We start from the raw sequence: 109,336 nt of genomic DNA on the forward strand, positions 1-109,336 counted from the left end.
GTTAGTGCATTTCTCAAAACAATTAGTGCAAACTGCAAAACCTAGTGGATAGCCTGCAAAAGCATGTCACATGCTCAAAATTGATAATCCATTCCTCAAAAGCAAGTATTCGTGTCAATGAAACTGTCAGTGCCATCAAAATGAAAAGTCTTGACACCATCTCTATGAGCAAGATAGTCAAATGGCTTTGTCATGTTTTCACTATGACAGTTTATAATTTCAGTGTTTTCCATTGCAAGACCATTGTTTTGGTGACACCAGAAATGCTCAAGACAGCACTGTGCCCTACTTGTACAGCCATTTGAAATGTGCAGTAAAGTTACTGTAGATGTTATGGGAGTTTTGGGAGTAACTGAGACACTGAATACGTACGTTTTACATTTTTACTGTATAGAAGTGTTTGTAATTCTACAGCATTGTGCAAAAGAAAAATATGCTACAGTCACTTGTTTACTGTAGAATACATGTAAACAAAAAATCACCCTTTTGGTAGAGCTGTGCACAAATGTGAACAATATACAGTACATGTAACAGTACATAGAGTATTGCACAGTACTGTAACATACAGGTACAGTAAATCATTCTGGCACATCCAGACGTTTCTGTCTGTCTGGCCACATATTTTCATCTACATCACAATGGATGTCATCCCTCACAATGCAGCAAGGAAAGTATCTCCTGGAGTGGATAAGTATTCAGAAGTATAGAAATGGTACACACTAGCTCCTGCTCAGTTCATATATGCTTGCCAATTGAGGATTCACCTCATGAGTGACAGATGAAATTCACCTGTGATCAATTGTTCAATTTAGGAGACATTTCCAGAATAAAATGATAAAGGTATAGAATTTGCTTGACAGATGACTGATATTTGACATTTGATAACTAGTTCAACAATTTTGTGTGTAATGACTCAAGCAATGAAAGTAAGACTATTAGTTTTATTGAGAGTGACTATTCAGCATCCATAAGTATAATTCATTTTGACTGACATGACATAAGCAAATGGAAATGTCAAAAAACAGCAGAGAAATGTATGAAAGCAACTGATACATGTCCAAAATCATTTGCAGTTTGTTCAGAGAAAGGAGAAATTGCTACTATGATGTGCACAAATGACTAAATGTTGTGGAGGTTGAACTAATAGTTATGAGAATTTTAATTCTGATCTGAGAAACGCACCAAAGCGACTGAGAAAAACTGTAACTGAGATGACTTGACCACAAAAATATGTTTCTGGAAATTGCTCTGGGTGACAAAACCAACCTTCAGAACTTCCTGAAGAACAGATGGGGTTGAGTGTTTTATTTGTTTTAATGTATGCTCTTCTTTAAATATACATATTTTACCTTAGTTTTAATAAACCTAAACAATAAATCATTTAGATAGATAGATAGATAGATAGATAGATAGATAGATAGATAGATAGATAGATAGATAGATAGATAGATAGATAGATTCCATTCATTGTGTTTCACACACAGAAAAAAGTCAGTTTTCTGCCTCTGGACGGTGGGAGGGGTCACGTGGTGTGCCGCTTCAGCCAATCAGCGGCAAGTGCGCATTGCGATCCTGTGCAGAGGGATTGTTTTATTGAAGGCTGCTTGTGATCAATGAGCGAGTGGAGCTGTCCAGCTGCTGAAACTTAGTCATTGACGGGTTGACTTTCAGGACCACGCACAGCTCCGCTCTTGGTTTTCCTGAAATGTGAACACGTGGACATTCAGCTTCCTGTTTTGGGTTTTCTGCGTCTTAAACTCACAGCTGTGGTCACAATGAGAGAGACAGTGATCAGATTTCTCTGCAGCTGAAGCCACGAAATTCCCCCAAACTCCTCTGAAAACACGCGCGCACACACACACACACACGCGCGCGCGCGCGCGCACACACACACACACACACACACAACTTTTGTGGAGCACTAGTGATGAATCTGTTGCAGCTGCAGCAGCGGGTAGGTGCTCTCTTTATATGTCTCAAAGCTGCTCAGTCGTGGGTTGTTGGCTGAATTTCCTCTGGGTGGTATAATTCTCCTTCCCCATTAATAACGCGGCTCGCCGGTGGTCACGTGAGTCTGACAAACCCCGGTCACATGGATGCTACAGGACTAAACAGTTAGAGCGGCTGGTGAGCTGAGAGGATTCCGCACCTTTCACGGGTGACAGCGAGCTGTTCTCTACAAATCAATCTGTGGCCAGCACGCGCAAAGAGATGGTGTGACTTTGTAAACACACACGTGAACTTGTTATTTTGGTGAAAAGGGGGAAGGAAAAGTTCAGCTTTTGGGTGAAACTGGTGAAATCAAAAAAACATAAATTGTTATTGATCTTGATTAATCGAGGCAGGGCTTATGGTTGCAACCTTCTCATGACGTCGAGGCAGTTGTTTTGGTCTCTTCTGCCCAATCGGAGGCACCTCTTCCATTCTGCCGACATGGATCTGTTCGTGCAGCCGCTCTGTCCTCCTGTCAGGACCATAACGTGCTCTGTCGGGCGCTCCGCGGTGCCTGACTGCTGCTTTAATCGGCAGCTCTGACATGGAAACCCCCTCAAAGCTGCAGCAGAACAGTTTCAGTCCAGAGCAGCAGCTCCAGCAGCGGAAGTACCAGCAGCACTACGGCGGGCGGGAGGACCGACTCTCCATAAGCGAGCAGCACGACCGACGCTGCACCTGCAATAGCTGCACCCGTGATGTGCGGAAAAGCCTCGTCTTCCGCGGGACGTCGCCGCTGAACACCGTGGGAACTTTAAGGACACCTTCGGAGACGTCTTCGAGGCGAGGCTGCCAGCACAGCGTCTGTGACTTCACACCTTCTAGTCATGGTAGTTCATTCAGACATCATCATCATCATCCTCACCACCTCCACCACCATCAGCAGCAGCGGGGCAGCCTGGGGAGCAGCCACAGAGACACTAACTCCTACAATGAAATCGCCATGAGCAGCTGCAGATACAACGGCGGCGTAATGCGGCCGCTGAGCAACTTGAGCTCGTCCCGCAGAAACATTCACGAGTTCGATTCCGAGTCTCAGCCTCTGCAGCCCATCTCGGCCGCAGATGCGTCGGACACGTTAGTTTCCAAACCGGAGAATAATTCCACCACCCTGATGCCTTACGCATCGGGAGACGGAGGGGGAGGCTGTGGCCACGGCAGCGGCAAATCGGGGAAAAAGAAGAACCAGAACATTGGGGAGAAGCTGGGTCACAGGAGGGCCTTGTTTGAGAAGAGGAAGCGTCTCAGCGACTATGCTTTAATCTTTGGGATGTTTGGGATCGTTGTTATGGTTATAGAGACCGAACTCTCGTGGGGAGCTTACGGAAAGGTGCGTATTAACTCACCAGTTCCGTCCTGACCAGAGTTAGGGTTTAGCTGCTGTTCTGCTCTGTGACTCAAAGTCTTTTACATGGGACAACTTCTTAGGTGAGGATCTGAAGTCTGGCCTTTCTGCACAAAGTGAAGCGTCTCAAACTGGACAAACCTGACTTGATTGCAGACCAAATGACCCTCTGCTGTTCAAACATGAAGGAAAATATCTAAACATTAGAAAAAATGAAAGGAGAATGTCAGATTTATCCTTAACAAATCAGAACATGCGTTTTGCAAATGATTGTTGCATTCTCTTGTTTGTTGCTTCTTTCGCAGGAGTCCCTGTATTCGTTAGCTCTAAAATGCCTGATAAGCCTTTCTACAATCATTCTCCTGGGGTTGATCATCATCTACCATGCAAGAGAGATACAGGTAATCTTTTGGTTTGTGCAACTTTCAAAACCTCAAGGGTTCACTGGACGGCCCAACACAAATTGGCCAACTTTGCATTGGATTGACATTGCACTACTCCGAGCTCTTTTTGCATCTCAGCAATTGTGTCTTCCTTGAGTGGCTGCAAAATTAATTGTGCAACTTTTCTGCATAGTGGATGCATGCCGCCAGAGAGATTTCATAGATTGAAAGCATCCCTGTTCTCTTGATTAAATCACTCCGGGAGGAAAACCTCACATGAAAAGAAACATGACTCAAGCATTTTCTTGACTGTTAAATGACATCATGTTTAATGGTGTTAATGGATTTTCTTAGGGTGATTTTTAAAATGTCTTTACCTGCATTGCATTATAAGCAGGTTTTTTGCCCATTCCCTCCTTTTTGATTTGTTCTATTAATAGATGTTGAATTTTTTTTTTTACTTTAGAGAAATGCAGATATAGACCAAAAGGTTTTGCTCCTGTCTTTTCGATTCAAAGCCATGGTGTTCACGTTGGTATATTTAGCAAGTCTCAGGAGAGACTCGATCAGGAGTCTTCTCAGATCCTCTGAGTTGTGATTCTTTGTTTGTAACGGATGACAGTAATGCACTTCATTACAACAGAAGCTTTATGCTTTTTGCAAATTAGAATCCAAGTGCGATGCTTTTGTTGTCTTTGGCTTAATTGGAATTATTTTCTTAAAAATTACCTACATTTGTGCACAAATCTTCATTTGTGTTTAATTGTGCATATTCAAACTTATGCTCTTATTGCATACATATGTCTTAGATGGATGTTTTAAAGCCTAGATTCAAGTTTATTTGCAGAATAACAATGGCTCCAGCGCCACTTTTTTTCACCATTACAGACATGCTCAAATTCTTGTTTTAGCTGTAGAAACAAGCCACTCTCTTCATGCATTTTATTGTCAGTCGTTGCATATTGAGCGCACAGGAAGGCTGTTGAAACCCCTTTGATCTGAGCTCCTCGTCAATAACCAAAGCATGTTTCACACCAGATAGCTCTCACCTCACTTTAAGACATTACCTCCTGTTCTGACGTTAAAAAAAAGCTGCAAATGTTTGATTGCTGCTATTCGCTTTTCTTCTCACTGCATATCCAGGACAACAGAAAATACATGCATCTTGTAGATGTGAGAAAATGTTATGCCTTTACTTTGATTCATCACGTTCTCTGGTGGGACGTAACTATCAGCTGGTTCCTGGAACTTTCTCATTTGACTATTTAAATCCAGCTCACAGTGATTATACTGCAACTTCCACCATACCAGCTGCTCCTTTTCTGCCATGCCTGAGGGTCTTTTGTGCCTGTTGTTGCTACTTTGTCAATAGCCATTTCCTGCAGACTAACACATGTGCTGGGACAAAACACACGTACATGCACAGAAGACTTCATGCAAAATCCATCTTGATAATGACACACAAATGTGCTGATGCGTGTGCTTTCTTTTCCTTTTCTCTGCCCTTCTTTTTCGGAACAGCGTGTTTGACAGACTCAGCCGTTAGATAAAATAGTTGATGATTTTCCACCACAGTCTCTTCTGGGAGCAGTTTTGAAGTAGATTAAGTCAAGTGAGTGACGGTCCAATGTTAAGGCCAGCAAATTAAAATTTCACAGAGCATTAAGTTCATCCAGACCCTAATAAAAGCTTGATCTTAACCTCCTAAGAGAAATAGTTTGGCCAACAGCTCATTTTTTATCAGTGCCTAGGAGCCAAAGCACCAGTACCAGGTTTGAATGTTCAAAATTTACTGGGACTAAAATAAGTTTTTTAAAAACAACATATTTCCTGACAAGTTGTTCAGATCATAAAACAGCAAAGTAGCCCCAGACCATCACACTGCCACTACCGTGGTAGGAAGTTCGTTTTCTTAAAGCAGCAATAGTTTTACACCAGGTTTGGATCATTCATCAGAATATTTTCCAAATTGGCCCAATATCATCTTTTTTGGTCAAGTGCAAGATAGGCCTTTGTTTTCTTTTCATCATCAGAGGTTTTTATATCTAACAGAGCTGTATGTGTCCATATTTTCCTCAGTTAGGCAAGGTAGCTTTATTTATATAAAACATTTCATAATATGAAATGTGTAGGGGTTGACGCTCACTCTACCAGGGGGCAGGGCCAGGGTGGCTTGGCCACCCCATGCTGGCAGTCCCTGGGATGGGCCCTCGGGGCTTGGTGTTGTCTCGCTCTGGGCTGGTCTTGTTGTTTTCAATGTAGAGTTTTGGGGTTCCCTTTGGCTGGGGGATGGTGCCCTGGCATCCTCTGGCTGGCCAACCTTCTTCCCTAAGCTCAGTTCTGCCCTCTAGGCTGGCATATTGGTGCCCATGACTCTTTTCTTCCTGTCCATCCTCTCCAGTATGTAAGCGAATGCGGTCCAACATGCCACAAATATAATAAAGGCTACTGCACGACAGGGGGAATATCCCACATCCTTCTTGCTGTAGAGTAAAACTGCTGTGGCATGTTATGGCACCCAGATCAACCATTCTGTCTGCTTCAACTGCCATGACAGAACAGGTTTTAAAAAACAATCTATTGTCTATTTTCTCACAGCGCTGACACCTGGGTGATGTCATATGAATCATTCTTCTGATAGGTTTACACAGAGACACAATATATCTTCTGTACGTTCATTCCGTGTATCTTTTCAACTTGCATTTATTTGTTCTTTTCAAACACAGAAAAGAAAAGCAGTTTTTTAATCTTGTTTGCGAATGTTTCAGCTACTTCCTGTAGCTATCTTCAGAACCGTTTACTTGCGGGCAGTAGAGGACATTGTCTCTGCTGCCTGTGCCCTCCTCATCAATGACACAGTCCCATGCGTGATCTAACGTGTAGACTCCATCGTCTCTATTCATGGTTCCGTGTCCGCGTCTCCGTGTTTCTATAGCTTCCCTAATCCATCTTTTGCATTTTTGTTGTTCGGTGTTTATGGTCCTTGCTACGTTCCAATCCATTATATGATTCTCCCTTGTGCAGTGGTCTTTTACAGCTGATTTCTTGATTGCACTTTCTGCTTCTTGTTTTGCTGCTCTTGTGTGTCTTTGGTTTGTCTTCCTTCTCACACTCATTTCTATGTTCTATTGTTTGTGTGTTGAGTTGGCGTGCAGGTTCTCCTATATTTATGTTTTATTGCAGAGTTTGCATGGGATTTTGCAAATGAATCCACATTCTTTTCCTGCTGATATCTTGTCTTTTGGATATATAACACATAACACAATTTAACTGGTTTCATGGGAAGAACAATGCACTCAGTTACTGGTTCTGACTGGCCGAAAAGGAGAAATGTTCAATTATTTTAGAGGCAACAAAGCATAAAGAGTCTACATCAACACTGTGGCTGAAATAAATTGCATACATACAGAAATAAATAATAATAATAAAATAAATAAAAATAAAAATAATAAAAGTTGCCCTAAAGTGGAAAAGAAAATCAGAAGCATCCCCGAGGCAAAAACAACACTTTTGCACAAACTTTTACCTGAAATCAACTTAAAACTGCAGACTACAGAACAGGTAAATGACTGGTAAATAACCCCCCACTTAATTTATGTCAAAGGACAACAAAAGCCCAACATGTTTGCAGCACTGCTAAATGGATCGCTGCTTTTAGAGTGCACTTTTTCTCCACTCCTGCAGTGAAATAGATTATGCATGCACATCCATGTGTACTCACAGATTCCTGTCAGATGCAAAGGCAGAAGTAAGGATGATGAAATGTTTCCCCACCATTTCCAGAACCCTTAAAAGTGATTTCCTTGTGGAGCTCTGCAAAGACCATGCCCTCAGCCACCTTAAAGATTCACAACAAACTTTTGCTCCTTAGAGCAGCTGAAGACTAAACGTTAGATTTAGACGAGACGAAGACTGGCCATGAGCTGTTAGGGTTTGTAAGGGATGCACCTGCTGGATAGACTAGCTCAGGGTGTATCCAGAAGGATTTTCTTTGCAGGTCCTATAGCCTTTTTTGTAATCTTTAAATAGGATTGATCTTGGTTCAAGGTTTTCTGAGGGTTTTTCATTTGTTTGTTTTTTGTTTGTTTGTTTATTTTTTTGGAGACTGTGTCTGCTTTTCCACTCATTTTCAATGATTGAACCTGACAATACCTGCATATTGTACATTATTTGCTTTACAACCAAGAATGGTAATCATTGAAGAATAGAAAATGAAGAATCAAGGTTAATGGAAAGCGTTGTATAGGTGATGAACAGTATCTGAACCATGTCTTTACAGGTGTGGATCACTGGGAAAACAATTTTTAATGATTTTCTTTGATCATAATCAGTGACTCTGAGTTTTTCATGCAGGCTGAAGATGAAAATGGTCTCCTATACCTATCTGCTACATTAGCTTCTGATAAAAAACAGACAGAAACTCTAGAGTTTGACTATCCTGACAGATCTACGTCACACTGTCACACAACTTTCATGGGCTCACCCATCTTCACTCACGACGGGGAAAGCTGTTGTTGTTTTAGCGTCCAGGAATCAATAGAGGACATCTCGACTAGCAGAAGCTAACCGTTAGCATTTGAAACTCCACCACATGGCTCCTCCAGGCTGGTGTTATTTGTGGAGATAAGATCTACGTGTTGCAAGTCAGTGGTATCTAAATATCAGGAAATAAGACTCCAAAACCTGCCTTTTGAAGGTAATTGGATTAATTCTGAAGTAAGATTGATAACAATAAAATTTTTATTTCAGGTCATTTTATTACTGTAGCATTAAACAATGCTTGTTGCCATGACGTAGCATCCATTTTTGAATTTAGTTTAAAAAATTTAAACTACGTACCCCAGGTTGAATATGGAGCTCGGACACTCTGGTGACATCTAGTGTTTAGGGGTGGTAGCTGCAACAACAGAACACATTTTTCAAGCTGAAGTCCCGTGGTGATCAGGCTTTTTCTGTGGCTGGCCCCACACTGTGGAACAGACTTCCTGCAAATGTTGGAGCTGCTCAGACTCTGAGTCATTTCAAAACCTTGAAGACGCATTTTTATGAGCTTGCTTGCCGAGCTGACTTTTAAGCACAACAGTGCCCGCTAGTTGCTGGTAGATGTAAACATAAAGCCAGTGTCGTGCTGACAAAATAAAAATGTCTTTTTTTTTTTAAATATAGCTTTTACAGAAAAAACTGCGCATTTATTCTGCACACCTCTAAAAGCCCTGTGGAGGTATTATTTCTTAAATATAGCTTTTTATTAAAATGTTCCATATTCCACCTTCAACTGTCAAATATTTGATATGGTTCATATTTTCAACTAAATAAATAAAACAAATATCTGCATTTAGCTAGAATACTTACCAACGTAATTTAAAAAAGGCTTTTTTATCCATCATATTCAGAAGGTTCTTTTTGGCCTTGGGAATCATCCTTTAACTGAAGTGGGTTAACAGACACAAACATATATTTGTCTGAAATTATTCAGATGCTGGACTGAAACTTATGTTTATGTATTTAGCAGACACTTTTGTCCAAAGCAACTTACAAGTGATAATCAGCATGTTGCCCTTGAGGCTAACAACAACAATAACAACAACAACTTGACATCAATCATGGAGAGGAGGGAACAAGGAGTGGACAGTAGAGAGGGGGACGGGTGCAGGGAGGGTGCTAGTATAGAAGATGCTCTCTGAAGAGCAGGGTCTTCAGGAGTTTCTTGAAAATTGAAAAGGAAGCCGCTGTTCTGGTAGTGCTTGGAAGGTCATTCCACATTTGTGGAACGATGCATGAGAAGAGTCTGGATTGTCCTGAGCGTGGTGTAGGCACTGCTAGCCGACGATCCTGTGATGACCGGAGCGGCCGGGCCGAGAAACTTAATGAAAAGCTTCCAAAGTCCTAAGAAAAGATTTTTCAATCACCTTCAAAAAGAACCCAGAATCAAGACCACGTCTAAAAAAGCACAAAATGTCAAGAAGAAATATTTAAGACGTAACTCTGTGGCACATTGCTTTGTTTTTCGTTGATTAGTTTCATGTGTCAGACTGGGACAAAAATACTATAAATGTGAGTGTATGTGAGGGTCTGAGTCTTATTTGTTTTTAGCAGAGGTGTGGACTCGAGACACATGACTTGGACCGAGTCAGACTTGAGTCATTATTTTTAATGACTTCTGACTTGATTTGATAAAATCTATGAAGACTGATGACTTGACTCAGACTTGAACGCCAATGACTTGTGACTTGAATCAACTTGCGTCTGTTGACTTCTTGATGACTCGAGCATATTTGATATTTTAGCACAAAAGTGGCACGACATGAACAAAAATCATGAATCATTCTTGGTTCTGGGTTTGATTTTGTTCTGCTAAATGCATCAGAACTTTGTTTATAATCAGTTTCAGTTGAACTTTCTGCTTGTTTGAGCAAATAAATGAAGCTTTAAGAAGCTTTATTTCTGTAATTTATTTATTATCATTGCCATTAAATTGAAGTTGGACAGATGACTTGAAAATTCAAAGTTAAGGACTTGGAATTGACTTGGACTTACACATCATTGACTTTGGACTCGACTTGGACTTGGTTGTCATTGACTTGGACTTGACTCGAGACTTGGCTGAAAAGACTTGTGACTTACTTGTGACTTGCAAAGCAGTGACTTGGTCACACCTCCGGTTTTTAATCATGTTCATCAACTCAGGTATAGTTTCCTGACTTTTAGGTGAGTTTTGTTGTGTCAGTAAAAGGAAATCTCACACAGCATGAAGAGAAGTAAAACAATTACAGATAATCTGCAGCTCTCTTCTGACTTTTACATCACTTTTCCTGAACCAGATGCTAGCTAAGCTGATAGGCTCCTTGTTGTGACACAATTGACAAGTTTCGTCTTTTTCCTGGTTTTTTTTTTTTTTTTGAGCAGTTGCCAGCTGACAAGTTTTCAAGGACCCTTTGCTGGGGGGCATTCATGCTGAGGACACACAACTTTGTAATGACAGCTTTGCTGAGCTTTCTTAAACTAATGCAAAATGCCTTTGGGAGTCTGTGTGTGTGTGTGTGTGTGTGTGTGTGTGTGTGTGTGTGTGTGCGTGCGTGCGTGCGTGCGTGCGTGCGTGTGTGCGTGCGTGTGTGTGTGTGTGTGTGTGATTAAAGTCAGTGCTGACGTTTTGCACACAATATTACAAAAGATAGCACAACACGGCGTCTGAAGTCATGCCAGCAAATCCTGCCAAAGCGAAACTTGACTGCGCTCGTCGAGTTGCCTCTCGGTGCTCGATGCTTCGTGTCAGAGATATGGCGCAACTGCAGGAGACACTGCACTCTTCGGAGTGAAATCTGTCCTCTACTTGAGACTGCAGACTGGAGTCAGATAACCTCCACTGGCTGGTGACCTCAGTGTTTTCACTGAACATGCAGCCTTTCAGTAGCATGGATACCCAGCTTCCCTAACACATGACAGTCCTAAAGATTATTTATTGATGCTATTTACCAGATTGTGCTCCGCATGTGGCTTTAACAATCAGGTAATTTTAGGTTGTCAACGTGGACTGCTGCAAAAAGCACCAACTTTATATTTATTTGCTTTGATAAAGAATAAATGGAAATTCCACACTTAATCTCAGACACAGAAGCAAAGTGAATCTGCAGCAGTCTCAGATTTACTTGGCAAAGCAGCCTCTTAGTGGCTCACTTTGATACCATAAATAAAACATTGCATCAATGTCTAATTGGACCAAACCTCTCGACCCAATTTACTAATGAGAACGAGCGATTTAATTCTCAGCGACAAGATATATGTTCCCATCTCCACATTACTCAGATTAAATATTGAGTTGCACTCCATTAGTTGTATTGGGAGTAGTGAAACCAGTAACTAACCCAACTAGTATGGCGGTGGAGCAGCAGCTCAGAGGCTGCACATATCCAGCTGTACTGCCTATCACCCTGACGTGCGTAAAGCTTTCCATTGATGAGGAAGGGGGCATGCACTCTCAGTGATTAGACTTCATTTTGAGTCCATCAGAAAACAAGCTGACTCTCAGGGAGAAGCCGGGGATGCCTGAATTTGTCACAGTCATGGGGCTGACGGCCTTTTCTGCACAAAGCTGGGATGAAATTGAAGGATCTGGCTTTTTATCGCCCCTGTGAGGGTATTACATTTACAAATTGGGAACCTTTTGAATGATATACGTTTCTTCAAAAGGCTGTTTGATGGTTAAATCTTAAATTAATAACCAGATTGCTTCCTCCTGTCCATGCATGTTCATTTATTATAGACTCTAGTTAAGGTCCTGCAAAATGCACGTTTTCTGTTTTTGTGAATTTTAGAGGGTTTTGTTTATTTTCATGGTTCATTTTTTAAAGCTGACAATTGAGATAAACTTGATCACAGAAATTTATGTAGATAATTTTGTGATTCTTTAACTTTGGGACATTACTGAGCCAGAATTTCATCATTTTGTTCCTTTGAGGACATTTTTGATTAAATTAAAATGACCCATCCACCTATGTTTTGTTGCTAATCCAAGACAGGTCTGCAGAGGTGGCAGGTGAAACAGGGAATTCCAGATATCCTTCCCCCCAGAGGCATACTCCCGATCCTCCTGGGCATTACCCGGTCAGAGAGGTTGAATAATACCTCCAGGATCTCTTCTCCTCAAACAAAATGTGTAATCAGATGCCCAGACCACCTCAGCTGAATCCTTTCAATGCAGAGGAGCAGTAACTCTACTATCCAGGATGTTTGTTCTGTAATGATCCAAATCTCGTGACATTAAACGAAGGCTATAACTCTGATGAACCAGTAAATCAAGAGTTTTTCCTTTTGACTAAACTCTTTATTTACTTCAACAGATGAGAGCAAAGCCCTCGTTGCTGCAAACTAAAACCCTCATCAGTCAGCCCATCTCCAACTCCATCCCACTCCTTGTGAACAAGACACCGACACTTGAACTCCTGAGGAGGACGATACAACCTGAAGGGTGCATTACACCCTTTTCTGGTTGATTAAATTAAAACAATCATGGGACAAATCGTGCTGAACCCCATGAACAGTGCCAAGTTGTCATGGCGACAACATAGATGTCCTTTCTTTTGCAAGGACAAAAGAAAACATTGTGTTTAATTTTGTTTGATGTCTTTTTATCTGTCTTGCTCAAAGAGCAAGTCACCCCCTACCAGAGTCTAACTCCACTCCCACTTCCTGTTTGAAAAATGCAACAAATGCTGTTGCCTAGCAGACCGAGAGGGCAGAGCCGCTAACAAATACACACACACACACACACACACACACACACACACACACACACACACACACACACACACACACACACACACACACACAGGCTCACAACGACATTGTGACATCATGTGGTACCAGCTAACATTCTAGGGTACCTCTTAAGCCTGAGTCATGCTTCTCCGTCTGCGTCAGTGCAGAGACACGCAACGCCATTATTCGTCCTTGCGTAGGGCCCTGGCAGGCACGCAAGTACGTACGGAGTCGAGCCCACTTTTTTAAACATCCGTCCATCGAGACGGAGAACGCAAGCTTGTGATTGGTCAGGACGCCGCTGTTGTCTACATTGTGCCATTGCGCCCTCAAAAACATAAGGAGAGCCGAGGATAACTAGCGGCAGACACGGAGAAGCTTGAAGAATACCTCGCGAAAAAACTCTAAAATATAAACATTTAATTCCCTTGCAACTGGAGGAGTGAAAAGATACGCAGCAAGCGTTTTATTTGTGGACGGAAATGACAGGAAACGTGGGTTTAGAGGTGGCAAGCGCATGAAGAGGTGGAGGAGGATGAGAGATAAATTTGTCAGTGTTAAATAGTCTCTCATATACAAAAAACACAATATAAACACACTATCTTGGACCGGATAAATGACAGGATACCACAGAACAGCGCTACGCCCTCTGTTGTCCTGTCGGGGAATTGTGTTGCAACGCTCTCCAGGAGACGGAGAAGTATGAGAGCAAAACGCTTCCGTCAATCCGTGCGTGTTTGTCCCTTGCGGAGCTGACGGAGAAGCATGAACCAGGCTTTTGCCAATAGCGATGGCAGATTTAAATTCAACAGCAGTGCAGTTTTTACCTGACAACGGCACAACTCTGACAGTTTTAGGCAGAAAATTTAAATTTTAACTAAAATGTACTAAAGTGCAAAACTATTGACTACACGTGTCTGCAGCACGATTAGACACGCGTTTATATAGTTTATCAGAAAACAAACGTTGATTTGGGGGTGACTTGCTCTTTAAGTCACAGTTTAATCAAAAAGAGATGTCATATTTTAATGTTAGGTTAAGTTTTTTTTTTTTAGAATTTTAAAATGATTTAAACTAAAACACAGCAAAAACAGCAGATTGGAGATGAAAATAAATCGTTGGTATGACCTGACATCACCTATAAAACTCATCTTTTGTTCAACTCCATCCCCTTTACTGACCGCCCGGGGCAGAGCTTGTCACCGTGGTAACCGAGCAGATTGTTATGACAGAGCGCTTTGGTCATTTTTCCTCCCTGTGGCACTAATGTGTCACTTTAACACGACATACGTTGTGATGTGTGAAATGTCTCACTTTCTTCTTTTAGTCCTGTGAGATGAGTCCAAGTTAGTGACTTCCCACCATCAGCTTCAGACGCGCTCTAAAAGCATCTGCTGTTAAGGTGTGTGACTTTACAGCAAATGGTATACAAGTCTGTTGCTCAGAGTTTGACAGTCCTATGAGGAATTAATCATCTCTGTCTGGGCTGGAAGTTATGAATAATTAACGATGTGACTACTCTGACTGACATGTGAGTGTCGTGGCTTCTGCCCTCTGCTCTGTCTTGAGGTTCTTTGAATGACTCTTCAGCTCCAAAATCTTTAACAGTTTTGGATCAGTGAACAGAAACGAGGTGATCCAAACCACCTAGGCCCTATATGACCCCAAACCAAAACAGTTGTAATCAAGCATTTCCAGTAACTGATAACGAGTCTCACGTCGCTGCGGAGGAATTTTGCCACACCGATTTTACAGAGTAGTTTCAATTCAGCCACATTAGATCAAAGGTCAGACAGTTTTTGCTAGAGAGTAGAATTCATGGTTTCCCCCTTCCTCTGTCTTATTGTCGAATGGTGATCTCTGACCTCAACCATAACCTAGTGCTTCTGAAGTAGAATGAGTCATGATGCGTTGCTTTTTGAGGTCTTTTAGCCTCCTTCATGATGTCAGACAGGTTTCACTAATGTGGTTTATTAACGCTACAGGTCTGGCAGTTATCAGGTCTGGGTAAGCCTGGTGAAACATAAACCAGATTTCCAAATAATGTAGTTAATCATAATTAATTAATGATTTAACGCAGTGAAGAATTCAGTTATTCACAATGCTCGAGGCATCATTTGAATTTTATTTTCTTTTTTAAATATAAATAAGGTGTTTTTCTCATGCAAGGGTTTCATTTCAGTCTCTTTAAACCTTAATGCCAGCATCACGTATTGTTTCCCATGATGATCTTAATGTGTTGTGTTTCGAGCTGCTCTTCAATTTTAAAAGTTTTATATTGCTGTGAAATTGGAACATGTTTTTTTTTTTTTTTTTACTCTTGTGTCATTTTCATCTGCATCGTTTTCTAATTGATGTGCTTGTTTAGTTGTTTGGTTTGGCTATTAAAACATTCTTTCTGTGCTGGATCAGAATAGAGGAGGTTAGACTATGTTGAACACTTATTAATTTGTGTTTGCCACCCAGGTACGTAATGAGTAGACTGAAGAAAAACATGTTAATCTCTAAAACCTTAAAAAATATATTTTGATTTCTGAATGTTCATCTATCCATCCATTTCCAGCCGTTTATTTGGGGCCGGGTCACTGGGGCAGCAGCCTAAGCAGGGAGGCCCAGACTTCCTTCTCCATGGCCACATGGACCAGTTCCTCTGGGGGAATCCTAAGGCATTCCCTGGCCAGCTGATAAACATAGTTCTTCCAGCATATGTCCTGGGTCTTCCTTTCGGTCTTCTCCCAGTTGGACGTGCCTGGAAAACTTCACCAGGGAGGCATCCCAACCTTCATTACATCCATTGCAGTTTGGCTTTCGGGCACATCATTCCACAGATACTGCCCTGTGTATGTTAGTGGAGAACTTGAAGAGCTTGCTGGACAAGAGTCGCTGTGTTGGAGCTGTATTTTTAGATCTGAAGAAGGCTTTCGGCTCTGTAAACCATCAGATATTGTAACAACCAGGGCTGGAGGACCCGTGAAAGCACCAGACACAGTAAGACACTTTAAAGTTTTTATTTGAGAACACACAGGGGAGTGTTACCAGTCTGTAGGAAGGGCAGAAGCAGAAGGCTTGGTCAAGAGGGGAAATCCAGAGGCAGAGTCCATGTAACAGATCCAAGGTCAGGAGTCCAGAAGATCAGAAACTATGAGATAATCCAGTCAGGGATTAGGCAGGTGGCAAGGTCGAGGTTCAGAAGCAAGGTCAGGAACTTGAGGTTTAGGCAGGGTTTTAGAATGCTGGAGAATCTACTAGCAAAATGCTTTCAAAAATCTGGCACTGGCTTGGTGTTTTTCCTGATGTTATATAGAGGTGGTTGCAGGTGGAGCTGATGAGTTAATGTGAGACAGGTGGTTTGAATCAGGTAGGTGATGAGCTGGTTGTGGTTGCTGGGGAAACCGGGCCTGGCTGGAGTGGTGGCATGACAGATATTGTTGTCCAGATTGACTCAGTTTAATATTTCCAGTCAGGCGCTTCAGTGGTTTGACTCATATCTCTCACACAGGAAACAGTGTGTGGTGTGGGATGGGGTCAAATCTCCATATTTAGACTGTGATACAGGAGTTCCTCAAGGATCTGTTCTTGGGCATTTATTGTTCTCGCTTTTTATTAATAACTTACCTGAAGTCGGTCCAAATATATTTCCCTCACTCATGAACAAGATCCCGAGATACTTAAACTCTTCATCTTGGGGCAGGACCTCATCCCTGACCCGGAGAAGTCATTCTACCCTTTTCCGACTTAAGACCATGGTCTCAGATTTAGAGGAACTGATTCTCATCCCAGCTGCTTCACACTCAGCTGCAAACCGCTCCAGTGAGAGCCAGAGATCACGTTCTGATGAAGCCAACAGGACCACGTCATCTGCAAAAGCAGAGACCCGATCCTTAGGCCACCAAAACGCTTCCCCTCAATACCTTGGCTGTGCCTAGAAATCCTGTCCATGAATGTTATGAACAGAATCAGTGACAAATGGCAGCCTCTCACCAAAAATGAGCCAGACTTACTGCTGGCGATGTGGACCAAGCTCTGACACCGGTCATACAGGGACCTAACAGCCCGTATCAGAGGGCCTGGTACCCCATACTCCCCCCACAGCCCCCCACCCCCCCGAGGGACACGGTCGACCGCTTTCTCCAAAACTACAAAACACATGTAGATTTGTTGGGCGAACTCCCACGCACCCTCCTAAGGGTACAGAGCTGGTCCAATCAGAAGGAAGAAAGTTTGAGTTCCAACATTTCAACATGCTGCTTTTAACATTCAGCTCACTAGATACAAGCCTCACAGAGATGCTGTTTAGATCAAAGATCACATTTGTGACAACAAGCCAGCTAACTTCCTGCTCTGCCTGTTTATCTTCATCATTTTATCTGCAGACTAACAGCTTATGAGATGCTGGTGGATTTAGGAAGGATTTCTGAGACTTCCAACCCTTTAAAGGAAAAATGAAAAGCATCTCTTCATCTGAGACTTGCAAGCAGTTTTAAATTCACATCAGGAACTTTTAAAATGATGAGTAGATGTTTGTTTTAGGCTTATTTGAGATTATTTTTCCACCAATAGACCCTCACAAGCGAGCTATTGAAGCATCAAATCAGATAGCTAATCCCTGGATCTCTGAGCCCGATTGGCTCTCCTTCAGTTGTTCTTAAATATGTTTTCTCTTTGACTTTGAAAGATTTAATTTGAGGGCATTTAAATCATTCATCAACATGCTTTCAGTTTGTTTTAAACTTCCCCAGCTCTCAGCACATGTCAGCACATCATTTAACCGTGTGATGCTTCTCCACTAGCAGAAGTACTTTCTTCCATCTGTCAGTCATAACCGCCGTCTCCGCTGCTGCCGGCGTGGAATATTTCATCCCACGAGGCAAAGGGCTCTTGGGTGTTGTGTTTCAGGCCATCCATTACAATAATTGCTTTTACTCACCAAGTAGGCTTTCCTTATGCAACCTACCTTAAATGTTTAATCACACAGTTTTAAGGTAACAAACTTGGTAATTGCCTTTTGACAGGATCAGTTTGTTGTGTAAAATGTAAAATACACCTCGCCTCGCGCTTTGAGCAAACAATAGCTGCTTTAAGAGCTTTAATTCTTTAAGTAAGAAACTGTAGTCGGGCGCAGTCCCAGCTTGTGTTTCCGTGTCTACATTACATGAACTTGGAAAGCCCAACGGGTAAGAAGTGGTTAGAGTTACGCACTTCTCTGACAGATGTCAGTATGTGACAGAAGCTCAGTGTCACTCATCTGAAATAAACTACTGCCCTTGAAAGTTTAATACGTGTTTTTTTTTATAAAAATACTCTGATTCTGCAGAATATGTGAGTAGCTGTGTTTGTTTGAATATGTGTGTTCTCTTTGTAACGTCAGTGTTTTTGACAGTTGATGCTCTTTTTGTTGTATAACTGGCTCAGAGCTGCAGCCTAATGCGAGGCGGGAGAAAATCTGCAGCTGTCAGATGACGGGACATGAAGCGTTCATGTATGTCTGAGAGAGAAGTGGCAGTGAACGGGATTATTGACTTTCGGTATGCTTTCTTTGTCCTTGGGCTGCAGCGAGTTTAAACAGGAGCGTTTTTCTGTCTGATGTGAGATACGTATATGACGATTTCACTAATTCCACTTTATACCACAGCTACATTTACAATCTAGGTCACTGATCCCATTAGCCTCTCTGGAGTGGGACACTTCTTTCATTCCATAATAAGAAACCTTTAACTAACCTAAAAGGATTGTCAGCACAACACTGAACTGTGAGGAGAAAAGCTTCCTGAACTGTATTTTCAGCTTGGAAAATGAACTAGGGAGTTGAAAAGCTCAGAAAGGAATTTATTTCTCCTCCTTGAACCGTCACCTTATCGTGGTGGAGGAGTTTGAGTGCCCTAATGATCCTAGGAGCTATGTTGTCTGGGGCACTTTGTGCCCCTGGTAGGGTCTCCCATGACAAATTGGTCTTAGGTGAAGGGTGAGACAAAGAATGGTTCAGAGGATCGTTCATGAATACGCAATCAAAGAGTCGGAGTTCCCGGCCCGGAGGGTTACCGGGGTCCCACCCTGGAGCCAGGCCAGGGGTTGGGGCCCGTGAGCGAGCGCCTGGTGAGCAGACTTTCGCCCATGGGGCCCGGCCGGGCCCAGCCCGAATCGGATACATGGGCTCATCCAACTGTGGGCCCACCACCCGCAGGAGGAACATGAAGGGTCCGGTGCAACGTGGATCGGGTGGCAGACCAAGGCAGGAGCCTTGGCGGTCCGATCCCCGGACAACGAAACTGGTTTTTGGGACGTGGAACGTCACCTCGCTGGCGGGGAAGGAGCAGGAGCTTGTGGCAGAGGTTGAGCGGTACAAGCTAGATATAGTCGGACGCACCTCGACACATAGCTTTGGCTCTGGAACCCAAGTCCTTGAGAGGGGTTGGACACTCTACTTTGCTGGAGTTGCTCCGGGTGAGAGGCGGAGGGCTGGGGTTGGCTTTTTGTTAGCCCCAAGACTCTCTGCCTGTGTGTTGGGGTTTACCCCGGGGGACGAGAGGGTAGCTTCCCTGCGCCTTCCGGTCGGGGAACGGGTCCTGACTGTTGTTTGTGCTTATGGGCCAAATATCAGTTCAGAGTACCCACCCTTTTTGGAGTCCCTGGGACGAGTGCTAGATAGTGCTCCATCAGGGGACTCTATTGTCTTGCTGGGGAACTTCAATGCTCACGTGGGCAATGATAGCTTGACCTGGAGGGGTGTGATTGGGAGGAACGGCCCGCCTGATCTGAACTCAAGTGGTGTTTCGTTATTGGACTTCTGTGCAAGCCGCAGTTTGGCCATAACAAACACCATGTTCGAACATAAGGATGCCCATCGGCACACTTGGTACCAGGGCAGCCTAGGTCGCAGGTCGATGATAGACTTTGTAGTCATATCATCTGACCTGCGGCCGTATGTTTTGGACACCCGAGTGAAGAGAGGAGTGGAGCTGTCAACTGATCACCACCTGGTGGTGAGTTGGATCAGATGGCAGGGGAAGATGCCGCGTAGACCTGGCAGACCCAAACGCATAGTGAGGGTCTGCTGGGAATGGGCCTTGTTCCACTCTGCGATTGTTCAGGCGGCTGTTTCTAGCTGTGGTCGCAAGGTGGCCGGTGCCAGTCGTGGTGGCAACCCCCGTAGCCGCTGGTGGACACCAGAGGTTCGGGGAGCCGTCAGGCTGAAGAAGAAGGCCTACAGGGCGTGGCTGGTCTGTGGGTCTCCAGAGGCAGCAGACAGGTACCAGATAGCCAAGCGGGGTGCAGCAGTGGCAGTTGCCGAGGCAAAATCTCGGGCGTGGGAGGAGTTTGGTGTGGCCATGGAGAAAGACTATCGATCGGCTCCAAAGAGGTTCTGGCAAACTGTCCGGCGCCTCAGGAGAGGAAGGCAGCAACTCGCTCACACTGTTTACAGTGGGGATGGGGAGCTGCTGACGTCAACTGGGGCTATAGTCGGACGGTGGAAGGAATACTTTGAGGAGCTCCTCAATCCCACCATTGCGCATTCCGAGGAGGAACCAGAGCTGGGAGGCCTGGGGATGGACTGTCCGATCTCGGGGGCAGAAGTTGCTGAGGTAGTCAAACAACTACACAGCGGCGGAGCCCCAGGGAAGGATGAGGTTCGTCCTGGGTATCTCAAGGCTATGGATGTTGTAGGGCTGTCGTGGTTGACACGTCTCTGCAACATTGCGTGGTCATCGGGGGCAGTTCCTGTGGAGTGGCAGACCGGGGTGGTGGTCCCCATCTTTAAGAAGGGTGACCTGAGGGTGTGTTACAACTATAGGGGGCTCACACACCTCAGCCTCCCTGGAAAGGTCTACTCCAAGGTACTGGAGAGGTGGATCCGATCGATAGTTGAATCTCAGATTAAGGAGGAGCAATGTGGTTTTCGTCCTGGCCGTGGAACTGTGGACCAGCTCTATACCCTTGCAAGGGTGATGGAGGGGGCATGGGAGCTTGCCCAACCAATCCACATGTGTTTTGTGGATTTGGAGATGGCTTATGACCGTGTCCCCAGGTGCACCCTGTGGGGGACGCTCCAGGAGTATGAGGTGGGAGGCTTTCTGTTAAGGGCCATTCAGTCCCTTTACTGGGGGAGCGTGAGTTTGGTCCACATAGCTGGTAGTAAGTCGGACCTGTTCCCAGTGAGGGTTGGACTCCGCCAGGGCTGCCCTTTGTCACCGGTTCTGTTCATTACCTTTATGGACAGAATTTCTAGGTGCAGCCGTGGTGTGGAGTGTGTCGAGTTTGGTGGCAGGAGAATCTCGTCTCTGCTTTTTGCGGATGATGTGGTCCTCCTAGCTTCATCCAACTCTGACCTTCAGCTCTTGCTGGGTAGGTTCGCGGCCGAGTGTGAAGCGGCTGGGATGAGGATCAGCACCTCCAAATCTGAGATTATGGTTCTCGACCGGAAAAGGGTGGCTTGCCAACTCCGGGTTGGGAGAGAGGTTCTACCTCAAGTGGAGAAGTTTAAGTATCTCGGGGTCTTGTTCACGAGTGATGGTAGGAGGGATCGGGAGATCGACAGGAGGATTGGTTCAGCGTCTGCAGTGATGCGGACGCTGAGCCGATCTGTCGTGGTGAAGAGGGAGCTGAGCCAGAAAGCCAGGCTCTCGATTTACCGGTCGATCTACGTCCCAATCCTCACCTATGGTCATGAGCTTTGGGTAATGACCGAAAGAACAAGATCGCAGATACAAGCGGCCGAAATGAGTTTCCTCCATAGGGTGGCCAGGCTCAGCCTTAGAGATAGGGTGAGGGGCTCGGACATTCGGGAGGGACTCAGAGTAGAACCGCTGCTCCTCCGGATCGAAAGGAGTCAGCTGAGGTGGTTTGGGCATCTGGTCAGGATGCCTCCTGGACGCCTCCCTGGGGGAGGTGTTTTGGGCATGTCCTGCCGGCAAGAGGGCCCCGGGTCAACCCAGGACACGTTGGAGAGGTTACATCTCCAATCTGGTCCGGGAACGCCTTGGGGTGCTGCCGGAGGAGCTGGTGGAGGTGGCCGGGGAGAGGACGGTCTGGAGCGCCCTAGTTGGGATGCTGCCCCTGCGACCCGGACCCGGATAAGTGGAGGAAGATGACGACAGCGACAAATATATATTTTAAAATATGTGATTTGGCCCTTTAAAGTGCTGGTTCATAATTCACCAAACTCACAAACAAAAGAAGTATGGCACTATTTCAGTTTGCTTTCTTTTCAGCACTAAATTAACTTATTTTATGTTTCAAACAAGCAATAAATATCAACTCTGCTCACCCTTAACATTTCATACATTTCTTTGAAACGCTGTTTTATTTTCTTATCTGATAGGGCTGAGGTGACTGGGTCTGCAGCACAAAATCTTGAAGATTTAAAAATTGTTCTATTGATTTTTCAGCCAAAAGCTTTTACAGAAATTCAGTTTTTAAAGACCTGATTATGAAGATGTTTTTATAACCTAACCTAAAGCACCACTGCTAAATGTTTATTAGTTATTAAACAGCTATGAAATCATATAGAAAGTTGTGTTTTTGTAATTGATAATCAAATAATTTCTTTAATTTTTAACATATTTTTTGTTTATACATTTTTTTTTACTAATCTGCTTGAAAGGATCTGAGACTTATAAGTTTCTGCCCTCAACATAACTCCACCTATTTTATTTTATTTATTTTATTTTATTTTATTTTATTTATTATTTTTTTATTTTTTATTTATTTTTTTATTTTATTTTATTTATTTTTTTTGTTTGTAAATGGTCTGTATTTCATATAAGCAACTTTTAGGGTTCTACAATCCCCTGCAAACCTGCAACCCTCTGGTCACAGGGTGGGCGCATAACTCCTCTGCTTCTATAAATTCATTTCATTTTATTTTATTTAAAGGACTTACGGAATGCTTTGGAAAATAGTCCTAGGTATTTGTTTATCCATACAAGATGAGTTGTTAGTACCAGATCCAGGAGGGAAGCCCGGACATCTCCCCCAATAACACAGGGGCGATCCCATGGTTCTGTGACCAGAGAGGATATAAGATCCCTCCAGTGAGTTTTTGGTCTTGCTCAGTGTCTCCTCCTAGTGGGACATGCCTGGAGGACCTTAGCTCCATCTCTGAGGCTGAACCCGGCCAGAGGATACTAATTAAACGTGCCTTTGGTCACGATCCAACTCTCATGACCATATGAGGTTTGGAATGTAGATGAAGCAGTAAATCGAGAGCTTTGCCTCTTGGCTCACCTCCTTCTTTGCCACAATCGACTGGAGCAATGCCCCCCTTACTGCTAACAAAGCTCTCATTCCATCCAACCATCACTCAGGAGCAAGGCACCTATATAAGTTATACATATTATCTGCACAATCTATTCAAATCTCACTGACTGTTGCACGAAACAGCTAATGTAGCAGATACGCGTTTACATTTCTAACATTTTTGATTGTTTTATTGCATTTTGCATGCTTCACTTGTCTTCTTAATACCTATTTTAGACACACTGGTCTAAGGGCAGCAAAGTAATAATTGTGTTGCTCTAGATATTTGAACTCCTTTGCTTGAGGCAGATCTCCATCCCAACCCCAAGGAAGCATTGCATCTTTTTCCAGTTAACTACATTTATCAGGTTTATAAGTGTTGCAATAATGAAAGTAAAACCAGTCACGACTGGTGAAAAACCCATGCTCTCTCAGTCTACCATGGGCCCGTCTTTGCATAAACATTTGGTGCAAAAAGCCATGAGCAAAAGCATTGCACTGTTTGTGTGCATATTTTAATTTCAAAGCTCCAGCAGACATCCCATAATTCATTACCAAACACATTAAAGAGCTTTCCAATGAAATGTAACTGTGCCATTTTTCTTTTCTTCCTCTCTTTAATAAGCCGTTGGCTCTTGTGGTAAAAAACTGCCCCCACCAGTGTTGGTCGGCATTTGCTGACAGCAACGTTTTGTGAAATATCTGCAGCTGCTCGTGACGGCTTTTGCAGGCAGGAAACCTTGATGTTATCTAGTGGATGAAGCCTGACCATCTGCGGACGAGCATCAGTGTGGTGTGTCAGTTAATACGGTTCGATAGCATTTCATCTGCAACCCAACCCTGCAAATATCTGTAAGATGAGTGTGATAGAGACAGTCTGTTGTCATCCATAAGCATGACTGGGAATCGTGGAAGAGGAGGTGATGGCAGTGATGGGTGAACACGGTATGCAGTAGCGCTCCTGAGTGAAAATAACAGAGTGAAGGTGAGGAGGAACAGGAGGAGAGAGAAGCAGGAGGAGAGGAGAGGTGGCCATGTGAAGGAGCTGCTGGATGTGACTGAGGAGGAGAGTGATGACATCCTGTCTCACTCGGTCCCCTGTGAAAAACTTCTGATGGGAGCGGCCAGGCGATCACAACCGTATGCTAATGAGGAGGTGGCAGATGTTCTCATCAGAAAGATGCTTTTAAATTAGGAGTCCTCACTGCATGCTGCTGAATGAGACACATTTCTGTTTGTTATTAGAGAAGAACGGAGTTTAGTCCAACAATTTCTCAGTAATTTACATAGTTTAGTCAAATTTCACACTATTGACTTTAGTCTTTCTTTCTCCAGAAGATGATTACATATTCCAGATTCCAGGTGGTTCACTCGTTTAATCAATACATACGCAGTGGTCTCTGGTAGGAATGAATGTTGTGTAAAAATATACCAGTGCACCATTTCCAGGAACTAGAAGTGTCCCACATCACAGCTGAGCTTCAGACGTCTTATTTCCTGATATTTGGACATCTTGCCTGGTTGTTTTATCTCCACAAATAACACAAGCCTGGAGGAGTTTCTGCCGTGCGGTGAAGCTGCTAATGCTAAGGGTTATCTAAAATGAGTCGGGACGTTGTCTGCTGTTGCCCAGACGCTAAGCCTTCCCCGTTGTGAGCGAAGATGGGTGAGTCCATGAATGCTAAGTGACAGTGTAACGTAGATCTGTCAGGCTTTTCTGATCACCATCAAGTTACACCTCTATCATCTATCAGAAGCTAATGCAGGAGACAGGTGTGTTCCACACCTTTAATAGTGGGAGTGAAGAGCCAATGGTGGAATGAAAAATAAATCTAAAATCTAAGCAAATTTCATTTTGAATTTTAGGTTAATATTTAGTCTGACATTGACTAGATTGGGCTAGGCATGGTAGAGGAGTTAAGTGATCATCTTATAACAGGAAGGTTGTGGGATTGAGTCCCGCTCAGTCTGCCACAGTCGTGTCCTTGGGCAAGACACTTACCCAGCCTGGCGAGCTGGCGGTGGTCAGCAGGACCATCAGTGCACCCCAGGGCAGCTGTGGCTACAGTGTGTGTGTGTGTGTGTGTGTGTGTGTGTGCAACATATGTAACTTTTGAGCTCTTTAGCCACCTTGTTCATGTAAAAATAACATTGAAAATATAAATTTTTGTCTGTCATAATTTTCATTAAGGAAAAGGGAACAAATATTTTTTGTGTGATTTAAAGTTTGTATCAAAAGGTCTAAAGAACCAATTTAACATGAAACCTACATCCTAGGATAACAGCTTCCCTGCACCATAATATGTTTTTGCTATTCAAAGTTGAAGAAAATATATTTTCATTATTTATTTTTTAATGGGCTGCCCAGCGATGCAATTGAAATTGTGGTCCTGGGTTCAAATCCCAACCTGGGTTCTTTCTGCATAGAGTTTGCAAGTTCTCCCTATGCATGTGAGGTTTCTCTCTGGGTACTCCGGATTCTTCCAACAGTCCAGAAGTATCACTGTTAGTTTAACTGGTCTCTTGTCCTTACGTGTGAGTGTGTGCATGGCTGTTTGTCCTGTGTGTCTCTGTGTTTTCTTGTGATGGACAGCATCCTGTCCAGGCTTTACCAGCTCTGGTAGCATAATAACCGCTAGAGATAGGCACCAGCCTTAAGGTCCATCCCTGACGTGGAGAAACATTTTTATGGATGAACAATTCAACAGTCACACTTTAGTGGCTCAAAAATAAAAATAAAACTTTCTCTGAACATCGTCAGTTCAAATAGTTTGCTGTGTCAGCATGCTGAAGCTGTCTGCCGCCTCCATCATCTCCGTCTCTGTGCTGTTCCCTTGCAGCTTTTCATGGTGGACAATGCAGCCGACGACTGGAGGATAGCCATGACATACGAGCGCATCTTCTTCATCTGTCTGGAGATCTTGGTGTGCGCCATCCACCCCATCCCAGGAAACTACACCTTCACCTGGACAGCTCGCCTGGCGTACACCTACATCCCGTCCAAGACGGATGCAGATGTGGACATCATCCTGTCCATCCCCATGTTCCTGCGGCTGTACCTCATTGCTCGTGTCATGCTGCTGCACAGCAAGCTCTTCACCGACGCCTCGTCTCGCAGCATCGGTGCACTCAACAAGATCAACTTCAACACGCGTTTTGTGATGAAGACCCTCATGACTATCTGTCCCGGCACCGTGCTGCTGGTCTTCACCATCTCGTTGTGGATCATCGCTGCATGGACCGTGAGAGCCTGTGAGAGGTGCTTGGAACAGTTTCTCACAACAACTTCACAGCATAAAGACACTCAAAGTTTTAAAACTTTTGGGTGAAATCGTTTTGTTTGGTATTTTTCCACTGAAATAGGTGGCATCAAACCTGTTTTTGCTTTGCTGCAGGTACCATGACAACCAAGACATAACCAGCAACTTTCTTGGAGCCATGTGGTTGATCTCAATCACATTCCTAACTATTGGTTATGGGGACATGGTCCCACACACATACTGTGGAAAAGGAGTCTGCCTCCTGACTGGTATCATGGTGAGAAAAGCTGACTGAGTCCTTCTTCTTTCTGTTTTTATTTCAGGAATTCTGGGGAAATAATTAAAACGATTGCTTATAGGCTTGTCACTGAATCAACCCCAACCCACATCTGTGTTTTCTCAGGGTGCCGGCTGCACTGCTTTAGTGGTGGCCGTCGTCGCCAAGAAACTGGAACTAACCAAAGCTGAAAAACACGTCCACAATTTTATGATGGATACCCAGCTGACAAAAAGAGTGAGTTGGAGCGTCTCACTTGTTTCTTTGGTCTTGATTTTATTTGTTTTGGGGGTTTTACTTTTCATTTCTTCCTTCCTTTGTTTTGTTTGCGTGGTTGTAGGTGAAAAACACAGCTGCGAATGTTCTCAGGGAGACATGGCTCATCTACAAGAACACCAAACTGGTGAGGAAGATGGACCACGCCAGAGTCAGGAAGCACCAGAGGAAGTTTCTCCAAGCCATCCACCAGTAGGTGCCGTTCATCAACCCTGCTTCTAATCATCTGCCGTGATTTTCATCCAGTTCACCAAAAAAAAGCTGAAATCTGAATTGTTTGACACCTGTAGCAAATGTTTGACTCTTTGTTGCTGTTTTTACTAACTTTGCACATACAACTTTAACAGGAACACAAACATTATTTAAAATTAAAGTGTCGCAAACAGAATTGTTGTGTTTCAGAGTGAAACTCAGTCAGGTTTGAAATATTCTGGAGTTTTTCAATCCCGCTATCATGATTCATCTCTTGCTGGCCTCATGCTGTCAGATCGACTCTTGTATCTCTCTCTCTCTCTCTCTCTCTTTCTCTGAGAGTTCGATGTCAGACTGACCTCAGGGCTGATGCATCTGGGTTTCCGTTTCTCTGGTGGCTGTTCAGACACTCACCTGTCAGCTAGTTCTTTAGTAGGTCCCCAAGGATTTCCAACTTACTCCAAACCGGTATTGATTTTAGCCTCGCTTCCCTGTTGTTTTTCCTCACGCTACAGTGCACACCAACACTTCTTCCTGTGGCTTCCTGTCTGTTGCTGCTGGAAACACCAATGGTGCTTTATCCAGATAAACAACTACAGTGTTTTTGTTATGTAGCTTAATGCGTGAGAGAAAATGTTCACTCTGTGTGTGTGTGTGTGTGTGTGTGTGTGTGTGTGTGTGTGTGTGTGTGTGTGTGTGTGTGTGTGTGTGTGTGTGTGTGTGTGTGTGTGTGTGTGTGTGTGTGTGTGTGTGTGTGTGTGTGTGTGTGTGTGTGTGTGTGCGTGTGTGCGTGCGTGCTTCTGTGCTGTGGTTTTTCTCATGTTTATGGGTCTCTGTGGTATCCTGTGTGCAACTTTGATTTGCTCATGAATCCTTTGAACATACATTTGTATTTTAAAGACATTAAGGCGGATTTAATAGAAGACGGGGGGAAAGCCTGCTGCTGCTGCAGCCTGTGCACAATCTGTAACTGCTATACTGGTTTCAGTCCTGGACCACCAACATCTTTTAAGACCCCGCACAACCATCACCTGCAACTATCACTTCACAGCGGTGTCAGTAAAAGTGCAGAACAGAGCGTGATAGTTGCTCCGCTGGTGTTATCCTGCAGCAGCACACAGTCTGATAATGGTGTTTCTGAAATGTTGCACATGTAGATTCATTAAAGCATCTTCATTATTTAGACATCGTGAGAGTTTAGCTGTTATCACTCACATGTACGTTCAGCTTGTCCTGTCTATTCTGTTGTTTTGGAACTTAATCTATGATGGTCAGTCTGAAGGAGGGTGCCCAATAATAAGCCTAACTTCAAATATTTACCAGGCTGAGATTTCGATCTTCTTGCTTATTATATAATCTGGCGACTCCGACTGTTAGAATACTCCATGGGCCCTCAGGTGTTGCTCATGTTTACAAATTTAAGGTAAGGCAGCATTATTTATGAGGCATATTTCATGCACAGAAGAAATTCAAGGTGCTTTCCAGGTGCAGGATCAGCAAGAACATAAAACATTAAAGGTGTGGAACACTGAAAAAAACATTTTTTAGTGATTATTTCTGATTAGAATCGGTCACTCTGAGTTTTTCATGCAGGCTGAACATGAACATAGTCTCCTACACCTATCTGCTGCATTAACTTCTGATAGAACATAGACGGTGAAACTCTAGAATTTGAAAAACCGACAGATCTATGTCACACTGTCACTTAACTTTCCTGGACTCACCCATCTTGACTCACAACGAGGAAGGCTGTTGTTGGTTTAGTGTCCAGGAAACAGCAGAGAACATCTCAACTAGCAGAAGCTAACCATTAGCATTAGCAACTCCACCACTCAGCAGAACTCCTTTAGGATTGTGTTATTTGTGGAGATAAAACATCAACATTGGAAAGCAAATAGTCAGTGGTAGAGGCATGTATCTGTTAGCCAATCAGAGGCAAGATGTCCCAAAATCAGTGTCAAGATTTGATGATGTCAGGTGAAGATGGTCGTACGCGACTGAAACGCGTCTACTTTTTCTTGCTCAATAAAATAGAATTCTCAGAGTTAGATCTCCTGTTTGTCTTCCTCATCTAATGAACTAGTAATTAAAACTAATTATTTAGTAACCTAAGAAACTTGGCCAACACTGCAAGTGAGAATGATTGTCAAGTGCAGCAGTCTCTGGTGTTTCTGAGTAAAAAGAAAGATTTTAAGCATCTGTACCTTAAAAACAATGAAGCCACAAAGTGAACTTGGCCCTTAAAATTAAAAGTTTCTGTTTCAATGTGACGTTAAAGAAGTACATGAAAGAACTATAGCCTTCTGTAAAATAATAACTATTCAGAGTTGTATATGTGACTCCAGTGTATAAAATGAAAAGTAGTAAACCACAGAAATTATAAAGCATTCAATTGAAAATTTTCACCCAAAAAAACATGAAAACATCATCAGCCTTTTAGCTATCGACCTATGTCTAGAAAAAATGATGTGTTCATGACTGCTCACCTTGACATTTGCCCATGTACACCATGACAGGTGTGCATTAGAGCATCATTTAGACTTATAAACGAAACCTCTTACACCTTTTTTACATGAAACAGTGTTCTTTTACATGCATGTGGTAACATTAGGCTTACATTGGGTCTAAATAATTAGAATAAAATAAAACATCTGCATAAGCAACATTTCAGAAATTTATGATTTTAATCAGTCTCTCTGAGTTTTTCATGCAGGCTGAACATGTAAATAGTCTCCTACACCTATCTCCTGCATTAGCGTCTGATAGAAAATAGACTCTAGGATTTGAAAATCCTGACAGATCTACGTCACACTGTCACTTAACATTCATGGACTCACCCATCTTGACTCCCGGAATCAGCAGGGAACATCTCACCTAGTGGAAGCTAACCATTAGCATTAACAACTCCACCACATGGCAGAATTCCTCCAGGCTTGAGTTAATTGGCAATAAAACATCCACGTTGCAAGTCTGAGTCATGTTGCTGTTATCCAATCTGGGATGAGATGTCCAAATATCAGGAAATAAGGCTGAAAAACCTGCCGTCTGAAGCTCAGCTGTGATGTGGGTCACTACTAGTTCCTTCAAATGTTGCACCGGTGTATTTTTTCCCCCCGTGAGAACGATTTACAATGCATTCATTCCTACTTGAGACCGCAGAAATGTGTTGGTTAAACAAGTGAACCAGAACCCCTCCTTTAAGGTTTACAATATCACTCAAACACATGTGTGCACACACACACCGTTCCAGTTCCATTCCAAATGTCAAAAAGGCTGTTTTCATTTACTCATCATCTGGCTTTGATAGCCAGGTTTAGGACCATAAGTAGAGGTGAAAGGCATTAGAGCAGCGCTGTAGCTTCTAGAAACAACAAACACAGAAATGCGACAGATTTCAGGGCAGAAAACTGCGGTTCAGAAACGAGGCGAGGTCAGGTTAATCTCATCTGAACATGTTTCTCTGATGTTGTAATAATCCATTTGTCTACTTCATGTTTTCTTTTGTTTCCTCTTTGTGTCCGCACAATGCAATAGAGCTCGGAAGTAAGTCTTCGCCTTTAATGTAGAAAGAGACCTGTTGTGTGCATGCTAACAAGAGCTTGTCCTTGAACCCAATGATGCTACTTAAAAATGACACTCCCTCACTCGATAAGTGAAATTCATGCCTCAGTAACAGATGTGATCCCTAACCAGCTGTTTCAGGAGGATTATTTAAGGTGCCACACAGGGTTTTGTCAGACAGGCACATGCAAACACCAACATACCCAAGTGAATTTCAATTATCGGTGATGGAGGGGGGTTTTCTTTCCATTTCTGCATGGATTGTGATGAGATTTTGATCTTTAATCAGAAAGCTGCTGATTAAACTCCAATCAAATGTGATTTCACGTACCGAAGGATGATGGCTGGAGCTGTAATACCTGCTGTATTACGAGCAAATAGATATTTTGTTCTCCTGCTAAAAAACTTGTTCTGGTCATCGAAGCAGCCATGCTCACACAGAGCAGGGCTCTGGGTCATCTTTCGGCGTGTGGAACCATTGTCTTATGCCTGATTCTGCATTTGCAGCCACATTTTCCCTCATTCCTTTGTCAGACAACACAGCAGCAGACATCCAGGCTGTTAAACAGCATGCTAAACAAGGACATAAAGTACATCTGATATGCAAGGATGATTAGCGGTTTAAACACTGACACGACTTAGGCAGGAACCTAAACATCTTTGAGATATAACAGCTGTGAAATCAAATGTCTTGGTACAATCATATTATCCCTTTTGGGATAACTGTCAGTAGCCGTCCTCAAGGTCAAAGTGTGACTCACGACACAACGGAGGCCAGAGAGTGCTTGTTAGTTGGAAGATCAGTCAACAAGAAGTGACCTGAGGGAGGTCGACCTCCAACAAATCTCATTTGTGCCTGAAACTGTGACTAAGAGACAGAAACGGTCAAACAAAAAGTGCAGTAATACAGCCTGTTTATCACACTAATGTGAGGCCAAAAAGACTTTATAATAATAGCATAAAAGTCCATTTAAAAGTCAACACGGTCCAGGTTTGACACTTTTAATGTTGTAAAGAAGCAGAAACGGACAAAAATAGTTAGAATTACAGCAGATTTAAAAATTTTATTTCCTCCAGATTCACTTTAAGTTGCTATCTGGAGTTTCCCCTTTCAGGAATTATGTATGATTTTTCAGAAATCCACAAAAGTGATTGTCTTATCAAGTAATGTAATGTAAGCATTATGTCATTTTTTGTTATTGTTTTTGTTTGTTTTTTGCTAAGCCTGCCCCCTGTCCCGTAGAGTTCCTTGCAACATGAACTGAGCGCTGGTCAGCACTAACCAGTAGTGTTAGACTACTGCTTACGAGCAGACTTCAATCACAGAGCGTGCTCCAGCGTTTAAGCACGGTTGATGCAGAGTTGTCACCTTTCTCATGGACATGTAGCAAGTAGCAAGTAATGTAAATCAGTGTATTTTTGCCTTGTTTTGTTAGCTAGAGAAACGCGTTCATGAACGAGAGGCGTTGCTTTTGGTCGTAAATATGGAGATGAAACAACATCTTGGTGTAATGGGCTTGTTAGCCACAAGATGGCGCCATCAGATGAAGGAAATAATCCAGGCATCTAATAGAATTGCTGTCCCAATGAGGCAACTCACTCAAGACCTGCACATGTGATAAAAGTGGTGCTCTCTCACACAAACATGCATTCGAGACTCTGCATAAAATCAGTGGTAGTCGTGACGGAGACGGGAGGTGGGAGCGGCATTGAGCAAGATTGCTGTGAGAGAGATTTAGTGTGGTATTGAAAAGCTCAGCGTAGCCTTTTCCCCTGATGAATCACAGGCAGATTTAAGAGCACCTGTTCAAAAGGAGAGCTGCCTGTGAGGAGGAATGATAGACTCAGGGAATGGACATTTAACAGATAGGATAAGTAGGGTTTTCATTATGACCTCGAGCTGCTCTGTTCCTCAACCCCTCCTGAGAGCCATCCATCCTCCTACTGTGAGATGAATGTTTCCGACGGGGCTTAATCCCCCCGAAAGCGTTTAACGCCGAATATCTATTTGCTGTTAGAAACTCAAAGATGCTGCCTCCTTTTAAGTTTTGTTTAATTGCTAAAATTAGAAAAGGATCAGGGTTTGTCTAGTATTTAGTACATCTTTGGTCTGTATAAACAGTTTCAGGTCTCAAATGTCAGGATTTTAAGCGTCCCTGTTTTCTTTGAGACTCGTGTGGCGCCCTCTGTTGGTGAAAGTTGTCACCTGCTCTGAATGAGTTTGTTTTCTGGAATAGAAAATAATCTCGTGCTAGCCTAAATTATCAGGGTTTTTTTATCCTCTAGGACGTTATTGATTCTAACATTAATTTACATGTAAAATGATCAGATGACAAACTTCAATAATGTCACAGTTAAAAGGTTTTTCTCATTTATAAATCAAAATCTAAAAGTGAAACTTTCAAACGATATTAGATTTTAATTTAAATCACATGAAGCTGAAAATCTGCATTGTTGCTTTTTTTAGGGAAACAAACATAGAAAATGTAAAATAACAATTTAATTCATCAGTAAATATTAAACTTTATGCATCATGTATCTAAAAGGTTATTTTTCCAGTTGTTGTTTTTTTAGCTGATATAAAAATACCCATGACTGCACAACTAACAACCACCACAAGTAAAACTTTTATGTAAACTTTTTTTCAAGTCCCACTTTTATTAAAAAGTCATGCAAACTTAGTGAGTTTTTTGTTTTTTTATCTAATGTCTGGTCTAGGCTGATGTCAGAAAGTGAAGAATGAAACTGCATGCATAGAAATTAATTTGTTGTCTAAATGGTTCATGTTTTTGATGCAAAATAGACTCAAATACAGGTGTGAAATGAAAAATTAGAATATGGTGCAAAATTCATTCATGCCAGTAATTCTACTTAAAATATGAAACTAATTTATAAGATAGACTCATGACATGCAAAGCCACATATTTCACGCCTTTATTTGTTATAATTGTGATGATAATGGCTTACCGCTTATAAAAAACCCACATTCAAAACCTCAGGCAATTAGAATATTGTGAAAAGGTTCAACATTCTAGACTCAAAGGGTCACACTCTAATCAGCTAATGAATCCAGAACACCTGCAAAGAGTTCCTGAGCCTTTAGATGGTTTCTCAGTCTAAGCTAGATTACTGAAATGAATGGGCTTTATTGTACCTGTACCTTTTGCTTTATATTGATTTTGGGCCTAAACATAGAAAAGTTGTCTGTATCAAAAGAAAGTTAGGGGGGAATCTGAAGGTCATATGTGATATTTTAGAGAATCAAACTTTAAACCTTCATTATCCAGCACAGGCGTTAATCCGAAGCCCCTCGTTCCTTTAGTGTGAGCTTTATCTAAGGACGCTGAGCTGCTGTTTCCTCCCTCTCCCCCCGCCTCCTTTGTGGCCTCCCTTCCACTTGCATGCAGCTCAGCCAAGACTCCTTCCCTGCAATCCCTTCATTCTCCAACACACATCCTGTGCATGTCCCAGGAGTGTTCTTCATGCGTATGCCTTGTGTGCACACAAATTCCTCGATTTCTGATAGAGTCGACTCACTGGGTTCTGAATGGTCTTGTGTTCAGATTGAGAAGTGTTAAAATGGAGCAACGCAAGCTGAATGACCAAGCAAACTCACTAGTGGACCTTGCTAAGGTAAGATAGACGATCACAGACCTCTGCAAACCAGGTTTCTTTGTACTTTTGTGAGTGGAATTCAACGCATGCTATTTCACTCACTGAATTTCTTATGTAGACAAAGTCTACAGGTGTCAAATAAACAGACTGGCTTTGCATTTCTGTTACTGTGTGTGACTGCACATGCCTGAGTGTTAGACTGTTTGGGTGTTGAATAATAACCCCCCTCTAAGGTGTTGTCCTACAGGACTCATTCTCAGGAAAATAACTGAATGAGACTAACGAGAAACCCAGCAGTTTTTCATGTTGAGCATCCACTAATGTTTGTCTTCGGATACACCAAACATAAGTGGACATGCCTCAGGGAAAGACCGGGCAGCGTGCCAACCTGACGCAGCAGAAACACTAACCTGAGAAGGGAGACACACTGTGATCTGATGACTCAGCCAGAAAGAAAGGTGGAGAAAAGGATGAGAGAAAGGTGGAGCGCGTTGACATTCAAAAGCACACCACAGTCGAGCTGGATTCCCACCAGTGAGCACGTAAGGTATTGGTTAATACTGCCTGATCGTCTCGTGCTGCAGCAGAGGGATTTAGGATGTAGCATTGGGAAAGGGGCCTAATGGCCAGTGGAGCTCCACATAAATATCAAACCGTTGATGTAGGAGGCTGTAGCCATTAGAGGGCGGTGCAACCTCTGGATTATCACAGTCTTAAGTGGACAGAATTAGCTGAACAGGTGCATCATCTGTGAAAGGTGCATTACTACTGCAGTGCACTGAAGGGGGGGGGGGGGGGGGAACCATCAGATCACAATGTATCCCCTTAATGCATCCGTTACAATCCAATAGCGAACAGATTCACCAAGAAACGATTTTTTTTTACTTGTGATATGGTCTGAGTTTCACATTCAGGCTGAAGGTGGAAATAGTAGAGGAAAGAAGCAGCCACACAGATCTACAATGTATTTTGTAGATCCATCTTGGCTTGTGACAGGGATAGGCAGTGATTGATTTAGCATCCAGGAGAGAGCAGAGTGCATCTCAGCTAGTAGAAGCTAGCCATTAGCATTAGCAACTCCACAACTTGGCAGAACTCCTTCAGGCTCGAGATAATTGTAAAGTTGAAACATCAACGTTGCAGAGCGAACAGAGCTGTGCTGCCTCCCACTCCTCTGAATAACTTCTACTTCTGATACAGGAGCACCAAAGCTTTTTTTTTCCACAGAAAATGATTCACAAGGCAATCATTTAGAGACCACTGCAAATGTATTGAAAAAATAAACAGTGAATGAGAACTTTAAAATACAAAAAAATGGTTATCTTGAAACAATCTTCGCCCTTTATTTTTATTTTATTAACATTCTAAAAATGAGATGATTGTGTCATTTTGAGGTTTGTTTCATGGTTGCTTTCTTTTTCTGTAACTTTACTCCTCATTTAATACAATTTTATCCTTCATTTATGGGACAAAGGGAATTGTTTAATTCCAAGCTCTACTGACATTCAGTTCTGTATCTACTTGCAAAAACACATAAACAGGTTTTACCTATTGATCCACTCAAAGATCTTTACATAATTAGAGCTATTGCATGTAAAACTAGTAAAACTCGTGCTGCTGTCAGGATAAGTGGTGTAGTGTTTCTCTTTGAATAAAAAACCCATCCCATCATGCTTGTCTCCGATCAGAAGAGGACAAGCTAAGTGATGGATGACACTGTCTCTGCCTGCCTGGGATTGTAGGTCCCACAGTGACTAATACCTGTGAAAACCCTCTCCGGCAGCTTAACACTTAAAATTCACGTGAAATGTGGCATGAGTTCCTGCGTCTGTTGTTGACAATCACGGAGGAGCGAAGCAAAGTGTTTGTGCAAATCAAAAGCTACAAGGTGTTTTTGAAGCTGCTGACAGAAAGCCGATGCATCAAAAGAGCTAAAAGCAACATCAGCAGGCTCTATGACTGTGTCCTTGAGATCATTTACCAAATAGGCTTTTTTTTTTTTTTTTTTTTTTTTGCATGGAAACATTGTGCTCTGTAGACGGTCTATTTAAATCTGTCCTTGTGAGACGGATTCCAGAAGACGGATTCCAGGAGGTTACGGTTGGCAAATGTTTGAATGCAAAAACATTGTAGTGCAGGAAGCAGTGTAGTAAGAATATGACTTATTTATTTTTATTCTTTAATTTTTGTTTGCACCAGCTGAATAAAATTGCTGTCATACTTTTCTGGGAATCTTGAGTGTGAAGTAATACATTAAAGATGACCATGTACATTTTGCCACAATTGGCTCCTCGTGACAATAAAATTGTGTGAATTTTTTTTATAATTTTTTTTTTTATTATACAATTTTTTTGTAAATTATAACATGTCAGAATCTTTAAAGGTGTGGTTGACTGAAAAAACATTTTTTAATGATTATTTCTGATTATAATCGGTCACTCTGAGTTTTTCATGCAGGCTGAACATGAAGATAGTCTCCTACACCTGCCTCCTGCTTTAGCTTCTGATAGAAAATAGACGGTGAAACTCTAGGACAGGGGTCGGCAACCTTTCCCCATCCAAGAGCCATTATTATCCGTTTCCCACAGTAAAGAAAACACTGGGAGCCGCAGCAGCCGCAGCGTTGTGGGCGGGGCCTACCCTCTGACAGCAGAGCTGCTTTAACCGATCACAACAGGTGACAGCAACCAGTACCAGTCGCTCATGTACCTCAAAGTTATCTTTCAACAGAAGATAATTGCTGAAATAGTTTGTTTAAAATTGATCCAAAAGTTGTAGGCCGTCTGTGCTACAATATTTCGATTTTTTTCACCCTGCTAGTGGTTTTAATAGTTGAGCAGGTGACGCTTTTTGAGGCATCACACATAACTGTTCAGAATACAAATCCAGGCTTTGTCTCGTTGGACTGTTGTAATTCAACTTTGTACTGAACTAAATGTTGCATTAAACATTGTTGAAAAGGTAAGAAAAGGCTATTAGTTTTTTTTTTCCTTGTTTACACTGATGGAGATTACGGCACAGTGTGCGTGGCTCAGGTGTTCATCAGGTTTAATGTTTCTGTTTGCAACAATCTTCACTAGAAGGTAAAACGGTTAAATGACAGGGTTCGCACTGACCCGATGTTTCCCGTATTTATTTTGAAGGAGAAATCTCAAGCCTGCAGATGCGCTGACATTTTAACGCACATCGTGGAGGCAGCTACATCAATCAGGAAAAGATTCCCATCAGAACATCTGAGATGGACACTGAGCTCAGCGCAGCTCCCTGTCAGCGCGCGCGTAACGTGGACAGCGAGCTGAAGATAGATCGGGGGCTTGGGGCGCATCACAGAACCAGAACCATGTAGGAAGATTCTGTGTTTTCTAAACCCGGTCTCTCAGAGACTTGTCACTTAAAAAATGTTCCCTGATTATGAATCTTTGGCTGAATAGCGCTTGATCCTGTCTCCAACACTGCGACGCATCCATGAGCCTGTCTGAGAAACAGTCCAGAATCTCCTCTTCAGCTCAGAAAGCTCCTATAGAGACATTTGATTACGCACAAGCAGGTGACCTGTTCACGTTTACGCAGACAACCTTTAAATTTAGAATTGGCTACAGATGAAAACATGAATAAAACACATTGTAATTAAATATTCCTTAATTAGTTTACAAGCAGAGTCTAGGGAGCCGCATCAGATGGATGAAAGAGCCGCATGCGGCTCCAGAGTCACGGGTTGCCGACCCCTGCTCTAGGATTTTAAAATCCTCACATATCTATGTCACACTGTGAATTTACATTCATGGCCTCGCCCATCTTGGCTTGTCCCAGGAAGGATTTTTAAATATTTTTTTGTTTGTTTTGTTTTGTTTTGTTTTGTTTTGTTCTTTTTTTGCAGCGAGGAGAGAGAGTGGAGTCTTAGTGAAAGCAACTTTGCAGCATGGCTGAATGCATTCTGTTAGCCAATCAGAAGCGAGGTGTGGGCATATCATTAATAATAATGAGCAATCCTGCTTTGCACCAGCAAACTTCTGCATCTCAGAACAGGTGCATTATAGCTTCTTTTTTAACGACTCATAAACCATTGATTTACACTACAGAACACTGCAAATGTATTGAATAAACAAGTAAACTACATCTTTAATTGTGATCATGATGGTAAAAACAAATAAATAGAATCAAATTTAAAAAATTTCCTCTGAGTTTGGAACTTAAGATTTAAAGGAGGGGGAATTTTGAATATAAATATTTAGCAAACATGCGTTTTCAGAATGTCATAAGAAAAAAGGTGCATTTTAAAGTACAGTAATTTCTTTTTCCTTTTAGAGTTTGGTTTTCCTGTGTTTTTGTCTGGATTCTTAGCTTGATAAATGATCCATGGTTGTTGAATGATCTCTGACAACTTAGCTCTCTTGTACCTGCTTTTATTTTGGTAAGCTACTCCTGTCTCTGCCCCTGTTGAATTGGCAGTCAGCCATAAATCTAGTGTAAAGCCTCAGTACTCATAATTGGAGTTCAACATTTAAACTTAACATTGTATTTTTAAGTAGCATTTACGTATTATTATGAGTATTCAGGTTATCTTTCATCCATTATTTGATTCACATTTTGTTATTTATTTTCCTCTGCAGATTTTGATTGAGCGTCATATTTTCAGTGCATATTTCGTGTTGATTCTCACCATCTTTGGAGCGTTAGTTTCAATCTTTTTACAGATTGAGCCCAAAGCCACTCAAATAATAAAATATCAAGATGTTTTTGTGTAAATTTCTACTTTTAAAAGCAACACATGCACTCACTTCAGGTTATGAATGTAAATCTACCTCCTCTTAAAGAAACGATTGCATCAAGAATGTTTCCTCTCTCCCATTGCAGACTCAGAACATCATGTACGACATGGTGTCGGACTTAAACGAGAGAGGTGAGGACATGGAGAAGAGGATCGCCCTGTTGGAGACAAAGCTGGAAACTCTACTGAGTAACTTGCAAGCTCTTCCTGGACTCATCAGCCAGGTCATCAGCCAGCAGCACAGGGACTTCCTGGAGGTGCAGCTGCAGCCTTACGACAAACACAGCCCTGAGCGCTCCCAGTCGGTGTCACGAAGGAGGTCGTCCTCCACGGCACCTCCCACCTCCTCAGAGAGCAGCTAGAGTCCAAGGGGAAGGCCTCCACTCAAGACTTTTGCCATCATATGGCCAAGTTGCATTTATTGTAAAGCCTTATGGTTTCAATAAGTATTATCCAAATTCTGATAACAGAATCCGAGTTACTGAGGACAATGAGTTTTAATGGATAACTTCGTGCTGTTATTGTTTTTATTACCTCAAAAGGAGTTGTTATCCTTGCTCTGGTGACAGACCGCAAATGACGGCTCTTCCCTCAGTAATAACAGGCCTACCAATGGGGCTACGATAAGAACTCCTCTCCGTCTCTATGCAGAGGTTGCCAGTTCTAGGTGGCAAGGTTACCAGGTGTGAAACTATTGCACTAAAATAGTGCTTTTTCACAGACTTTGTGCTTCCACTGGCTTGATTCAATTGCCGTGTGCCAGTCTGGGAGCATGCCGGGGATACTGAGGAAAAGTGTTGTGTTTGATGACCTAGAGTGACGTGAAAAGGCAGGCAGATAAAAATCACTCCTGCTCACTGTCACTCGGAGATAAACGTTGAAATCTTGAAATGAGGAGAACAATAAAAACAAATATCGTTTAGGTTAGAAACAGCATCAACTATAGCAGTTTTCCTTTGCTGAGTCCCCCGTGTAGAATGCCTATTTTTTGTGGGGGGGTGGAGGCATTGCAAACAATTTAATCCTCAAGTTGAAATGAATGCATCGAAATCTGTACTTGCACTTACTTTTTAAGCAATGCACTTCAATGCTGTCTGACACGTGATATAATGATGCGTTACTCATTAAAAAGAAAAACATGTCAGCTGTTTGGGCATGGGTTAATCGTTGTCCCTTCCTCATTCAAATGTAGTGAATCGAGTCAAAGCTCCTTTTATTCTGTTTCAAGATACATTCGACTTGTGAAGTCTGTAGACATGCATTGAATGATCACGAATTAGGTTACATCCGTCTCTCGAAGTGTCTCAACTCTCTTGTGCTATTTCTGCTTGCAGTGGAAAACAAAACCTGAACAACTGTAAACTCCACTTACCTTTCAATGCTGGAAAGAAAATGCTTATTTTTATAGATTCTCACGAGGATGAGCACCTCTGAAACAACAACAGGCACATCTAGCACACGGTTTGAGATGTTGTGGATGGAGAGAATTTGTAAGTGAGGTTTTTCCTCAGAATTTTTTTTTTATTATTTTACACAAGTTGCCCAAACTTTGTGAAGTAATACAGAGCATGAGGTAAAGGGATCTGGTAGCAGCATTCGTGTTGCTAACCCGCTAAAATCAGGCAGGAAGTTAGCAAAACGACAGATGTGCAGTCCACAGACGTTAGCAACAAATAAACCAATGACAGATTATGATGTGTGCAACTTAAATATAAACAGTTAAATAATAAAATGCAGAATTGTCTCTTCATTGTGTGAGATGGTGCACCAAACAGGATGAATTACAAATGGTGGTTGTGTATAATGCAAAGTTTTCTCAGATCAACAGTGGTAGACTTTTGTTTTGATTTAAAACCTAACCCAAATTAACCAACAGACACAGGTTTAAATGTTTATTGTCAGACTAAAGTGTGCTTTAATAACTACGTTACAGCTGATTTTATGCTCACTTTTTTACAGCGGGGATACACATTGTGGTAAGTAACTGATTTGTAGCAGGTAGAGATCATGATATACTGTTGCAGAGAAGAAAGAAAATAAAGTTCAGAATGAAAGATCTTAAAAAATAAGAGATGCACAAATTAAAATACATTAGCAGTTGTAAAAGGCCTGTCTCCCCAGCAAACTTTAGAAAGACTGTTTTTGTTTACCTTGATTAAAATTACAAAAAATCTTTAAATTTGTTTTTATCAAGTGTCAATAATTTGTTTGGAACAGATGTAGATTTCCCCTTAAGTGTTTACATTGCAGATTTCTCGGTTTCTTGATCTGTATTAGAAGTAAAAGTCCTTTTCTTGAGCAATTATTGCCTACAAATGCATTTTCAGCCAGAAAAAGTATTATTAAAGAGCAAGTCACCCCCAAATCAACTTTTTTTTGCTGATAAACCAAATAAACGAGTGTCTAATCATGCTGCAGACACGTGTCGTCAATAATTTGGCACTTCAGTGCATCTTAGTTAAAATTTAAATATTCTGCTTAAAACTGTCAGTGTTGTGCCGTTGTCAGGTAAAAACTCTGCACTGTATTTGAATTTAAATCTGCCACCGCTATTGGCTAAGAAGTATGCTATGATGTAAACTGGTACATTATGATGTCACAATGCTGTCGTGAGCCTGAGTGTGTGTGTATTTGTTAGCGGCTCCACCCTCTCGGTCTGCCAGGCAACAGCATGTGTTGCATTTTTCAAACATGAAGTGGGAGTGGAGTTAGACTCTGGTAGGGGGTGACTCGCTCTTTAAATGATAATGGACTTGTTACAGTTTAAAACTAAATGGTCCCTTTTATTGTTTAAATCACGCTTTATTTGGAATTTTTGAACCAATTTCTCAAAATTCAGATGTCTTCTACTGGGGATGAGACACACTAAAAATTGTGAGGCAGCACTGAATATATATTAGATAGCCTGTTCATTTTTTGTTAGGGGAACTATAAGCACATCGTGAAAAAATGCCAGATTTAACCCTTACCTCACATTAGAGCATTTTTTTGTGCTGACACGTGTATTTTTGTGAATAACTTTGGCTATGTTAATGCAATTTATCTAATTTTTATGGAGGATGTGTATTTTGGAAGGAATTACAAAAAAAAGTTTGAAAAAATATTCAACCTACTTTATTAAAACGTGGAAATCATTTTGTACAGTTAAGCACATTGAAGCATTTTTTTGTGCCATTGACTTTCATGTAAATCATATATTTTTAATTAGCATAAATATTGGCATAATTTTAAAAAATTATGATTGTGCCCGTGTTTACAGTCTCATCACAAATGTAAGAAGCAGTTTTTACTGTTTTTCACTACATGGCATACTTTCTCCATATATAGCAGGGCAATGGCTGACCCAGCATTTAAACTGAATGATTTAGCTGTATTTCTTTACCTCTGACTGCCCATTATAATACATATTTTGCAAAAAAATGGTTTGTGTGTTATTTAGAGATGCCATACAATAGTTTGCATGTGTGTGTTCTGAATTTTTGGTAATTGTGCTTTTTCAGTGTTCTTTCAAAAAATAAGCCTGACTGAATGTACAAAATTAGCTTATTCTGCAAAATAGCATTTTGACATGTGTTCCTTTGTGTGTGATTGTTCAGGCATGCGTGTATGTAGGTACCAAAGCACTTTACAGATCTTCAAAGGACAGATCTGTGATCATTATCTGGAGTGGTTGAGCAGGTGTGGGCCATGGGAGTGTAGGGGGGGGGCACAGGTTCTCACACTCTGTTGACGTCATGAATATTCATCAAAGGCATGCTATATATCAAAAATCAAAGGATTTTCTGCTAAATTTCAGATACTCATTCACAATTTTACTTTTGCAAAATGTTATTTCAATAAGTACAAAGCATTTGCATGGATGAAAGCTAAGATGAAGGCTGAAAAACTTCAAAGGCGTACATTTGTTTTTCAAAACAAATTCCTGCAGAATCGAATTTTGTTTACATTCAGTAGGGGCAGCTTACACAGGTGCACCAATTGACTAAAAGTACATATATGAGACTCAGATCAGGATTCATTTCTTTGAACCGCAACCATGAGAAGAAGATTCAATGTGAATGAAGCCCTGGAGGTGTTTCAGCAGCTTGAGGAAGAGGGAGAGTCAGCCTCATCCTCATCCACGGATGACAGCTCTTGTTCGGATGAAGAGGCTGAAGATCAGGCCTTTACCCCAGGGCCTGATTCAGGGGAAGAAATGGAAGAAGGTTCAGATGAGGAGGTGGTTGCTGCAGAGGAGAGATGGGACCATCCTTTGTGGCAATCAAAGAGCGGGATCGCCTGGTCCCCGACACCCGACACCAGGATCCCCTTTCGGGCTCCAGACGTCCGCCATTGTGGGATCACCCGCCTCGCTGTCAGCTACATCCAAACTATTGAGGACAGCTTCGATTTTTTTTTGACTACAACAATCCTAGATGTAATAATAAAATACACCAATATAGAGGGAAGAAGAAAATATGACGATTGGACAGACGTTGACCGCGTGGAACTCCGGGCATTGTTTGGGTTGCTCATCCTCGCTGGTGTGCACCGTTCCCGTGGGGAATCATCTGCCAGCCTCTGGGGGGAGGAAACGGGGAGGCCGATATTCAGAGCCACGATGAGTTTGGGAAGGTTCCACATGCTGACTGCAACATTGCGCTTTGATGACCGCTTGACCAGGGCAGCCCGCCGGTTGGTGCAGCAGGACAAGCTCGCTCCCCTGCGGGAAGTGTGGGACCTCTGGGCGGCCCGGCTCCCTCTCGCCTACAACCCCGGTGAAGATGTCTGCGTTGATGAACAGCTCGTCGGATTCAGAGGTCGCTGCAACTTCAAGCAGTACATGCCCTAAAAACCGGCAAAATATGGCATCAAGCTGTGGGTGGTGTGCGATGTGGCCACTTCTTATGCCTGGGGGATTATTCCCTATCTGGGCAAGACGACTCGAGACGCCCCGGCAGAAAGGGGGCAAGGGAAGCGGGTGGTGCTGGAACTCACGGAGGGTCTGAGCGGCCGCACTGTCACCACGGACAATTTTTTCACCTCGCTGGTTCTTGGAGAGGAGCTGCTAAAAAAAAAATCTGTCTTGTGGGAACAGTTAGGCGCAACAAGCCAGAGTTGCCCCCACAGCTGTTCCAGATGAAAAGCAGAGCGGTTCTGTCCTCCCTGTTCGGCTTCACCTCCACCGCCACCGCGGTGAGCTACATTCCAAAGCGCCGGCGGAACGTTCTGCTCCTCAGCACCAAACACCATCAGGTTCAGATCCAGGAGGGACCGCAGCAGAAGCCGACCGTAATCATCGATTACAACCGCTGTAAAGGGGCAGTTGACAACTTGGACAAGGTAATTTATTTATTTTATTTTGTTTTATTATAAATCACCAACCTAATTGCATATGTAATTTATTTATTCATTTATTTTTATTCCAGCTCGTTGCAACATACAGCTGCCGCCGCAAGACCAGACGTTGGCCCATGTCGCTCTTCTGCAACATGTTAGATGTGAGCGCCTACAATGCCCTGGTCCTGTGGCTGTCTGTGGAACCGGCCTGGAACCAACAGAAGAGGAGCATCCGTCGAAGGCTGTTCTTGCAGGAGCTTGGGACCTCCATGGTGAGACCAGCCCAGGCGAGGCGCACTCGCTTGCCGCGGTCCAGCAGCGCTGCAGCTCTGTTGGAGGTGCAGCAGCAAGTGGAGCCAGGTCCAGCCCAGGAGCAGACAAAGAAAAGATGCCACCTTTGCAGAGGGAAGAGGAGCGTGCATGCACGCTTTTGCCATGCATGTGGACAGGCTGTGTGCAAGGAGCACTCAACAGTTGTGTGCTCAGCCTGCAGCTGTTAGCTCACTCCCCTCTGTGTTTCTCTCTCTTTCTCTCTTTCTCTCTCTCTCTCTCTCTCTCTCTCTCTCTCTCACACACACACACACACACACACACACACACACACACACACACACACACACACACACACACACACACACACACACACTTTTTCTTTGTTCGTGTGCTTTAATAAAGTGTTCAACTGGTCATCTTTGTAAGTGCATTTTTTTGTGCTCTAATGACTTTAACGTGAGTATTTTAGAAAATATGACATTACACAAAAACTACAAAGTGAGCAAAAAATATTTTTATGCCTATTTGTGACACTCCAAGGCTGTGACAACTTACCCACAAAAAAGGTCATCTGGACATAACACACAAAAAATGATTTGATTTTTTCATTTTTTGTACAGTTTTCAAACTTCGGGTTTTGCTAATAAACCTAGCAATAAAGGGGTTAAATCTGAGAAACACACACATATTTTATTATATTTTGTTAGGGCTGAAGCCAAGGATGAAATTCATGTAAAAAAATTGGGACTTATGAAATATTATATAATATTTCTATGGGAAGCTTTCTAAGTGCTTTTTTTTGTGCTCTAATGACTTTAACGTGAGTATTTTAGAAAATATGACATTACACAAAAACTACAAAGTGAACAAAAAATATTTTTATGCCTATTTGTGACACTCCAAGGCTGTGACAACTTACCCACAAAAAAGGTCATCTGGACATAACACACAAAAAATGATTTGATTTTTTCATTTTTTGTACAGTTTTCAAACTTTGGGTTTTGCTAATAAACCTAGCAATGAAGGGGTTAAATCTGAGAAACACACACATATTTTATTATATTTTGTTAGGGCTGAAGCCAAGGATGAAATTCATGTAAAAAAATTGGGACTTATGAAATATTATATAATATTTCTATGGGAAGCTTTCTAAGTGCATTTTTTTGTGCTCTAATGACTTTAACGTGAGTATTTTAGAAAATGTGACATTACACAAAAACTACAAAGTGAGCAAAAAATATTTTTATGCCTATTTGTGACACTCCAAGGCTGTGACAACTTACCCACAAAAAAGTTAATCTGGACATAACACACAAAAAATGATTTGATTTTTTCATTTTTTGTACAGTTTTCAAACTTCGGGTTTTGCTAATAAACCTGGCAATGAAGGGGTTAAATCTGAGAAACACACACATATTTTATTATATTTTGTTAGGGCTGAAGCCAAGGATGAAATTCATGTAAAAAAATTGGGACTTATGAAATATTACATAATATTTCTATGGGAAGCTTTCTAAGTGCATTTTTTTGTGCTCTAATGACTTTAACGTGAGTATTTTAGAAAATGTGACATTACACAAAAACTACAAAGTGAGCAAAAAATATTTTTATGCCTATTTGTGACACTCCAAGGCTGTGACAACTTACCCACAAAAAAGTTAATCTGGACATAACACACAAAAAATGATTTGATTTTTTCATTTTTTGTACAGTTTTCAAACTTCGGGTTTTGCTAATAAACCTGGCAATGAAGGGGTTAAATCTGAGAAACACACACATATTTTATTATATTTTGTTAGGGCTGAAGCCAAGGATGAAATTCATGTAAAAAAATTGGGACTTATGAAATATTATATAATATTTCTAAAGGAAGCTTTCTAAGTGCATTTTTTTGTGCTCTAATGACTTTAACGTTAGAAAATTTAAACGTTGGGTAAGGGTTAATAATGTAGGCTACTTTCCAGTCGTAGGTTGGCGGTACAGAGTTAGAAAATTACTCACAAGATTGTGAAGATGTTTTTCTCCTCAGAAGAAGTTACAATGGTGTTCTGCTAAGCTGTGGTAGCCTCATGGAGGGGGCCATCGGCTAGCACACTGCTGCGAACCACTTACAGTAAACATTCTCCCTCTTGACATGGAATGTGCTACTACTAGTTTACCTGTTGAATTAATTATAGATTCACTAAGATAAATACAATAAAATGCATCTCTTACTAAATAGAACATTTACTAAGAAATCACAATGGTGTGTGTGTGTGTGTGTGTGTGTGTGTGTGTGTGTGTGTGTGTGTGTGTGTGTGTGTGTGTGTGTGTGTGTGTGTGTGTGTGTGTGTGTGTGTGTGTGTGTGTGTGTGTGTGTGTGTGTGTGTGTGCCTGCTCTTTCTTCTTGATCCCCAGAATGGCTGCTTATGAGTCAGGAACCTCTGGAGGTTTCTTCCTGTGGAGTTTTCCTCTCCACTGTCGCTGTATGCTTGCTTAGTATGCAGAGTGCTGCAAAGACACTGACACCAGTCAGTGACTCAATGCAACCTGCTGGATTCCTTACAGGAAACTTTTTCTGATAGGCTTAATGAACTGGGGCCTCATTTATAAAGCTTTCTTACGGACAAAACGGGGACGGAAAATTGTGTAAGCAGCTTTCCACGCTAACTTTGGGATTTATAAAAGAAAACTTAGCGGAAAAATGTGCGCAACTTTAAGTTGACTAAGAACCTTGCTTACGCACATTTTGGACATGGAGAGCACCTGCAGTGCTGCTGCTGAGAAGGATAAAATTATGAATTCCAGCAGCATTACCACTTGTACTGCTTCGTGCGCACACAGAACGAGTCCCCCCACACGCGCACACACACCCGCGCACGGACACAAAATGCTGCAGCAAGCCGGCTTATGTATATGCATGAGATTCACAAGGCATTTTGCACTGGCCATTTATGGCAGAAAGTGGGTGTGTTGAGGGCGGGATGTGACTAAAAAGCAGCTGAGAACCTCTCTCGTAAGTCTGATTTATAAAGCAGAGATTGCCGTCAGCTGCATGTTTTATACGTCACAAACCTACTTGGCGTAAGTACATTTTTTTTGCTGAGCTTAAGTACGGTTTTAGTAAGGATTCTACGCAATGTTTTATAAATGAGACCCTAGAACTGTATTAGAATGTTTACTTTGCGAAGTACCTTCAGACGACTCTTGTCACGCTATATTACAGTTTTTCTCCATTGGTTTGGCTCATTTCTTGAAACAGAAATTACATTCTCAAAATAATATGGACAAACCTCCAAACCTCTTGGAGGTGGCATTTCTGATGGCATTTCTCATTCATTTTATCAAATGGCAAATGCCTTAGTACATGTCTCAATTGTCTCAGTGCATCTTTGCAAACGATTAAGTACATGTAGCCTACAGTTATACAGTTAGCCCACATTTAGCATTTTCCAAATAAATAGATCTTGTAGATCTAAACCGATTAGTTGATTCTCAGTCTAATGATCATTCTCTCCAAAACATGTCAGCATGATTACATTGTATAAGTACTCGCATGCACAACTGTCTGTTCAATTGTCAGAATTGGTTAAGAATATAATACCATGAATACCGTTTATGAATTTCTTTGAATATTTGATACATTGATGACAGTCATTGACATCGACATATAAATATTGGACAATGGGTTTCCATAGACTCCAATAATAAGTTTTTGAGCTAAAATGGGAGGTAGCCACCACCGCCATTTTGACCGTGTCAAGGTTCCTTCAAGCCCAGACAATTCCACAAAAGGAAAGAGAGGTGGAGCTGAGGGTGGGGCTGTAAGGCTGGGATCAACTGACGACACCCGGTCGAACTAGCTACAAGCTAACCTGAAGCTAACCCAAAGCTAACGCGGAGGTGGGAGCTAAGCTAACGGAGGTAACAACCTAGTTACAACCGGAGTTAACTGTGCACAACAACAGAGCTTCTGAGTCAGAGATACGCCGGGCTGACCGCTGGGTAAAACCGGGTGGAACACAGAGGTCTCCCGAGAGCTCCACAAGCCAGCAGCCGCACAGCAGACAAGCGCCGCTGCGATCTGAGATGCGCAGGGCTGCCGCTGGGGAGAACCGGGAGGAAAGGTTTCCATCCCAGAGCTCCACAAGCTGGCAGCCCGCGCAGCAGACAGAAGCCGCGATCAGACAGAGATGCGCCGAGCTGCGGGGAGGGAAGAACCGGGTGGAAAACATCGGTCTCCCGAGAGCTCCACAAGCCGATTGTCGGAACCCAGCTCCACCAACATGTTATATTTCAACCCATTTTCTAAAGTGCAGCATTATGTTAAATGCACTGGGTTTTACCCTATTACATTTAAATTTCATGGTTAATCACTACATGTTAAAATCTAAGCTCAGCTCGGCAGTGACCTAAAATACATAAATATAATTTTACTTACCGAAAAAAATGAAGTGGAGACTCCTTGGACGCTCTATTAGTGCAATTAATACCACAGCAAGTCTTTTTGTCCAACAATTGCACAAAAAATATCCAAAAAAGAATGTACAAACACAGAGACTCAAAATCCTGGAACAGTTTCCAAGCCAGACCGAGGCTCTACTGAGAGCTAGCTCTATGACTTTGAACGTCAGTTGAGAGTCAGTCTCATGCCAGACTGACCAGTGAAGAGAGGGCCTCAAGTTAAGACCCTCTCCTCATTGGTCAGTCCACACAAGGTGGGTCAAAGGTTACCCTGAGCAGGTTACATGATGTCAGGCATTCAAGTATTGAGTATATTTACTGCATATTACAGTAAAATATTCTGTATGTGACCATATTATGGTGATCCTTGGGTCATGATGATGGGGCCCTTGAATATTGTTGCCCAGGGTACAACAAAGTGTTAATCTGGCCCTGCTCCTGCCACCAACAGAGCAGCTGTTTTGGGGAGTTTGCAAAGAAAATGTGAACTTATCGCTATCATAATCATTCTGTCCTGTTTTGCAAAATACTGCGTGCTTTTTGTTTCTTTTACTTACAAAACTGAAACACAACTGTGAAATTATTTATCACACTGTTGGACATACTTTATATCTCTTGGCTCTCAAGCATTGATGCAATCTTATTAAAGCAGAGTAAATAGGATAAACATGTATGCCTTACCTTGGTGTGAAATATAATAAAACTGCCCTTTTTCACCCAGGTTGCAGGTCTGTTTCTCTTCTAGAGTAATGAAAACTGCTGAAAAAAAGTCTAAATCATAATCAGCTTTGAATTCAATTTCGATATACATTTAATCAGATGATGAGAGATGTGTTCTAACTTGTAAACAACAATATTTATTATAAGCTCACATTTGACGTTTTTTATGTAATTTTATAAAAGAAAATGAAGCTGGTATGTTGCAAAATAGGACAGAATGGTTATTGTAGCGCTAAATTCATATTTTCTTTTTTAAAACTCCTCAAGACCTAGGCTGTAACCCTGTAGCGAGGAAAGACGGTTCCTCTTACATTAAATAGCCAATCGCAACAGAGCCCATCCAGCTAATCAGAGGCGAGAAAAGCGGGACGTCATACGATTCCAAATGACGTTTACGGCGAGGCTACGTAGGGAAGGTCTTCGATCTCGCGAGACTTTCCGTGAATTGGCGTAGCCGCGTTTGTGTGGTGTGTGTTACTGTACACGCTAACTAAACCTAACCACCTAAACTTTGTCATATTTGTCGGTAAACCTCTCCGGTATACATAGTTAAGGTGAAGTGGTCTTTAGAATCAACGTAACCATGAGTGTGCTTGCCAAAATAGCAGAGATAGAAAATGAGGTAAGGCGAAAGTTGACGCTTTAAACCCTTCGAGTCTGTCACGTTTAGTTCACATAGCTACTGCTAGTCGCTAACGCTATCTCATAAAAGAAGATCCATTTTAACCTATATTTGACTGGCCCCGCATCCCTGACAGTTTAAGCTGTTAAAAAAAGAAAATGTATTTCAGTGTTCAGTTTAGTTGTCACTTATAGATGAATAAAGAGATTAATGTCAGTTCACAGATGTTGGCAACGCATATGCTAAACCGGTTCTAGCTTAGATTTGAATAACTGATTAATTTAATCTGTTAATTGCTTTAATATTATCGTTATTAACTGACAGATGCGCTGAGTTGACAATATCGAAATGCACTGACGCGAAAACGGCACCGGACCAAATTTTTGTTTTTAAGCCACTCTGAGCGTACAGGCATCAAATATAATTCAGATACGTGTAATAAATGGTTGTTTGTTGGTAATCTGTTATAAAAGTACAAATTGTCTCCAGTTCTTTAGAGTGCTACAAAATATAAAAGCAGAGTTAGAATTAGGGGTAGACCAATATATATAGGCCGATATTAACGGTTTTTTATACATCAGTGTTATTTGTCTTTCAGAAAGCCAATTTAAAGTCAGGCACATCCTCAGGCAGCCCGGTGCTGTTATAGAATTTAATCTAAATGTATTTTTGCATTCACTAATAAAATCTGCATAATAAATACTCTAACTTTATATAGTTGCCTCACAGTGCACAAAGTTAACAGTTATGGGCCATTCCCATCTGTACCGGGTCGGCCCGGGCCGGGTAGCGTAGGTTGTTTACATATCTGGGTGGTCTGGTATTTTTCTGGGCCAAACAAGGCTCATTCTCAGCCCTCTTCTCAAGGGGGTCTGCTTCAGGCCGACCAGGGCCAACACACCCACTGCTGACAGCAAATTCACACCTTCCATTAGAGCAAGCCTCTGATTGGTGGGTAGAATCAGCCCACATGGGCTTAAGACAAGAATGTGTGGAATCAACCAGGCCAGGCTGGGGCCGACTGGGGCTACCCGGCCCGGGCCAACCCGGTACAGATGGGAATGGCCCATTATTCGTTAAATTTAGAGATCAAAAACTGCTTCAGAAATTTTGTGCATCAACCGTTATTAGTGACAGTTAAGCATGAAAATCAGGTGGAAAATGTCTAGATATTGGCTATTTGAAATCGGGCCATAAATATTGGCAATACATATTGGACATTGGCTGAACTTGTCTCCTACATTTCGGCAATAGAAAAACAAATATCAGTAAATAAAGATTATTACAAGAAAATCAGCTTCCTAGGAAGCAAACCTGAAGAAGTTATGCGTGGTTTAAATGTTTTGAACAATGCTACTACTGTATTATTAAATAAACTTTTTCGAATAATCTAAATAAGTTGGTGTAATGAAATAGATATCCATCTTTCCATCAAAACTAATATTTTTTCTGCAATATCTGTATGCTGTGTGTAAAGTCAGATAGAACACAGATATGTATGACCTCCTATAATTATACTGAGCTCATATTAGGCACCCATCCAGTCTTCTTAAAGTTTCCTTTTAATTTTGAGCAAGCCATGAATCAAAATTTAGACATTTCAAGTAATTAGCTTCTGTTAAAGTTCTACTTTGAAAGCAATAAAACGGTCCAGCTAAATGTTTTACTTCTTATTTCATCATGCACTCTGGTGTTACTGTAGATGGCCAGGACACAGAAGAACAAGGCCACAGCTCACCACTTGGGTCTGCTCAAAGCACGTCTAGCTAAGCTGAGGAGGGAGCTCATCACACCAAAAGGCGGGAGTGGTGGTGGACCTGGAGAAGGTAGTCTTACTATATTGTGTATTTAATTCACAAATAGCTCCAATTCAGGAATTGTTTCTGAGGTTTCTCTCCCATGAGGCATTTAAATTTATGTCTGTTTTTATCCATAATTACAGAAATTCAGGTTTTTATTCTCTCACATACAGGTTTTGATGTGGCAAAAACCGGCGATGCTCGAGTTGGTTTTGTTGGCTTTCCTTCAGTAGGAAAGTCCACCCTGCTGAGTAACCTAGCAGGTGTGTACTCTGAGGTTGCAGCATACGAGTTCACAACGCTTACAACAGTTCCTGGGGTCATTCGGTATAAAGGTGCCAAAATTCAGGTACAGGAAAATGTCTTCCAGTCCTGAGATATTAAAGTGGTGTTTCATTGGGTTGAGATTTATTTTTTCTTTATAGCTCCTGGATCTTCCAGGAATCATCGAAGGAGCCAAGGACGGCAAGGGTAGAGGCAGGCAGGTCATTGCAGGTAGAGTTTTATTAGATTTCTGCTAAAGCAAAAAGAAAGCCACTGATGTTATAATTTTGGAATTTAACTGAAATCAGAAATTAACTTTGAATAAAAGGTTTTTTTTATGAATTGCTGTCAACTAGACCTAACTTGTGTGTTTATAACCTAAAACACGATGACTTATTGTAAATGTTTTATTTATAACTGTTTCATGTTCTTAGAGGCCTTAGCAGGGTTTCTGCAACTATCTAGCTCCTAAAATAGCAAACAATTGTGCAGACATGGCAAGCTTTATTCTCTTGCATCATTCCAACTGTATCTAATAAAACAGAATGTTATCTTTCCTCTTTCTGTTTTATTCTCAGTGGCTCGAACCTGCAATCTAATCCTGATAGTGCTGGATGTGTTAAAGCCTCTTCTTCATAAGAAGCTAATAGAACATGAGCTGGAGGGCTTTGGCATCCGACTTAACAAACAGCCTCCCAACATCGGGTTCAAAAAGAAGGACAAAGGAGGCATTAACTTCACCGCTACAGTACGTGATGCTTGGCACAACGGCGCAGGGATGAAGGGCTCATTTTCATCGTAATCCGCAACAGAAACGAATAAATACTTTCTTACATGTTTTAATTTATAATAATAATTTTGAATGATCAAAACAAAAATGTGGTTCGTCTAGATTAATGTAACAGAACAGAAGAAATTATTCATCAGACTGTTGACAGGTAACTGGGGCATGTAACCTTACATGTCTAGTAAAGTGCAGCTTTGTCAGTGGTTTATAGGGAGATAACAGCTCTACAGCTATTGTACAGTTAATAAGAAATGTGGTTTGATTGCATGATGCTGTTTCTTCATGCTGCTTTTGGGCCAGTGTGTACATTTGCTAGATTTATTCACCTTTAGCATTTTCGTCATGCCTTTTTCTCTGCTTCACATTTTCCCTTTCATCATCTCTCCGTGTCCTATTAGTGTGCTCAAAGTGAGCTGGATGGTGATACAGTTAAGACCATCTTGGCCGAGTACAAGATCCACAACGCCGACATCACCCTGCGCAGTGATGTCACAGCTGATGACCTGATTGATGTGGTGGAGGGAAACCGGTAAGCTGTCGTTCCCTGCGGGTGTGGCCTGTTGGAGTCTGAAATTGCACATGGGTTCCTTCTGCACCACTGCAGATGCATTCAATACAGCGTTTGGTGTTTTAAACAGTCTTGCTCATTGAAAAATTATGCAAGTTAATGTAAAACACAGCAATGAAATGTTGAATGAGAACTTTTTACTAGATATAACCACAAAACCTGAAAGTGCATCATTTTATTTTAAAGATGCCGTTCATGGACTGATCTTAACGTGTCCGCAGGGAATTAAAACATTTATGCTGCTTCTCTTTATTTTTGAAATTTTAATTGTTTGCCATCCAAACTCAATTCATACCAGTGAGAGACTAGATGCTTTTGCAAGAAAAAAGCACCTCAGGTGAATTGAAAATGTCTTTAGTGACTTCTAGAATGCCTAGGATCCCTTTAATGAAGTTGATGTAATTATCACCTATAGTGAAATGGGTAAAACAGGCAAAATTGATGATCACTGACTTTGTCAACTCCCAACAGAGTTTACATCCCGTGCATCTATGTGCTCAATAAAATCGACCAGATCTCCATCGAGGAGCTTGACATCATCTACAAAGTTCCCCACACTGTGCCCATCTCAGCCCACCACCGCTGGAACTTTGATGACCTGCTGGAGCGGATGTGGGACTATCTACAGCTTGTGCGCATGTGAGATTAAAGGGCTAAAAGGCATATACAGATTAAAAAACATGATTACTCATACTGTAACACCTGAGGTGTTGTGTTTATTGCAGCTACACCAAACCCAAAGGCCAGCTGCCTGATTACACGTCTCCTGTTGTACTCCCGAATGGACGGACTTCAGTGGAGGATTTCTGCTTGAAAATTCACAAAAATCTCATCAAGGAATTAAAGTAGTGAGTACTGTAGACCTTACAACATTATAATTTGTAATTTGCTTTGCCTTTAAGAAGACTTGCGAACAGGAGACGTGGGCTGCAGAACAGTTTTAGCAGACATCAATTCTTCAGCCTAGTTTATGCTTCAGCTCCATGTGGAAGAGACGCACACATTGACGGAGATGTTTTGCCTTCGGACTTCTCCTTCTCTTGGGGAGTGTAGCAAAGCAGTTCCCTGCCAGGACAACAGAGGGCGTAGCGCTTTTCTGAGGCATCCTGGCATGTATCCGATAGTGCATTTACTGTTGTTTTTTGTATTTCAGAGACTTTAACACAGACAAATTTGTCCTTCATTCTCCTCCACCTCTTCATGTCCCTGCCACCTGTAAACTCGTGTGTCCATCCACAAATATAAGCGCTTGCTGCTTATGTTAATACTCCTCCTGTGACAGACGTATAAAACCTTCATGTTTTTAGAGTTTTTCCACGAGGTATTCTTCAAGCTGCTCCATTTGCTACTAGATATTGTTGGCTCTCTTTAGTGCTGTTGACAAATTTAATAGAAGCAGCGTCCTGACCAATCACAAGCTTGCATTCTCAGTTTCGTTCGACGGACGTTTAGAAAAGATGGCTCGAGTCTGCCCGTCATTGTGAGCCTGTTGGAGAGCCCTTGCAACGACAGATAATGGGGTTGCACCACGTCTCCGCACCGACGCATAAACTAGGCTTAAAAAGACAAAAATGTAACATTACATTGCATTTGTCAGAGTCTCAGCATTACTCATTTATTTAAACCAAATAGCATTCAAATCAGGCAGAACTGATATCGATATTTGCCATTAAGTCCAATATGGTGTTCATTATCTGTATTACTAAAACGTAAATGATACAACTGTACCAAGTAGATTTTATTAGTATTCTAAGCAGCTTGGTGGGGAGGAGCAATAGGAAATATTTTAAGAGAATGCAAATGAGGCAGATTTCAAGCTTGTATAAATAAAATAACAGTAAATTAAATGAAAACTGTTCAGATGATATTAAGACAAGCAGGAAAAACCTGGTTATAAAGTGTTGGGTTGCTCTTAGTGACCAGCAGAGGGGTTTTGTCGATTCGTGGCACATTGGATGAGGAGTAACTCCCTACCAAAGATTGGAAGCTTTGGGAAAAAGAGCCTTTTTACTATTAAGATATATTCATAGAATATTTGTTCTGGCAGTGTCAGCCCAATGTGGTGCATCAGTGTATTGACAGAGTGGACTGATGAATACTGTACTCTGCAGAGACGTTTTTTACATGCAGAGCAGTTTTAAGGTTTGGAAATTAGCCAAGCAATAGTAATTGCACTTGATGTGTGGCATTAAAGAAGTTCTGTTCACTCTGTGCTGTGATCAAGACTAGAATTAATCTGGACTGGTTCCTATTTGTCATGCAGACCTTCAGCTTGTCTCTAAGAAAGGGTCTTTAGGTTCGTAGACGTAAAACCGAGACGACGCAGGTTGGATGCAAAATAATCCTCTGTAGCCTGCCTGGAAGACATTAAATTGCATCTTGACCAGCATAAAAAAAAGACTAGTGAACCACGTGAACCTGCTGCTGTGGCACCGAGAACATGCCGCAGTTAAGATCCCTCTTCTGTAAAAGTATGATGTTATTGCTCGAATCTATAATGTTTTTTGGCTTGTATCCAAATAAGGAGTTGTATTACACCTGTTCTGAAAACAGGGGTGGCAAATTTTGAAAAATTCAACCATTTCAACCATAGCCATGGTCCTCTTTATGACTAAATACTCAGATGAAGCATTGGTGAGTTTTGTTTTGCATCCAGGAAGTTTCACGAGCAGATGGGTGAGTCAAAGTCATCAATCAGTCTGGGTGTTAGTGCCTCTGAGCATTAAACGTCCTCCGGGGAGTGGATGAGTCCAGCAGTGACACATGCAGTTAGGAGGCTCTAACTAAAAGATACTATTCATCTAATGCTTACTTTATAGTGAAGTTATTATTTTAGCTAAATGTGAATACGGTTAAAGTCTTTTTTTTTTTTTTTTCCTCCATCTAGTGCACTTGTGTGGGGCTCGTCTGTTAAACACAACCCTCAGAAGGTGGGCAAGGACCACGTCATGGAGGATGAAGATGTTATCCAGCTGGTGAAAAAGTAGACAAGCTCCTAAACATCTGCATGGTCTGTGGATCTCAAAGCTAATCAGTAAAATTACCAAACATGTCCAAAAGAACATCTGTCTCTCCTCCTGTGGTTTCCACTCGCTTGCTTTACATAAAAAATGGCATGAATATACCACGGTTGGGAAACAGTACCGAACACCATTAATTGTTCATATTGAATGTTGGTTAAGGCTTGCATAACAAAACGAAGAAAACTCCAATAAAAACTGAATTGAGTACTTTTGTCTCGATTTCTTTAGCAGTGATCCCCCCCCCATCCATTAATCATAATACATTTGTGAGCAAAGTGACACAAAAAGTGTTGTTGAACCTGTAATGTATCATGTCACCATGAAAATTTCAGTCCTGCGTAGAATAAGGAAAAAAAGCTCATTTAAACAACACTGCAACTGATTGATTTATGCGACATTGATGATGAAGCCAGTTATGCAGACTGCTGGCTCGCTCCCTCTACGGAGGGGACGGCCACTCAGGTTAATCAGTTCATTCACTCTGATGCAGTCTGGGGTCGTCAGATGCAAGCTGTTCACAAGTAACATAACTCTAGAGCAGAATAAAGCTTCTTTTAATCTGCTTGGTGCATTTTGGGAGGCTAGTTTTAGCAGATGTTAGTATGCAGCTGGTGTCGTGCAGCGGAGCCATTTTGTAGAAGTCGGTGAAAGGAGTAGGCACTATTAGTTCATGCACAAGTATTTAGAGCAGGCTTTAGTTAGAATATTTAAAGAATGCACTAAGATTGTTTCCTCTCCTGGAAGTGCTTATTGTCATATGAAAGGTGGTGAAAATGACTGGTTTTGACCAGGTTTCTTCCTTTAAATGAGTCTTAGCAAAATTACTTGGGTGCTTTAAACGTTTACTACATATCTGATCATCACAAAATGTTGCTTTTAAGGCCTAAACTGGTTTATCTTCATATATGAGAAAGTTAAAAAAATATTTCCCAAAGTCTAAAGTATAGTAACTGCAACGTTTTGGACATTTATTAAAGGTTATTTGATTTAAGACCCTTTCAACTTTTTGGCGTAAATATCTGTCGAGGAACACTGATGCTTAAAGCTGGAACAAAGATGACTTTTTCGCCACACCAATGATAAGAAAAGGCTCAGTCAGATGGTACACAGCAAAGTTCTATGCAGCTTTTTAATAAAAGCTGCAGTGGTTGAGGGTGACTGTGGTCCATCAGCAACAGCATCGACCCTCCCCAGACACTGCCACTACCCCACCCCCTTTTACCCTGTAAATTATAGCAGCACTTAAGCTAATGAAAGAGTTGAGGACCGGGCACTAATAAAAGCCATTAAGTGAATAAAGCACTTCCCCCTCTAACAAAATTAAAGAATCTACCCATTTGGAGAGGGCGGACTCTGTATTAATATTTATGAAATGCGGAACCAGTTGCCCCCCCAAACTCCCCAACCCTTGTCCAATCCCAGACTGACCAAGTCTTCATTGCCAGAGCACCTATCCCAAGAGAACATCACCGACCCCTCCTAGCTCGAAGGAGGGGCAGAAGTTGGGGACTTGAAGGGTGCTGAGGACGCAGTCAGGACAGTCTTTCTCCAGAATCGCAAGCTGGAAGACCCCAAGACGCCGCTCAGATCATCTAGCCGATTTCGAAACCCATCGGCCGCCTACATCTCCACTTCAACATTAAGGCCAGTGTGCGCGAGAAGGTGGGTTTCCTGGAAAGATCAACAAAATGAATTGTAAATTCAAGAGTGAGTATAAATTAACTGTTTTGGAGGTGTTTAATGGAGTTTACCAGAAGATGTAATTGTTTCTTTTTTATTATGTCACTGTTAAAAGAGGTATAGATCAGTTGTTGGTGGCTCCAGAAAGATATCAGTCACGGTGAGACTTTAGAAAAATTCAAGGTAAGAAACAAAATGTGTCATAATCATCCATGCATTAAAACCATCCCATCAAACCAACATCATCCCAGTAAAACATCCTCATTCTGAAAAACTGGCACCTGTTTCTCTACCAGCGTCCTACATTGACTCCCAACGTTCTTCCATTTCCACGCCGTTTGGTCGCTACAAAAGTAGAGTTTTTCTTTGTTGCATTTATATACAGTACGGTGTCATTTCATCACACAAAGTGGTTGAGTTGTCTGAGCTCTAAGTTGATTATCGCGCCATGCTTTCTCATTTTGGTAAGCTGTCCCTTGGGAGCTGAAAGTGACTCAGAAGATAACAAGATTGTGAAACCGTTTTGGGGAAACTGCTCCCTTAGCCCGATGGTATCACGACTCTTGACATTGCACTCAATGACGTTAACATCGTTAGGACTAAAGCGGCCAAAGTGGTCTTGTCTTTAAGTCAGTGAGACGGGAAATGTCCTCAGATGGACTGCAATGATACGAAGAGGTCAATCGGCCACCAAGTCTCGCTTTGAGTCAAGTTACTATTAAAATTTCAGGGTTTGGACTCTGAGATGCACGGTTCCTGGCAAGATCACAAAAATTCAGTTTTTATTGATCACAAGTAGAATGTCTACTGAGTTTATGGGACAAGCTAATCACCGTTAACCATCTCAGGCTGCTAACATTTCCTGAATTTTTTTATATTTTAACATTTGTACGACATAAACGGTGGTGGAAATTTCTGATTTTTCTATTCTTTTAGTCGTGGTAGAGTTAGGCGAGAAGGGTGAGAGGGCGGGGTTTGACGCAGTTTGTGCGCAGGAAGGGTGTAGCCCTTTTTTCCGCAGTGAGCTTGACCTATGACTAATCCTTTTTTTTTATTATCCTGCAGATGTTCTGAGCTGCTGATGCTCTAATCATCGTAGTGGTTATTTATTTGTAATAATCTAACCATGAGTAGAGATCCCTTTCTACAAACATTTATATTTCAACTTTTACATTGCAGATACAACTGAACTGAAATGGACAATCCAGGAAAAGTGGCAAATTCTGAATCTTTTGCAGATTTTTTCAGTTGCTACCTCTGTGCACAATGCAGTTATAAAAAGGTGACATTTGATTGTTTTTTGTTTTTTTTTAGTATTATTTGTCTTTGCCCAGGACTCCATTGTGCTTGATCTAACCATGCAGTACGTCTTCTGTCCATGGTTGTGCCAAGCACCTTGGAGGCTTGTGAGCACAACCTGCTGTTCTTTATGAATTTCCAAGCTTTTCAGTGAACCCAATTTTGCTTTTATATTTCTGTTTCAGATGCAAAAGCATAAATAAAACAAAAGAGAGCATACTTACATTTTTTTATGTTATCAATAAGTGTTGTGTGTGTAAAATGATATCAGAATCAGAATCAGAAAAGGTTTATTGCCATTGTCAGTGAACAAGCAGTTCACAAACTAGGAACTTGTTTCGGTACTAATGTGCTACATATAACATGAATAATAAATTTCAGAAATAGAATAAGTAGAATAAAATATAACAAAACTAGCATAAAAACATTCAGCTATAAAAAAAGGCAGGTAATGGTAATATGGCCGGTAACGTGACGTTATGTCAAGTACAGCAGACAAACATGGTCGTGTGTTTATAAGCTGTTCCCAAGTCTAACGGCAGATGGAAAGAAGCTGTTCTTATGGCGGGAGGTTCTGGTCTGGATGGACCGTAACCTCCTGCCTGAGGGAAGCGGCTCGAAAGGTCTGTGTCCCGGGTGAGAAGGGTCAGCTGCTATCCGGCCTGCACGCCCCCGAGTTCTGGAGACGTACAGGTCCTGGAGAGATGGAAGGCTGCAGCCAATCACCTTCTCACCTTTGTTCAGTGTAATTTCTTTCATGATAAAGACAGTAAATATAGCTAAAACATTGTGTGTGTTGCTGCTTTACACTGATTAAAGTGCAAAAAAAAAAAAGAATCTGTGTCACTGGGTTCGTGATCCATATAGATAAAGCTGTCATAGTCTAGAAAATGAGTGGTCAGAATGTGTCCAGTTTATAGAAAACATCAATTACAGTAAGTGCTCAGTGGCTTTTACCTCGGTGTGGTAGAGGTCATGCAATGTTTCATCTGTAGGAAACACGTCATAGATGTGTCACATCATGAGACAGGGCTGCACAACGCCTGAATCCTAACAGGTAAAATGTTCAGAATCTGTTCATTTTCTGGGATTTGCAATAAAATCATTTCATTTTCACAGGTACTTGTTTAAAAATCTCTGTTGTCTGATCACAACTAATGGACTGAACCAATAAATTCACTTTTGAAAACCAGACTCCTGTTCTTACGTCTCACTATGGATTAAAATATCCATATTTTCCCACTATGTGTTCATAATTACTGTTATTGGAAAAAATGGGTTCTGATATAGATAATACACTTATGATACATATAAAAATGCACTTTTACCTAACTTTTCAGTTTTTTACATAATTACATCAGGAAAAAAGTTATTTGCATAAATGCCTCTACCGTTTTAGATAATTACACATCCTATGAGTCTGCTGAAAACATTTAGTCATACTTTTAGGTCCTTAGATTTCTTTTTCTTTACCATCTCTCATTTTTCTAGCAAGTTGGGTCTTTTTGAGAACAATAATGGCAGTTACTCACTTGTCTTGTGTATAGTATTCTCAGAAGTCTGAAGTGAAGCAGCTTTTTTATCCATTAGGAAATTAAATCATAACTTTATCAATTGAACTTAATGGTTTACTCGTCTCCAGTAAAATCGTCAAAACCAATAAAACCACTGAAGATTTAGAGGTCAAGACAACACAGCATACAGAGAGGATTCTCAAACATCTTTTCCAGTAGGCCTTTTAAAATGAACCCACTAATAGGATCTGATTCTTTTCTTTGCACCTCAGAAGTTGCACAGATCTGAATAGATACCAAAACTACTCAGACTAAAATAATTCATGGTCTGTCTGCTCAGTGTTCAGTCACAATGTGCTATAAAATTAATAGTGACTGTTTTCAATTAGAAAACATTAATGAATTACACTGATAGCAACTTTAATAAACAATGGACTGTAATGTTACTACACACAGGACCATCTTAGCTTTACATTCATCCCAGCATTTTACTGTGTAACGTCCACAAATGGTCAGTTTTTCATGTACAGTTTGACCTCTTCAGTATCTAGTCATATGAAGACCGGAGTCCACATTTGTTGCCTTTAATCTGCCGGATCCTGCCTTTCCATCAGCTGGAGTCCGGGCCTCTCTGCAGCTCTGAACACATGATAACGTATTGTCAACATCATGTTCCCTCTCAAGGTTCTTCTCTGCCAAGCCTGTCTGCTTATCTAGGCTGTCCTGCACAGAATAAAGGACTGAACCATTATAATAGAAATAATCATATGGTTGAATGAACAAATGTTATATGATAACTAATGAAATGTTTTGATTAATCTGTGCTTAAATTACTGTGGTAATGATTAATATGGTATGATCAGTAATTTTAGATTTAACAACCGAATCATTATCTACACTCAGACACAATGTTCAACAGAGATAAATTAAAGTTAAGTTAAACGTTAAGACAGATAGATTTTTTCTTAGCCACAAATCAAAGCATCCTGTATCTGAAAGAAGGCGTGATATTCTGAGGGTTTGTTGGTAACACCCCTTAACATTGCACGTTCCAATTGGCCAAGACTTTTGACTTTGACTTTGAAAATCATAATATGAGAATATTAAAACAGGGCTCACTTCACCGTGAGTCAGTTCTAGAGAAAGCGACAGACAGGCCATCCGTAGTGAACCCTCTTTAACCCAGAGCATCTTTGACAAGCTGTCAACAAACCTGCTACACGCTGAAGCTGACATAGCAGAAGGTTCCTGCAGAACAAAGCTGATACAGTTCCGACTCCCAAAGAGTCCTTCTAGACGCAAATGATTTCATCTATCTGTTGTGACTGGGGAAACATCTCTGGACTGGAGCGTCGGTGCTGCGGTTAATCTACCAAACTTCGGTGTCCAGAGGTCATCCGACCTCCCTGACCTCCGGATCCGCGAAGAGGGTCTCCAAAGAAAGGGGTGAGGTAGACACGCATGATTGCGTCTGATGCAGTTTTGATAAGAATCAACTTTCTAGTTAATGCAAACCAAATTCTTTTTCACACCCAGAACTCAGTTCTTCTAGAGACAAGGTTCTGATAAACACACAGCATTAAATCACCACTAATCACATCCCATCCACTTAGATTCATCCATCACAGTCGTTTTGGTTAACTTGTCTTGTTTTTAATTGTTCAGAAAATAAATTCTTACTTTTTATAAACCTGACTCTGTCTGAATTGATACGAAGTGTGTTTGTTCCCTGAAAAAGCAAAGAATCCTAGAATCTTCTGATTAAACATCCAAAGACCAAGCAGGTTGATATTCTACATTTAAATAGAATATCACATCTTATTGGTCATAAGTAAAGGTAATGCACTGCTCACAAGAATTAAAGGAACACTTTTTTTATTGGGCCTGGCATGAAATCAATTAAACCTGTCTGATAATTTCCTGGTGGATTAAGCAGCTGAGGGCATTGTTAATCACTTTCAGCTGTATTGGTGTTCATGGACTTAATGACAGGTGCACTAAAGTGGCAACAATTACAAAACCCTCAAAACAGGACTGGTTTAACATGTAGAGGTCATTTCAAGTTCCTCCCTCTTGATCTTTTTTGGCTGGTTTTCCACTCGTGCTAGCTTTGGCTCTCTACTGGCAGTATGAGGCGATTCCTTAACCCTACAGAGGTTGCACAGGTTGTCAAACTTCTCCAGGATGGAGAAGCTGGACAACCTGTGCAACTTCTGCTGCAGCAAGAATGTTTAATGTGTCTCCCAGCGCAATCTCCAGAACATAGACATTTCAGGAGACTGGCGGTTGTTCTCGGAGAGCTGGACAGGGCCGTAGAAGGTCCACAACCCATCAACAGGACCAATACCTGCTCCTTTGTACAAGGCGGAAAGGCTGAGCACTGCTCGTGCCCTACAGGATGACCTCCAGAGGGCCACTGGTGTGAATGTCTCTACCCAAACAATCAGGAACAGACTTCATGAAGGTGGCCTGAGGGCCCGACGTCCTGTAGTGGGCCCTGTGCTCACCGCCCAGCACCGTAGAGCTCGACTGGCATTTGCTCAAGAACACCAGAATTGGCAAGTCCGCCAATGGCGCCCTGTACTTTTTACAGATGAGAGCAGGTTCACCCTGAGCACCTGTGATAGACGTGAAAGAGTCTGGAGAAGACAAGGAGAACGTTATGCTGCCTGCAACGTCGTTCAACGTGACAGGTTTGGTGGTGGGTCAGTGATGGTCTGGGGAGGCATATCCATGGAGGGATGCACAGACCTCTAATGGTGCTCTGACTGCCATAAGGTATCGAGATGAAATCCTTGAACCCTTTGTCAGACCCTACGTTGATGCAGTAGGTCCTGGTTTTCTCCTAATGCACGACAACGCCCAGCCTCATGTGGCAAGAGTATGCAGGCAGTACCTGGTGGATGAAGGAATTGAAACAATTGAATGGCCTTCACGATCCCCTGATTTAAACCCAATAGAACATCTGTGGGACATTATGTTTCGGTCCATTAGGCGGCGCCAGATTGCTCCTCAGACTGTACAAGAGCTCAGGGATGCCCTCACACAGATCTGGGAGGAAATGCCACAAGACACCATCCGTTGTCTCATTAGGAGCATGCCCCGACGTTGTCAAGCATGCACACAAGCTCGTGGGGCCACACAAGATACTGAAAAGCAATCTGAGTTTGAAATAATGGACTAGCCTGCCACATCTTCATTTCACTCCGATTTTAGGGTGTCTACACAATTGAGCCCTCTGTAGGCTGATAACTTTTATTTCCATTAAAACTTGGCGTCCTTTTGTTTTTAAGACATTGCCCTGTCGTTATTTGTAATGATATCCAACTTCATATTGAGATCTGATGTATCTAATGTGTTTCTTTAAAGTGTTCCTTTAATTTTTGTGAGCAGTGTATATTAACCCTTTGATGCATAATGGTCACTACAGTGGACAGGTAATCAAAATTGTTATTTATTTATTTTTGCTATAAGCACAGCTGTTGAAGACTTTATTGCATGTGAGCCCCTCCATTTGGACTTCAGTAAGTCAAGCCAAAATATTTCATGGTCAGAATGCACGCTGTCCACCAAGGTGGATATGTAATAAATTATTTGTAAATTAACTAAATGTTACAAAAAATATTTGTTGAAATTTGTTTAATTTACACCTAAAGATGAATGAAAAAAATTGTTTAAAAAATCATGGTTGAAGATTTCATAATTCATGCATCAGAGGGTTAAGCTTAAAAGCAACAATATTGACCCCCTACAACTGGAATCAAGATCTGGGTTTGTCTGATCACGACAAATCAGAAAATATTTTCAAAAGCAAGAAAAAATATTTAGATCAATGTTACATCCAATAATATCAAAGATTTAAGGTAAATAAAATTAACTCATTTATAGCTCAGAATAAAATAGCTCCTATTACTTAATTTATTCTTACTAAACTGACTTATTTCTTTTAAAATTGTCAATATTTCTCCATTTCTCTAGAAGAGATTATTTATAATCTCTAGTTTGAAAGATAAAAGATTTGACGTTTAGTTGTAATCTCCTTTGTATTTGCTTGTTCTAGAGCAAATCAGCTCAGCAATGCCTTTAGAGGCATGAACACCTCTGACCTTTCACGCAGACAGGACCAGGTTTATGGATGATCCCATTAGGAGGTTTGGCACAACTCCCATCACCCTTCCCTTTGCCAGACCAGGGTCAAAGCTGTTCTACAGAAACCAGTGAAACACAATAAGATGTGCACAGAGAACTTCATTTTTTCAACTTCTTTGCCTTTAAACAAATTATCTTTGAGATCACATCAGCTAACGCTCATTAAAACTGATTTACTGTCTGCAAAAATGAGAAAGGACAGCCTTTAACTGTACACACAAGCTTAATAGCAAATATGACATCTAATTTGGTTATTTTTCACAATTTTGATTTACCATGGAATGTACTAACAAGGTTAGCATTTTACTTTTTTTCTAATTTATTGAATAGTGTGACACGCACAATAACATATAGATGGGACTTCTGTCATGTCAAAATAACAGGTTTTCCAGATGTACCCACCCTATAAACAGCTCAAATTCAGAACAAGATGAGTTTTGTTAAACAGATGGACATTTGTGCCAGTTTCAAAGGCTGTAAACAGTGTTATGGGTGGGTTTTTTTCCATGTACATTCATTACATTCCCTGCATATAATTCATTAGAAATAACGATGAACTGGGTGAATACAGTGGAACTTCAGTAGGACGTACATTTAGAGAAAAAAACCATTGAAACTCAGGAGAAAGATGTTAGCTTGCTGCACACATTTTAAAAATGCTCTTCCAGTATCTATAATTTTTGATATACAAGAACAGCAAAACAACCATAAAAAGACTACAAACTAAACTGACGAAGAAACGAGCATTAAAAGAGCTGAGATACAAAATTAAAATGAAATGTGGCACAGTCTGGGGCACTAGTTTGAGTGTTTTCCTTGCTAGAAACACACCAGTACCGTTATATATGAGGATTTCTATGGTTGTTATAAGACACTATGCCTCTAATGCTTTATCTTCAGAAGGCTGGCAGCTTTAAACACTGAAACAAACCAAGACCTCAACTCTGACAACTGCAAACGTCCTCAAAACACAAAAAAATCCCTACAATTGTCTTCTTAGATTATCAGGACTAGTTTCCAGAAAGTGGTGTTTTGTTTTATTCACGACATCCCAACACGCTGATTGCAAACATGAGTGATCATTTGACCAAAACCGTGTATTTAACACAGTCCGCCAGAATTCAATCATAATTAACTTCAGTGATAGGTTCTTCTGAATACATGACTCCTTGTTTAAAGCACCAGAATCTCCACGGAGGCCTTCTAGGTGCTGGTGGTTTGAACAGTGTGAAGCCAACAGAGCTTTAGAATGAAAAAACCTGTGCTTTGGCAAAAGCACCTCAACACACATGAATATGGCTCTATCTGACAAATAGTTGCAGCACTCACATCTGTCAAAGACTACAAAATTTTTTTTAAAGTCCCATGAAATTGGCTGGCCACAGCCATCAGTCTGGATATTTGTCATTGCAACAATGTGTCTACGAGGACAGCGATGCAGTCAACAACACAGTCCGCTGCACTCATCTCATTTACAACCAGAGCGAACACATTTACAGATGGACATGTGTCTGCAGAGTCGGTTGTAAACTTGGTTTTGTACCCTAAAGGCTGGGTTGGAGGGCTTTATGTGGACTCTAGTGCAGTTCAGAACATGCCGATATAACTCCTGGTCTATGAAGAATCCAACTTAAGCATAAATCTGCCCAGAACCACTTGTGTGTGCGTTTTCTCCACCGATGCGCTCTTGGTTCGGCTGTCGGTTGATGTCGCTGGACTTAATGACTCCCGTGTAGTCGTGAATCCCAACCTCCAGGTTCTTGGCCCGCAAAGCGGCAACGTGCAGCTTCTCCAGAAAATCAGGCATACCTAGAAGGGAGCGAGAGGAGAAATGACATAAGTTTCTCCTTTACTCGTTATTTCAATACATTTGAGTAGAAATGAATGCCTTGTGAGACACACTCTGTGGAGAAAAGATCTGACACTCCTATTCCAGGAAGTAGAAGTTAGAGGAGTGGAGGGTCTGCAGAAAACGGCTTACTCATTATTCATGATACATCTCCCCTTTGGTTGCTAACTGCGACAAGAATCTTTCACTGCCTCCATTCGGTGTTGTACAGCTGCTAATGCTAATGGTTAGCATCTACTGGCCAAAATGCCATCTTCTTTCTCCTGGATGCTAAATCATCAACAACCTTCCCCACTCACAACTCAAGATGGATGAATCCATGAACGCAAACCAACAGTGAGACATGATTCTGTGTGGCTTTTTCAGGCTCGAGCATCCCCCTGTCTACTTTCTATCCGCGGCTAACGCAGGAAATAGGGGTAGAAGACATATTTTCACATTCAGCCTGCATGTGAAACTCAGAATGACCAATCATATTTCAAAAGGAACTAGTAAAAAACAGTTTCTTAGAGAATTTGCTAATTACAACATAAAAAACATTTGTTGGTGTTTTGCCAAATTAAACAGACTAGATCAAGGTTAAATGAGAGTCCAGCACAGCCTCGACAGGTTCAGATATCTCACCACTTGATACCATCCAGCTCACACAGTAACGAGGAAAAACGGTCTTTGGGTCGTCGCTGTACGTCAGCAGGTAATCAAAACCATTCTGTAAGAAAAACACAAAAGTCTACCTTCATTCTCTAGACACAGCTTCAAACTGTAGCTTCAAACTGAAAAACAAACCTCATCAAAGGACTTATGTGGGCGAATGACCATCTTTGACTGGTAAGAGTGGACTCTCACAAACTCTTGAGTCTCTGGAACTTTAGGATGGTGGACAGCTCTACAGAGAAATAAAATTCAACAATAAATATTTTGTTATGCAGTTACAAATTAAAAACAGTCCATCGAAACTCACCTGGACACTAAGATCATCAGGTTATTTCCAAAGTCAACGTCGTAACGGCGCACATAAACGTAGTCACGTGAATACATGGGATACTGAGAAGGGAGATTAGAAATCCAAAATGTTAATTAGTTTTCATTGTGTTAATGGCAATCTAATTCCATTTCTATTTTGTTTTCATTAATAACAAAAAAGTAATGGTACAGTTCAATGAAATCCATTTAAATCTTATTTGTCTTTTCTTCCATTTTCTATTCCAGAACTCCATATTTCATTATTCTGATTATGTTTATTCTGACAAAAGTAAAGCAGATTAATGCATTTGATGGAAAAAACAAAAGAAAAAAAATAAATATGAATGAATCCCACAGGGCTCTATAATGGCAACCTACAGGAAAATGTGTGGCCCAGTGCACAACTTCAGATCCTGTGCTGGCATCTCTGTCGATCACATCAAGCTTGATAACCAGAGAGTCCCACTTCTTCCTGTACTCCGTGTCCAACTGGGAGAAAGAGAAAAATGGCACAAAGTATCATTTCTGAGCTACACACAAAAGAACAGCTGAGTAATGAAGATTCTAAACGAGACAACAAGACTAAATATCATGACAAAGACCATAAAATTCTGCATCAAAAACATTTTAAAATAAAAGTGTGACAATCATTCGTCTGTAGTTCCTGGTTAAGGTGCTCAGACACATGGAGACCTAAATTCTCATTAGGGAATTAAGACTACAGGTGTCCCCTTTCTCCTGGTGACTTCTTGACAGCCAGTTTGTCTTGATTTCTTCTTTAATAGAAGCTCACAATGATCGAGTTGCACATAATGAGATTTGAGGAGCCTGTACCTGTACGTTGAAGAACTGTCTCGGTGTGACATCATTGTAGGAGCCCAACACTGCAGGGAAAAACAAAACATGCCTACTCTTCAGAAGGCTCAATTGTCGGCCTCACAGAAATCTGAGAAAATGGGTGACAGTATAAAACAGCTGACCTCTGTATTCATAAAGGTGACTGTTGGGTATGGGACGCTTCCACACTCTGAAATCCTTCTTCTCCATCACAACTTCCCAGCCACTTTCATGCTGTCCAGCCACAGATCCAGAAGATGTGCACAGACATTTTACAGATTCAAGGGCCTCTAGCTCGAGTCCACACCTTTAAATGAAGAACGGGTTTTACACACCATCTCACAAACTAATACAACCTTTAAATTCTGTGATTTTCATCAAGTGTGTGTGTGTGGGTGTGTGGGGGTGGGGTGGGGGGACTTTGGTTATCTAAAATATTTTAAAATCCTTGCAGGTATTTCTGGAGTTGCTACACTTCTATTGGTTGTTCTGGTGATAAATGTGTTGACATTCCAAGCCTGTCTAAATTACTCAAATAGATGATGTGATGAACATGAAGACCCCAGAATATAATCAACACACGTTTAATCTTTATTGTGTCCCACTAGACAAATATGAATACAGATCTGTTCCAATATTGTTTGACATTTTGTCGCGTGTGCATTGGTACCATTAAGAGAGAAACATCTAACCTGCGTATCTCCTCATCTTGGATCTTCTCGTTCTCCCACATGAAGACGCCAGCCAGAACCGCAGCAAGCTTCCCAGCAGGGGCGTGCTTGCTCTGAAATCTGCGCCAAAAGTTGCCCACCAGAGTCCACTTGGTTCGCTCAGAGTAAAGGTTGGAGTAAAGCTCACCAACCTGGCAAGCACGCCGGAGCCTCTGACCGGTCACGAAGCTGCAGTGGTCTGCAAATATGGAGAGTAGTCCTTTCCTCTTTGGACCATCAGCCCTGCTGGCACCGGCCCGTGCCCTCTGGAGCCAGGACAACAGCAGGCCCACATTCCTGCCCAGCCAAGGGAGCCTCTCAAGCCTACCCCTGCCCCCATCTACGGCACGTCCAAATAACCTACAGTCCTGGAGCTTCATTGTGTTTACTCCGATCTCACAAATAGGGCGACGGGAAACCGACTGAAACATGACAGCCGTGACCGTGACACAAGGCTCGAAAGACGAGATAAATATCAGGCAGAACTGTCAGCCACCAACGTTCAGATTCAGAGGCAAACTTGTGAGCCAAAGCTAATGCTTTGTATGAAAAAGCTCCATGCTTACTTCAACGTGAATACTAATGTAAATTAAGCAAATGTTAACCTATCTGTAGAAGTTACTGGCTGTCAGCCCTTGAGACCACGCTAGGTTAGCATTAGCTAGCTGTTAACCGAGTATTACAGAAATATTACACCAGAAATAAACGAACACGCACCCGAATATTCCCGTTTTTAACCCGAACCGGAACCCTACTAATTGACAAAAACTGTATTGTCCTAATGTACTGCTGTCTATCTGATTATCTTTCCTTGAGACAGCCTCACGTTTCTCAAACTCATGCAGCTCGTTTGACCTCCTCTTCGTGTCTTTCACGCCCACCAGAAAAGCCCGCCTTACAAGGTGACACGCGCAGCTCAGGACGTATGTGATTGGCTCGCAGAGATGTCTGTCAGAACTTAAGCAACCTAACTAAACCAGCATGTGCGTATGTCCAGAAACAAAAGAGCTCTCTAGTTCACTGTATTTGCTGAACTGGGATCATATTTTGTGTTTCATTGTAACCGTTATTAAACGACCATTATTTAGAAGGAGGAACACAAATCCAATCCAGGATCAGTGTCTGCAAAAAGTAGAAGCAGCAAGAGGAAGTTGCCATCATCGATGTCTTTCAAATGAAAGCTAAGCGCCATGCAAATGACGTTTAACAACAAAGTGTTTGATTTAGTCTTGCTTAATAGAACCAGAATGGAACATTATCTTTGTTTTGTATTAATTTGGTAATGGTAGGTTGTGGCAACCCTAACCCAAACATGCTAGAACATCTAGTAAGGACGTCCCGCTTTGTGTGGGACAATCCAGCGTTTTCATTACTTTTCTCACTTTCCGCTAATCGAGACTCATGCCAGGTGTTCCGACTATCCGTGCTCCCCGTCGAATGTGCTACTTTGGGGAAATGCGCAGCGCACATGCGCAGGCCAATTATTGCGTCACAGGCAGGCTGTTTACAAGTCGAGTATATTAATGTTGATGGCGTTGAATCTGTTGGTATGTTTTTGTTATGTTTATACTGTCTCCATGTACTTCATAGTGGATATTGAGTCAGTTGTGTATCTTGACTGTATTGTTAACGAACCAATATTCTAAAAAAAAATTAATGTTGATGGTCGAGACACGCTACCTGTGGAAATTTACGTTTAATCTCGTCACTTATCTAGTTACTTTCAACTCGTCGAAGGTCACAGTATTTCTTTAAAGACGTGGTAATGACCCCCTCAAGAGTCTTACTCCACCCACGTATCAATTTTAAAAACTGCAACATTAGTAGGCATTGCCTGGAGGACCGAGAGGGCGGAGGCAGTGACGAAGACGATGGCTAACTAGACGATGCTAGCTCCCTTCACTCTGAGCAGTTATTAGAAGTGGAGGACGTTTCTCCCCCTCCTTACCCAGACACTCGAGAAGAAAGGGACCAAGTCTATTTGGAGGAGACAAGCGGACCTGAACCTTATTGTTTTGAGCTTGTGAGTTGCCTGAAACTAGCGGAACCGACCCAACAGAACCGACTCTGAATGGTAAGTAGCCGTTAGCCATAGCATTGGATTAGCTGCAGGGTTTGGCTCCAAGGCCCTAGAGAGCTAGTATTCAGCATGTTTTAGAGATTTATCTGCTTCAACACACTTGGTTTTAATTAGCAACAAATAGCTGAGCTGCTTAACAGCTAATCTAACCTGTTAAAGCAGGAAAACCACTGAAACTTGCTGGATAGCAGCTCTCCAGGAGCCCTGGGCTCAATTTACAATCTGCTGCATAGAAAGTTATGAAAATACCCCATGAGAAAATTATTCTGTAATGTGTTCAGCCCACTAAAACTGCCCTGATTTCATTATTTACTGATACTAGTAGCTTTCTTGGTTGTAGGTGATCTTCTGGTGTCTGCAGGTGGTCTCCTCTGGTGTCGTCAGGATCAGGAGCTTCCAGAAGAATGTGCCTTTCAATGACTCTTTCCCCCTTATTTGTTATATTAATTAAATAAATCTCAATTTATATATTTCCTGTTTTTGTTCATGTCCATAAATACTTAAACATGCTTGAAATTAAAACGAGCTTTTAACAGTGAGGTGCTAGTTTAATTCATCACAATAGAGTTAGTTAAACATGCAACAATGTGATAATTCAATTAATGTAATTTATAAATATCCATTAAAATATCAAAACTGGAATCAAAATGAGATATTTGGCAGCACAAAAAACTCGTCAAACACACTATTTATTATAATAATTGTAGGCAGACAGGAGACAGAGCTGATGGAGGTTCTCAGTCATCGAAGGATGGCTGAAGGCTTTCCAGGAACAGGAGATGTGGTGTTGTCTCTTCTCTCTCTATTCTGCCAGATGAGCTGATAGGTTACAGGTGTGTGAGGACATCCTCATGCTGTCACAACCAGATGACAGGAGTTATCAGGTGATCAGCCAGGCTAATGATGAGAAGCAGAAAGAAAACAAATCATGCAGAAAGAAAACAAATTCAGGACAGTGTACAATATGTGGTGTTGCTCACCTTATGTGCTCTTATAGAGTATTAACGTGTGCCTGCCTCATGGTGTAGTCCATATTTTGCTGAGTGTCCTGCAATAATGCAGGTTATTAGTTCATTTACTTTTGATAGCAAAAAAAAAACATTTAATGTAAAAGTTATTTACCATGTGAATCAGCTCACACGTCACCACCAAGTGTCACAGGGCCAGAATCAGTAGCCTCCTTCATGATGTCATGATGTAATCACATACTTATTTAATTGTTAATATCTTAAAAATTCTGAAATGTTTTAATTTTTTTTTTTTACCTTGAACACTTCACTGAGCTTGCACTGTCACTGAGGTGGAAGCTGGAATCAACAGCAGACACCTCACATCTTGGTCTTTTCAGGGGTGTGGATGCTGCTCTGGGACTTTCTGGAAGATGAATTTCCATCATGGTCCCTGTGGGTCACAAGACACACTGCGGCTGTGAGCTCTATTCTGGCTGGCTATGTAAAAAACAAAGAAGTAGCACATTTATAAATGTTTAAAAGAGCATAAAATCACGTGTAACAATAATCTGTGAAACAAATTAAAACTAGAAGGTAATAATAAAATGTTTACATAGAAGATTATTAAAAATAATTCACCTTTGCTACGGGTAAGGCTTCAAATCAGCCTGGACAAGTGCATTCTGACAGCCAGTGTCTTGGGTAGATTTAGCCTGGAAAAAAAAATAGAAGCACTTTGTTGTTGGAGTTTAAAAAGTCAGATAATGTACAAAAGAAACATATAGGCGCTTTATTACATTCCTAGTGTGTGATCGTTATTATAACATAAAAGTCAGTCACATATGATGTGGAGAGCCTGAAATGCGACCTCCTGAACAGAATTCCTCACAGAACCGGGTCACAAGCTGGATTTCACGCTGTAATGCTGTCTGTCAACTAGTGCTTCATTAGTCACTGTTGCAGAATTACCGACTGACACAAAAACAACCCGAATTTTCTCCAAGCCATGTGGACCGTTTTGTCGGCCAGAGCTTCGAGATATGTTCCGATTCGCCGCTGATTCTAACCTTACATCCCGTTCCACATTTTGTGAACTTGACAAATCAGCCTGAAGGCAGTGCAGGCTGATATTAGCTAAATGGAGTGAACCACGTCTCTCAAACTTTGCATTTAGGAAGGGAATTGTCTTTAGAAGATGTTAAAACTTTTATTTAGCTTACTCACCTCAGACTGGAGCCCGCCATGATGGGGGAGCAGAGTCGGTGGGCTGCATCTAAATCGCGGAAGAGCCACGGTGGGCACAGCCTCCCTCTTCAAACGGAGACGTGCAGAATCGCGGGTAAAATGCTGTTGCAAACTACAGCACCCGGCGGGAGCTGAATGATTTCCAGACACTGATTGCGCGCAACCACTGGCGCCTAATTTCTAAGTCCAGCGGAATGGAGTGCAACCCCACAGAGCCACCGCAACCATACTACACTACACCTTCTCACCATACTAACACGATATGGAGCACTAAACCCGAACTACTTTCCTAATAACACTAACAGCCAAACACTAACTAAACTACAATATCCAACAGCCAAACTAACACTAAATAAGTATGTATAACACTAAAAGCTATGCTAAAGACTAGGATATGCTAATGCTGAACTACGGCTAACCTCCTACACACGCTTGCAAATCCAACTCCCAACTCGCCACAAGGCGTGGCCGAGACTCTCGTTGCTTTTATAACTTTGACACTGAGCTGCTACGTAGTACTCTACTGGTTTACTTAGTATCTTACTCTTTAGCCATTGGCTAAAATTTATTCAAAATGACTCATATTCTATGTTTTAAGGTGAAGGTGGCGCTATACTGTGGTATTTAGGCAGAATTTTTAATTTTTAAAGAAAATGCACCAAAATGCTAAAATAATGACTACACACATTTAAAACACTATTAGACACTCATTTATACAGTTCATCAGCAAAAAAAAAGTTAATTTAGACGTTACTTGCTCTTTAAGTTATTAAATTACTGTTTACCTGACAGTTAGCTTGTAAATGGCTTCTAAAATATCATTATACTGTAAACAAGAAATTTCTCCCATTGTTTACAGTCATTCTGAAAGAGTCCCAAATTAATATCCAAAGGTTTTATATTATACATATTGTGAAAGACAGAAGACGGGAGTTGCTGGTGTTGTGCCAAAAAGCGACTGGCTGCCAAAAAATGATTAGCCACCGCAGGATTGCGCATAGTTAGGGTAATAGCATTTCTAGACGAAATTCCCCAGGATTTCGCCTTAAAACTCGGCAAATCTAGCAATATGGACATTGAGAAAGCAGAGATAACCTCGTCCGGTACTTAAACAGATGTTTATCTCGGATATTAGTTTTTTCCATTTCGGAAGTTGTTTAAAGTGTTGCTATTCGTCTTAAACGTTCACAATGAGGATATATAATCCTTTTTGCAATATGTGCGATTGAAAGATGGTTTGTGGTAAGAACTGGCTTTCTTTATGTTACAGCCTTGATACTAAAAAATAAACAGTGTAAAATGGCACCCTGTATTGAATGTAAAGTCAAACGTTGTATAAATGGAAATAAAAATTCTCCAGCGATTTGATTTTTTCCCCTTCCTTTCTTTAGTCCACTTGACATGGAGCCACAGTTAACTAGTTTGGGGCACATTTTTACTTGAAAAATAGCATTTAAACTGATCAAGCTTTGGCTTTACAATGACACTGTGTAGGTTACTACCTATACATGACTTTGCTTTATTTAAAAGTAACAAGATAAAAGCAATTCAGCACATAAAATTAAGATTGTCACTTGCTAAATAATGACTATACCCTCCTGTTTACCTATAAGAAATGGCTGTTTTTCATTGAAGCTAAAATTGACCAAATACGGGTTTTATGTATTATCTGTTGATGTTATTGTACTCATACTGTCTGCTGTATCATCATAAACACCCCAAAAATGGTCATTTCCCTTGCCAAAAATTGATTACAGTGTCCTGGTCACCTGTAAAGGGTTAAATTGACCTAAATATTACTTTATTTATTATCTCTTGATGTTATTAGTCCCATCACAGGGTGCTGGGTCTCTTCCACATTCATAAACACCCCAAAAATGGCAACAAATGATCATTTCCCTTGCCAAAAATTGTTTATGAATGTGGAAGAGACCCAGCATTCTGTGATGGGACTGATGACATCAAGAAATATTAAATAAAGTAATATTTAGGTCAATCTAACCCTTTACAGGTGACCAGGACACTGTAATCATTTTTTGCCATTTTTGGGGGTGTTTATGAATGTGGAAGAGACCCAGCATCCTGTGATGCTGCAGGAGGACCGAAAGGATGTCTCCCTGGAAAGGTCGGGAGACATGGAGCTGTGGGAGCACGCATGGTTCATCAACCGGATGCCACCTGGGAGGACACCAGCAGGACTGATCAACGGTCTGCAGACACAAGTGGTTCCAGTGACTCAAGAGAGGGACCCTGCCCATCATGTGGAGAGGCTGCTCGAGGGGGTGCTGCTGCAGGAGGATCGAAAGAATGTATCCCTGGGAAGGTTGAGGGACATGGAACTGTGGAACAACATGCGGTTCGTCAGAGGAGGCCCCCCGCTTGGTTCAAGGATTATCGTGTGGATGTTTAGGACTCGAGGGTGAGTCCTACAGGGCAAGAAGGGGGAAGAGTGTGAAAGACAGAAAATGGGAGTTGCTGGATTCTGAGGGCGTGGTGATTGAACGCCGAATGGTCCTTGTTACGGGTAATGAGGCCGGAGAGAACAAAAGGGTGGCAGATCTACCAAGGTGGTGTGTGTGGTCGACCTGTCATTGTGGCACCAGATCCTGGGGGGTGGGATCGTTCACAGTCGTTTAGGACTGCCGGCGATGAAGATAGCTGAGCAGGTGGCAATGTTCCAGCGATAGGAGGGAAGGCTTGACGCCTTCTTTAGGTAGCGAGGGCTGGGAGTTGATGGGTGCCGAGACCACGCCGACATCTGCCGCCACAGACTCTGGCAGCCGGACCTAAGTTGTGGATTTACCCGCTGTCCTCGCAAGCTGAGCCACGGGACATTGGACGTTGTCATAATCTCAGACCCCAGGGAGGGGGTTGCATCAACTGGGACAGCTGCTTGCTTTTATTTATGCTGATCAGCTGGCTTTTAGTAAGAAGGACTAGTGTTTTGTTGTTGATTGTGATTGTTTTATCATTGCTGGAGTAAATAAAGGCTCTTTTTGGAAAAGTTGTCACCTACTGGTGCTGTTTTTCGGTTCTGGCTGGAGGGCAAGATATTCTGCCCATGCTCCCACTGAAAATTATATTACATTGTAATAAATTTATCATAGTTGTATAATAATCTCCAAAATTATACATTCAAACAAATAACTAAGTACTGGGGGAAAAGCATATTTGTTCTATGTGGATTCATTTGTCTAAAGGATTAGGTAGAGAAATAAAACGGTAAGAGCTAACGTCTTACAAATCTCCATTTTTATGAATCACTTTCTTGACATGGATGAAAGTAGTTGGTAAATCGTCATTGTTCTGAGAATATTCAAATGTTTTTAGCAACTAAGGGGTTAATTTTTATGAAATGATCAAACTGCTTCTTACACTATCCACTTATTTTCATAAAATAAATTAACAGTAGCTACCGATTTTCAGTAAACCTGGGCATACTGAATCAGCTGTTGAAATGTGCGTTGGTAGGAAAATTCGATGAGGAAGCACGGATAGTCAGAGTGACACTGTCAAAACACGCTGCAGTAAGAAAATACCTCGATAATCTCTCGTTTTGTATAAACTGTGGAAAAAACTGCTTGTTGTTGTCAATCAACCAAGAAGGTGGGTCTTGAACGCAGGTCCGGAGAGCGTGAATGTCTCAGTAGGTTATCCAGTTATCTCAGTAGTTATGCTGCTATAGGCTTAGACTGCTGGAGGACATACTGACCACTTTCCACACACTACTACATCATTCTACAATTTATCTCTTAATTGCTCATTCCCTGCTATTTCAGCTGTTAGTTTAATTTTTTTTTGCAGTGTTTTTCTCCTCAGAAGAAGCTGTACTGTCCTCGTTGAGACGTAGTGGTAGTTTCAACTCGACAGTGAGCTAAACTCTGACTCATTGACGAAAGGTGTGTTCTTGTAGTCTCCACATTTATTACACATACTTGCCGTCGCTTAGAATAGAGTAAAACTGAAAAAGAAGAGAAAAACAATGGAGTCATCTCTCTCTCTTCATTGATATCTAATTCACAGTAAACATTAATTAGAATTCAAAGCCTATAACTGCTAAATAAAATCACCTGCGAATGAAACAGATTGCCCACAAACGGGAATGGCATATTTTAACAGGTAACATCAAATAAATGAATTATTATTAGCTTAATACGCAGTGCAACAACGCCGACTGCTGGTAGAAAGTAGCAGCTAGAAATGTCCACTTGTTTAGCTAGCTCCACAAACTTGTCTTTAGCACAAATGTATCAATAAAACTGAGCAAAAACAAATACGAATACATACAGGCGTTGCTTCTAGAAGAGTTAAGCAAAGGTTTGCCGGTTTTCTGCTTTTTTAGAACGTCTTTCCCTCTTTTAACCATCTCTCTGCATCAGCGTGCGTTACTAGTAAGTCAGTCACTCACCACACAGCACTTCCTGTTCTACGGGTGTTTTCCATGTCAAAATAAAAGCATACACAGCACTTCCTGTTCTACGGGAGTTTTCAATGTCAAAATAAAAGCACGTAAATAAAAACATTTACACAATGAACTAAAATGCCTGGAAGGCAGAACAGAAGCTATACAGTGTTCTGCTTAGCTGGCCTTATGGATGTCCCCCTCCATGAGGCCATGGAGGGGGCCATCAACTGGCACACTGCTGCTAACCACTTAAACATTCTTCCTCTCTGATTACAACATTTTACTCTCATTGACATGGAATGTGCTACTACTAGTTCACCTGTTGAATTACTTACATATTCACTAAGATAAAGATAATAAAGTTTATTTCTTAGTAAATAGAATATTTACTAAGAAATCATAAAGTAGCTATATAAAGTCCACTTGGTTTCTGTGTTGTGTGTGTGGATGTGTATGTGTGAGTGGGTGCAGTGGCGGATTTAGCAACTTGGGGGCCCAAGGCGAACACAGACATGGGGCCCCCTTACAATACATTTTCGACAATCTAACCTTTAACTGGATTTGTGAAATTCTCCCCTCTTCTGACATGAGTTATTTTCCCTTTTTATTAGTCCTCCTCTTTTTACAGTCTTTCTCTCCCTTTGAGCACTTTTAATATTTGCTCTGCTTTCTTCTTCATGTCAGTGCTCCTGTGCTTTTGCCTTTATTCTTATTGTTTTCTATTTTCCATTTTGGTCTATGTTTTCTTCCCGTTAAACATAGTCTTTCCTTTCTGCTTCCTTTTGATGTTTACATAGAAAAACGATGTCACTTTCGTAAGTGAAGATAAAAGCTTTTTTGAAGCAAACTGCTTCTTTCTCTTATTGGAGCCACCAGGATAAATCCATTTCATGCTTAATGTTTTGACTACTGCTTCAAGTTTGTTACAAACGCTCCCGTCTCTCTTCTTCTTCTGCTTTCTCCTCTTATTTTTATTTGTGGTCTTATGGCACTTGGCAAACAACGATTTGGTGCATTACCACCACCAATTGGATTGGGGTGGAATGACTACCAATCACTTCCTGTTTGTGCATCAGCGTCTTAAAGGAATAGCCCATTGTGGCATTAAGTTAGGGGTGCCGTCAGTCAGGGCTAGGGGGCCCACCAACATAAGGGGGCCCCAGGCAGCTGCCGACCTTTGCCTAATGGTAAAACCGCCACTGAGTGGGTGTTGTGTCTGTTCTGTCTTCTTGATCCCCAGTGAGTCGTGGCGGATGGCTGCTTATGCTGAGCCAGGATCCTCTGGAGGTTTCTTCCTGTTAAAGGGGAGTTTTCCTCTCCACTGTCGCTACACTCCTGCTTAGACTCAGTTAAAACCTGGATGGCTGGGAGCTTTCTTCAGCTGAATGAAGATAAGACTGAGATCCTCATCTGTGCCCCAGACAAGATGGTTCCCAAAGTCAGAGACTCTCTTGGTGAGCTTGCTTCTCACACCTTTCAGGAATCTTGGTGTGGCCTTTGACCCAGCTCTCACCCTGGATTCTCATGTCAGTTCTCTTGTTTGCTCTTCTGTCTTCCATCTCAGGATCATTGCTAAGCTGAGTCCCATTCTATCCCGCTCTGAACTTGAGACAGTTCTCCACACCTTCATCTCCTCACGCTTAGATCCACTGACTTCCCTTTTTCCTTCCATTATTATTTATTTAATCACAGTTTTCATTTTTTTTCTCATTTTAAACATATTTTTGATCGCTTTTTTTCTTTTTTGTACTTTAATCATTTATTTGTTTGTGTGAAGCACTTTTACCTTGAGAGGCGCTATAAACAAGATTGTTTTCTTTCTTTCTTTCTTTACATGTTTGTTTAGTATGAGGATTGCTGTAAAGTCACTGACACTAGTCAGTGACTCTATGCAATCTGCTGGGTTCCTTATATAGGAAACTTTTTACTGATTGGCTTAATGAACTGACCTTTATTGGAATGTTTACTTTGTGAAGTGCCTTGAGACAACTCTTGCTGTGATTTGGCGCTATATAAATAAACTGAATTGAATTGTGTTAGAGAGCAGAGGACAGATGAGCGCCTTGACGAATTTGTTGTCAGAATAAAGACTTGTGGGTTAAGTGTTCAGGGACACTCTGACAGAGTAATTATGATGTTTCTAAGAGTAATTTTTCTTGTCAGAGTCCAATATGAAAAGAACTGAAAATCTGAGTCACATAAAACATGTAGTTGGTTCAAAGCAGGTTTCCCAAATGGTTTCCCAGACAGGTTCATTGTTTAAACTCAAAGGAGGCTCTAACGCAATCGACTTGCTGAAGTTGTGTGGTTTCAGATACATACGAGCTAAACTCTTTTAAAGCACATTAAAGAAATAATCTCCCTGACCTCCATCACTCCCAGCCTAATCACCCCTGAACTCTTCCACTACAGACCTATAACACTCCAAGGGAACCATCTTTGGTATGACGTGACCAGGATTTGAACCTTGACATCCCAGTCCCAAGGTGGACACTCTACCACTAGGCCACAAATTTACAAAGAGTGGACTGCAGCTGGAGTCAGTTCTTCAAGAACCACCAGGCACAGATGTATGCAAGGCATGAATTCAGCTGTTGCATTCCTAGTGTCAAGCGAATCTCAAACAAGAGACAGCGTCAGAAGCCTCTCCTTCTGGACTAAAGACAAAAAAGACTGGACTGCTGCTGAGTGGTCCAACATTATATTACATTATGTGATGCATTTCCTTTGGAAATCAAGGTTCCAGAGTCTGGAGGAGGAGAGAAGCACAGAATCCACATTGCTTGAGGTCCAGTGTAAAGTTTCCACAGTCAGTAATGGTTTGGGGTCAGGCGCGTTGCAAGATCTTCAAAAGTGTGGGGGATGTTGTCTGTGCCTAAAATAATTTCATGTTATTCATCTTGTTAGTTTATTTTCCATAATAGCGGAGCAGGTGCGAACTTTAGACGCGTCACACATGTCTCCGTTTAAACATGTTTAAACTGTTCAGAATACAAATCCAGGCTCTGTCTTGTTAGATTGGTGTAACTAAAGTTTGTACTGAATGAAACTTTACATTAAACCATGTTGAAAAGTAAAGGATCCGATTAAATAATTTCCCTCTCATTTACAGTCATGAAGTACAGCGCAGTGCGCGTGGCTCTGGGGTTAATCAAGTTTAATTGTTTCTCTTTGCAACAATCTTCACAAGAAGGCAAAACAGTTAAATGGCAGGTTACAGATATTTCCATTTGACTGTTTATTTTGACGGATAAACTCAAGGATGTTGGTTGTTTTAAAAGAATTACCCCGACGCACATTGATGCGCACACAGATGAGCTGACATTTTAATCGTTACGCACATCGCGGAGGTAACTAAATCAATCAAGAAATGATTCCCATCAGAACATCAGAGCTTTATACTGGACACTGTGCTCAGCGCGGCTCGGAGCGCCCACGGTGGACAGTGTGCTGAAGATCTGTAGAGGGGTTCACAGCGCAGCGCAGAACTACAGCGCATTCTTCCCACTGAAGCGGTCTGGAAACCCGGTCTCTCTGAGGGATGTGTCACTTGGAAAAATGTTCTGATTATGAAACTTTGGCTGAATAGCGCTTGTTCCCATCTCAAATATGGAGACGCATGACGCATCCAGTCTGAGGCAGAATAGCCTCTTCAGCTCAGAAAGCACCTGTAGAGACATTTGATCACGCACAAAGTTTATGTGGAGCAGAAGCGGTCGGGCCACGGCAGGTGGAATGTTCCTAGCCTACATGAAGTAAAACTGTTTAATTGTAACATTTGCTCTGCTGTTGTCTGGGCTGAGGTAGCTGATGGTGCGCGCGGCGCGCCTAGCGGCTGTGATGCACATTTTATGCATTTGGAGAGGTGGGCTGGATGCTTTTTTTTTCATGAATAACCGTAAAAACTACTGGTGTGCATGTACCCTTATGAAAGAGTCCTACGTTGAGAGGTAAATATTAGAAGTGCAGGTAATGCATTCTGGTGCCTATAAATGAAAAATGAATGAAAATTAAATTGGGAGTTTTTACTTCATATTTTAGAAATAAAAATGACAGGGGAAAAATTTATGACATCTTTTTAAACGAAAATTTCTAGCGCGACTTGTCTGCTTCACTTAAGTCACTGCTTATTAAGGTCCGTCCAAAATTACCGTGGCCCACCCAAAAATGAAAACCTGGCGCCGCGCCTGTTATAAACCTCTGCAAATTGTTGTTCTTCACTTTATCAAACTCAGAGCTTGTACAGCTAATGTCAAGATGTAAAATTATGAATTCAGTCGAGCTCTTCCCTCCCTCCCTCCCTCATCTGTTTCTCCTTGAAACCCGACACGGGTTTCAAGGAGAAACAGCAGAGGGAGGGGAATAAGGAGATGAGGCAAACAGAGTGAATGTGACATAGAGAAACCAGACTGGTGTGGAGGTGAGCAAAACGGCTGGAAAAGTGTGGGTGTTGAATCCCCCACATCCCCCACAGGTGCGACGCCCATGTTTGGGGTGCCATGTCATCTGCTGGTGTTGGTCCATTGTTTTTCCTGAGGTTCAAGGTCAACGCAGCCGTCTACCAGGAAGTTGTAGAGCACTTCATGCTTCCTGCTGCTGACCAACTTTTGTGGAGACACATATTTTCCTAAAGGACTTGGCACCTGCACACAGTGCCAAAGCTACCAGTACCTGATGTAAGGACTATGGTACCTCTCTTCTTGATTTGCCAGCAAGCCTATCTGACCTTAACTCCATAGAAAATCTATGAGGTATTGTGAAGAGGAAGATGCAACACGCCAGACCCAACAATTCAGATTTCCACTATCAGAGCAACATGTTATCATAACACCCGAGCAGTGCCGTCTGTTGGACTCTATGCCACGCCGCATTGCTGTAGTAATCCAGGCCAAAGGAGCCCCAACTAAATATTGAGTGTTGTACATGCTCATACTTTTTATGTTCGTACATATGTCAATATTTCTAAAAATGTAGGCTATTTTTTTTGCATTGGTTTTAATTCTGAGATACGGAATGTGGGACTTTCATTAGCTGTCAGCTATAATCAACAAAAAAATTAAGAAACATTTCAAATATTGGTGCAATTAATTAATCTAATGTACAAGTTTTACTTTTAAATGGAATTACTGAAATAGATTAACTTTGTCATAATATTTTAATTTTCTGACCAGCTGTAGAGATTAAACAAATTAACTTTCTAGTAAAACACAAAATAAAACTTACATTTGCACCAGACTTTTACATTTTCATGGATGGATGGATGGATGGATGGATGGATGGATGGATGGATGGATGGATGGATGGATGGATGGATGGATGGATGGATGGATGGATGGATGGATGGATGGATGGATGGATGGATGGATGGATGGATAGATAGATAGATAGATAGATAGATAGATAGATAGATAGATAGATAGATAGATAGATAGATAGATAGATAGATAGATAGATAGATAGATAGATAGATATAGATTCAGTAGCAGTACTGTTGTTATTCAGCAGGTGGTGGTGTTTGACTGAGCAGTATTGTTCTGAACATCAGAGACGTCTGTGTTTATTTTATCTTTCTTTGAAAGTTAAAAATTAAACAGTAAAATCGAATGGCTGCATTTGAAAGTTAGGCTGTTTGATTTTTTCCTGTAAACCTGATTTTGGATCTAAGAAATCAGCTGCCTTATTGTGTTCTTTCTTTCTTTAAAACAAAATTAGTTAATTTAATGTCTGTGAAGGTTCTCAGTCATCCAGGTCATTGTAGTCTAATGAGCTTGAAAGAAAAGCGTCTGGACTTCTTTCTTCACGCAACTCAAAGAAGTACGGACGTTTTTCTTTCAAGCTCATTAGACTAGTTAATTTAATAACTGGAGTTTCTATTCTGTGCAATTCTATTCATGTATAAAATAAATTCACGATGTTTTTCAGTGCCAATTCACCAATACTGATGTATAATATGCGTCATCTAGGACGTGGCAAGTAACTGGATTTATTTTTTATATTGAAAGATTTTTTGCTCCTTGTCCTATAATCCCAGGTATCTAAAATAATTTATAAAAGTTTAAAAGTCCAAATTTAATTCAGTACCTCCTTTTTACCAGCAAGTTTGAGGGGTAACAACTTTAGGCTTCAGACTTTTTCTCTCAAGATCCCATGTTTACTCCTCATTTGATGGATTTTAGTATCTAAAAGATTACATTTTAAAACCAACCTTGAAATCAACAAACGACCTCAGTTTATTTTATCTCTACAGTAAACGTTACTACCTTTTGAAAAAGCAAGCAAACACCATCTTTACTGAGTCTCATGACTGATTGTATCTCATGTGTCCTTTCCAAAGAGTAAGGTCTTTGTCCTGGTCCATTCACTTTTTATTTATTTACACTCTGGTTGGTTTAGGAGCAAACAAGATGAAGAAAGCATTAAATTGCTACCTTAGGTTTGCGTAAAGTGGGGGTTGAAGAAAACGTAAATTATACATTTCAAGGTAAGGGATCAAGTTCTGGAAAACACCATTTTGTCAGCGATCCAAAAGCTGAATAGTTCACTTGCAAACACCACTCCTACTTCTGCTGCGTTCAAGTGCTAGGACAACAATGGTAGACAATTATCACATGACCCAGGGAAATTTTCCATAATTCCTAAAAGGTGTAACAAAGAAAAGATAATGGCACTAGAAGAATCCACTGAAATTCCTAACAGTCCTTACTTAGCATGACTCATGTCTGTTGACCACAAAAGGATTGCGAGCACAGAAAATGACTTTTGTTAAAGTGAATGTTGTTATCACTTCCGTCTGAATGAGCTTCAATGAGTAACAACTCTTCTGTGATGCAAATAACATCACAAGCGCTGTTTCCCCTGCTTTGTTTGGGTGGATCATTATTTCCTGTGGGAAAAAGGTGATTGTGGCGCGAGGGATTTTGCATGCAGACTGATAGAAGCCTGTGGGACATTTGGAGTGGGTGTGGCAACAACAACAACAACAACAACAAAATAACAGGGAGTGGTGTTCTAGTTTTAGTTGTGGATGAAAAACCGTTTCATAATGACTAAGTCAGAAGTCTTACATTTGAACCTGATTTCCAAGTCTACATGACTTCACAGAAAATTAAATCTGGAAATAACTTGTTCAGGGCAGAACCAGGACTATTGGCCAATAGGGATTCCTTTTCCTGTCAGATCCAGGAAAACACCCAAATTGGGAATGCAATGATAAAGGAAAACAGCTGTAATCAGTTAGCCTGACAAGCCAGACTATATATGTGAATATATACTTTGCAAAGCAACAATTTGGTCTAGTTCACTAGGCTAGTAATCAGTTATATCTTTACTAAATGTACTCAAAAGGATACTATTGTGTTTATACATGACTAAATTTTCACCACATTTAATGTTTCTTTAATTTATTACAGTAATAATCTGATATGATGATTGGTTTTCAGAGCTAGACAGTTATGTCTAAGACTGAGTTACTCAATTGAGAGAAACAGTTAAGACATAACCCTTGATTTGAAAAAATATCCAAAAAGCACATATAGTTTCTACAATGATTTATTGGAAAAGGAGCATCAAACATCAATTGAGTAGTTGTGCCTGTTATCCTGCATGACACCTTCCCATGCAAACTGAGGGCTCTTGTTTTGTGTTCATATATATCTCCAACGTTTTCACATTGATTTGTTACCATTTTATTATTCAGGAAAAAAATGATTTTTTCTTCCCATTCAGAACTATTTTTCTGCTATGTCTGATGCCTAACACGTTTATTTCAAATATTCTCAATGAGTAAAGTCTCAAATTACATTTGTAGGTATGAAACTGCGCCAGCTGACTCTTGTTCTGCACTGGCAAATGTTTCAAGCCTTTGGGTTTTGCAACCCCAGAATAATGGAATCTGCTTCTGTCTGGTACATGCGCTGATCACGTGAAGAGGCGACAACATGGGAGGAGGTAGAGGGCGGAGCTTCCTGAAGGGTGTATCCAATAAAAAAACAACCCTCGTTGTCTGGCTAAACCGGCACGAGCAAGTTCTACACATGCGATGAGTCTTCATACAAACGGTCGGAGACGTTTCTGGAACTTTAGAGGCGTTTTTTAACCCATATTCGAGTAGATTGATTATCAGACAGGCTGTTTTTGTTCCCACGTAGTCGTTTCATTTTTAACTCGAGGCAGCTTTTGTAGGGTAAATTTTATAATCTTCAAATTTTCATTATCCCGCGCGCGCTATCGTTACGATCTGTGCGCGCGCGCTAATTAGCTTACTGGCTAAAAGGCACTATTTCCTCAAGGACTGGCTGCTGTAACCTGTGGTAAGTTTTATACTCTTGTTGTCTCGGTGAGAATTCCATAGTTTGGTGTAGTTTTTGTCAATCTAACGCTGGACATAACGGCTCATACAAGAGCTCGATGTTAGCGTAAGGCTAATCTCACTTAACATGTCAGCGCATTGTTTGCTTATAATGCACTCGATACCTTTTATAAGTGGGCCGATTGTTGAGAAAATCGGATTTTTAGTCATTTAGTTTAGGTTTAATGTTCTACTTGACACAGGGCAGTCTACAGCTGCTTATAGTGGACGCAGCGGTACTGTTCAATTGGGCCCACGTCAACACCGGGTGGAAAAACAGTTTTATGTCTTCTTAGCTAACATTAGCAGTATTGACCATCTGTCTAGTACGCACTTGGCAGATTAAAACTGGGTCGAGAAGACGACGACCCGCTCAGAGGTACCGCCTCGGTTGGAAAGCTCTTACTAAGTCACATCCGGTTACGTTCTATTTTACGATTAAAAACAACGCCCAACACAATTTGAACGTCACTTTAGATAAAATATTGCCTGTTTCAAATAAATGAAACCGGTAGAATTAATGAAAAGTCTCGGCTGGTGTATGTGTGTTCTTGGATTTGAATTTGTCCGACGCCCTAAATAGACAGCTCGTGTTTAGGGCTGTGTCGTATGAATGGATGACGACACGTGCACACGCTAAAGGAATCTCTTTTTAGATAACGTCTGTTATCTTACTCACCTTTTTATAGATGTCATCGCTAACCGAGTAATACTAAAGCGATATGTTAAACAATATGTAATAAATAAAAGTCTGCGTTTTTGAGTCAATGCGCATCTCTTCGTGCGCCATTTCCTTAAAATGGCTTCTCTGTTTCTCTGGAAAGATAGACATCCGTCTTCCGGTCCAGCGATCCAATACTGCGTTTTAGTTCTGTTTTTAATCAGGTTGACTACTTTATTTGTCAGTGTTTTTTTTTACCATTCCGTACATGAAAGTTGGAGAAGCTGTTATTTAGCAAGTTGCTTTTGTGTTTTGTTCTCTTTTCAGAATGTACTCCTGCTCACCTGCAGTCACAGTTGCACAATGGCTGGTTGCACACTCTGCTTGATGGCCAAGCACCAAAAAAGCTGCAAAATATCTAGTATAATTTCAGGATAGCAGTAGGCCTTTACTGTACCTCCAGTTTACTGTTTTCTGGTCAGCCCCAGATCATCTTTTTTTTCTACAAGTTTGCACTGCTGAATCAAGCCTGTTAACAGGTGAGCCTACAGAGAAGTTATTTATTTGACCCATTACCTCTTTTTTATTAGCTACCGTTTTAGAGTAGTGTTACGTTGACAGGCATTGCTTTCCCTTAAAATTGTGAAGAAATTACTATATAATCTGCAATGATGGTTTCGACAACTGCAACTGTAATCCTGTTGGCCACAACAGCAGCAGGAGTAGCAACCACCACCGCTCTGACAGAGTACATGTGGCTGCTGATCGTTGGCTTTATCATAGCCTTCATTTTGGCCTTTTCTGTGGGAGCAAATGATGTTGCCAACTCCTTTGGCACAGCTGTTGGCTCTGGAGTTGTAACTTTGCGACAGGCATGTTATTTGGCCACTGTGTTCGAGACCTTGGGCTCTGTATTACTTGGGGCCAAAGTGAGCGAGACCATCCGCAAGGGTATCATCGATGTGGGCATGTACAACGGCACTGAGCATGTGTTGATGGCTGGATCTGTCAGTGCCATGTTCGGTAAGTTAATCTTGTGTAAAAAAAATTAGAACTAAAACCTACAAAATCTGAATTTATTTATTTAAATGAGATCTTGTTTGGGATACTTCATTAGTTTTGCCTTATTGTATTATCTATAGGCTCTGCTGTGTGGCAGCTGGCTGCCTCTTTTCTTAAGCTTCCCATCTCTGGGACACACTGCATTGTTGGTGCTACTATTGGTTTCTCACTGGTTGCCAAGGGCCAACAGGGAGTCAAGTGGATTGAACTTCTCCGTATTGGTAAGAAAAATATTTTTATTTGTTTGTCTAGATCAGGGGTGTCAAATATGCGGGCCGGATCCGGCCCGCAAGCGGGTTAAATCCGGCCCGCGAGATGGTTGTGTAAACTTTATTTTCATACTTTACAATGTAGAGTGAAAATAAACTTATCTTTGTGAGCAAGTTTTCTCTGTAATGAGTATAAATAAAACAAAGCTGCGCTCAAGGCTCACACAAGAACTTGAATCACATCCTGAAGTTGGCTGCCACTCAGGATGTGACTTCTGATATTGATGTTCTGGTGAAAGCTAAAAGATGTAAAGTAAAATGAGTCAAATATACTTTAAGTGCTGCATGAAACTGATCTTGCCATGTGATCTGTAACCTCTTTGAATCACTAAGGAATGTCTTTTTTATTTATTGATTTTTTTTTTTAAAAAATTTCAAATTTTCAAGTACACTTCAGGTGTTGTACTTGTACTACACTGTCCTCAGGCTCCAGCCTTGTTTTATATTGGTTGTATTAAAACAAAGAATACAATCTGAAGCTTTTTTTTATTTTTATTTACCGGTCCGGCCCGCTTGGGACTAGATTTCCCTCAATGTGGCCCCTGAGCTAAAATGAGTTTGACACCCCTGGTCTAGATCTACTACCTCACACACAATCCTTTTTTTTTTTTTTTACTTCCAAATGGTCAACGTTGATACTACTGTTCATTAAAAAAAAGTCTCAGATTCAGTAAAACTTTATTTGCACATTTTTCATTTATTTTTCAGTTGCTTCCTGGTTCTTGAGTCCCCTTTTGTCTGGAATAATGTCAGGCATTGTTTTCTACTTTGTGCGCGTGTTCATCCTCCAGAAGGTAAATACTAAGACGGTGTATCTTTTTCTTTGAGGAAATGTTCACATTTTAAATAAACTATTATATTCTAAAGAGTTGTCCTTCACATAATCTAGAATATTGTGTCCATGTGGCACCATACACAGAAACCTGATGATCAGTTCCTTTTCTGTGATAAACTTGTGTTTCTAAACTGTTTTTCTGCAGAAAGACCCTGTTCCTAATGGATTGAAGGCCCTGCCTGTCTTCTATGCTATAACCATGGCAATCAACCTGTTCTCCATTATGTTCACTGGTGCTCCGGGTGAGTATTATTATCTTTTTTTTTTTTGTTTGTTTGTTTTTTTTTCTCTCTCTCTCTGCGTGACTGCCTGCAGCCACAGCTTAGAATAAACAGCTCCCTCAGACAGCCGGATGCCCGCACGTATACCAGATGGAACCAGACTGTTTGCCGTTTTCACAGAAGCTGTGTTTATTTTAACATGTTTTTGGGCTCTCCTGCTTGTGGTTCTATGTGGGTTAAAGCTGGAATGAAGTTTTAGAGTGGAACACCACAGAGTGATGGAATTAACTCTTGCATCACTGTCATCTGACATGAAGAAGGAAAAGAGAAGTAAAGAGGGTGTTGTTAAAGTGGCTGTAATAGATGATTTTTCATAGCTGCTCAGATTTTAATTTTTGCCATTTTATTTGTTTTGTTTATTTTAATCATCCAGAAATGCTTTATTAAATGAGCCACCTTCGCTCCTGTGTTTTCTTCTCTCTGCAGGGCCTAAAAGTTCAAGATGTTAGCTGGCCTGGGCCTTTAAATGGTGGCTACAGGCCAGAATTTCACCTGATTGGGTGTGCTGTTGTGTACATGCAAATCAGCACACTGACAGAGGAGATCACTTGCAGTTCCAGCGTAGCCCTTAGTCCTGCTTAGTCAGACACACAATTGTTTGAAGCCCATCTCTTTGGAAAACACTGCACATGAGGACCAGTAAACGGGTACCTCATATATAAAGGTGTCAACTTGCACTTTAGACATTTAAACAAGCTGAAACAAACATGCACACTAAGAACCTTAACTGTATGCGATAAAGACACAAACACATCAGCATATAGGAAAGTCATCGACTACTCCTGCAGGATGAGCTTTCCCTGATGACAAGAGGTATAAATGACAGATCAGTTTTATGTGGATCACAGCCATTTTAGTTATTTTAGATATTTGGATTCTGTTCCACTCGGGCACGAGACAACAGCTTATTATTGCTGATCCATGTGCTCTAATGCAGCAGCTGCAGCAGAGTCCGCAATAGAGTACAGTGTGTTCTGCAATACGACTCTGCTCATCACATCAATGTGTTGGCAAAGTGGTGTGACTGGACACCAGGCATCCTACAGCACATTCCTCCACACAGTAGTACATAAACAGCAGTGACCCAAGAGCTTAAGCTGGCACTCTCAAAAGATTGTGGCTTGAACTGGAGAATTTAAGGCTCAGTGTCTCGTTCATAACAGATGATGCCTGGTGTGTTTTCTCCGCACCTTATAAATCACTCTGCTGCAGCTCGGTTTAGCGTGGATCAGAAATCTGTCTTGAGAATGATTTACAATCCCATTCCCACTATCTGTAAAGGTTTGTAACTTGGATGTAAAAGACCAACAACAGAACTATTCGTCTTAATTGACTTGGTGTAGTTGTTGCTGTACGGCAACAGGCTGCGCATTTTCTACCCATTAAAGTCCAGTGTAGGTTTATGTAGAGGGGACAATCATGGCTTATTTATTTTAAGGGTGCAGAATCTGATGTTTAAAGCCAGAGATATGGTTATTCGAAGTTGCAATTTTCTGTGTAGTTTTATTCCACCACACAGTTGGAGATCAAGTCTCCCTGGCTTGTGAGTGTTAATCAGAATGAGAGGCAGCCCCTTTTCGTTAGTGATGAGTGTAGGGTACTGGTTTTTAACTAACCACACCATTATCTGCATTAGTCTGCATATTCCAGTAATTCAAGAGCTCAACTGTTGAAAATGTTCATATTGTTGAAGGGAGTGAGCTGCTGTTGCACAATTTAAACATTGGGTTTGATGCTCTGCAGTCCTGCGCTGCAGCATGACTCAAAGGCACGAGTACACCGTGGACTCTGCCCTCAAATTAACATGGAAACACACTTATCGCTCACCCTTAGCCCTCATTTCCTTTTGTTTACCTTTAACATTGCCAAACAAGTTCTTTCAGTTATGCACCGCCAAGGTCACCTCGTCAGAAGTATTATTGGAATTTTCAGCTGTTCTTGCCTTTGTTTTCCCCAACTTTAATGCTGACTTGCACCGCCTAACAAAGATGACTACTTCAACAGAGTCCCCAAGGGAAATTCAAATAAGATCCTTCTTTTCAGCATTTACATCCACTGCACCAACTTTGCTGCAGTCTTGGCAAGAGATTTCCCTTACAGTAAACGGCTACAGTGACCACATCCCTCCTCCTTTTTGGTCTTGTTTTAAGGAACTCTTTTTGCCTCGTTTGTTGGCATGGTGGGGGCAAGAGGTGGTCATGGTAACTTTTGGGCTGTTTCACCTGTTGCATAACCTCTCACACAGACGCATACATAATTTCTTTATAAATGTGGCACATTCTAGCACCACAGTCATGGCTGCCAAATTATACTTATGAGCTCATGGATTTCACCTTTTCAGTTTTTCTAAAAATTTAATTGTATTTAGAATTGACTGATTTTGTGTGAGGTAGCACCCGCTGCCTTGTCTTTTAAATCGTCCTTTCTCTATTTGCTTTTTTTTGTGTGCGTTTTGCGTGGACCCTGGTGATCCCCTAGTGCTGGGATTTGACAAAATCCCTTGGTGGGGCATCCTGCTCATCTCATTGGCCTGTGGTCTACTGACTGCCATTGTGGTCTGGTTAATTGTCTGCCCTCGCCTCAAAAAGAAGATCGAACGTAAGTTTCCAGTTTTCTTTTGACTTCTAAAAAGTTTAAGAAGAGATGTAGTATTTTTTGTTGCAACATGAATCTAGTAACAAACCCTCAACATTAATCCAGAAAATGGAATCACTCAGTCACCTGAAAATATCACCTGCTGTTTCTTTTTAATCCTGGATTAAGTTTATTTTTATGACTCCAAAATCAGCTGGCTCTACAAGTACACAACCCCTATGAATGTGTTTTTAATACACACACACACATTCTTGTTTTCGTATTCAATCAATAGCTGTCATCCTGCTTTTTGTTTTTTCTAAATTTCAGAGAAACGTGTCATTATGACAATACAACTTCAAAAGTCATTGGGTTTATGCAGGATTTTCCTGGCTACTTCTCTATTCATTCAATAAATTGGGTCAAAAGTTATCCACTAATTGGCTTTTAGCTCCTTGGCTAAAACAGTCCTGCATTCACATAAGGTGGTGACTTGGCATTTGCTGTGTTCTGGAAAAGTGTTCCTTCAGTGCCATGGTGTTTAAATATGTGGGTCTCAGTGTAAGTTTGGTCATATCATCTTTCATGAGGCAGCTTGCCAACTGTTATGTAAATGTCCTCCATTTATCTGATCTTATCAATAGACCCAAATTTAAAAATGGAATAATGCGTTAAGAGTAAAATAATGTCCTCCTGAGTCTGATTACACAATTCTTACTAGAAGTTTCAGATTAGGTGGAGGGTTATTGCATACTCTTCTAGGATTTTTCTTCTGGAACATTTATATGCTTGGACTTTATCCAGTTTAACTTCTCTCCTACCAGGAGATGCCAAGTCCTCCAGTCCATCTGAGAGCCCCCTGATGGAAAAGAGAGAGCTCAAAGAGGCCCACTGTCCAATCTTGAAGCAGACTGCTAAGGAGACGTCTGCACCGACTGAGCCAGCTATCAATCAAAACACTTCCCCCGAACCCCAGGGAGCCCCTGAGGAACGCAGGGTGGCGTTTGACATTGGAGATTCTGACGAAGGGGAAAATAAGGAGCGCAAGGTGGCTTTTGACATTGGAGATTCTGATGACATGGATTACAGCAATGAAAATGAAGGTATGTATGCCAAGAGACGACATTTGCTAGTTGACTAGTGCTTCTGTGCTAAAAAATGCGTGTTCCTCTTCTGCTAAACGCGGCAAATGATTCACAGCTCATGAAACATTTTTCTGGCCCTTTCTGCAGCCCCCAAACAACCAACAAACAATCAGCAGAGTAACGGCTGTGCAAATGCTGCTAATCAGGTCCATTTCAACAACCAGGTTCAGTTCAATAACAGACCAGCACAGATACCAAATAATGGCTATAGTCAGTACCACACAGTCCATAAGGACTCGGGTCTCTACAAAGACCTGCTGCACAAGCTCCACCTGGCCAAAGTTGGCGACTGCATGGGCGAGGCTGGTGACCGACCCATCAGGAGGAACAACAGCTACACCTCATACACTATGGCCATCATCGGCCTGCATGGGGACTTCAGGCATAGGGAAGGAGACATCCGTGCTAGTGAGGATGGTGACAAGGCTCCAGGGTCTGTTGGTCATGAGCGAAAGCGTGTGCGCATGGACAGCTACACTAGCTACTGCAATGCCGTGGCAGAAAACACGACTCCTGAAAGTCTGGGAGAAGGTGACGTGACACTAGAAATAGGCAACGAAGATGCAGGCAGCAGCCAAAGCTCTCTGGAGGACAAGCTTGACGAAGATAAACCAGAAGTCTCAACTCTGTTTCAGTTCTTGCAAATTCTAACAGCCTGCTTTGGATCCTTTGCCCACGGAGGAAACGACGTGAGGTAAGAACTGTATGAAGGTCACGTTACCAGGCTAAGATAAAACGTGCGCCTCTTGACAGGTCGTAACATTTTAACTTGTCAGGACATTTTGGCCACTGTTAAAATGACCTCGCTCTTTCATCTACAGCAATGCCATTGGACCATTGGTGGCTCTGTGGCTGGTTTACAGCACAGGCAGTGTGACCTCAAACATGCCCACACCCATTTGGCTTCTCCTGTATGGTGGGGTGGGCATCTGCATTGGACTTTGGGTGTGGGGTCGCAGGGTGATCCAGACTATGGGCAAAGACCTTACCCCCATCACCCCCTCCAGGTACAGACACCTCCCAGACACTAAAACCGCACATGACCTTGTTTCTGAATTTAGCAGGCCACTCGGCTACATCCACGTGAGAGGTTTTCTTTCTCCCCACAGTGGTTTCAGTATTGAACTGGCCTCCGCTCTGACTGTGGTGGTTGCTTCCAACATTGGTCTGCCTGTCTCCACCACCCACTGCAAGGTAGGCTAGGCAAACACTAGTCTGGAAATTTGAATGAGACACAGGAAACGATGGTAAACAGTCTGCTGCATGATCCAAATGACTTTGGAATAATTTTATGTATGATGGGATTGTTCCAACTGCTGTGTTTTTAGGTGGGCTCTGTGGTGGCAGTGGGGTGGCTGCGTTCGAGGAAGGCGGTGGACTGGCGTCTGTTCAGAAATATCTTCATGGCGTGGTTTGTGACGGTGCCCATCTCTGGCTTGATCAGCGCTGCCATCATGGCTATCTTCATCTACAGTGGTATCCTGTGAGCATACAGCTATATCCCATGCAAGGGAGGGAAAAGACATCGCTTCAGTGCACAAGAGGGGGAGTGAAGTTGGAAGGCCTCAATATTATCTTCAGAGCCAACAACTTTGGAAAGAGAAAGGAAAGTGAAATGTTTAAAAGGACTGGTGACATGTGCCTGTGGTTCATATACAACCTAGATTTTTGCTGTTTGTCCCTTTGGGGAAACTCGTATCATTCTGTAAAGAGCTAATGTCAAAATATCAACCAATGGTGTTTTGTTAATACTAATTAATTCTGTTTGTGTTAATACTAATTTTTTTTTTACTTTGCAATTATATGTATATACCAACATCCTGTTTTTGATTTGACTTGACAGATTTTAAATTGCAGTATTAGCTTTTAAATAGAATTCTACAGTCATAACACATGCTGAAGGTAATGTAGATGCGAAGGCTATTGTTTTTAATTCCAAGTATCTAACATTATTTCATATTCTGCATCTTTCATATCTTCATTTTGGACATTATTTTTCCTCGTATAGAACAAAAACATTCTGCTGAGATTTAGGGCTTATGCCTTTATCCTGCAACCATATTCTATTGAATTTGAGGTGCTGCAGTTAACATTTTTGTGGTATAGCTGTACACACTGGATGAGCACCTGCAGTATAATCAGAAAATACTGCATTGTAAACACACAAAGGTCAGCACACTTCTAGGCAAGAAATGTCTAAGGCCAATTAGGAGATCTGGGTTTCCACCTGCCTGAGTTCCCCTCAACTTGAGAGGTGTACCCAAAAATGTCCACCAGCTCAAAAACCTTAAAGTCTCCTGTTAAAACTTGATTGCTTCAGCTTTGGTTAATGGCTTTAGCCCCATTTTTTCCCCCCTCATTCACCTTGGAGCTTCTTTCAGTCGGCTTTTTGTATGAAACTTGCACCTTCTTAGACAGTAAGGTTGTGCTACCTACCATTTTTTTGATCGTTTTCAAAGAGACAGTTCAAGACCTTTTAAAACTGGAAGTTGGCCTGTTTTTTTTTTTTTTTTTAGAACCAGAGCAAATATACAGTATATTTGCATGCTACCAGTGTGTGGTCACCTGACTGCAGTGCTAAATGCATATCACAACTGTAGACGCAGTAGTTGCCTTACGTTTATTTTTCCTTAGGTACCAAAGACTTTTCTTTTTTATGCCAACTACTCCACATATGTGGATGATAAAACTTCAATAAAAATGGAGAAAAAAAATACAAATGCTGATGTGTTTTGATGATTTAAAATGTGTTAATAATACAGACATGATTCAGACAGGTGGGAGTTTCCCTTTTATTGGTGAGAAGCTTGATGTAGCTCTGACATGGGGGAGGGATGAGTTAGTGCTGGTTTCCTCATGCTGCAGTGGTTTTTCAGTCATCTGTGGGACAGAAGATTCCTTTTTAGTTCACAAACACCATAATGCAGCTTTTTATACAACTCCTTACGGTCTTTATGACTCACTGCTACTCCTGAGTCGGAGCAGATTAATTATGACTGCAGTCTCCCCCCCCCCCCCCCCCCCCGATGAAAAGCAAAGAGCCTACTCTATCCACCAAGGATTGAGGATTTGCTGCAAAACAGAATTTCACCTTTCTTAAATCAAAGATTGAGGAGGGACTGCAGCTGAAACCCCAAAAATAGCCAAAAAGCAGATGAGACTGAATCAAGTACAATAAATACCTGGGGACAGACCAGGACGGTGTCCTGGATTCTTGTCCCACATTTGCTTGCATACAAAGGGACTGGATTTGAATAAACAAATCTGACATCTTGTTTTGAGGTCAAATCACACTGACTTAATTACCCCTTTAAACAAGACTAAACACAGTCAAACAAACACGACTGCCATTAAAGTAAAAATTTTGCTTGAGGAACTTATTTTTTTAAACTGCAGACTTGATGCTTGAGTCAGTCTAAAAGTGCATCTGGCTGTGACCGGCCCAGTTTTTCTCTGTCTGGTTCATTGCATAACCCACAATTAAGACTTAACTGCTCTGCTGAAAACATTTCACCACATCTGGCTCTGCAGGTAGCTCAGTTTACCTAAAGGCCCTCTGATCTGATCTGGGACCTTTCACACTTATGTGTGTATTATGAAAGATCGCTGATGTAGTGAGCTGGAAGTTTTCACCTTGTTCTTGTGATGAACTGTGACTTTCATCTGCAATGATCAAGAAAACAGAAAATATTACCCTTAAGATGTGGATGTGTGTGTGTGTGTTTTCACTCACCCAAACTCCTCACAGTCTCTGTCACTGTCTCTTCATGCTCTATAAATACATTTAGATTTGATCAGCCTTGTGCAAAATTGTAGTTTTATAACGATATGAATGAGAAAATTCTCACCTCTTCTTTGTCTCCCTGTCAACAAATATTAAAGATAAAGATTAAACGTTGTCAAAATAGAAAAGAAGTTAAAATGACGGCTCATCTGGGTCACATTAACTTTCTGTTCCACTCACCATCAGAGTCCTCAGAGGACTCAGACACTGATTCTGTAAGAAACACAGCATTTCAGACATTTGACTCTTTAAAACTGTCCTTTACTGCCACCTGCAGGCTGATTTCTGAACTGTAAAATCTGCCTCACCATCGTGTGCTGCATCTGCAGCTTCAGAGTTTCCTGTTTGCTCTGCAGGAGAACATTTTAAAAAGGTTAATAGAGAAAAATCACATTTAATTAATTAAAAACAAGTACCTCTAACCTTTCCGTTCATTCTCAGCATCACCATGCTCCTCAGCTGTTAAAACATTTGTAATAAAAATCAGGCATTTTGGCAGACACCTAAATCTTTCTGTGACGACACCTGAAACCTACCAGCTTCACCCTGAGCAGCTTCTGTTGATTAAAAAAAAAGATTCCAGATGTGATTAATCACGTGGTTAGTTTTCTCATGTTTGGATGAAATCATAATTATGAAATGCTTACCAAGATAGCGAGAGTCCTCATTTTGCTCCTCCGTTACTTGAAGGAGAAACAGTTATCTAATATTAATTCATTTTAAAATGAAATTTAACTTGTTAAGTTTTTTTAAGATTTTAAACTCACAAATATTGCGATTAAACTACAAGGGGTTGGAAAAAAATCTAAATCACCCATTTTAAAATAATCATTTGAATGTATGGAAGATGCAGACCTAAGGAGATGGGCAACATTTATGTTATTTAAGACAAGAGGGTCAGCACACATACATCGAATGGATTTTTGGTCCCAGTTGTAGCCCAGCTGTGTATGTATATGTATGATATTTGTGTATGATCACAGTTTGTTTTTTTGTTTTAAATCCCTATTTGCTTTTGTTTATTTAATTTACATGTGTGTCTAAATTAATTTCTATTATTGTAAAGTGTGTGATAGAATGAAGTGAAACAATAAAGTATAACATAATACTACGTATAATAATAACAAACTCACCATTGAGCTCAGCTGCCTTGGCTCTTTGGGCAGCCTCAAACTCCAGCTGATCTGAAAGGAAAAAAAGTACTAAAATTACAGAAAACTCAAATATACTCTCATAAAAACCTGAAAGGAAACAAACTATGAACATTAAAGTGTCAACTCATCGAGATTCAAGAAAAAAAAAAAGAAATTTCTGAAAGCTTTAAATTAGATACATTACCGTGGAAGTTTGAGAAAATGACATTTAGATTCACACCTCTGCTGAGATTTTATCAGAACTGAAGTGAACTTTTATATTTTACCTATTTTCTTCAGTTCAGTCAGCCCATCTGCGTGAAAAGATAGTCAGATGTTTTCAATCAAACATTTCTAATTGTTATTTTACAGATAAAGTAAATCCCTCACCATACGGAGTCACCTTTTCCCCTTTCTCTGCACATTCCAGGGATGCTGAGAGAACTACAGGAAACAATTTAAACACAAGATTAGAGAAGCACCAAAGAGGATTTATTTATTTTATGTTGTAACTTTTTTTTACCTACCAGTGTGAAGCACTGCCACAGCAAAGACAACAAGAAGGGATGCTAGAAACCTCATCTTGTCTGTATATTTACCTCATCTGAACTGTGTTGCCCCTTTTCCTCCTCCTTTATAAACCAGCAGCAGCATCACGTGTCACATTGACTGGCGGCTCCGGCTCCATTGTGCCCCCCTACCTGAGAGCACAGCTTCATCACCAAACAGACAGATCCTTATTCTGATTATCAAAGCCCCTCATTGTCAGCCTGTGGGTCACATGGGTCTCTATTTGGAACGTCTGATATAAGGCGAAAACAGGGTCTGCGTGTGGCGGAGATGAAAACAATGTTTCCTGTCAGGAATAGAAATGGATCACGATGGTGCTCGGAGAGACGATTACGTAATTAATCCTAAAGATTAAAGAGCTGTGATGTCTCTGCTGAATCAATTAACAGAAGCACCAAAAGCCTGAGATGTAAAGAAAAACACCCAAAGGTTTACCCTTGTTGGTTGTTGTTGTTGTGATCGACAGGTGAAACTGGAAAAATTAAAATTAGCAATTCAACCTATTAGGTGAAACTAATACATGACATAAACTTGTTACATGCAAATCCAGATATTTCAGCCTTTCTTTTGTGATGATTATGGCTTACAGCTTATGAAAGCCCCACATTTAAAATCCCAGAAAATTAGCATATTGTGAAAAGGTTCGACATTCTTGACTCCCAAGTGTTGCACTCTAATCAGCTAATGAATCTAGAACACCTGCAAAGGGTTCCTGAGCCTTTAGATGGTCTCTCAGTCTAAGATGAATTACTGGAATAAATGGACTTTTGCACCATATTCTCATTTTCCCAGTTCTACCTGTACTGTCATAGCTCATGCATGGGAGGCCATAAAAGCGACCTGAAAATTTAGAATATGGTCACTTTGAACCATCTTTAGCATGTTTTTGTTCTAACTTGTTCAGTTTTAAACAGGCTGACACGAGGCTTTGTTTATTTAGTCTAACTTTATGTTGAATAGTATAGTTTAGCCACATTTCTGTCTTTATTAAATTATAGACACAATTTCTGAAAGGTTTCACTCAGTGTGCATCAAATAATTAGAAATAAAAGGAGAAATCTGCAAGAAAATCATAAAATTAAGTCAACAGTTATTATAAAGTTGCTAAAGACCTAAAATGAATAAAAATTATGATACAATATTTTGTATCTCAAATACTCCTTAATAGTAGTATATATGTAAACTAATAAGTAAATTATTTCTAATCACTTATATTGTTAAATTTCTGTTGATTTTCAAAAATCTGGAGAGACAAAAAATAAAAACATCACATCGATCAAGTTTTCTTTAATGTATTGTGATGGTAAACACCTTTAAACACAGGAAGGCGTGAAACTGAAATCTGGGTAAAGTGCACAATGAATGTTTTGTCACTTTTTGAAGAAAATGAAAAATATAAAAATCATTTCTAAATGGAATCATTTAAAAATCATTAAACTAGAATTTTGCACCAGAAGAACGTAAAATAATAAAACAAAAACCATCACTCATGGTTTCAAAATACTTTGAATTATTCTCAACACCCTGCAGAAAAACACCTTAGTTGTCGAACTTTTACAGCATCTTTCTTCAAAGGTGACTTTAATTATTTCATAAACACATAAATCACGAGTTTTTAAGGCACAGGCATTTTTTAAAGATGAATTTCACAACAGATTGCTTTTTAACATTTCCCTGTCTAATTACAGTTATGTTCAAATAAAATAAACAGGCTCAAAACGGAATCATCAAGAATACTATCTCTTATTCTGGCTGTTTAATGTCTGAACTCTAAATATAATCTTCAGTCTGCTGAAGAGGTAGAGAGAGGGGACTTTACTAAAACATTTTAAGTACATGAACAAAGGAAGCTTCTGGTGTGAAGGGGCAACGTTTGGCTAAAGGTTAAGAAAAGCTGATTGGATGAGCCAAAAATGTAAAAGGTGTTCCTCACAACTAACAGTTGTAGAAAGAAACAGGGAGACTCTAGTGTCCACCCTTCAGTGCAGCTTGATTCACAGTGTTTCTTTTCTTTTTCAGCACAACACAAGTATCCAATTTTGCCACGCTACTGCTGGTGTTCAAGTGGCATTTTCTCATTCTTCTCAAAGTTCTCCTCTCAGTCGTGTGTGCAGATCTTCTTGGTCGATCTTCCCGGGCTGCTGGTGCCAGCGGTGGTGTGCTAGCAGGGCCACGTTCCTGGCCGCGATGGCGCTCATCTCCATGGCACTAGCCGCCCACTCCACCGCATTGAGGTAGTACAGTCGGTCGTGCAGGATGAAAGGAGGGGTCTTTCTGTGTGGCGGACGGTACGCGGGGTAAGCCAGCCACGGAGTCTCGGACACTGAATCGTAAGAGAGGAAGATCCTCTGCAGCTGGTCCTGGGTCAGGGGTTGAGGTGAGAACACCTTCCAGACTGTGGTGTGACTGGCACGTGGTCGTTTGTAACCACCAGGAATGGTGACGGGGTCCAGTGAGCTCAGGCTGTTGATGTCGCAGTACTTGGAATCGGTGGTGAGGATGTCCGACACCGTGAACTTCGAGGCCGGCTCTGTGGTTCCCAGGTAGGACATGTTCAGCTTGCCGTGGACCAAAGTGGTGACAGTCTGGTGGTACAGACCCGGATAGTGAGACGGGATGGGAGGGCAGAACCCTGAGAACGTGATGTCTGATTTTCCCTGATGAAGCGGTGTTGCTATGACCACAATGTCATACAGAGAGTGCGCCGAGCCCGATTCTCCAACATAATTAACCTCATAGAGATTGACGGCGTTTCCTGAACAAGGAAGGGAGTTGGTGTCAAACCATAAAATGCAGACGTAAATAACAACGTTCTCTAAATGAAGAGCATTCCTACCTCTCTTGGATGGTCGACTCTTCATTGTAACTGAAGTGACTTTGGCGTGGATCAGCTCACTCTTGCTGTTGTAAATCAGTCCTGTGCACACTCGCTTATTGCCACCATCTACAGCCCACAGGCCCGAGTCCGCTCCTGCTAGCGACACTGCCCCTAAACACAAGATCACACATCACAAAACACATCCTCAGGTCTGTGACTGCCTCGCCTATTAAAACGTACCCACAAAACCGTTGATGCGAACACTTTGGCCATAGTTGACGCGAGTAATGGGTGCAACAATATCATTAATGAAGACCTGAGAAAAGCCTTCTCCCATCATGGCCTCCTCCAGAGTCTGATTCATTAGAGTGAGGAAGCCATCGCCCCCCATGGCGTGTAAGAGCCTCTCCACGTTGGTGAACGCATAGCCAAACTGCTGATACTGGTAGATTCTGCCAAGAGAAGGATAGGTTTGAGCTGCTATATCCTGGCTGTACAAAACGGATACTAGGCAGTTTTGCTTCCTTTTAACACCCCCTAGTGTCCTTTATTAATTCACTGTGCTTAAACCAAAAGTGAAACTTATTTCCTTGCTGTGCGTTTGTCTTTTTAACATCTTAATCCAACAGCTGAAATATCTCCTCAGCCTTCATTAGTTTCTACAGGAGTGGTTCATCACTAAATTAAACCGCTCAATTTGTTTAAGTCCACAGGTGGAGGCCCGCCAGTCTGAAGGTGCAAGTGTGGTACTCTGGCCCAAGAGGGCTGTGGGGGTCTGAGTGACTCTTCATTAACCCTGTAAAGGGTTATTTTAGCACATACTGGCTCAAGAAAATTATTTAAAAATATGAAAAAGTTGTAAAGTATGGCTTTAAGAGAACCTTGGAAACTTTTTACACACCTCATGAATTTGTCCAAAACACTCTCCACCCACATCTGCATTCGAAGGAAACTGAATCCGTAGCGCCAGAGCATTCGGAAAAAGTTCACGATAAACCAGTCACTCTGTTCAAACACGAGCTCTTTTCCATCGAAGATGGCCATTTTAGAGGGGACGTCATTTCTTGGGGGAATACCTGTTACACAGGAAACAATTTAACCGGATTATGTAGGTTCACACCGCAGCTACAAGCAGGTTACCTAAGCAGTTATGTTTGCGGTGACGTTACCTAATTTTTCAATGAAGTGCTTCATGTGTAGGTTCAGAGGATGAATCACTGCCCCTCCAGTCTCATACTCATGGCCCCCTATCTTTGCTGTCGCCAGTCGCCCTCCCACAGTGCCGGGTTCAAACACATCAATCTGGACTGCAGGTCCAAACTCCTGCCTCAGAAAATACGCAGCTGCTGTTCCACCAATACCTGCTCCAACCACAGCTTTAAGAACAGACGGACAGAAAAGACAAACCAGATGAGACCACAATGTCTGCTTAAAATGACTAAACTCGTTAGAAGCTGAAGGACAAGGTTTTTTAATCCTCCACTAATAACAGCAGCAGAAATGAGTAGTGGACAGAAAAGTCAGTCCAGATAGGCAAACAACAGGATGAATAACTGCAACGACTTGCAAAAGCAAAGTCATCTTTTAAAAAGGGTGTACACTAATTAATTCAATAAATCTACTGTGGTCTTGAGTAAAAATCAATGCCCTTTTTTAAATTTATTTAACCAGATGAGTCGATTGAGAACTCATTCTCATTTAGAACAACAGACACATAGTTAGTTTTACACCAAAGAAAAACAGAGAAGATAAAAACATACAAGATAAAAATAAGAAAACTGTTAGACGTCAAGACTGCTCTCATATACAATATGTAAAAGCAATCAAAGCAGACTTTAAACAATATTTAAGTACTCAGAAGCAGGCACATTGATCAGAAACTGAGTTGTTCTCTGTGGGAATAAAAAAAGCTCTGGCACTCTTGTTTAAGGAACTAGAAGTTACCTGGAGGAGGGGGAGCAGAAGGCAGCAGGATTAGGAGTTTTACTCATTATTATTTGTGATATTCAAATAACTCGTCTCTGATTGGCTAACAACAACATGACTCTACCATTGACTCTGTTTGCTTTTCAATGTTGATGTTATATCTTCACAAATAACACAAACCTGTAGGAGTTCTGCTGTGTGGCTGAGTTTTTAATGCTAGTAGTTAGCTTTTTCTAGCCGAGACATGCTCTGCTATTTCCTGGATACTAAACCAACAACAGCCTTCCCTGTCACAGGCCAAGATGGCTGAGTCCATGAATGCTGACTGGCTTTTCTGATCTGAGAGTTTTCCTGTCTATTTTCTATCTGCAGCTAATGCAGGAAACAAGTGTAGAGGACTTTTTCACATTCAGCCTGCATGTGAAACTTAAGAGTGACAATTATATTTAGAAAATAACAAGTAAAAAATTGTTTCTCAGTAGAACTCACTTTCAAATGTAATTTAAATGACTTTGCTGACAATAAAATACTAGTAAATAAATAAATTCATCTCATGCAGCATCATCCAAATTCCAAACACCAATCAACAACTTTTTCTTGTTAGCTTTTAAACTAGCCTTAACAAATATGTCTGAATGTCTCTAAATTGCCACAGGCTTTCTTTGGACTTTGACAGCATATTTGCTCATTTTCAGACAGGTCGTTTTTGATTCGTTGTGCCAATTATGTGTCTTTCAACCAAGTAGGCTTGAGGGTGGAACCAGTATCGAGTCTGCTCATAACAACAACTTGAAAATAAACCTGTTCTGGTCTCTCAATTTGACACCTTGTCTGCCACAAAGATGCAATGTTAGATTCATCTTGACCTAAAGACCTTGCATGCTGCCGATACCTAAACATTAAACATTGATCATATAAGAAACATTTTTTAAAATCTGGAGTGCGGTGGGTGGGAGGGGTTTTTCAAGATGGAGGTCATCTTCACCACCATCCTCCTCACACGTCTCCTCAACTGAATCTAGTTGGCAGGCCAGAACCGAGCTAGCTATTTAGCTTGTTCACTCTCTTCCTGTCTCAGTCAGAGTTGCCTGCACCCCAACAGACCACAGCAGAGTGACAGAAGGATTTTAGCAGATGGGAATTAACTCTGAAGGACCTTAGCCTCCTCAGAAGATGGAGGCGACTTTGGCCCTTCTTATACAGAACATCTGTGTTGTTGGACCAGTTCAGTTTACTGTTGAGGTGAACACACAGGTACTTATAAGGTATCCACCACCTCAATGTCTGCTCCCTGGATGTTTACTGGTGAGTGAGGAGAAGTGTTTCTCTGGAAGTCAATCACCATTTCCTTTGTTTTACTGGTGTTCAAGCAAAGGTGATTATGCTTACAGAGTCCACATAGTCCATAATGACTGACCTGTACTCCTGGTCACCCTCCCCCCAGACACACAGCCATTTGTCCAGGGATTACTTTGAAGGTTTCGTTAAAATCATGAATTTTTTGCTAAAGAAAAAAAAAATAAAAAACTGCACAAAGTGACATGCAAAAGTATCTCCCATACTCCATATTTTATGCCCCCTATAAAATGACTAAATATATATTGCACCGTTTATAGCATGGACAGTTACCCAATGTAGAGTTCTTTCTGTGTGATACCAACAAAATAAATATTGTGTTTTTGCAGCAGGATGAAAAGCTAAAGATCCTAGAGATACTTTTTTATACAGTTATTAACCATGTTGTTGCGCTGTTACAGCACTGGTTCATCCCTTGAGTTATACACCCTTTTTAAAACTAGAATACAGCAGTAGCTCAGTGGGTTGTCCAGTTATTGGAAGGTTGCAGATTTGATCCTGGCTCCCACCAGAGAATGCTGCTGTTGTGTCCTTGGGCAAGACACTTAACCCCCCTTGCCTGCTGGTGGTGGTCGGAGGGAATGGTGGCGCATGTGTTCGGCAGGCCTCGCCTCTCTCAGAGCATCCCAGGTTAGCTGTGGCTACATTGTAGCTCATCACCACCGGTGTGTGAATGTGTGAATGACTGATTGTGTTGTGAAGCACCTTGAGGGGTAGGAGAACCTTAAGAAGGCGCTATGCAAATACAGGCCATTTACCTTTTAGAATTATCTTGGTTTTGGAAATCATCACATGAGAAACTGCAATCAGTGTTCAAAGATTATCAAAAGAAAGCCTTAAAAATACCTCAATTAAAATAAAATATGTGAGCTTAAAAAGGCCTATTGGACATTTCAGGAGACCTGTACACCTTTACAGCACTTCTACATCAACTATCACAGCAGTAAGAGCTATATATTAAATCAGATTAAGACTTTACAACAAGAAATGGTGATACTCTGCAATTTTAGCCAAATAAGTAGATTTTAGAAGATTGGTTCATAAATTAAAAGAAAACACAAACAGGCCTCCACGCTGCTGGCCACTTACCTATTTTATGGGGCTGCGGCTCTTGCAGACCAGAAGCCGAGGTCAGACTTCTCCTGCCGGAGTGATAAAGGCCCAGGAAGAGCACGGCTCGAAGCGACAGCGTGTGAAAATTCATTGTGAGCATCTGCAGCTATTTAGCATCTGCACAGGTTAAAAATAAATAAGAGCCTTTATAAATTCAAATAAGCAAATCTTTATCAGCGTGAAGCAAAGTTCAAACACAAGCTAAGGGGGAAAGGAAACAGCAATATTCTACATCTGAGAGGAGCACAATAGTATCTGCTTAAATTAGTGTTATTCTTAAAGAGAAACTCGCTAAAAGTTTTATTGAAATTTACATAAATTACGAGTTTTATTCTTAAAAGTAATGTGGTACATACCATCAGTTCCAGGAGTGTTGAACCAGAAGCAGTTTACGCGAAGTTCCACTTCAGAATATCTCTACAGCTCAACAAAAACAACTTTTTGACTAAAAAAAACAACAACACAAAAGTAAGAAATAAATCATAACCACTGATAAAGTAGAAGCTTCAAAAAACTAACGACGGGTTCCCTTCAGAACCAGAACCATAGACGATGCTCAACACACTTCCGGGCAAACTTGCTTTAGAGTTTCACAATAAAAGCATGAAAGTCTGGACAAATGAAACGTGGGAGAAAAAAATGTTTGTTTGTTTTCCTCAACATTTTATTTGGCTGCTGGTACAGAAAATTGTGAATGATAGAATGTATGGTATGACAAATATGATCAAGTTAAATGCAATGGGGCCTATGCGCCAGCCATAATTAAACGTGATTTTGAAATAAAGAATGTTATTTTATATTAATCTATAATATATACAATCAGTATAAAACCTCGTGTTTTCAATTCCTTCATTTCACAAATGTCCAGTTTCCTAATGTCCCACTTCTTTGCCAGTATAAATATTAAGAACGTCACACAAACATGAGTGCGACTCTACAATTTACTATAACTATTTATTAGAAATGTAAATTTTACAATACATTTTTATACATGGTTTCGTGTGAAGTGAAAAACCTAGAGTTAAGAAGAGTAGAAATATGCTTTGCCAGCCCGCTTTTATTTAGACACTGAGAGCGGAAGTTGTTTTTGGAGACGAGGAAAAAGATCGGAAGTGACGAAACTGTCTCTCGTCTGGAAACATGCTTGAATGGAGGTGACCTTAGGTTGTTAAACTGTAAAGAAACAGTAGTAGTTTACATGTGATGATTGATTAGCTCAGTAGTTCGGTTCGGACTGGTTTAGGTCGTTTAGAAACCTTTTTTATAGAGCGTTTGTAGTTATTTATCAACAGAAAACGAGCGAAGATGGCAGAAGCGCATCAGACACGCGTGCAGGGTGTTATCGAAGACATGGTACAAAGTCTAGAGAGAGATCACATCCGTAAGATGCAGGTATGTGTCATTTATTAAACACTGTCTCTCACACAATACATGCTTTCACTCAGGCACTTCTGGTGGGCGTGGGCACGCGCATGTGTGTGTGTGTGTGTGTGTGTGTGTGTGTGTGTGTGTGTGTGTGTGTGTGTGTGTGTGTGTGTGTGATCGATCCATCTGCAGGGTCGCATGTTCAGGTGCAGTGCAGACTGCTGTGATCGCCCCACAGACTCCATGTCCCAAGTGCATCAGTGTATCGAGAGGTGTCACACTCCTCTGGCTCAGGCCCAGGCACTGGTCACCTCAGAGTTGGAGAAGTTTCAGGTTGGTCCTCTAAGTAGATTGGTGAACTTGACTCAGTCACTCAGACTTCATGATTCCAAACTGAATCTATAATGTTTACAAAAGTTTGTCATATGCATCAGGTGTACCTATAAGAGCTTTGATCTTTTAGTTAGTGAAGATTTTTTCAAACAAAATGTTTTGTTCTGTCCTGTGCATCCAGAATTTTAATGCCACCTGCTCAAAGGCAATAAGCTATTATTGTAACCTTCAAGCACTAAAAACAACGAATATCAACAGAACTTGCATACTTACTCCTTCTCAGGATCGTCTAACCAGATGTACGATGCACTGCAACGATAAGGCCAAGGATCTTTTTGACTCCGGTGCAAAGGAGCCAGCTGTTCGATCGCTCATGGACCACTGTGTGGGCAGTTGTGTGGATGACCACATTAACCTGATCCCCAGCATGACCCGAAAACTCAAGGGGAATTTGGACTCTATATCATAGCCAGACTGTATTCTGTCCCAGAGCCAGCTAGGACTCTCTAGATGAACGAAACAGCATGCCTGATAAATTCGGGGATTTAACCACAATGGGTTCAGAGACTTTTAACTGTTTGTTTGACTGAAGCTGAACCTTTTTGATCGGTTAGATAATTTATCAACAGAAAAATAAATAAATAATGGATTAATGTGCCTGGCATCTTGTTTTGTGTGAAGATGTTCATGATGAAATTACTTCAAGCAGATCTGAGTTATTCTAACATTCTCAGAAGGATTTTCTGTTTAATTTGTCCTCTTCCCATTTCTAAGTTGTCCTGTATTTGTCTGAGCCTCCTGTTGTCAGATCTGTTAATTTATCAATTAAGAATATAAAAACCAGGATATTGTGACATCACTGTCATCTGCCCATGAAAAAGGAAACAATCAATCCCTTTTGTGAAAACGTTTTTAATGACAGAAATATTCCCATTCTTTCATAAATCGTGGAACAAAAAAAAAGAAAACACTGTCAGGTGGCAGCCTGAGGAATGGTGCAATGACTGCAGCGGTGCTATTGCTGCTTATTATAGCTCCACATCTCGTGTTAATCATGAATAAGCTTAATTCTGCAAATACAAAGAATTTCAAGTTATTTTCATGTACG

The 109,336-nt window shown here is 41.3% G+C and overlaps 8 protein-coding genes and 1 long non-coding RNA gene across 11 annotated transcripts; 5 read left to right on the forward strand and 4 right to left on the reverse strand.

Moving 5' to 3' along the window:
• Nucleotides 1-1,514: 1,514 nt before the first annotated feature.
• kcnn2 (potassium calcium-activated channel subfamily N member 2) lies at nucleotides 1,515-40,305 on the forward strand. Of its 2 annotated transcripts, XM_015940998.3 has the most exons (9): nucleotides 1,515-3,322; nucleotides 3,643-3,738; nucleotides 26,049-26,467; nucleotides 26,604-26,745; nucleotides 26,872-26,982; nucleotides 27,086-27,213; nucleotides 30,748-30,756; nucleotides 34,338-34,407; nucleotides 39,244-40,305. In XM_015940998.3, the coding sequence occupies exons 1-9, from the start codon at nucleotides 2,537-2,539 to the stop codon at nucleotides 39,517-39,519; spliced, it is 2,037 nt and encodes a 678-aa protein (XP_015796484.1). In that variant the 5' UTR covers nucleotides 1,515-2,536; the 3' UTR covers nucleotides 39,520-40,305. The 2 variants fall into 2 exon arrangements, with proteins under 2 accessions (XP_015796484.1, XP_015796488.1); XM_015941002.3 differs by lacking the exons at nucleotides 30,748-30,756; nucleotides 34,338-34,407 and having other exon boundaries at nucleotides 1,516-3,322; nucleotides 39,244-39,491.
• Nucleotides 40,306-40,438: 133 nt separating this feature from the next.
• LOC129159255 (piggyBac transposable element-derived protein 4-like) lies at nucleotides 40,439-45,522 on the forward strand. Of its 2 annotated transcripts, none has more exons than XM_054736914.2 (2): nucleotides 40,439-44,479; nucleotides 44,566-45,522. In XM_054736914.2, exons 1-2 carry the CDS (start codon nucleotides 44,276-44,278, stop codon nucleotides 44,974-44,976), a joined length of 615 nt encoding a protein of 204 aa, XP_054592889.2. In that variant the 5' UTR covers nucleotides 40,439-44,275; the 3' UTR covers nucleotides 44,977-45,522. The 2 variants fall into 2 exon arrangements, 1 of the variants encoding a protein (XP_054592889.2); XR_011520969.1 differs by having other exon boundaries at nucleotides 42,863-44,479.
• Nucleotides 45,523-50,344: 4,822 nt separating this feature from the next.
• Nucleotides 50,345-57,182, forward strand: drg1 (developmentally regulated GTP binding protein 1). Its single transcript, XM_015941011.3, has 9 exons — nucleotides 50,345-50,534; nucleotides 52,237-52,360; nucleotides 52,507-52,682; nucleotides 52,759-52,828; nucleotides 53,176-53,345; nucleotides 53,783-53,913; nucleotides 54,424-54,591; nucleotides 54,678-54,800; nucleotides 56,840-57,182. The coding sequence occupies exons 1-9, from the start codon at nucleotides 50,496-50,498 to the stop codon at nucleotides 56,937-56,939; spliced, it is 1,101 nt and encodes a 366-aa protein (XP_015796497.1). The 5' UTR covers nucleotides 50,345-50,495; the 3' UTR covers nucleotides 56,940-57,182.
• Nucleotides 57,183-66,636: 9,454 nt separating this feature from the next.
• stard7 (StAR related lipid transfer domain containing 7) lies at nucleotides 66,637-70,638 on the reverse strand. The gene is made up of 8 exons (XM_015941020.3): nucleotides 69,959-70,638; nucleotides 69,410-69,573; nucleotides 69,264-69,313; nucleotides 68,808-68,918; nucleotides 68,428-68,510; nucleotides 68,253-68,352; nucleotides 68,091-68,175; nucleotides 66,637-67,426 (listed from the first exon to the last, which is right to left on the reverse strand). Exons 1-8 carry the CDS (start codon nucleotides 70,405-70,407, stop codon nucleotides 67,248-67,250), a joined length of 1,221 nt encoding a protein of 406 aa, XP_015796506.1. The 5' UTR covers nucleotides 70,408-70,638; the 3' UTR covers nucleotides 66,637-67,247.
• Nucleotides 70,639-72,837: 2,199 nt separating this feature from the next.
• On the reverse strand, nucleotides 72,838-73,805 carry LOC139070321 (uncharacterized). Its single transcript, XR_011520863.1, has 5 exons — nucleotides 73,646-73,805; nucleotides 73,322-73,457; nucleotides 73,179-73,236; nucleotides 73,037-73,104; nucleotides 72,838-72,953 (listed from the first exon to the last, which is right to left on the reverse strand). It is a non-coding gene; the product is annotated as an uncharacterized lncRNA (long non-coding RNA).
• Nucleotides 73,806-88,100: 14,295 nt separating this feature from the next.
• Nucleotides 88,101-95,828, forward strand: slc20a1b (solute carrier family 20 member 1b). Its single transcript, XM_015941028.3, has 10 exons — nucleotides 88,101-88,687; nucleotides 88,807-88,947; nucleotides 89,704-89,789; nucleotides 89,976-90,072; nucleotides 92,590-92,709; nucleotides 93,510-93,788; nucleotides 93,918-94,524; nucleotides 94,652-94,837; nucleotides 94,940-95,024; nucleotides 95,159-95,828. The coding sequence occupies exons 1-10, from the start codon at nucleotides 88,333-88,335 to the stop codon at nucleotides 95,315-95,317; spliced, it is 2,115 nt and encodes a 704-aa protein (XP_015796514.3). The 5' UTR covers nucleotides 88,101-88,332; the 3' UTR covers nucleotides 95,318-95,828.
• A 770-nt stretch (nucleotides 95,829-96,598) lies between these two features.
• Nucleotides 96,599-99,430, reverse strand: LOC107372832 (kinesin-like protein KIF21A). The gene is made up of 13 exons (XM_015941039.3): nucleotides 99,275-99,430; nucleotides 99,138-99,191; nucleotides 99,035-99,061; nucleotides 98,748-98,798; nucleotides 98,262-98,297; nucleotides 98,151-98,171; nucleotides 98,038-98,073; nucleotides 97,923-97,964; nucleotides 97,795-97,827; nucleotides 97,679-97,693; nucleotides 97,564-97,602; nucleotides 97,464-97,493; nucleotides 96,599-96,710 (listed from the first exon to the last, which is right to left on the reverse strand). Exons 1-13 carry the CDS (start codon nucleotides 99,327-99,329, stop codon nucleotides 96,703-96,705), a joined length of 447 nt encoding a protein of 148 aa, XP_015796525.1. The 5' UTR covers nucleotides 99,330-99,430; the 3' UTR covers nucleotides 96,599-96,702.
• Nucleotides 99,431-100,587: 1,157 nt separating this feature from the next.
• On the reverse strand, nucleotides 100,588-107,060 carry pcyox1 (prenylcysteine oxidase 1). Its single transcript, XM_015941056.3, has 7 exons — nucleotides 106,887-107,060; nucleotides 106,507-106,647; nucleotides 103,305-103,511; nucleotides 103,037-103,211; nucleotides 102,376-102,587; nucleotides 102,154-102,306; nucleotides 100,588-102,072 (listed from the first exon to the last, which is right to left on the reverse strand). The coding sequence occupies exons 2-7, from the start codon at nucleotides 106,628-106,630 to the stop codon at nucleotides 101,402-101,404; spliced, it is 1,542 nt and encodes a 513-aa protein (XP_015796542.3). The 5' UTR covers nucleotides 106,631-106,647; nucleotides 106,887-107,060; the 3' UTR covers nucleotides 100,588-101,401.
• Nucleotides 107,061-107,619: 559 nt separating this feature from the next.
• On the forward strand, nucleotides 107,620-108,885 carry fam136a (family with sequence similarity 136 member A). Its single transcript, XM_015941072.3, has 3 exons — nucleotides 107,620-107,922; nucleotides 108,088-108,228; nucleotides 108,512-108,885. Exons 1-3 carry the CDS (start codon nucleotides 107,836-107,838, stop codon nucleotides 108,695-108,697), a joined length of 414 nt encoding a protein of 137 aa, XP_015796558.1. The 5' UTR covers nucleotides 107,620-107,835; the 3' UTR covers nucleotides 108,698-108,885.
• The last annotated feature ends 451 nt before the right edge of the window (nucleotides 108,886-109,336 follow it).

This window comes from Nothobranchius furzeri, chromosome 6 (genome assembly GCF_043380555.1).
Source record: "Nothobranchius furzeri strain GRZ-AD chromosome 6, NfurGRZ-RIMD1, whole genome shotgun sequence".
Classification (NCBI taxonomy): Eukaryota; Metazoa; Chordata; class Actinopteri; order Cyprinodontiformes; family Nothobranchiidae; genus Nothobranchius; species Nothobranchius furzeri.

Bases quoted from the DNA above. Each gene is read 5' to 3' on its own strand.
- kcnn2 (XM_015940998.3), top strand. From the start codon at position 2,537: ATGGAAACCCCCTCAAAGCTGCAGCAGAACAGTTTCAGTCCAGAGCAG. The intron at 3,323-3,642 runs GTGCGTATTAAC...CTTCTTTCGCAG, and splicing joins CGTGGGGAGCTTACGGAAAG to GAGTCCCTGTATTCGTTAGC. The intron at 26,983-27,085 runs GTGAGTTGGAGC...GCGTGGTTGTAG, and splicing joins ATACCCAGCTGACAAAAAGA to GTGAAAAACACAGCTGCGAA.
- LOC107372832 (XM_015941039.3), bottom strand. From the start codon at position 99,329: ATGAGGTTTCTAGCATCCCTTCTTGTTGTCTTTGCTGTGGCAGTGCTT. The intron at 98,799-99,034 runs GTAAAATATAAA...TTTTCCTTTCAG, and splicing joins GACTGAACTGAAGAAAATAG to ATCAGCTGGAGTTTGAGGCT. The intron at 98,074-98,150 runs GTAGGTTTCAGG...ATGTTTTAACAG, and splicing joins AGCTGCTCAGGGTGAAGCTG to CTGAGGAGCATGGTGATGCT.
- fam136a (XM_015941072.3), top strand. From the start codon at position 107,836: ATGGCAGAAGCGCATCAGACACGCGTGCAGGGTGTTATCGAAGACATG. The intron at 107,923-108,087 runs GTATGTGTCATT...ATCCATCTGCAG, and splicing joins ATCACATCCGTAAGATGCAG to GGTCGCATGTTCAGGTGCAG. The intron at 108,229-108,511 runs GTTGGTCCTCTA...ACTCCTTCTCAG, and splicing joins CAGAGTTGGAGAAGTTTCAG to GATCGTCTAACCAGATGTAC.
- pcyox1 (XM_015941056.3), bottom strand. From the start codon at position 106,630: ATGCTCACAATGAATTTTCACACGCTGTCGCTTCGAGCCGTGCTCTTC. The intron at 102,588-103,036 runs GTGTGTAAAAAG...TTCTCTTGGCAG, and splicing joins GTTTTGGACAAATTCATGAG to AATCTACCAGTATCAGCAGT. The intron at 102,307-102,375 runs GTACGTTTTAAT...TCTTGTGTTTAG, and splicing joins TCGCATCAACGGTTTTGTGG to GGGCAGTGTCGCTAGCAGGA.
- LOC129159255 (XM_054736914.2), top strand. From the start codon at position 44,276: ATGAAAAGCAGAGCGGTTCTGTCCTCCCTGTTCGGCTTCACCTCCACC. The intron at 44,480-44,565 runs GTAATTTATTTA...TTTTTATTCCAG, and splicing joins CAGTTGACAACTTGGACAAG to CTCGTTGCAACATACAGCTG.
- drg1 (XM_015941011.3), top strand. From the start codon at position 50,496: ATGAGTGTGCTTGCCAAAATAGCAGAGATAGAAAATGAG. The intron at 52,829-53,175 runs GTAGAGTTTTAT...TTTTATTCTCAG, and splicing joins AGGCAGGCAGGTCATTGCAG to TGGCTCGAACCTGCAATCTA. The intron at 53,914-54,423 runs GTAAGCTGTCGT...AACTCCCAACAG, and splicing joins GATGTGGTGGAGGGAAACCG to AGTTTACATCCCGTGCATCT.
- stard7 (XM_015941020.3), bottom strand. From the start codon at position 70,407: ATGTTTCAGTCGGTTTCCCGTCGCCCTATTTGTGAGATCGGAGTAAAC. The intron at 69,314-69,409 runs GTCAGCTGTTTT...TTTTCCCTGCAG, and splicing joins TCACCTTTATGAATACAGAG to TGTTGGGCTCCTACAATGAT. The intron at 68,511-68,807 runs GTAGGTTGCCAT...CTCCCTTCTCAG, and splicing joins ACTGGGCCACACATTTTCCT to TATCCCATGTATTCACGTGA.
- slc20a1b (XM_015941028.3), top strand. From the start codon at position 88,333: ATGATGGTTTCGACAACTGCAACTGTAATCCTGTTGGCCACAACAGCA. The intron at 94,525-94,651 runs GTAAGAACTGTA...TTTCATCTACAG, and splicing joins CACGGAGGAAACGACGTGAG to CAATGCCATTGGACCATTGG. The intron at 95,025-95,158 runs GTAGGCTAGGCA...CTGTGTTTTTAG, and splicing joins TCTCCACCACCCACTGCAAG to GTGGGCTCTGTGGTGGCAGT.